The sequence below is a fragment of the Chenopodium quinoa genome, unplaced genomic scaffold (genome assembly GCF_001683475.1).
Source record: "Chenopodium quinoa cultivar QQ74 unplaced genomic scaffold, ASM168347v1, whole genome shotgun sequence".
NCBI classification, from domain to species: Eukaryota; Viridiplantae; Streptophyta; class Magnoliopsida; order Caryophyllales; family Amaranthaceae; genus Chenopodium; species Chenopodium quinoa.
The window spans coordinates 10,173,741-10,317,919 of record NW_018745448.1 but is presented as its reverse complement, the minus strand read 5'-3'; the positions used below and the strand labels follow the sequence as shown (position 1 = coordinate 10,317,919).

The 144,179-nt window shown below is 35.5% G+C and overlaps 8 protein-coding genes, 2 long non-coding RNA genes and 1 pseudogene across 24 annotated transcripts in view; 5 read left to right on the top strand and 6 right to left on the bottom strand.

The window, feature by feature from the left end:
• Positions 1-18,665: 18,665 nt before the first annotated feature.
• Positions 18,666-19,238, bottom strand: LOC110713793. Its single transcript, XM_021892237.1, has one exon. The coding sequence runs from the start codon at positions 19,236-19,238 to the stop codon at positions 18,666-18,668; it is 573 nt and encodes a 190-aa protein (XP_021747929.1).
• A 9,001-nt stretch (positions 19,239-28,239) lies between these two features.
• Positions 28,240-30,829, bottom strand: LOC110713792 (tetraspanin-7-like). Its single transcript, XM_021892235.1, has 2 exons — positions 30,302-30,829; positions 28,240-28,751 (listed from the first exon to the last, which is right to left on the bottom strand). The coding sequence occupies exons 1-2, from the start codon at positions 30,812-30,814 to the stop codon at positions 28,449-28,451; spliced, it is 816 nt and encodes a 271-aa protein (XP_021747927.1). The 5' UTR covers positions 30,815-30,829; the 3' UTR covers positions 28,240-28,448.
• An 8,815-nt stretch (positions 30,830-39,644) lies between these two features.
• Positions 39,645-45,725, top strand: LOC110713595. Of its 15 annotated transcripts, none has more exons than XR_002509995.1 (9): positions 39,645-39,832; positions 40,046-40,120; positions 40,258-40,490; positions 40,639-40,716; positions 40,786-40,869; positions 41,102-41,222; positions 41,957-42,098; positions 42,355-43,739; positions 45,199-45,725. It is a non-coding gene; the product is annotated as an uncharacterized LOC110713595 (long non-coding RNA). The 15 variants fall into 15 exon arrangements; XR_002509998.1 differs by lacking the exon at positions 40,046-40,120 and having other exon boundaries at positions 39,651-39,832; positions 42,355-42,417; positions 43,600-43,739; XR_002509994.1 differs by lacking the exon at positions 40,046-40,120 and having other exon boundaries at positions 39,651-39,832; positions 42,355-42,417; positions 43,546-43,739.
• A 21,494-nt stretch (positions 45,726-67,219) lies between these two features.
• LOC110713824 lies at positions 67,220-72,308 on the bottom strand. Its single transcript, XR_002510070.1, has 3 exons — positions 71,990-72,308; positions 70,760-70,838; positions 67,220-67,463 (listed from the first exon to the last, which is right to left on the bottom strand). It is a non-coding gene; the product is annotated as an uncharacterized LOC110713824 (long non-coding RNA).
• A 1,773-nt stretch (positions 72,309-74,081) lies between these two features.
• On the top strand, positions 74,082-77,968 carry LOC110713790. Its single transcript, XM_021892234.1, has 3 exons — positions 74,082-74,429; positions 74,539-75,283; positions 75,483-77,968. The coding sequence occupies exons 1-3, from the start codon at positions 74,082-74,084 to the stop codon at positions 77,966-77,968; spliced, it is 3,579 nt and encodes a 1,192-aa protein (XP_021747926.1).
• Positions 77,969-84,666: 6,698 nt separating this feature from the next.
• LOC110713808 lies at positions 84,667-85,848 on the bottom strand (annotated as a pseudogene).
• Positions 85,849-90,647: 4,799 nt separating this feature from the next.
• Positions 90,648-91,907, top strand: LOC110713694. The gene has a single exon (XM_021892150.1). The coding sequence runs from the start codon at positions 90,710-90,712 to the stop codon at positions 91,886-91,888; it is 1,179 nt and encodes a 392-aa protein (XP_021747842.1). The 5' UTR covers positions 90,648-90,709; the 3' UTR covers positions 91,889-91,907.
• Positions 91,908-91,955: 48 nt separating this feature from the next.
• On the top strand, positions 91,956-92,617 carry LOC110713789. Its single transcript, XM_021892233.1, has 2 exons — positions 91,956-91,977; positions 92,028-92,617. Exons 1-2 carry the CDS (start codon positions 91,956-91,958, stop codon positions 92,615-92,617), a joined length of 612 nt encoding a protein of 203 aa, XP_021747925.1.
• Positions 92,618-111,362: 18,745 nt separating this feature from the next.
• LOC110713788 lies at positions 111,363-111,947 on the bottom strand. Its single transcript, XM_021892232.1, has one exon. The coding sequence runs from the start codon at positions 111,945-111,947 to the stop codon at positions 111,363-111,365; it is 585 nt and encodes a 194-aa protein (XP_021747924.1).
• Positions 111,948-114,861: 2,914 nt separating this feature from the next.
• On the bottom strand, positions 114,862-115,484 carry LOC110713787. Its single transcript, XM_021892231.1, has 2 exons — positions 115,217-115,484; positions 114,862-115,121 (listed from the first exon to the last, which is right to left on the bottom strand). Exons 1-2 carry the CDS (start codon positions 115,482-115,484, stop codon positions 114,862-114,864), a joined length of 528 nt encoding a protein of 175 aa, XP_021747923.1.
• Positions 115,485-142,577: 27,093 nt separating this feature from the next.
• The window catches only part of LOC110713670 (F-box protein CPR30-like), a 4,310-nt gene continuing 2,708 nt past the window's right edge, over positions 142,578-144,179 (top strand). The window contains exon 1 of the mRNA XM_021892129.1: positions 142,578-143,013. The gene's annotated coding sequence lies outside the window, so the exon portion shown is untranslated. The remainder of the gene's footprint in view (positions 143,014-144,179) is intronic.

The following is a 144,179-nucleotide window of genomic DNA, read 5'->3' as shown; positions in this document are numbered from 1 at the left end:
TACATATTAGTTAGCATTTATTCACACTTTCAACTCTTTGTAGATTTGGTTCTACGAGTACTTTCCTTCCATTGCGCCGGCGAGACCATCGCCGAGGGGATTTCCAGTGAGCGCCTCTTGGGGCGGCCACCATGTGGACATGTCTACTGCACGTGTCCGGAGCTGGATCATCTCGGTACGACTTTTTGTGTTTATCTTGCTTTTCTGCGGTGCTTTAGATATATTCTTGCCTGATTGATGCTTTTTATAGGGACCTGAGGTGGTATACCGACCGTGGGGCGGTTGGACAGTCCCTGGATTAGCCGCACAATACTCTGCTGAGCGTCGCTATTTTCTGGGGACCTATGGAGCAGTCGCGTACTTAGGAGAGAGGGTCGCTAGACAGTACTCTTCTGATGTCTTCGTCGTTCCTGCCGCTCCACCACGTCATATGTTCGACGAGGCGCGATTGTCGAGCATGTCTGAGGGAGCTGGTACCCCTTGGCGGTCCCATGCGATCCTCGGGCGGTGTTATGCTGAGGAGCTACTACCTTTGTTAGCTCCAGCCCCTGTACCGGCTGAGGATGTGAGGGTAAGATTCTCAGCTTTTTATTTTTCGCTAAGTAGCCCCCAAGTAATACTTTACTGATTTTTTCCGTTTTAACAGGACGGTGCTGCTGAGTTCGTGCCACCCCGTATGTTCATCCATTACCAGGAGATGTACGGGCCGATCGAGGAGATGATTTCTCCAGCTCCCGAGGGCGAGCGCTTCGTAGTGCGGTCGATTCCTCGCCACCAGACTAGAGTAATAAGCCTAGTTTTAATTCAGAATTTTGTGTTCATTTATCATGCATTTTTACTGACTTATTTTTCTGACAGTTTTCACGCGAGGTGGTTTCGGCTATGGCACGATGCATAGATGCCTTCCGGAGCCAGCTCGTCCGGATGAGGAACGCGGCCACCTGTCGTCGGGATGACGTTGTCCGAGAGGTAACCTTTCTTTACCCATTATTTTTGCATTACTGCTTCAATTTCACTTTGTTTATGATTTAATTCTTTTTGCAGGGCCAGCCTATCGCTTCTCACACCCGCACGAGACCTGAGGGGCGGAGAGATCCGACGAGGTCTAGCTCGAGACGTCATCGCACTTCGTCAGGGGCTAGAGGCGGTAGCTCTGAGGCTGCTCGAGCCGACGTTGCTGAGGGCTCGGGATCTTCCTCTGAGGGTGCTCCTGCTGCACTGGTAGGAGAGGCTACCTCGGCTTTTAGAGGTGGTGGGATATACGAGGTTGGCTCGTCATCGCAGCAGCCTCCTCGGCCTCAACCTCAGGTTGATCCTGGCTGGAGTGGTCCTATCTTGAGTCTTCCTCCTCCCACGGAGACTGCAGCTGGTGCTGAAGCTGGAGGAGAGGTAACTCCTCGTACGACGCAATTTTATGGTATGATGGGCCTACGTCATCCGGCGCCGTAGGTCGTTCCTGTGTATATTTTATTTTGACTTTTTTATAGAACTTTGCCTTTGACTCATCATTTAGAGACACATTTTGTATTTTTATGTTTATTATGGATTTATTTGATTGTTTATTATTATGTGTATGTTAGTGTGTGCAAAAGAAGTGTGACAACAATTTTGCGCAAAAATTCCGTCATTTTTATTATTGATGGAGGATATTATCCGACTCTCTCCCCCAAAAAGAAAAAATAAAAAAGGACAAAAAAAAAATGTCGGGTTTTGGAATTTAAAATAAAGTCCAAAAAAAGAATAATATAAATTAAAAATAATAGCTATATTTAATTAATTAAGAAAAGGAGATAGAAAAGATGTTTAGGAAAATTAAACGGAGCCATAAAGTCATTAACCGAGTCGAGTTTAATATTAAAAACACAAACTGAGCATGCGCGGCTATCTTGGTGACTTGGCGCCAGCTGGCGCCACACTATGGCGCGTAGCGCCAGGCGCTACACTTAGCGTGTGGCGCCAAGCTCTGGCGGTTGGCGCCAATCTCGGGGGTTTGTCGCCAATTGACGCTGACTCCGTGTTTCATTCTGATTAAAACTTTCGCAATTTGTGCATAAATAGCCCCCTGCCCAGCCGATTCTTCTCATAATTCCAGCGAATAAAATTATTCTCTTCTTTAGAAATAATAATTATGTCTTTAGCCACTAAAACCTTCACCCAATACACTCATGAATGGTGTCGATCTCTTAATGATAGAGACAGAAAAGAATTAGATTTATTTCACTTGGGGGAATTTATGGCATCAAAGGGGTAGATCTTGACCTAGACTTCATACATACCGCTTTAGAATTTTGGAATGTTGATACGCATTGTTTCAGAATAGGGTATGATGAGATTAGCCCTTTGCCAGAGGAATTTGGTGCTATCTTAGGCTTCCCTGCAATAGACCTCGTAGTAATCCATAGAGTAGATGCATACTACTATAAGGATTTTGAGCGCTTCTTTAATTTGAAGGAAGGGGATTTATCAAAAATAGTGGATGGAAACATAGTTAATTTGAAGGAATTCGCACGCTATTACTTTGATAAACCTCTTTCTGAATCTTTTCATATATATAGAAGAAGGGTGTTTTTATTTTGCATGCTTAATCAATTTTTTCTTAGTAGTGGTAAAAATAATGAGGGTCAATCAATTATAACCACTGTTTTAGAACAAATTGAATTAGGGAGAAATCCAATGCCATTAATAGTTGGAGAGACTATGATTAGTCTAGATGAATTGAAAAGGGACCCAAAAGCGCCTCTTCGCGGTTCTCCAATTTTATTACAGGTAGAAAAATAATATTTTTAATTACAGAAATCAAAAAATATATTTTTGTATTGTAATAATAATTTATTTGCATTGCAATTTTTTTTTTTTTTTTTTTTTTTTTTGCAGATGTGGCTAATGGAGAGGCTAGGATTAATTAGCCCTCCGGATGACATTGAAAAATATAATCCCAATTGCTTCGTGAGAAGGAAGAAGCGCATCCCTAAAATTGGGCGTCATGGGTGGAGAAAAGTATTTGAATCACGTGATTTTGCTATCAAGTGGGTCATCCCATGGTGGAAAATAGAAAGGATGGTTGGTGTTAACAAGCAACCTTTCTGCCGTCTTCCCTGCTTGTCTCGTGTAACCTATTATTATCCCTGCAGGGTGAAAAGACAATATGGCTTGCTTCAGAATATTCCTTCCGGGGATCTTCGTCCTCCCTATGAGTACCCTGTATCCCAAGAAGTAGATAGATTTGATGCTTACTGGAGCGCTAGACCTTTATGGGAAGTGATTACCCAAAAGGTTCCTCCTTCTTTGCCTAATGATGTAAAGAAGTGGTTGCTGAAGAAATCTTTGATTGATCAGGGTAGAAGCGATGTGAAGAATCGTCTAGGTGACAGGGTGACTCCTGCCAAAGAACGCTTAGGTGCGAGAATTGAATTCAAAACACCTACAATGACTAGGAAGAAAAATACTACCAAAGACAAAGGAAAAAGGAAAGCTAACACCACAGACAAAAAAGCATGGGTGGAAAAGAAGCATGGAGTGCTAGCTGAAGGGGAGACAATCTACTCCAAAATTGAATGTAGGTCCTCTAAAGGATGCCTACTAGATAAAGTAATGGATGAAGAGGAGGAAGCAGAAAAGAATTGGAAAAGAGCTAGAAAGGAAAAGAAAGATTAAAAGCATTGCTTAGCTTTAGATTTATTAGACTTAGATGGTTATTTTTATTTAAAGTTAATTTATTTCAGCCTTATTTAAATTCCATCAATAATGTAATTTTATTTTATTAATGAAATTTTAGCTTTCAATTAAATTGTTTACTTTAAATTTATTTTATTAAAGCAATGAAAGTCGAAAAAATTAATTTTCCAGAAATTCTTCGAGTACGAAAGTCGAAAATTTTCCGAAAACATCGAAATTCGCCCAGATTTTTATTCCCAAATTAGCGCCAGTCATTGGCATTTGGCGCCAGCTATTGATGTCTGGCGCCAAGCGCCAATTCCATCGGCTGGCGCCGATGACTCCTGGCTGGCGCCAGGCTCTGTTCTGCGACGCCAATAATTTGCCGATTTTCTGTTGACTTTTTAATTGATTCTGGAACGCGGAGATGTCGAAAAATAAAGTGGCCGCACCCGTAAAGGGTTGCGTACGTATCCTTTCTTAAGGAATCAGGCCGAACGTAGCTCTCTTGAGTATCCTACTATAGTAATTATGGGTAGTATTTCTTAAGTTGGTCAAGATTGGTCATGTTTGAGAATTCATTTCCATCCATATCAGTTAGTTTTGCTGCACCTCCTGACAGGATTTTTTTGACAATGTAGGGGCCAGACCAGTTAGGTCTAAATTTTCCCCTTGGGTCTAAAACATTTTTCCTTAGTGCTTTTAATACCAAATCTCCTACTTTGATATTTCTTGTCTTGACCTTCTTATTAAAATGCCTAGCCATACGAGTTTGGTAACACTGAGTGTGATGTAGAGCTTCTAGTCGTTTTTCGTCGAGTAGAATCAATTCTTCATATCTTACCCTAGTCCATTCAACTTCATCGAGTTTACTCTCTAGCGCAATGCGTAAAGATGGTATTTCTATTTCGACAGGTTGTACGGCATCCATTCCATATACTAAGGAAAATGGCGTATTTCCCGTTGATGTACGGATTGACGTGCGATAACCCCACAATGCGAAGTGAAGCTTGTCAGGCCAATCCTTATAATTTTCTGTCATTTTCTCGATGATAGTCTTTAGATTTTTATTAGCTGCCTCGACTGCTCCGTTTGCTTGAGGTCTATAAGGGGATGAATGATGATGTTGGATGCCATATTTTTGTAGCAATTCTTCACATTCGGCTTGAAAGTGAGTTCCATTGTCACTTATCATTTCATGTGGGACTCCGTATCGACAAATAATATTTCTTTCGATAAAGAGTGCTACATGTTTTGCAGTGAGTTTAGCGTATGATTGCGCTTCGACCCACTTCGTAAAGTAATCGATTGCTACTAGGATAAATTCATGGCCTCCTGTTCCTGGGGGAGTGATTTTGCCAATTATGTCAATTCCCCATGTAGAGAATGGCCATGGCGATGTGTAGGTGTAGAGCAAAGATGGAGGGACATGTTGTAAATTGGCATAAATTTGGCACTTAGGGCATCTTTTTACATATTGATGGCAATCCCTCTTCATTGTAGTCCAATAATATCCTTCTCGCATTATTTTCTGGACTAACATTTTGCCATTTACATGAGTGCCACAGATTCCTTCGTGAACTATTCTCATTACTCTTTGTGCATCCACTTTTCCTACACATAGGAGGGCTCGACCTTTAGGTACCCTTTTATGTAGCTCGTTGTCTATGAGTACATATTGAGAAGCCAAAAGTCTCAATGCTCGCTTTGCTCTTTTGTCAGCATGAGGAGGGTATTCTCCATTGGTGACATAGTTGAGTATGTCTGTGTACCATGGTTCTTCTTCTTCTTCTTCGCCTTGGACTAAGTCGTCGTCTTCTATAGCCTGGATATATGCTGGTTTGTGCCTTTTTTCGATAGTTAGAGGCATTTGCTCGATTTCCGTGGGAATCCTAACCATTGAGGCTAATCTTGCCAAGGCATCAGCAAATTGGTTTTCTTCTCTAGGTAGATATATGTATTCTACCTTCTCTAATTGATCGATAAGAGTTTCCAGATAGGTTTGGTAAGGGGCTAGGCTTTCGCTCCTTACTTTCCTCCTTTTAGATATCTGATTGATGATCAAAGAAGAGTCTCCAAATATCCTTAACTTCTTTACTCCCAATGCCAAGGCTGTTTCAAGGCCTACCACGCATGCTTCATATTCAGCGGCGTTGTTGGTAACGTCGAAATCAAGCTTTATTGAGATTGGAACGTGCTCTTCTTTAGGTGATACTAGTAGCACCCCGACGCCACATCCCTTTTGGTTTGAGGCTCCGTCGAAATACAAGGTCCAAGTATCATCTTCAGTGACCATTAAGTCTTCATCTGGAAATTCATTATCTTGTATTGGCGTTGAGTCCTCTATTGGAAAATCTGCTAGAAAGTCTGACACCACGGATCCTTTAATAGCTTTTTGTGGCATAAACCGTACATCAAACTAGGCTAGATTGACTATCCATCTTGAAATACGTCCATTGAGTGTAGATTTCTCGAACAGATACTTGAGTGGATCTAATCGGGAGACTACAAAAACGGTATGCACCAACATGTAATGTCTCAATTTAGTTGTGGCCCACACCAAGGCGAGGCACAATTTCTCGAGTGGTGTATAGCGTGTTTTGTATTCGAGCATCTTTTTACTTAGGTAATAAATTGCGTTCTCTTTGCCTTCTACCCCTTGTGCTAGCATGGCTCCCATTGTCTCTTTGGTAACCGTCAAATATAACCTAAGAGGTATTCCGGGAAGTGCTGGCGCTAATACGGGAGGATTTGAGAGATAGGCTTTGATCTTTTCAAAGGCTTTTTGACACTCGTCATCCCATATTACTGGTACATTCTTCTTGAGCTTCTTGAAGATTGGTTCACATATCGTTGTCAGTTTTGATATGAACCTACTTATGTATTGCAACCGGCCAATAAATCCTCGAATCTGTTTCTCAGTCTTGGGCGGTGGAATTGACATGATTGCTTTAATCTTGGTTGGATCTACCTTTATTCCTCTAGAGCTTATGACGTATCCCAAGAGCTTGCCTGAGGTGACTCCAAAAGCACATTTTGATGGATTCAACCTCATGTTATATTTTCTTAGCCTTTCGAAAAATTTCCTTAAGGCTACTTGATGGCCTGGACGGTCCTTTGATTTCACAATCATGTCGTCGACATATACCTCGACTTCTTTGTGCATCATGTCATGAAGTAAGACAGTTGCTGCACGTTGGTAAGTAGCACCCGCGTTTTTCAACTCGAATGGCATTACCTAAGAGTAAGTGCCCCATGGTATTATAAAGGTTGTTTTCTCCATGTCTTCTTCTTCCATGAGAATCTTATTGTACCCTGCGTATCCATCCATGAATGAGAGAAGCGCGTGATTTGCCGTGTTGTCTACCAGAATATCGATGTGTGGCAAAGGGAAGTCGTCCTTTGGACTTGCCTTATTTAGATCTCGATAGTTGACACACATCCTTACCCTTCTGTCTTTCTTTGGAATTGGGACGACATTGGTGACCCATTCGGGGTATTTGGATACCTTGATGAAACCTGCAGTTATTTGTTTTTGAACTTCTTCTTTTATTTTAAGTGCTACGTTGGGTTTCATTCGACGCAACTTTTGTTTTACAGGTTTCATTCCTGGAATTAGTGGTATAGTGTGTTGAGCTATTTCTCTATTAATGCCTGGCATATCTTCATATGACCAAGCAAATACATCGATAAATTCTTTAAGCAAGTTAATTAAATCGGTTCTTTCTTGTTTATTCAATGTTAGTCCGATTTTAACTTCTCTTTTATGAGTTGAATCATTCGAGATGTCAACTGTTTCAGTTTCTTCAATTACCGGTGTTTTCTTTTCGAGTGTTTCCATTGCTTTAATAATTTCTTTGTCTTTTTCATCGTTAGCTAAGCAATACTCGTCATCTTGGGTTAGGGACGAACACAAGAAGTAAGGAGAATGAGAAATATTATTATACTCTGAGATCATTGCATCAAAGAGTGATATGTCCTCAGGGACTGGATCACTAACTATCCTAGGAGAATAAATAGGAGGGGGAGGTGTTACTACTAAAGACTTATAAGACTCTAAAGGGAAAGACTCTAACTTAGACAACTCTTCGAACATCGGTCATTGCCCTGTCGTGATTGATATCTTCCTTCCGCTTGGAGTAGTCACTTTGATAGTCTTGCGCCACCCTTGTAGTGATCCTTCGGCTGGAGTAATTAGCTTCGAGGGGTCGAAGCTTTCACTTTGTAGGACCGTTTGAATGAGTGAGGAGTTATCTTCTTCGTAAGTTGGCTCATTCTTTTCTCGCCCAAACAGTAATCCCATGACGTAAGTCAAAGCATGGGGGGTGCTTTCTCCTTATGGACGGGAGTTGGAATTTCATCAGTGAAGTAGCAATCCAAGAAAATCTCAAATCCTGGTTGTCGTATGCCGTTTACAACAAATGGCTCGGGAAATTCATGGCACGGATAGTCCTCTCCTTCTTTTATGAACTGACCATTAAGCGTAAGAGGGTACTGATCCATTGGAATCGCTTTCTTTTGAATGCGAGCATCCCTACGTGCTTTCAACTTGTCCTGGGCTCGCTTGAGATCTTTCCGAGTCGGTTCGAAACCAAGTCCGAAAGTATCTAGCTTAGGGAGGCCAGGTGACTCCAGCGATTTTGCTATCCCTTTCTTCTTTCCTAGGGTCATCCCAGGGAAGTGTCCTTGTTTCTTCAGCATGGTGTTGACAATCATGTTGGAATGGGGGTCATGGCAAAGAGATGTCCTTTCATCCTCCTGGATTAAGGAGACTTCTTCATTAAAGCCCCATAGGTCTTCATCATCCTCGTCGTGTTCCACATTGATGATTGGATCCTCTATGGATTTTATTCTCATTGGCGAAGCATCGATAGTGATTGGAATTCCTCCAACCATGGCTTTCACTTGTTGATGGAGAGATGAAGGGACGACCTTTAGATCATGAAGCCAAGGGCGTCCCATGTCTACTACTTGAAAAATAGTGACATGTTCTATTACTCCTGCCGTTACATTTAGGGTTATTTTGCCAAGAGCTTGACGACGAGTATTATCGTAGGCTCTTATTCCTTGTGTGGACGGAGTTAAGTCTTCATCCCTTATGCCGAGCATCCTCGCAGTTCTAAGTGGACAGACATTGATAGCCGATCCATTGTCTACAAGAGTCATGGGAACATTCATCCTTTTGCAGACTACCGTGAGATTTAATGCCTTGTAATGTCTGTCACCTTCTGGGGGTAAATCTTTGTTAGAGAAGGTGATTAAATTAATCGGACTAGGAAGGTCACTTGTAAGGAAGTTGGCTAGTCCCTTAGGAGTAGTGTTAGAATCTATCCCGATTTTATCCAAGGCATTCATTACAGCCAACCTATGCTCTCGAAATGTTGCCAGGAGCTTCCACACATTCATCTCAACTTTTGTCTTCTTAAACTGTTTAACAATGTCGTTGTCTTCGATGATAGGTATGGGAACTTGTTGTACGGTGGGCATAGGTTGCGATGAAATGGGAGGTTGCATTCTCCCAGATCTGGTGAGGACATCTATTGATGAATCTTCTTCAGCCCAAATGTCATCTGTGGTGTATGATACAGAAGGTGAAGGTCCTACTATGTCCTTTAGGTAGACATCTTCTTCATCACTGTCCCAAACTCCATTAACGGTTATATCCTCTTCTTGTTGAACTTGGACTAATTTCTTTTCATCAATCATTTTCTGTACCAAATCCTTAAACTTGAAACAGTTTTCTATAGTGTGCCCCCCTGATTGATGGTACTGACAGTAATATCTATCTGTCCTTTTTAATGACTCAGATGGTCTCGGTTCGATAGGTTTGACCTCGCCACTCTCGGAGAGCATTTCGAACATTTGCGCATATGAGATCCCAATTGGAGTGTAGATTCTATTGCTCTTTTTGGGTTTTTCAGTGACTTGTAAGGGAAAATACTTTGCCTCATAAGTCGTCCTCACTGGTGTGAATTCTCTTTTAGGTTCTTCTTTCGGAAGCGGAAGCTCATCATATTTCTTGTGGAGTTCGTTCATAAATTTGAGAGCTTCACGTAGTAGTTGCGATGCCTCCTTCATAGACAGTGTGAGCAATTGTATGTCTTCCTTATTAGCCGGTTCTGGAAGGTTATCTTTGACATCGAAAAAGATCTCCTCTTCTTTTTCTATGACATTGATTTCTTCGACAGGTTTAATGAGAGATGAGGGGTCAACCTCGTTTTCTTCATCGGAGATAGCCAGAGTATGATCTAGAGGTGCATTGTCGATGCTTGGCTTCTTACTGACAGGGGGCAACGGCAGTTTGTTATTGTCGATTAGGTCTTGGATAGCTTCCTTAAGCTTCCAACAGCTTTCAGTAGAATGACCCCTACCTTGGTGATACTTGCAGTGAGCGTTGGGGTTCCAGTTAACCGACCTCTTCTCGACTGGTGGGTCCCCAAATGGTCCAATGGGAGTTATAAGACCTTTTACATTTAATCGATCAAATGCGGTGTCATAACTCATGCCAATAGGAGTGAAGTTCCTCCTAAATGGTTTCTTCTGTCCTTGGTTGTTCATGGCGAGAACTTCTCCTAAATTAAAGGTTCTAACATTATTTGAGTGGACGGTTTTGGAAGAAGAAGGATTTTCGTTCTTCTTTCCTTTCCAGCCACTGTTGGAGTTATTGTTGGCAGCTTTTGACTTAGCCAAGTCATCTTCAATATTGATCCCAATGTCATAAACAGCCTTAAAGGTATGGAGGTTATTTTGATATTTAAGATGCTTGGAATATTTTTCTTGGAGATTTTTGATAAACAGTCTCACAGACTCTTTTTCGCTTGGTACCTCAATCATTTTAGCTAAGGTTTCTCTCCACTTGTTAAAGAAAGAGGTGAAGCCTTCATTCTCTTTCTGTTTGAGGATTTCAATTTCTCTATGGTCAGTCTCGACTTGAATGTTGCACTTGTACCTATCGACAAAAGCGTTTGCTATAGACTCCCACGTAGAGGTCTTTTCTTTTTCGAGAGAAAAGAACCATTGTTGGCAAACGGTCTCGAGAGATAGTGAGAAAAGAGAAGGGAAGACCTTCTTATCAATACCCTTGATACTCATTATTGTTTCAAATGCTCTTAAATGGAAGTATGGATTGTCAATTGCTCTGAATTTTGGGATGTTGTTGGCGTTGAACTTCTGCGGAAGAAGATCTTTGTCCACCGAGACCCCTTGTGATGTAAGCTCTTGAAACTTGTAGTCACTAGACAACTTGCTTAGGCTCTCTTGCATGAGGTCCATTTGTTGTCGCTTCACGGGATCGTCGATCCTAAGTGCGAGAAGATTCAGTGTCTCAGTCACAATAGCCAGTTGGTTCTTAAGATCATTGACTTCTTCTTAAGTTGCCATTATAACCCTTGCTTTCCTCTTGCGAGCTATAGGTTTGTCGAAAAGTTGGACTTGTACGAAGAGGTTATCTTTGATTAATCGTCCTTCTTTTCTTGACCACGCGCTGTAAATTAAACCATTTTGCGTTTTAATTACTTGACTCGAATCAACTTGACTTTATGGTTTATTTTAAGGGAAAAAAGAAAAAAGGGTGTATATTTTTGGCAAAAATAACGTACATATTTTTAGGGAACTAAGTATTATTATTTTTATGTTGGAGGATTAATATCCGACTTACCCCCCTAAAAAAATGACGAAAAAACGCGCACACAAGACTCTCTTAATCATGGTCAAAGTATGTGTATTGGTGTGTGCATTGAGTGTAAGTGACATGCTTGGACTCTTGTGTAAGACCATGGGACTTAGTGCCTAAACTCAATCATTGATTCAATTAAACATTATTGACAGCAAAATTAACCGAATTAAACAGAAAACTGATTAATTAGACCTTAGGTGATGACTCGACAAATAATCCGAACTGTCGGCCAAGCGACAGGACTGGCGTCACACTGTGGAGGTTGGCGCCAGACAACATAGCTGTTGTCAGGCGCTACACACCATAGTGTGGCGCTACAGCTCAGACCTTGGCGCCAATAGTGGAGCTTCGGTCAGGGACTGTTTTCGGTATTATTAGTCAACTGGGGTATGCCTAAAGTCGTACTAATGCACAAATTAAATAATTAATTAATTAGGAAAAGTTCTTTAAGTCATTAATTTATTTAATCTCAACACAAGTCAACAAACGGTTAAGAGAAACATAGAATATATATGCACAACAAATAATGCACAATTAGTCAAGTAGGCACGATATGATGCAATGCGTTCGCAACCTGACCATGGCTCTAGTTCTCTAAAGTTCGGGATATCGTTTAGTCAAAGAGGGTCCATGGTTAATTGTCCGGATGCACCGCGTGGAAGCCTAACCGTGAAGGGTTGGCGCGAGTAAATGGGACACCGCGAGTTTTAGAAAAAAAACTCGCTTCCATGGTTTGGTGAATTCAACATCTCGGATGTACCCTTTGTTGCACGCAGCGTTTAATCGGGTATATGGAGCATGAATTCCCAGAGGGTTATGTCCATATGTAGAACACATATGGGTTTCAGAAAAGTGAGAAAAAATTCAATCAGGAAGTAGGATCGAGCAAACAATACGAAAAACCGGTCGAAATTAGAACGCATATTTCTGGCTCGGTATTGGGGGAAATTGGCGCCAACAATCAGAGACTGGCGCCAACTTTTAACTGTAGCGCCTGGCGCCAATACTGGCGTCTGGCGCTACGGCTAAAAGTGTGGCGCCAAGCTCTGGCCCCTGACGCTACTTCCCACATGCCTCAGCAGCTTTCTGTGCTCGATAATATCTTCCAGTTTCGCGCGGTGTTATTTCAGTCCTAGTTGTGAAAGACATTCCTCAAATTTCTTACGTGTAAAATCCTATGTTTTTGACTCATTACTGATGGTCTTTCCAATGAGATCCTTTTTATGCATATGACAATAATGTTAATCAAAATTACGCACATGAAATACTTAGAACTTTTCGAGTCTCATCCACTCATTCTAAATCATTGCCGAAACAAATTCAGGAATTAAAATAGAAATCCTCCCCAGTGGAGTCGCCAAAAAACTGTAGGGAATAATTCAAGCCTTTAAATCCCACTAGCTTGAACCCCACTGTTATCATACACTAAAATACGGTGGCGTCCAAAAGGGAAGAAGATAGAGGAAAAGAGTCGCCAACAAGTTTTTTAGGAACTTGTAAACCATTCACGAGGTGAAGGTTACACCCCTTAACGATCCAAGAGATCGTCAACTCCATAAGGTCATGAACCAAATAAGGGTTCGGGGATGATGGTACAAATCCAACCTAAAAGAGATTGAACCTGCCCTAATAATAGGCCTCTACTTTATTCTGCTCGTATTCATGTGCGCTTTCTAATTAACATGCAATCAATAGGATTAACCCTAAACCTGTTTATCTATGTTGGTTGAATTTAATGCACAAACAAACTATTATTGGCGATCACTTGAATTATAATCACATTCACCCTAAACAAGATTATTAATATCTTATTAAGCGTGATTGCAAGTACAAATTCCCTTTAACATGCATAAAAGGTGATCAAGCAATAAATAATAAATATATCAAGAAACATAATAATAATCATGATAATAATAATAATCATCATAAAATTATAATCATAATCAAAACAATAATAATCATAAATAAAATAATCATTATCAAAATAATAATAATAATATACATAATCATCATAAATTATAACAATTATAATCATAATCATGTTCACGTTAATATTAAAGCATTATAAAAATAGCAAGATCCTAGGCATGATACTAACAAGATTAATAACAAACCCTAGCATGTCACTAAGCAATAAAAATCAAATCTTTAACCCTAACATGATACTAACAATCATAAATATTAGGAAGAGGAAGCATCATAACAATCATATTTAATATTAAAATTACCCTAGACATGATACTAGGAATATCATAATAACAATGTAAACATGATTTCTACAGCATAACATCAATAAATCAATTAAAGTACTTACTTTGTTGCCTCGTACCTCTTTCTAATAACAAAATACACACGTTAGTAACTTCAAGGAAAATAATAAACAAACAATTAAATTAAATAATTGAAATAGAGATTTGGGACCAAACCCTCAGAAATTAAACCTTTCACGTCTAGGGCGAAGGCAACTTCGAATATGGCTAGGTGTTTCTAGATCTTGCGAATGCGGAATTTTGTATGAAAAAGCAAAGTTAGGAAAGATGAATGAGGGAGATGAATGAAAACTGATTGAAGGTGAAAAACTTGCGAATGAGGAGAATTGGTGAATGAATGGTGAAAATTGATGAATGAAAACGGAGTTTTCAATACGATAGACCAAGCGCTAGGCACCAGCACTAGCGCCAGGCGCCAAGCCTGGTTCCAGGCGCCAAGGCCTGGGGTTGGACGCCAAGCTTGATTTCAACGCGTTTTCGAAAATCCGATAAGTTTACCGTACTGGAGGATAAAATAATATAATTTCTTCGAAAATGCTATTTGATTTTAATTAAAACTCTAAAAAGTCAACAAAGTCAACTTATCAATGCTAATTGAATTAGAAATGAAAAGAACCTTCTAGAAGAATCTAGAAGACTAAAACCATTCCTAATTGCATTAGGAATGATAAATCATATTAGGCCCTCCCATAGATCATTGGGCCGTATATAAAGCTCAAACCGGGCCCAGTTTGGTAAATTGGCCATAACTTCCTCAATATTCATCGGAATTGGGCTTATAATATATCGTTGGAAAGGTCTTGTCAAGCCCCATCCAACTACACTACTATTGGACCCATATCATGGACCAACCAAACTTATTGACTGTTTTCTTAAAATAAAGTTTTCAAAAACAGGGAGAAGAGAAAAGAAATAAAAACTTTCCGCAACACTAGACCTTTCGACACTTTCGTTTCATTCGATTATGATTCAACGTGAAAGGTACTCATCACTGGGTTTGGTTTTGGGGAGGCACAAATGGGTGTCTACAGTTACAGTGCTTCTTTTGACAGTTCTTGGGTGAATATGGTGACTGATGATACAATTCCTAGTGAATTCAAGGCTTTTCTTTCTCATTCTGAGGAAATTACTGAACCAACTTGCTATCAAGAAGCCTCTAAGCATGCTATTTGGGTAGAAGCTATGAAAAAAGAAATACAGGCTCTTGTTGACAATAAGACCTGGGATTTAGTTGATTTGCCCAAAGGTAAAAAGCCCATTGGTTGCAAATGGGTTTTTAAGGTTAAGTTGAAAGCAAATGGTGATTTGGAAAGATGTAAGGCTAGACTTGTGGCTAAAGGCTTCAATTAGAAGTATGGGATTGACTATGAAGAGACTTTTAGTCCTATTGTTAAGATGAGCACAATTAGGTGCATTCTTGCCTTAGCATCCAGCTATTCTTGGCCTGTTTTTCAGTTAGACATAAATAATGCCTTTCTTCATGGTGTTTTGAAGGAGGAGGTTTATATGAGGGTTCCAGAGGGATTTCCTAATCCTCACAATAAAGTTTGTAAACTTAGGAAGTCTTTATATGTGCTTAAGCAAGCCTTTAGACAGTGGCATGAGAAATTAGTTGATTCCTTGGTTAAATTGGGATTTCAGAAAGCTCAGAATGATTACAGTTTGTTCCTAAGAAGACAAGGAGATGTGTTTTGTGTTGCTGCTGTTTATATTGATGACATAATCCTCACTAGTACTGATATTACTGGTATTGATTCTCTCAAAGCTCACTTACACAAGGAATTCAGTATTAAAGATCTTGGAAGATTGAATTACTTCCTTGGCATTGAAGTGGGATATTTTGATCATGGTATTATTCTGAGCCAAAAGAAGTTCACTAAGGATTTATTGGATAATTGTGGACTGCATTTGTCAAAAAAAGCTGTTACTCCTTTTCCTGGTAATATCAAGCTTACAAATTCAGATGGTGATCTTTTGCCTGATGCTGAGTGGTATAGGTCTCTGGTGGGAAAGCTCAATTTTTTAACTCATACCAGACCTGATCTAGCTTTTGCTGTGTAGTCTCTTAGTCAATTCATGCACCGTCCTAGGAGTTCTCATAGGGATGCTTTGCACCATACTCTCAGATATCTTAATTCTTCAGTAAAGCAAGGAATTTTACTCAAGGCTTTAGACACTTTGTGCTTACAGGCCAATTCTGACTCTAATTGGGCATCTTGTTCTGATTCCAGAAAGTCCATCACTGGTTATATCATGCTATTAGGTGGTTCTCCTATTTCGTGGAAGTCTAAGAAGCAATCTACAGTTTCTACTTCTTCCTGTGAAGCAGAGTATAGGGCAATGGCAGCAGCAACTGCAGAGGTCACTTGGCTAGTTAGGCTGTTGGCTGAACTTGGGGTTTCTAATCTTAAACCTGTTGTCTTACATTGTGACAACCAGTCTGCTTTACATATAGCTAGAAACCCAGTCTTTCATGAAAGAACCAAACATATTGACATAGATTGTCATTTCACTAGAGAAAAGGTGTTGGAAGGCTTACTGCAGCTCACTTATTTACCTACTCAACATCAATTGGCTGATGTGTTTACAAAGGTTTTACCTTCAGCTCAGTTTCAAGATCTGCTGTCCAAGGTGGGAATGTTTGATTCCACACCTCCCACCTTGAGGGGGGGTATTGGAGATAGTAGCAGTCAGCATGAGAGTAAGCTCAAGCAAGCCACAGCTGCACACAGGGGAGTCAAGTTACAGAACAGTTTCTAGAATGTTATAGAATTAGTTTGTTATTATTCTTGCCATGTAATCTTCTGACATGGCAAAAGTTTGTTACAGAGTTTGTTATTGTAATAACAAACTCTCTCTTTATTGTTCTTTTCTATATATATGGGTTGAGTCCCTAATTTGTATTCATTTTTACAAATATACAAAATCAATAAAAAGTTTCTCTGAAAGTTTATTTAGCTCTGAGTTCATATTCAAGCTTTAGCAGATTTCAATGGCTTCTCTGAAATTCATCAAATTATGCTAATATTAGAACCAGACTTCCAGAGCCTGAATGGGACCGGTTCTAGAATATAATCAAAGTTTTTTATTTTATTTTTTTTTTTTTTTTTTTTAGGGAATAATATGAAATAAAAGATTTTGAAAGTAAAATAATAGATCATATTTTTGACAAAAGTAATAGCTGTAAAAAAAAGCACAAAAATATCTTCAACGTATTAGAGGAGTATATTATTTTATGAATCAACTTAAATTAAACTGAAAACTATTAGTGCGATTGGATCTAATTTAATTTAATTTTCTTTACTGATTTTTGAAAATACCTTATTTTTTGTTAATAAGGGATGTTCAAATATCATGTTCTTGTTAATAATAAACATTTGGGGCCTCATGTTCAGGTGTATGTCCAAAAATCATGTTCAAGTACATAAACAAGTGGAATATTAAATCCCTTTTATAAAATATACTGATTTCAATCCATACAAAAAAAAAAAAAATTGATTTCAAATTTTGTCCAAGATTAATTTCAAATATACAATATGTTGAAGTCAATAAATATACTTGTACTACCTCCGTTTCTCATTAGTTGCAACTTTGAGCTCGACACGGATTTTAAGACAAAATTTCATAATGGTTGATTAATGAATCAGAGATAAGTAATCAAGCAAGGTAGGAGAGAGAAAGTAAAGGTAATTAATTATTTACCCACCACCACCAACAGCACCCACCACCACCAACAGCACCCACCACCACCAACAACACCCACCACACAACCGTCGACCAACAACACCCACCGCACCATCGTCGGCCGTAGCACCCACCTTGAAGCCACCCACGTCATAGCCTTAAACCACATGCACCGCATCTCAGATCAACCCATAATAGGCCCTGAAACCACCCACACACACACGAACAACCGTAAAACCACTCCCTCTCCAACTGAACAACCCCGATTTCACCCTCTCTTAGCTCGGAAAACCCCATAACCACCCCCTTTTAGCTCAAACCACCTTAAAACTACCCTTTCTCAACTCAAACCACCTCGAAATCGTACACCCTCACTCAACCCCAGACCACCCACAATCAACCTAAATCGCTCAAAAACTACCCCTACTCACCCTGAACCACAACGAAACCACCCTCAATCACCCTAATCCACCCAGAAATCGCCTCAAGCAACCACAAACTAGCCCACCCGCCCCTTAATAAACCATTAGATCTAAACGATTTTTTTTCAAAAAAAAAAAAAATAAGAAGAGAGAGAAATAGGAACACAGGAGGAGGAGGCGACTTTGACGGTGGTGATGAGCATCGACACCGTTGAAGATGGTGTTGCGGTGGTATGATTTACGGTGGTTAGATGTAGCAACGGCGACGGTAAAGGTGGGTGTTGCGGTGGTCTGATTTGTTCGTGGGAGATGAAGATGGGAGATAATGATTTTTGATTTAATTGGGTGACATAACTTATGTTAGATAAGTTAGATTAGGAATTTAATGAAATATGAATTATGTAGTTAATTGTGTTTATGAGCTCTTTAGTAAGGGTATTTTTGTACTTTCATTGAAAAAAACTTACTTAAAAAGGAAAAAAATGAAAAGTTGCAACTAATATGTAGCACCCCTAAATGGCAAAAGTTGCAATTAATATGTAACGGAGGTAGTATATTTTTTTGTTTGGTATAGTATTTTTTGTTAATAACGAAAACTCGACACTAATCTTACGTAGTTGCATTTTAAAAACAATATTTTTTGTACAACTCAACAAGTTTGGGGGATTAAAAAGTAATGCCTCATTGCCTCCCACAACTTGATCTCATATGTTCAAACTCCTTGTTTAGAGACTAAACTACTTCTCGGTTCTCTGATGGCTTACGAACTTGTTTGATAAATAGCTTTTTGAAAATCTTTTAACTTATTAAGCACTATTAGAAGTTTGATTATAATAAAAATCTATTTTGGATATTTAGTAAATAGCTTATTAAAGAGCTTTTTTAAATTAGCTTATTGAACAATTAGCTTTAATTTTATTTTATTTATTTTTATTACGGGAACCGATCAATCAAATTTTATTAATCAATCAAAAGGCTTCGTCTATCAGCCATTACAATCTCAGCAATGTGTGAAGGAACTTCCTCTATCCACACTCTAAAGGAAACAAAAGAAGAACATAATTTAGCTAAAGCATGGGAAACCTGATTGCCTTCCCTTTTCACAAAAGAGAAATAGCAAGACTGGCAGCTACGAGCAAGGTGAATGATATCATTAATGATTGACCCAAACGTTGTAGCAAGAGTGTTTCGCTTGATAAGATGGCTATGAAGCTTGAGGCAGTCCGTTTCCATACAAACATTTCTAAACCCAGACTCAATGACAATGCTCAATGCGTGTCTCATAGCAATTGCCTCTGCGATATCAGCGTCAAATCTTCCATGAAGAGGCAAGCAAGTTGAGGTAACAACGTCTCCTACATCACCCCTCATAACAACCCCCAAAAACACACCATCATTCAAGAAAGTGGCAGCATCATAATTCACCTTAATCACCCCATGAGGAGAGAGCTTCCACTTGCAATCAAGCTTAAGACTCGGCTGTGAGGAGACAGCAGCCTGCTGAGCCAAAGAAAACTCCCCAGCCATCGACATCTCTCTATAAATTACCTCAGGCACATCCTTTTTCCACCCCTCAAACACCCAAGCGCTCCTTCGGAGCCAAATTCCCCACAATAAATTCAAGAATAAATTCCACGCACCACTCTTTATCCTTGTGCTTCCTACGAACATCCATACACCATTCACCAAACGAGGTCCCTTCAAACCTATCCACCTCTAGTCGAAGAGGGAAAAGGTACCATAAGCGCTTTGCATCATCACACCTCACAAGCATATGCAAGACACTTTCATTGTCATCACCAAACAAAGGACAAATGGGATCAATTGTCATACCTCTTTTGATCAAACTCTGACGTGCAGTAATAGCTCCTTTAATCGCTCTCCACGCAAAAAATTTCATTTTTGGGGGAACTTCAGCGTGCCATATTGTATTCCAATCAAAGCTGCAATTCGAAATAGAAGTAGTAGCTTTGCTATGCTTTAGTTCCATCGTGATCAAATTATAGGAACTCCTCACCGAATATTGCCCATCCTTTGTAAAATTCCACACCCACACATCATTCCTATCATAGAGGGGGATAAGAATGCACCAAATTTCATTCACCTCAACCGAAGAGAAGATCGCATCTAGTGCCACCTTATTCCACGATTTCTCCACCCACAAGTCACGCACATAAACAACATCATCATCATTTCCAGGTCGACTCGAAGACACCTTGAACTCAGAAAGATTTGGAATCCAAGGGTCTTGCCAAGCATTAATTTAAGCTCCATTCCCCAATGACTTTCTAGCACCCTTCAATAACACCTCTCTAGTACCCAAGATGGATCTCCAAGTGTAACTCGCCGTAGGACAAAATTTTGCATCAAATAAATTTGAGTGAGAGAAATACTTGCCTTTGAGAACTCTTACTGCAAGGGAATTAGGATTAGAGATAATGCACCAAGATTGTTTTTCCAAAAGAGCACTATTGAAATTTCTCATATTCCTAAAGCCAAGCCCACCCTCCTTCTTTGAAATGTACAGTTTCTGCCAAGCAATCCAACACAATTTCCTCTCCTCACCTCTTTACCCCTAAAAGAAATATCGATAAAACCTTTCTATTTAATAAGGGTGCTAGCCGGAAGAGCAAAGCATTGCATTTTATAAGTCGAAATGGCTTGTGCAATTGATTTAATCAATACCTCTTTACCCGCTTGAGAAAAAAAATTTATTTCTACCCTTTGACTTTTTTCCAAACACGATCCTGAATATTTTAGAACACTTGTTTCTTCGAACCACCAATATAAGTCGGTAACCCAAGATACTTGTCATGTCCTTCGACATCCTTAAAAGATAACTTCATCTGAAGCATGTTTCTCCGTTCTTGATCAATATTTGGCTAAAAGACACTTTCGATTTGTCCATATTCAGTTTATGTCCCGATGCCAACTCATAAGTAGTAAGAATATTTAGAACATTCTCAATTTCCTCCTCCGTCGCTCTTACAAACAAAAGACTATCATCTGCAAAAAAAAGATGGGAGATAGGTTCCACTTGCCTCCCAATCTTAACACCATAGATGAGCTTTTTGTTCTCCGCATCCCGAAGAAGAGCCGACAAACCTTCCGCACACATAATAAAAAGAATTGAGGCAAGAGAGGATCGCCTTGCCTAATACCCCTACTTCGCTTGAAACATTTCGATGGTTGCCCATTCACTAGAACATCAAACTATGTAGAGCTAACACAATTCATGATCAAACTCACAAATCTTTCCGGTAACCCCAGTTTTAGAATCATTTTCTCCAAAAAAAAAACCCATTCTACTCTGTCATAGGCCTTACTCATATCGAGTTTAAGCCTTGAAAAACCTTTCTTTCCTGTGTGTCTTCTTTCTGAGATGATGGAAGAATTCATAAGCAACCAAAACATTATCCATGATCAGACTCCCCGGGACAAATCCACTCTGTGACTCATGAATAATAAAAGGTAGTACTAGCTGTAATCGATTAGCAAGTACCTTAGGGACGATTTTATATATAATATTATTACACAAACTAATAGGTCTATAATCAACAAGAGACTCACATTCTTTTTTTTTTGGGAATTAACACAATGTGAGTGATTAACCGAACCTACATTGCCATTATTATTCAGAATATTCAACACTTTATCAACTACGTCCACTCACACAATACCCCAAAATTTCTGAAAAATACGGTAGACATACCATTGGGCCCGGGGGCCTTTGTCGGATGCATTTGAAATAAGCTACCCGTACTTCCTCGGCTGTGAAATCGGCGTTTAGTGTGTAGTACTGACTGTCGTTCACAATTGGGGACACCTTCTCGATCACGGGATCAGTCTCAATGAGGCTGCTTCAAAGAGCTCTGAAAAATATTGCACGAAAATTTCAGAAATTTGTTCCTCCTCGTCAAACTCATTCCCCGCTTCATCCTTAATTTTTTTGATGCTATTTCTCTCAAGTCTTTGCTTTGCCTTTGTATGGAAAAAAGAAGTATTTTTATCACCATGTTTTAGCCATTCTTGTCTACTTCTTTGTTTCCAATACATTTCTTCTATTCTCTCCAACTCATCCATTCTATCATCAATTGCCCTCATTTGAGCAATAATTTCCTCTGTTAGATCTTCCTTCATAAGTCTCTCCATCTCCACTCTACAAGCTTGAAATTCCTTCACAAAATCGCCAAATTTTTCTTTACTCCACGCACTCATTTTCGAGGAAGTAAAGGAAATCTTAGAGCATAAATCGCCACCCCTTTCCCACGCCTCTGAAACTATCTCCGAGCAATGTTCATCTTGAATCCACATTTCCTTAAAGCGATAAAGTTTATTTTTTTTCTTCTTTTTCGGGGTGTGTAAAGCTCCCTTGATGGACAAAAGTAGGGGAAGATGATCTGATTTTCTCTTTGAGTGGTGCAAGACAAACGAACCAGGAAAGCAATTCCTCCACTCACGGTTTGCAAGAAACCTATCCAAACGTTCCTGAATATTTCTACACCCCCTATTGTTCAACCCTGTAAAATCATGCCGAACATAATCGAGATCCTCTAGCTTGCAATACGAAATAGCCTCTCGAAGAATGTCAGCTTCTTCATTATTAAAAGCCCTGCCACTCGAATTTTCACTCAATTGGAGCATCAGGTTAAGGTCCCCCCCCCTCCACACAAAACCAAGGCAGCCCACTATCAACCCATAAACTCTTCATCAACTCACCCGTTTTGAACTTCATTTCTTCTTCCGGATGGCCATACAAACCAGTAAATCTCCACTCCTTCTGCCCACTTATCTTAATCCCCACATCGATATGATTATGAGAATAAGATTTCACAACCACATCAATCGAATTCTTCCATAGTAACGCCAGACCTCCCTTTCTTCTTCTCCCTTCTCCTTCACAGTCAACAACAAAGGCACACTCAAATTTTGTTTTATATTTGATTTTTTTGAACTCAAAGGATTTCAACCGTATCTCAGAGAGAAACACTAATTGAGAGCACTTAAAAAACACTATCCGTTTCAGAGCATTAATCGCAGGGTTGCCCTCCTAACCCCCTACTATTCCAAGATATGATGTAACTCTTTGTTCACCGAGAGCCCCTTGGGTGGGGGCTGCCACACTATCGTTAGCTATCATAACCATCCTTTTCTTATTCGAAACACCCTCCATCTTATTCTCCTTACTTCCTTCCCATTCCCCTTCTTCCATATTATTTCTTTTTTCACCAAAAAATTTCTCACTACTAGTCATACTATGGTCTGCATCCCTTGGAGTTCTCCTCCAATTTTTATTTTTTTGGGCACCCTTTTTTTTATCATTTTTTCTCCCTCAGTTAACTCAACACTCCCCTTATTCAACTCTTCACCACTCATGAAAATAAAAGGCTCACTTCCCACCAATAATGTGTGAGTACCGGCTACCTCATTAGAATTCAATTCAACATCACCAAGTTTATTCATTACCTCGGTCACAAGAGTGATACTAGAAGCCTTCAACTCCTTGCTCATCTTTGGATTAGTAACAAACAGTGGTTTTGCGCAGCTCCCACCCTTCATCTCTTCTTCATCCCTGCCTCCCAAATTAAGTTTCCACGGTGAAGCTTTTAAAAAAAGTCCCATATGGCAGAGTTGGTTCTTCACTTTCTTTGTGCTCCTCACAGCCCTTGAGGCCATGCCCCATCAATCCACAGAAGAATAAAAAAGCGGCGGTTTTTCATATTTGACATTTAAGACTTCTTCAATTCCCCCTCTTAACTTGAGCTTGACATTCTTAAAAAGCGGCTTACGCACATCCACCATCACACGCAATCTAATTGACTTATTGATCCCAACCTTTGCTGTGGCATCCATCTTCATAAACACACCAATTTTATTCCCTATCTTTTCTACATTCGCAAGGTTTAACCTTCCTTGAAGTGGGAGGTTATAAACCCTAATCCACATTGGCAAATAAAACATATCAATGTCCGAGGGTTTCACCGAATATGTTGTTTCCCCAAGAATCAATGTGTGTCTGCCAAAGTGCCAAGGTTGTTCATCAAGCACACGTTGTTTGTCCCTCCAATGATAGAATTGGAACAAAAATCGATTCCTGCCAATGTTAGTTATGTCCACACCATGCTTAGGTTGCCAAATACTTTTAATTGTCGCCATAAAAGCATTTGTATTAACATTATGGTTCATCCATAGCTTCCCAACTAGGGCAAGTTCCACACGCACATCATCATCCTCTTCACCCGCTTTGTCCCATTCAATTGCATCGTTCGGATCATCCTCTGTCGGAGGATCCTTTTTGCTATGAGCATCAGACTCCTTATCATTCACCATCAGAGACTGAGAATCAGTCTCCACCATTGAGATTATTAAGATCGAAACCAAAAAATCCAGGCAAATTAGTCACCAAACCTTGAGATCATATCAAGAAAAACCTTCACTACTAAAATCCGGCTAAATTGCGACCGTTTTTCTACGACCGTCTGGAAAACGGCCGCAAATTATGAAATTTGCGACCGTTTTTTATGCGGTCGCAATATTACGACTGCTTTGACAACGGTCGCAAATTTGCGACCGTTTTGCGACCGTTTTTAGCCTTCAAGACGGTCGCTCGGATGTTTGAACAATTAAAAATAATTCTAAATTAAATTAAATCATTTGCGACCGTCAAAGACGGTCGTAAATGTCATAATCGTCGTAAATATCATAATCTGCGACCGTCAAAGACGGTTGTAAATTCATAATCTGCGACCGTCAAAAAGACGGTCGTAAATATCATAATCTGCGATCGTCAAAGAGACGGTCGTAAATGTCATAATCTGCGACCGCCTCTAAAACGGTCGCAGATTTCTAATTTTGCGACCGTTTTAGCAGTCGCAATTTTTTTAAATAGGGTATAAAACGGATTCCAACTAACACTAACCCTAATTTTTTTACACAGCCGCTACTCTTCCTTCATTTTCCTTATCTCCTCTCTTTCCTTCCCTCTTCCTTCTCACGTTGCTCCTCTCTCTAATTCATTTTCCTCCTTCACTCTCATCTCCTATTTTCTGAATTCTCTTTCTCTAAATTTCCTCCTATTCTCCCTCCCGTACTCTTTCCTCTTCTCCTTCTCGTTCTCTTTCCTTAGGATTTTCGCTCCATCTCTGTTTCTTTGTTTCTTCTTCATTTTATTTTTTTCTTAGGATTTTTGTCAACTAACTAATGAATTGTGGTGTTGTATTTTCGTCAAAGTTTGGTATTAATGGTCAAATTCGACCATAAAAGTTCCAGATCTGGAGTTTTTATGGTCGAATTTGACCATATAAACCTAAAGAGGAAGAAGTTTTGTGAAAGGTATGTGTTTCTTCTTTGAATTTTCATTATATTTTTGTTTATTTTCAATTTTTGTTGTTTTATTTTGTTCTCTAATTTCCATTATTGTTCAATTTTTTTTCTATTTTTGTTTGTGTTTTTGTTTGAGTTTTGGTTCAATTTTTGTGTGTTTTTGTTTGAGTTTTGGTTCGAATTTTTGTTGATTTTGTTTGAATAATGGTTCGATTTTTGTCAAAATTGTGTGATTGTTGTTCAAATTTTTGTGGGTTTTTTTGAGTTGAATTTCTGTTCAAAATTTGCTTAGTGTTTGTGGGTTTGATTTGTGTTTGTATTTTTTGTTGATTTTTTATTTAATTTTTGTGCATTTTATTTGTGGGTTAAATTGTTTTGATTAATTTTTGTTGCTTTTTTTTTTTATTTTTGTAAATTTGTTCGAAATTATATTTTTTTTTTTGTTAAATCGAATGTTTTTGTTGGTTAAATTTCGGGGTTAATTTTTTTTGATTAATTTATGTTTTTCTGGGTTAAGGGTAGATGGGTGGTGGTGGGTATTGGTGGGCGAAGGTGATGGTGGGTAGAGGGCGGTGGCTAGTGGTTGTTTAGGGTGGGCAGTGGTGGTGGTTTGGGTGGGATCTAGTTTCGGTGGATCTGGGTCAAGGGTGGGTGGGTGATGGGTCTGTTTCTATTTTTTTTTCTTTTTTTTTTAAAACTTTTAGCGACCGCTTATGACGGTCGCTAATTTAAAGATTTGCGACCGTTTCATAAAGCAGTCGCAATTATTAATATTTGCGACCGTTTTCTTAACGGTCGTTGAAAATAGTAAAAACGGTCGCAAAAAATCTGTAATTTTGTTTTTTTTTGCGACCAAAAGAATAACGACCGCCATGTTACGACCGTTGACGGTCGCAATTATGTTTTGCGATCATTTTTGCTATTTTCTGCGAGCGTTTGAGGCGGTCGCAATTTGGTCGAATTTTAGTAGTGCTTGAAAAATAGGAAAAACCTAGCCAAGATGCTAGAAAGAAAACCCTCCAAGGAAAACCTAGAGGGAACTCTCTATTATTATCTTCAATTATGGTCCTAATATTTGAATAATTAGTTTTTTAGTTATTAAAACACTGAAATAACTAAAATTAAGCAGCTATTTAATTACAAACACTTTTACACAATAAGGGAGTTACAACCAGCTACTCAAATCAGCTAGTATAATCAGTTAGTCAAACCAGTTAATACAATCAGTTGTATCAACCAGCTAACCGCTAATTACCAAACAGGGTCTAACTATGTGTCCAAGATCCTTACTTTTTTGAGCTGAACTGAACTGAATTAAACTGATTGGAGCTGAATTGAACTGAACTGAGCTGAAATGAATATTTTATGAAAGAGAGAACTTAGGAGTTGAACTGAATTGAACTGATTGGAGCTGAACTGAATTGGGAGCTATGGAGATCAACCTTAAAGTTCTATAATTTGGCGAGGGAGATAAACGAAGTAAAGTAATATGCATTTTTGCTTTTATATCAGCCGCTAGATTTGTTTCTTATGAATGGCTAGGATTCATTCTCATCCTTCTCATTTTGTGGCCCTGTACTATTCAAACGAGTTTATTAAACTTTTTATAAGGTAGGAAAAATAAGTAACAATCATACAAAATAATCTTTTTACAAATTTCCCCTATTTAATTTCAAAAGTTGTAAAATTATCTCTTGAGTCTTGAATCTCTTACATTTATATATTATTTATTTTATTAAAAAAAGTTCCATTATATTGCTATATTTTTAAAGCCATCTTTTACTTTCTCCATATCTTTTTATTTTATTTATTTATTTAATTTGGAATTTAAACACCATTTAGTACAAAGTATTAAAGAGACTTTAAATTAAATGTACTATATATGGAGTAGAATTATGGAGTATATAATTGTGTGTTTTGTTGTTTAATTATCCAGTTTGTCTTAACATATAAGAATATAAAATTTATTAGACATGCACTAATGTTTCCAGAATTCGAATTATACCATTGCTTTGTTAAATCAAAGTATCTCTACTAAAATTTCGAACATTGTGCAACTACATAACATTTAACACATTCATCGCTTGTAAGCAAATAATTATAATAAAATATCATGCAAACTAGCATAAGGTATAATGCCACTAGTAGTAATTCTTTTGAAAGGGCTTACCATATATACCTCACACATTGCGCGCGTTGAAATACCTAGTGCTATTATATTTTTGTTGTTGCTTTTTTTTTTCTTTCTAATTACTTGATTTTGTTTCTACATACTCTCAGTTTAAGATTTCTTTTATTTTCCTCAAAAAAAAAAGTGTTTATTTAGTTTTTCCTAACAATTTGAATTATTACTTATCTTTCGCGGCGATAATTATTGATTTGTATATCCCAATGCACAATATTCATTAAACACCCTCAATATACATAAAAGTTAATTAAACCAAAGAACATAAAGGCCAAAACAAATGAACATGAACCTAAAAATAATAATACAATAGTAGTCAAAGTGAATGAACATGAATCTCTAAACCATCAAAGAGCATGAAATGAAATTTATTGACTTTTACCATAAGACAAAATATTTATCAATGAAAATGTACTACTAAGCTAGTTACACCAAATATGCATTGAAAAAAGAATTAAACAAATAAATAAACTAATAAGGTTTGAATTTGATAACCTGTGGGCTTAAGATAACATGCAAATTAAATAAAAATAAAATAGTAAATGAAGCTTAAAATTAAACTGTACAACACAATAATATTAAGGACTTTTTGTCAAAAACTACCTTTTAAAATCATTTAAAATTAATTTTTTGTGAGAAGTTACCTAATAAAAAAATGTTGTAAAAAACTACCTATTAAAATAAAAATGTTATAAGAAACTACCTATTAAAACAAATAATTTTGTAAAAAATATTATTCGTCCAAGTTTGTCTTTGACTAATTTTTCCGGCGTTGACCATCCTCGAGCAGTCACATGATAGGTGGCATTGTTGGTGGGGCATGGAAAAAAAGGTTCTAAAAGTGATTGGCAGGTGGGTGGTCAATGTCAGAAAAATTAGTCAACGGTGAAAATCCAGTAATAAGGAAGTCTATTACAACATTTTCATTTGAATATATAGTTTCTTACAACATTTTTTTGGTTAGATTGTTTCTCACAAAATAATGGCTTTTAATAGTTAGTTTATGACAAAAAGCCCTAATATTAATACCTTGCTTCATCATACTATAATTCTCACAAATAGATGGCATAAAGATACTTTTGTTGGTACAAACTTTTATAATTTGGTCACATAAAACATCTCTAACACACGTACATCTTAGCATTTGATCACAGAATATTAACTACTTGGTCTGGATTCAACATCATACGAAGTACATGTTGTTATTGTGTTATGTGATAATTTCGAAAGAAATGCTAATCTAATAATCTGACGGATAATTTAGATGATGAAATATTATCCGTGATGATAGCAACACAACCAATTAAGAGTGGTAAGCCTAGAATCACAACCAAAACAATGCCAGTGAAAAACCAGTGATAAGTTACATCTTGGAGAAGAGCAGCTTTGCATGATTCGCAATCGTAGCATAAGGTCTTCGGATCATTGTCCCATCTGTTGCAGTCGACGTTCGAGTAGTTTCCGATCTCTGGCTTTACCCAAACCGCTGGACTTGTGTAATTGAAATTACATTCTTCCGGTGGCTTGCAACAACCAGACTATCATTGAATAAATTAAAAAAAAAAAACAATTAATTTCGATATTTGACAATACTTGTCGTCGCTATCTGGACTTTAAAATATATTTGCTTACAAGAATGGATTAAGGCCTTGTTTAATTCAATATATTTTTGCTTATTTAAGAAAAAAATTTATTCAGATCATCATCGTTTTATGTGCGGTTTTTTTTTATCACTAATTATTTTTAATTACGTAATGAAAAAAATTATAAATACATATTAATAAATATACATTAATATGTATCTAACAAGACCCCCCACTTAATATAATATTCTTTTCAGATTATTGTACACACAAGGTCAAAGCTTGGTCAAACCAAACAATCAAATCTGATCCGTTAAAAATTGATAAGAATAATAAGGTGAATTAAACAAGCCCAAGACTATGTTTGACAACACATTTAATGAACCTTCAATATAAAGTTGTTGATAATTCAAGCCACCTTAGGGTTCGTTTGGCATTGCTGTGATTTTCTGTTTTTTGGTTTTTTGTTTTCTCAAAGTATATAATATGAGTCCCATAATGAATCAAAAATTATATAACTTTATTAAAATTATGATAATTTTGAAAACTGACAACAGAAAAGTGGAAACACCTTTTTCTTGTTTTCTGTTTTTAGTTTTTTGGTTTTCGAAAAAAACAGGAAACTGAAAACCAAAACAGATGCTAAACAAGCCTTAAATGATTGTTTGGCTGTTTGAAAAAAAAAAGAAAAAAAAAAAGATTGTTTGGCAAAAACTTTAGATCAAAAGTATAATTGTTTAAAAAAATTAGTCGCACACTTATTTTATTTATTTATATTTACATTACTACTCCATAGTATATACAAGTAAACTTAATTATTTCCCTCAAAAAAAAAAAAAAAAGTAAACTTAATTATTTGGATTAAGGCCTTGTTTAATTCAACATATTTTTACTTATTTTAAGTAAAAAATAAGTTCAGATCAGATTAGACAAAATAAGTTCAAATTAGATCTTCGTTTTACGTGTGGTTTTTTATCGCTAAATATACATTACTACAAATTTAACAAGACCCCACTTTTTATAATCTTCTTTAATTTTTAGATAATTGTACACACAATGTCAAAACTAGGTCAAACCAAACAATCAAATCAGACCAAATCAGATTTAATCAATTAAAAACTGATAAAACAAAATAAGGTGAACTAAACAAGTCTTAAGACCTTGTAAAAAAAAAAATTAAAAAAAAAGTCCTAAAACTTGGTTTGGAAACACATTTAATGAACCTTCAATAATAAATTGTTGAAAATTCAAGCCACCTTAAATGAATGTTTGGCTGTTTCAAAAAAAAATAAATAAATAAAATAAAAAATGATTGTTTGGCAAAAACTTTAGATCAAAAGTGTAATTGTTAAAAAAAAATTAGTCGCACACTTATTTTATTTATTTATATGTACATTACTACTCCGTAGCATATACAAGTAAACTTAATTATTTGGATAATCTCTAAAATAAACAAACATGAACTCAAAATACAAAATACAGAACAATTAATTTAAAGTACTGACCTCATAAGGAGATAAATTTCGTTTGTGGAATTTATCAAGGGAGTCTCGCCTATAATCCTTACCAAATTTTTTGCACACATGCTCTTTTACAATAACCTTCTTGTAGTATTTTTCCCAATTATATGTATCATGAACCTTGTTCTGCATCCACTTAGAGTACGACTCTACGTGGTACTCCTTGTACGATCTCCCAGGGATCGATTCTCCTCCCCCGTTGCTGCTCACAGCCAGCGCGAATATCCCCAAGCCGAGGAGGATAAGTAATAAAGGCGACGCAACGATTGGCAGGGCTTCTGCATTATCCGCCCCCCCCCCCCCTGCGATGGAACAGACAATGCCATAGCATAGGAAGAGGAGTATAATGACTCCGATGATGGTGAGTGTTACACCAAGGAAGCGAAAACCGGAGCAACTTGAGCCGAGAAAATCAAGTAGGTTCGATCCCAAGAGTAATGGGATAAATAATGAAATACTCCCAACTAAAGCAATACACCCTCCAGCTGCGCCACTCATCTTGCACAACTACAAAATTTTGTACGAAGACTTTCTTGTGAAGATGACTTGAGCCGTGCAATAAAGTGTCTATATATAGCACATACATAAAAAAATATTACGTTTTGTGTGCGGCTAACCAAGAACAAAATAACCACTATAAAACAAGCTGAATAACCCTTGTAACACCGAGTAAGTAACCTCTATAATACCAAGTTACAACAATATAACATTGGCGAAGTGACTCCTATAACACTGACGAGTAACTCCTATCACACTAGTGAACCAACTCCATGATTGTTGTCCATATGATATGATCAGCCACATATAGGAATTTATAATTGTCCAATGTCTTTTTTTTTTGGTCGTAAACATAATTAAATAGCCCATAAGTACACATCCTCCTAATTTTAGAGGAGATGAATTGAAATCAATCATTTTTAGAGACTTTATGAAGTATTTTTAACTCAAAATAATCTGTTTTAAGATCATTTTAACCAATTTTGGACTAAACTAGCTAGTGATAAGTCACCAGGAATTATATGTCGACTAATAGATTGGCTATTTTTACAATATTATTCTATTTTGTCTCATCATTTTTATTTTTTTCTGCGAACCAATTTTTGAAGACCAATAAGGTCTGTTTTAAATAAGTTCAATTCAATTCAGTTCCTAATTTTCTTTTCTCATAAATTATTCAGTTAAGCTCCAATCAATTCAGTTCAGCTTGTTTTCAAAAAAAATAAAAAATAAAATAAAATCAGTTCAGTAAATTAGAACAGATCCTAAGTGGATTGGACTTTTCTCCTTAAATTAATGAGATATTAATGTCCTTAGTCCTTAGAAGCTTCGTCTCATGCTAAGTCCATAAATATTAGTAACCTATCGCGTTCACGTAGCTCTATTCAAGTGGGAATATTTAATTTCATATACAATAACTTAAATGGTATCTATCAACTTCAAATTTTGTCGCCAATCAAATTTTGTAATATAATGTGTTGAAGTCAATAAAAACATAATTTTCTTTTGATCAGGTAATATAATACTTCACTGATATCGAAGAAACTTATACTAAACGTACGTGCTACTACGTAGTAGTTGCATTTTAAAAAAACCAATTGTTTCGGGCATTTTTTGGATAACCCGAAAGGGGGGTATGGATTCCCGCGGGAGACAGATCCGGGATGCAACACTCGTACGGCCTGAACACCTGCAAAACAACGGATCTCCGGTGTGCCGGAGATCCGGCTCCGACGATCAAGTTAGTGACCGGAAAACGGAATTTTAGAGAGAGAAAGTAGAGAGAAGTGAGAGCATATTTTGGGCATTGTGCCTTTGGGAATTGTGTGTTGTCCCCTTCCATCATGAAATGATGGGGTATTTATAGGGAAGTGGGAGATCATGCTCCTAGGGTTTCATAACCTAGGAAGATTGGCTGCCCTATACGTGGTTGACACGTGTATTAGGGTTTCCTTCATACTAGGCATGTTTCCTTAATGGGCTTTGAGCCCTTCATTTTCTGATATCTCTCTTTAGGCCACGTGTCATGCTCTTATTGGCCTTTATTTAGCTGAGCAGAATAGATGCCACGTGTCGGCTTATAATCGGGCCACTTATTGGCCTCTTATTTGTCTATAAAAAGGGGGTAAAAATACCCCGAAACACCAATAACATATACTATGACTTGGTCTCATACGCTCAAGTCAATGCTTATACAATGCTACTACGTAGTAGTGCTTGATCCAAATTATCCAATTATCCTTAGATTCGATTATGTATGTCGATGCGTTACGCTACATTTTCGGATCTTGTCTACGTCAATTTATGAATTATGAATTACGAAGTTACAATATTGTGACTTGTGAGACTACTTAGGAAAAAAAAAAGTTATAATATTGTGAGATTATTTCAATTAGTTGTGCTTTGTAATTGGGTTGTTAAAATTACTCTATCATATAGTTTTGTATGTGATGGAATACGGAGTGGTTATAATTCATGGATAAGAAATAGTATATCCTTAAGTATTGCCTTATTAGTAGCAATTTTTAACCTAAAAAGAGAATTAGTATTGTTTGATTTGAGTACTTAACTATATAAGTTGATTTTTTTTTTCTTTTTTTTTTGTTAATATATATATTCCTCTGTTTTTTTTTTTTTAGAATTGCAACACTTCTCTTTTCACGCTTGTCGATACATGTTTTATATCGTTAATATCTTTAATTTCCGACAAGTAAAAATTATAAACATTTGATATAAAAATTGTATAAGTCGAGACAAATCTAACAAGATCCCACATGACTATATTTTTACTTAAGTATAAACCGTCAAAGCTAGTCAAAGCAAAATACATGAATAGTGTAAAAGTCAAACTGTTGCAACTATTAAAAAACGGAGGAAGTATTGGTTAGCAATTATTTAAAGGAAAATTTGTTTAGAAGGGATATATATGTTCATTATTTTGTCTGGAAAGACCTTATATGTTTAACGTGGTCTAAAAGGACTTTATAAACTGATTTTGTTGTTTGGAGGGACCTTGAGGTCGGAATCCGACAATAATTGACTTTTTTTTTTTGCATGATTTCCCTCAAATTCCCTTATTTACATTTGTGCCATTTGGGGATTAGAAGAGAGTGAAGGAGGAATTGGAGGGAAATCGTAGAAAAAAAAATGAGGTCATTTTTTAAGGTCACGTGAGAGGTCAACGTCGTAGAAAAAAGTCAATTATTGTCGGATTTTTCCTTCAAGGTCCCCCCAAACAAAAAATAAACTTATAAGGTCCTTTTAGACCACTTTAAACATATAAGCTCCTTTTTGACAAAATAGTGAATGTATATGTCCCTTTCAGACAAATTTTCCTAAAACTAATTGCTTTCCATAGTTTTACTTGATCCTGAAGTAGTGAAGTAGGAGAAACAATATTGTATAAAGTATAAACTTGTCGAAAACTTATACATTGGATGAAGTAATTATGTCAACTAAAAAACTCTGGCATTTTTATTTCATAAATTGATAAATTGATAAAGAAGGGCATTTTTAGAAATGAATAAAAACATAATTAAACAGAGTTGGTTGAAGGGTAATGGAACAATCTTGATATATTCAGCAAGTGCCCACAATGGGAAATAGTTCCTGTACAATGGATAATTTAATATGCATGTCTTCAAGGATGTTCCCATAATTTCCTATTTTTAGGATACATCATAAATGAAAAACAAAATTAATTTAACATTCAAAATAAAAATCATACTTAAAAATCATACACAACTTTAAAATTTTATATATCTCATAAATAATATACGCTAATATTACAAATAACATGAAACAAAGGAAGTATTACTTTTTCTATATCCAAATTAAATAAGTCATTTTTCATGGACAAGCATGTTTTGGAGAGGAATTATTGTTTGATTAAAGTTGGACACGATTCACACAAAGATAGTGAAAATAGTTTATTATCGTCATAAAGTGAAATTAGAAAAATATATATGGTGGGATTTGTCAAGTCATGTGATGATTAAAAGAGAAAAAAGACTCCTAAACCAAACTTGTTGTTAAATAAATTAGTCGATTAAATTAAGTGAATTTTTTTTATCACAAAAAAAAACCTCTATATTGACTTTACCACCTACTCTTTTTAAATTTTTATATTAATACAACAAAAACATCTAAAAATTGGGCCCAACATAAACACGTGGCACTAAGTTGTTGGGTAAAGTATAGGAAAAAGAAAAAAAAAAACTTATATACTAACCTAGCGACCACCCCCACCCCTGACCCATACCATCCTCTTCGGGCACCGGCACACCCTGATCTTTGCCCCCCTCCCCCCACCCCAAAACCAGCCCCATCACCCCATACCTACCAACAGCAATACAGACCACGCATCTCGCTCGCCCAACTTCCAATATCGCCATCTCACCCAAACCGGCAACAATAATAACACTTATACAACAGTAAGCATTGACGAAAGCAGCAACAACAACCAATTGGCGACACATGTTCAAAACCATGATTGGAGGGGGGGGGGGGGGGGGGGGGGGGGGGGGGGAGGGGGATGGGGCTAGTTTTAGGGTGGAGGAAAAGTAAAGAGGGTGTTTTCGAGGGTGTCGCGACAATCAGTTAGGGGGGTACTGGTGGTGGTGTGGATGAGGCAGGAGGTGCCGACAGGGGGAAGGGGTGCCGTCATAGGGATGTCAGTGGGGAGGGTCAAGTAGGAGACCCGCCCATCCCCGCCCCAATGAGTCTTGGTTTGGCGGGTGGTGGGGCGGGGATGAGGATAAAAATCATACCCGTCATGGGTGATGGGGCGGGAGTGAATTTTACATTGTACCCACCCCGTCCCATCCCCGGCCCGCTCCACCCGCCCCACTTTGTACCTGTCTTATCCCCACCTCACACCCACATCTATATATTTTATAAAATAAAATTATATACTTTTATACTATTTTATATATAAAAAAATATATATATAATAAAATAGTATATATAATAATTTGTAATACACTAATTTTATAACTAAAAAAAGTGTGTAATACCGAGTATTAATAATAATTTTATTTGTTGTAACTTATACATAGTATAAATATGTTGGATTGTGTATTGGGAGGTGGGTCTTAGGCGCGTCTTAGGTGGGGATTAAGTGGGAATGGATATCCAAGTGGGGGGTGGGGCGGGGATGGTTTTGGAATTGTACCCGCCGGGACGGGGATGGGGATGAATTTTGGACCTGCCGCGGGGATAGGGACGGAGACGGGGATGAGGATGAAAATTTTAGGTGGTGATGGGGATGGGAAGATCAACATCCGCCCCCGACCCGCCCCATTGACATCCCTACCGTGCCGATGGTTGGGGTGGTAGCTGAGTTAGTTTAAGGTTTTTTCAACCCAATATCTTTTAGTGACACGTTTACAAGGTAGGACTGTAGGAGCCCCTAACATATTTTTGGATGGAATTTGTTAATATTTTAAATGGAATTTTTTTTTTTTTGAAAGAAATCTGTAGCTTTTATTCAAAATTAAACACGGTCTAATTCAAAACCATTTTATAGATTTCTCCTAAAAAAAAAACCATTTTATAGATTTTTTTTTTTTTTTTGGGTGTTAAAATAAAACATTAAGAGAGTAGGTGGTAAAAGCCAATATTTTTTTTTTTTTTTTTTTTTTTTTTTTTTTTCCTGTGGTAGAACATAAAAATTCCTAAATTAATTGGTAAGAGGATATACATATATACTAGTATATATTTATATTTTTTTTTTGAATATATTTGGTAAGAGGCTATATAATTTGGGAGATGAATTGAGTTACCTGCTGAGGAAAATCACCATTTCCCAATTGTGAATTGATTATAAGTTTTGCTGCACGGTGTAGAGGACCCAAGTCCCTTTTTGCCTGATTAAGATTTAATAAAATTTAAAGATTAGTAAAAGTCGAACAAATTCTTATGTACAATCAGGTATAAATTAAAGTACATCAAAGGGTATATTTTTACTTATCGCAATGATCCTTGCTTGTTCAACCATCAAATGAGCAAAAAAAGAAAAATACATTTGGACACACCTTGCACCTAGGTGTACATATATAGAATTTTAGAGAGCTGAACTTATAAAATTTCAACAATTTATTAATGGTTCTTCTTTTAAAGATAAATAATAGATAGATAAATCCATTAATATTTACGATATCAAGGTCCCATTAGTAAATCAATGTATCTTTAGCAACCCCTTTTTAATCTCATAATACTTTCATCACTTTGACTACATGTGCTTACTAATGGACCTTTGAAATCTTTAATCATTTTTTTTAAATCATACACCAAAAAAAAAAAAATTATTTAAAAGTGTTTAGTAAAGATTAATCAATCCAATATCTTTCAATACTAATTAACATTTGTATTCATATGTTGTAAATAGTACAAAACATCAAAATGAGTAAGAAAGTGAGAATAAATGGAGAGCTTACGCCTCCACTTCCTAGTTTTCTAAATGCCCTATTAATCACATACATTACTTTGACTAATGTTTGTATTTTGTACATAAGATTAAACATAGTCATGTACATATTTGTCAGAATCGATCCAATATGTAATTTCAAATTAACATTTTAAAATTTATAGGGGATAAATAAGATGTCATTGATTAAAGTTTTTCATTGATATATATATATATATATATATATATATATATATATATATATATATATATATATATATATATATATTTTGTTGGAAGTAGAGTACTTCCAATATATAAAGGAATTATAACTCTATAACTACATATTATATGGTACATAGGGAGTAACAAGTATTACATACAATATTGGAAGTAGAGTACTTCCAATATATAAAGGAATTATAACTCTATAACTACATATTATATGGTACATAGGGAGTAACAAGTATTACATACAATATTACATAAAAAAAAAAAAAAAAAAAAAAAAAAGTAAATTAGTACGTACCTGCCCACCATGGAGTAGACCCATCAAAGCCCACGCAGTTTGGACCAAGTTGGACTTTGGAAGTGGCACAAGTTCCTTTTGTTGTATCCATGAGAGCAATAATCACAATATCACAAGTATAAATAAATACTACTCGTATAGTATATATACTTCAACAACAATGCAAAATGCAAGGACTAAAATTTAGAAAAATACCGCATTTAGAGAAAAAGAAAGTTAGGATAAATAATTTCACTAAAACATGTAATGTTGTCTCTTGTGAATACTTCATGATAACTGATAAAGTTTTTGGCTCTCATAGTATACGAGTTTCTCATATTGAGTTGGATTTACATATAATAATTATTGATTTATTTTTTATTCACTTTTAATCGATAAAAATAAAAATCAAACTTTATTTTCTAAATAATTGTGCCCAATCTAAAAATAAACTTCATTTAGGGATGAAAAAAAATAAGTTAATTGAAATGTAGGGGTGTCAATTCGGTTTTTAAAAATTCTAGCGTAGTCGTCGACTACGGACGACTATGGACAACTACGGACGACTATAATAAGAGATTAAATCTGAATCGTTAGTATATTATTTATCTAATATGAGCCGCCCAATCCAACACCTATGATACAGAGTCATCAAAGGATTGTTTGGTTTGTATTTTTTTTTTGTTATGTTTTTCACGCATGATTTTTTTTCAATTTATAGAAAATTGATTTTTTAAAAAATTAAAATTAGAAGAAAAAAAAAATCAAATTTTAAACACTTCATCTTCATCCTTAATTATTTTAGGAAAATTTGCGAGGAAAGTCCTTTTAAGTGGTCGACCTTGTGAGAAAGACCATTTTATAAAAAAGGTGGCACAAAAGGTCCGTATATCATGTTTGGGTTGGGAGGAGGGTCCTTTGACCATTTTCCGGCGTTGTTTTTTTTTTTTTTTTTTTTTTCCGGCCAAAAAAAGCCACGTGTAAAGCACGTGACTTATTAAGTTCCCTTTTTTCCCTATTTTCTCTCATTGTGGGGAGGATTAGCCTTGAATTACTTTGAATAGCCTTCAATTTTAATTTACGGGATTACAATTGAAGTTTTGGTGTTAATTGTTTTCACAAATTAGGGTTTAATAGGGGAAAAAAGGGGAAAACGAGGGAAAAGAGGAGGGAGAAAAAAGAGAACTTAGATGTGACTTTTTTTGGCAGGAAAATAAAAAAGTCAACGCCGGAAAATGGTCAAATGACCCTCCTCACAACCCAAACATGATATAAGGAACTTTTGTGCCATCTTTTTTTTTATAAAAGGACCTTTCTCACAAGGTCGACCACTTAAAAGGACCTTCCTTGCAAATTTTCCATTATTTTAGAAAAATGTTTTTAGCATCTTCAACCTTCATCAATATTTTACCATCCTTCATTATCAACTCAATAATGTTCATCTTTAACCTTACCCTCAACATTTATATTTAATCCAAACTCATCAATAATTGCTAATGTATAACATCAAAATTAATAAAAATAACTTCTAATATTTAGTAACTTCTAATATTTGAGTTCTAAAGTAGTCAGATTCAATTAACGGCTTAGCTTTACTCTATAATCAATTTTAACATGTTGATATAACATACTTTTCAGTTTTCACGATCTCTAAGACACGATTTTTTTTTTAATCAAAACTTACACAAAGCCATGTTTTTCCCCACGAAGGAACATGTGTAGCACTGCCATGGTCAAGGATCCATTTGCGAGCTCTAGGGCACGCGTTGTGATCACCTTCATCAGGTCCTACACCAAGTATCCGCAGACATATGTAATTGAGCACGGTACAAAACATTGTGCTATGTCCTTCACAATGAAATCCCCAACCTCCATCTTCATTCTGCCATAACCACAACAATCAAAACTAGCTACTAAGCTATATATAATTATTATAATATGAGCACACATTTTTCTTTTCTCTACATTTTCGATATTCCATACTAATTCTAACTCTTTGACAAACATGAGCTTGAGAGTATATAGGTTTAATCATAAATTGATAGAGTATAAAACATATTTCTGGACCTCATCCATTAGCTTAAGTTTTTGGTTGAGTTGGTCTTTTAACATGGTAACGGAGCCAGCCTGACATAAAAGTCACGGATTCAAATCTCATTCACCCCTCCTTTCAAAGTAGAACATTAAGCGCAGGGTATGAGCAGAGCCCATGCTGCATCCACACTTCTAGGCCAACGGGCTCCTATGTGAGGGGACGTGATATCTATAACTATTAAAAGTGAGAAGTTTGCAAGTTGAAAACTCCTTAGTAATAGTGTGATGACAATTTTGCCCCTCAAAAAGTACAATTACGATTTTGCCCTTGTTTTGCTGCTGGTGATCTGTTGGCTCTCGTTCTTCTCTCAGCCAAAATGCTTAGGTGGTGTTTTGTTGGCTCTTGATTACTTTCTGCTTGCTGGTGATCACTTTATCCAGGGTTATTCAATCTTTGACCTAGGGTTATCATCTAAATTCGATCCCCAATTTCTCTCTCCTCAAGTCCTCAGTCTCTACCTTAGATTTCAATCTCTCTCCTCAGTCTTTACCTCAGATTTCTCTCCTCAAGGTGAGTTCTTTGATTTTCTCTTAATTAACGAATTGTATTTCTTGTAAAATTTTGATCTGTTTCAATAATTTTCGCTTTTGATTCTCTGCTCGATTTTGCTTTTGTTAAATTCGTTGTTTCTTCCAATTTGCATTGTCGATTTTCATGTTTGAATATTGATTTCCCTGAATTGTAGCTACGTGACTTTCTTATCTTTTTTCTCCATTGAAGCAGCTTTCGAGCCTTTTCCGTTCCTCCATTAAAGCGAATTCTGAGCTTTCCCCTTTACTGAAGCAGCTTACAACTAATGTGTTTTTCAATCATCAATTTTCCATTTTAAAATCGAATTTACTTTTTGTGAATTATTATCAGATTTTCTTCGATCTAATTTTGAGAAAAAAAAATGGAAACCAATTTTATTAATTTTTGTGGGTTGAATATTTTAGGGTTCAATCTGATCGAAAATTAATGTCGGGATCTCTTGATCGATTTGCTCGCTTGCATTCTGGGTATGTCAAATTCTGATGATTTAATTTCCAGCGTTCTTGGTCGAATTGTCGCTCATGGATTTCCAGGTTTTTGGGCCAACTCAACGATTCCAAGCCTGGGATGTACAGTCAAGCAATCTTTAAGGGAATTTGGAAGACAGGAAAAACCTCTTTTTCTACAATTGAAAGAGGTAAGTTTTCTTTTATTTTTGATTTCGCATTGTTAGTATTTTTAACTTTAAGTTTTCTCTACAATTCTTACAATTTGAGGTTTTCTGGTTTTTTATGCCGTTGAAATCTTTTTCAATTTTTTTTTTTTTTTATTAATTTTTGGTTTAGGTTTGATTCCTTCCACTGTGATCAGAGAGGGATTATCTTGAAATTTCTTCAGATTCTTACAATTTGAAGATTTTAAAGGTTATTTTCACCCTTTAATTGCTTTTGCATTTAAGTAAGGTTTTTGTTATATTGTTGGTAATTTTGCAGGTTTAGATTTTTTTTGGTGGTAGATCTATTGTTAGCGCCTATTGATCATTACTCAGCGGGTCATGCTAGCCCTTGAAAGTCGAGGTCAGAAATTTCTATTTTTATCGTATATTCTTATATGTTATTAAAATTAGTAATTGTGTGTTTATTACTTTTCAATTTCTTTGTAATTATATGATTTGAATTCTGGACTTTGTAATTCTAAAGGTTAAACTGGCAAATACTTGTTGGTTTGCTGTAAATGTATCATGTATGCTTTCAGGGCCTTTCGCCTTATGGCAGATGATACTAAGCTATGATTCTGGTGTCTGTGTAGGTGCATGCGGTGGGATTAAATCATGGGTAAGGGTAATACGAGGCTTTCATGTAGCAATGGGATGCGGCTCAGGGATATTGCTATAGCTAATTCAAAAGGTGAATGCTGATGCAAAGAATGGGTATGAGATAATTCTCCATGACTAGAAAATAAAGAGTGTGAATCATATCATACAAATACATACCCTATTTGCTTTACCAAATTATTTGCTAGGTTTAGCCACTGAATTTGATAGGTTTATAGCCGCTTATGACTCTTATGAGAATGATCATACACCTTAACTCTTTTTAACTACTCATATAACCTTCGGATGAAGAACAATAAAGAAAAAATTAAACGGTGTAAGAGCCACAATTGATGAAGATAATTGCCTTACACAATCAATACTTTATAAGCTATTAGATATTTATTGCTTGTTTTATTTATTGCTTATTTGTGGCATAGGCGATATTGTATGCATATTAGATAATCATCAATAATGCTATTTTGTTTTGTACTAATCAATGTTTATGCTGCTAATTCATATGTAAATTAGTTGCAATTTGAACCGTAATTGTGTCAGTATGATGTGTTGTATTGGCAAGTGGGTCACTAATTTCTGTCATCTCTAAACAACCCGGATTGAAATTGACATGTAAATTCAAGAGAATGATAGCTGTTATAATGTTAGAAGATAATTGCCTTACACAATCAAAACTTTATAAGCCATCACTTTTGATATTTCAAAACTAAATGCTTGATGAAGTTTTCATTTCAAATCAATCTAGATTCTTATTTTTGTTAGATTAAAATAGTTTTGATTGAGTGATTGCTCAGCGTATTGTGAATTAGTCTTTTAAACCTTTTTTTATGTAGGCATAGTGATCCTAAAAATGCAATGAAGCACGTTGGAAGTTTTTCAGCTGGTAGTGTTGATATGTTAGATGTCTATCCTTTACAACTCAGGCTCTCTGTTTTGCGAGAAGCAAACTTATTAGGTGTTAAAATTAGTAAAAAGGTGATTTCCATGAACTTTTTCTTTTTTATACTACCTCCGTTAATTATTATGTGCAACAAAGGAATATTTTATGCCTCACAAATAATACCCCTTTGTTGCACATAATAATTAACGGACGTAGTATTTTTTTTTTCTTTTCTTGATGTATATGGCAACTAAGTAATGATTAAGCTAGCTTGACATCTGTGTGTATCTAATTTTGATGCTTTATCGTTTTTATTAAAAAATTTTTGATTGGGATCGGGTTGTCCTTCAGTTTTCGGTGGGTCGCTAATTTGCAAGAGCCACATTTCTTGATGTTCCTACAACTGGTCTTCAGGTAGCCTTCCCTCATTTGTTTGATTTCAGATCAGAATAATTTATCAGGTAGCATTTAGATTGATATAATTTGATTTCTGTGGTGACTGATGGGAAAATAATTAATTCCCTGGTTGCACCTTACATTATATACATACATCAATTCGTGATGCTAGGTAGCTTGTAGTTGGAAAAAAAAAAAAACTAGGTGACAATCACGAAAACGTAAAGAGCTTGATAGAACTAGACATGATGGTAACAAAAATAAGATGTAACAGATTGAATAACAGGAAACAAGACTTTGTAAATTTATAATGAAAAGTAATGGTCATGAAGCCAAATTAGGTAGTTTATCATGATTGGTTTTTTGGTAGTTTTGACTCATTGATTGACTAACTATGGATAAGGAAACTACAAAATATTCTACACTTGCAATTCTTTGTGCACGATCTAATTGGACATGCTATCATCATTGTAAACCAAATTAGGTCATCATCCAACTTTTTCTTCCTTTTCTTTCAGTTCTCCATTGATAGATGATACTTTTTTTTTATGTTCCATGATTTGACGATTCTTGTCAATGATCTATATGCTTTATCATACTGTACTTGTTTGATACTTTTTGAGTTTAAGAAATTTAGCAGTAAGCACCATTAGAGAAGTTAACTAATGATTTTTTCGTTGTTGATTATATAGGCTTGATATTTGATAACAAACACAATATCGTAGATACTATATTATATTAAATTATGGCATTTACTGGAACTCATAACAAATGCAAGGCTTGTACTAAACTGAGTATTTTTGTGGATTTGTTATCAGCTGATGGGGAAACTTTTCATAAGTCTCGCATCGGATGCAACCACTGCAATATGATATGTCTCTTTATTGTCACATTATTGCTTTGTGTCTAAAAAGGTCTTAAACTCTTGTAGAAATTTCAAAGAAAGATACGTTCTTATGTCCCTTCTATTTGATATTTTGATCATTGGCCTCATGATTTCCTCTACTTCACCTTTTTCTCGTTTCTAGATTTTAAAATGTGATGTTCATATTAACTAATTTCATATCATAGATAACAGTAATATAAAATATAAGTGTATAAATAATTTAATTGCTGAATAACTTTGTTACATTGACAAATGAGCAGCTACTCTTCTATGGATGGGGTCCTCTAGCTTAACAATTACATTAACATTTGTAGCTTTACACAACATAGGAAGAAAGTGTTCTTAGCATAAGATTGCCGAGGTGTTTGCAAATGAGGCAAACGTCACCCCTTTGATGTGACGTCATATTTCTCCCTCTCTCCTCGTTCCAGCGGTTGCTGTGACATCACTCCATGTAGGTGATCTGTCCTTTCTTCTATGTACTTGATTTAGTTGTTTAGATCAGAATTTTTTTTAAAAAAATGTTTTTAAAATTATTATAGTTGATTTGTCTATTGTTTGATATATATATCTTTACTGCCCAATTTTTGCTAAAGTAAGTCATTTTTTTACTTGATTGTTTGATGAATCCATGTTTTTGTATGTTGGGTTTGATTTTATGTTAGTGGCGTTTAATGATTTGGCATTGTTTGGCTGTTTCAGTTGTTGATTTTCGAAGATTTTAGGGGATTAGGGTTTCTAGGTAGTGATTAATTATGGGTTAATTGGAGTAGATCGTTGGATTATGGTGAGATATGAGGGTATTTTGGGTTAATAGAAGATGGGTTGTGTTTTTGGGAAAGAGATAGCAGCACATGAGGGGAGGGATAAAGGTGGGAGGAGAGAGAGAGAGAGTTTAGGGGTTGAATCTGGTAGGAAGGTAGGTGTTGTGTCTGTTGCAGATGTTGTGTCTGGTTGGGATGCAGGGAAAGAAGGGGAAAATGGGGGTGTTGAGATGGTTGAGTTGAATGATGGTGGAAGGAAGGAGGAAGAGAAGAAGGGAAAGGTAGAAGTCAGAAGGCAAGAGGCGGCGATCGAAGCCGAATCCTAAGCTGAGTAAATCCTCCTAAGAATGTACATGATGAGCAGGTGGCAATTGTTTCTGCCTGATATTTAGCTGGCCAAATGGAAACAGGATTCTTTTGTTCAACACCATCCTCATTCTTCAATAATATTCAATAGCTAACTTAAAATTGTTGATGTGACAGCAATAAGGGTAGATAGGACTTAAGATGATTTGTATCTGACTTTGTTGGGATGAAGGGTTTGGAGGGGTAATTCTCAGTTGGATGGTGGGGGGGGGGGGGGGTCTCCTTTGTGTGAAGGATCAACACGTCTTTGATTTTCAAGAGATCTCGAGTCTTTAGTTTTTAAGAGATCTCAACCAAAAATGTTAACAAGTCTTAGATTCTGTGTTCATGGGTAATGTACTGGCTTGGTGCTTTGTATTTCTTCAAAATTGAAAGATTCCTTATTAAATGAAGTGTCTTTTAGTGCTGCAAAGGAATATGTATTAGAAAACTGTAGCTTCTGATTGTTTGATGGGATTAAGTAATGTTCTTGGCTTTGCTTAAGGTACATAATGGTGGGGGGTGTTTGGACAATTTTATATCACATTTGTTTTATTAGTTGTTTTTAGTTTTGATAAAGAGCTTATGGTCCTTAAACCATATCCGCTGCTTAACATTTTATTAAACTACTTTATCTTCATTTGAAAGAAAAGAATCTAATGCTTAGCATAACAAAGGAGGAGAAAAAATTGCTAGACTAATTGAATATGCATAATTTGTTGGGCAAATGTACTTTTTCATGAGGTATTCATCAATTGTGGCTCTTACACCGTTTAATTTTTCTTTATTGTTCTTCATCCGAAGGTTATATGGCTGAGGTTGTTGCTCCAGGAATGGGAGTACTTTTGGCTCGCCAACTTGGTTTCGAGAACATTGAACTAGAATGCGATGCGTTAGAGGTAGTAAAAGCCATATGCTCAAGACTGAAGTGGAGAGCTCTGTATGATCTGATTATTGAGGATATGTGTCTACTTGAGTCTTCTTTTACTTCTGTCATCATGCCAAAAGGTGTGGTAATGATGTTGCACACCTAGCTCTGCTAGAATGGTTCCTTTGGTGGGGTTAAGCAAATTTTTTATTCTAATTTCCCGCAAGGCATTTTGGCTCTTGCAAATCTGGTTGTAACTTAATATTTGTTTTAATATATTTACCCACCTCCTTCAAAAAAAAAAAGAAGTGATTCAAATTCGGGTTTTGCTTGAGAAGAGTGCTTGATATTCTTTTATTTTTTGGACGGGAATATGATGATATATTCTTATTGATGTACAAACTATACGAAAATTTTGGTACTCTTATAATAAGAGTGGGCTAGAAATTGGTTTATTATTGCACATGTATGTCTTTGGAGCCCAACGGTAGATTAATGGTTAAGGGGTGAATAAACTATTTAGGGGTGAACAATTTGTTTAGAGGCGAGGTAAAATATGATGTTTATGGGCCGGGTGAGCAAATTCTTTATGAGTGAGCAAACTATTTAATTAGGGTTGAATAATATTATATTTAGAATGAGGTTGTATAAATTTTTAGATAGAGGTAAACAAATTGTTCAGAGGTGAACAAACTATTTCTATTTGATACAATCCACAATAAAAGTTCAATTAATCGATATGCCCTAATATTATACCATCGCAACCTCTTTAAGGAGTAAGGTAATTATATACTTCGTATTGTTTTTGAGAGTGAACAAATTATGTAGGGGTGAGCAGACTATTCAATGGTTAACAATTTTTTGACGAGTTAGCAATTTATTTTACGGGTGAGAAAATTGTATACAATTTTTAGGGGTGAAAAAGTTATTTAAGGGTGAGCAAACTATTTACGAGTGAGGAAATTTGTATACAATTTTTAGGGGCGGACAAATTATTTAAGGATGAGCAAACTATTTAACCCGATGTGGTGTCAAAGAAGTTCAAGCGCAAGAATAGGTATATTATTTGAGCCATCTTAAGTAGGGTTGGTGTAGCTAGGACGCTCAAGACTAATATTTTTAGGTTTTAAGAGGTGAGCAAATTTCTAGGGTTGAGCAAACTTTTTTGGGGTTGTTATTTAGGGGTTAAGTAATTGAATATGTTATTTAGGGGTTGAGCAAACCCCTACATTCACATCGTCTTTTTTATCCGGCATTTGGCCTAATACCATAAACAATCAACAAGAATGCACTATAATTATAATACACATTATAAATTATTGCTACATAAACAACTACAACATTATTAATCTATATATAATCATAACATTATATTTGTGAATGTAACACACAATATGTCAATATACAACAAATTAATTACGCATTAACGTTAAGTGCCAAACTAAACTTTTCCGATTCACCATACGAAGCGCGCGCATCGCGCGCATGGAGCTCGAAAACTAGTAGTATAAAAATATTCCTGGACCCCAAGCATTAGCTTAATCTTTTGATTGAGTTGATCTTTCAACATAAATATAAGTCAAGAATAAGGATGAACCTGATGATTGTAAATGGTACGAAAAATTTCTGTTCGGTGTTGAGCTGAGATAATAGAATTTAAATGTCCTATAATGTATAAGCAAAATACCTGTACCAAAGTTAGATTTATTATAGAATTAACTAATGAAGGTTGATTATATACTTACGTACGTGTATGCAAGGTTTTTTTTTTTAAAATAAAATTCTTTAAACTTAATATGAACGAACATTATTAGAGTTTAACAAGAATGAAACTATTAGATGCTGCGAATTTTCAAAAATTATATCATGAAGAAAAACTGACCAAGGGAGGGATGTAAAATTGAGGAAAAGCAGTGTCAGCAGGCCAATGGCCATCCTCAGCTTGCAACGCTGTAAGGTAACGCGCAGCTCTCTTCACCGTCGTTGAGGCGGTTTCGTGTGTGATCTCCTCCCCATCATCCACCTTCACTTGAGGTATTGTTTGCTTGAAGTTTTTCTCACGTAGGAACTGTTAGTTCATACTACTTTAGACTTAAAAAAAAAATAAATCTAACGCTAGAATTTTTGCTATTTTGGGATATAGTTAGTGATAATCAAACCTGATTACGCCAAATGAGATCACCACAAGCCTTAACTTGAAAATGTTTTCGACCAGTGGCGGATTCAGGATTCCAAAGTAGGGGTAGCACTAAATAATAGCGAAAAATAATATACAGCTACTAGCTACTAACTTGAGACTAAAAAAAAAGAGCTAAATTTAAGCTGGCAATAACACGCCAAGTTTTTTGCTTAATGTAATGGGATTTTGTAGAAAAAGTTACCATCAATTTTTCAAATAACTATAGATTTTGCACCAAGTTATTATTACGGATAAAATTATGTACAATATATATCAAAATATTTGGTATTACAATCAAATAAAATTAGTCAAATTAATAAGAAATAACTAATTTTCTTCACGAACAAATTTTATTCCATAAAAAAAAACATTGTGGGCTAGGGGGAGGAGATTCAAACCTAAGACTCCAAGGATACTAGAAAGTTTAAACTTCCTGCATAGCAACCACTGAAGCACCTTCAATAATGTTGTCAAGTTAGCATTTTTAATCTTTATAACCTATTTTACAGAAGGCCTTTTTGTAAACAATTTTTTTTTTTTTCCCGGGGTAGCACGTGCCCCCCCGGGTCACTACGTGGATCCGCCAATGTTTTCAACGAATATCTGTTGGATTTAAAGTAGAAAAGCAAAGACTAATATTAAAGTAATGGGAAAGTGATTACATTAAATTGCATCAGAAAAGAGTACATGAAAGGCCTTTAGATAGGCTTAATGAAGAACTAACTAAACATAAAAATAGGAGTATTAAAAGGAAGTGGGATACACCATGACTTCTTAACAAATGCACCTAGACAAAATATACTAATTTATTCATAAGACTAAGTAAACCACTTAGTTACTGCATCTAAGAAATAGGAATAAAAACATACTACTTTGACTTAGTACTAGCTACTTTGGAGGACTGATTTCAACACTCTCCCTTCCTTCAAAGTTTGTCACTCCCATTTGCAACCTGAAATAATCATGCTTAGCTTGCGGAAGCGGTTTTGTAAAGACATCGGCAACCTGCTTGTTTGTCCCACAATGCTTCAAGACAATAGTATTCGCAGCAACCAAGTCTCGAATGAAATGATAACAAATATCGATATGCTTTGTCCTGCTGTGAAAAGCTGGATTTTTTGTCATGGCGATTGTTGCCTTGTTATCACAAAAAATTTCAGTTGCACCTTCTTGAACGTGGAGGAAATATGCTAATAATTTCCGTAACCAAACACACTGACAAGCTGTTGCAGTTACAGCCACATATTCAGCTTCTGATGATGACAAGGCTACCACATCTTGCTTCTTTGAACTCCATGACACGGGACCAGAACCAAGGGAAAAGATATAACCTGATGTGCTTTTTCTATCTTCTGAACAGCCTGCCCAATCGCTATCTGAATAGCCAAACAATCTGAAACTTGCTACTTTTTCATACCATATGCCAAAATTCACAGTTCCGGCCACATATCGTAGAACACGCTTTGCTGCCCCTAAATGTTGTTGTGTGGGGCTGTGCATAAACCTTGAAATTACACTTACAGAATGTGTAATGGCAGGTCTAGTATGAGATAGGTAGTTTAAACCACCTACAATACTCCTGAAAAAACTTGCATTTGCCATACCCGTACCATCATGTACCACAAGCTTTTCATTGACATTCATAGGTGTAGCCACAGATTTACAATTCAGCATAGTAAAACGTTTAAGCAAATCAGTAGCGTACTTTCTTTGTGAAATAAAGATCCCATCAGGACCTTGTTTCACTTCAAGACCAAAAAAGTAATGTAACAATCCCAAATCTGACATTTCAAATGTTTTCATCATGCATGACTTAAACTCTTCAACTAATGACTCACAAGACCCCATATAAATCATGTCATCAACATAAAGACAGACAACAAGAAAGTCAGTACCTTGCTTCTTCACATACAAGGAAGGCTCATTTTGACTTCTTTCAAATCCATTCTTTCGAAAATAGGAGTCAATTTTGCTGTACCAAGCCCTTGGTGCTTGCTTCAGGCCGTATAAAGCCTTTTTTAACTTGTAGACTTTCCCTTCTTCATCTTTAACAAACCCTTGAGGTTGAGCAACATAGACTTCCTCCTGTAACTGACAGGGTAAAGTCGTATCCCCTAATCAAAAATAAATACCTAAATCCTCTAACTAAAGTAGATAGAGAAGTAGGGTCGATCTCCACAGGGAAACAAGTCTTTTTAGTTCTAATTAATTATTATATTCTAAATTATCCAAGTAACCGATGTTTTTAGTGTGAGTTCTATACTACGAAGAATGAGTTTGAGGAGAAAAGAAACAATAATAAGAAGGCCTAGGGTCACAGGTTCACCAATAATTAATATTCCGGGATAGAATGAAGTAATTAATAATTAACGATGCATAGATAATATGATTAACAGGCTCTCGCAATTTATTAACCAACCTACAGGCTCTCGCAATTTATTAGACCTAAGTTCCTATTAAAAATAGCCTTTAATATTAAATCAACATCTGCTCGATTCATCAATTCAATATCGCTAAACATTCACAATCAAATTACATCTGCTCGATTCATAATCTAATTGCAAAGAATTAGAACAATTCAATAGGAAATTATCATGCAATATCAACAATCAATAATAACAAACTATCCCTTCATATTAATTATGGATCCCCATAAACCCTAGAATTAAACTACTCACTAATCATCATAATTAAACCAATCAAATAAATAAATAAGAACATGATCAAGAAAACAATTAAAATAGCTGAAATTAAAAAGGGAAGAAATTGTACCAAACTAAATCTGGAATTAATGAAGGAATTAAGAACAAGAGTTAGAGAGAATTTAAGAGAGAGAAAAATACTAAGTAGAGAGAGAAAGTCTAAGAGAAAAAAAGATAAGTAAATAATCCGTACAAAACGTAAATATACTTCTCCTAAAACAAGAATTAACTAAACTTAATCAGACACTAGGAAAAACACGCGCCCGATCGCCTTTTTTACCACGCCCAGTCTAATATGCCGCGCCCGATCGAGCCTACACTCACCCGATCGGGCGCGCCTTTCCTTGATAGCATTCATGCGCGCAGCCGCCCGATCGGGCGTATGCTTGCCCGATCGGGCCCGGTCTTCATCTTCAAGGCTTGGACTTCGATTGGGCTAGATTTCTCGGCCCAATCCATATTTCCTCTCGGGTCTCGAATACATGGTCCAATTGCCTCGTGATCCAAATAACCGAGCCCTTAATCACCGGCTCGATGGCTCTAGCCGGCCTTGGGCTCCAAAAGTGGTCGTGTTCCTCCAATGCTCGTAGTCGCTTCATAAAAATCCCGGGTAAATGCTCCAAAGGTGCAATTCCCTGCAAAACTTAACCAAAACTACGAAAACATTAGAAAAGACATATTAGTGATAAAAGTGGCCCGAAAGAGCCAAAAACACTAATAATAATGACCACGGGACGGGGGTAAAACACTATATAAAATAGACATATCAGTAACTCACCATGCAAAAAGGTTGATTTAACATCGAACTGATAAACCGGCCAAACAAGTTGAGCTGCTAATGCCAAGAAAATTCTCACTATTTCAAAGCGAGCAACGGGTGAGAACATCTCTTCATAGTTGATGCCTGGCTGTTGTGCATACCCTTTCGCGACCAAACGAGCTTTGTGCTTTTTCACACTACCATCAGCATTATATTTGGTTCGGAACACCCATTTGAGCCCAAGTGCGTTCTTCCCTTCAGGTAGATCAACTAACTCCCACGTGTCATTCTTCTGTATGGCTGACATCTCAGCATGCATAGCATCTATCCATACTTGACTCTGTGCAGCTTCATCATAAAGAGTAGGATCAGATGCATAAAGGGCAAAATCACAAGTAGCATATACCTCACTTAAAGATCTCATCTTCCTTGGAGGTGATTCACTTGAAGAGCTTGAGGGAGTACTTGCTGCTGAGCTTCTCTGACTGCTATTCGTTGTCGGTGGAGTGCTGGGAGATGGTGAGGAGCTGCTGCCTCCAGATTGCAGGCTTTGACTTTCTAGAACAGAGTTTTCAAATTCAGTGGCTTCTGGTTTAGGAGGAAACACATCGGTTGCAAGAATATGTGTTTGAGTATTTGCTATAGAGTCATGATTCCAATTCCAAAATTCTTCTTCATTGAACTGAACATCCCTTCTTATTATCACTTTGCCACTTAAAGGGTTATATAGTCTATATGCCTTAGATTTTGGACTATATCCAATGAAGATGCATTTTTCAGATTTTTTATCGAGTTTACGACGATATAAAGAGATATCTAAGACATAAGCTATACAACCAAATATTTTTAAGTGGCTTACCTTTGGCTTCCTTCCCTTCCATGCTTCATAAGGAGTCCGATTCATGACCGCCTTTGTTGGTGATATGTTTAAAAGATACACTGCAGTGGCTACAACTTCAGCCCATAATAACTCTTTAGGAAGGTTGCTTGCTGTTATCATGCTTCTGGCCATCTCAACAACAGTACGGTTCTTTCTCTCAGCCACCCCGTTTTGCTGTGGGGTGCGTGGAGCTGACAACTCCCTGCGAATTCCATTCTCTTCACAAAAGGTATTGAACTCATCGGAGGTAAAATCGCCACCTCTATCTGTACGTAGCACCTTGATACATCTTCCACTTTCTTTCTCAAGCAAAGCTTTAAATTTTTTGAAGCAATCAAAAGTTTCTGATTTCAACTTCAAAAAATAAACCCAACTCATACGACTGTAATCATCAGTAAGTAACAAGAAATACTTACTACCACCAGAAGACTCAACACTCATAGGACCACACAAGTCAGCATGAACCAACTCTAAACATTTTGAGGCTCTCCAAGATTTGTCTACAGGAAACGAATTTCTGCTTTGTTTCCCATAGACACATCCTTCAAAAAATCCAATACTATCAACTATTGGCAAACCAACCACCATATTTTTCTGTGCTAGCAATTTCAATCCTTTCTCATGTAAATGTCCATAACGTAAATGCCACAATTTTTCACTGGAAATTTTAGCAATCAATGCACATTTTTCACATTCAATACATCCAAAGGAAACATTTTATTTTGTGCCATTGGAATGCTAAAGAGTTTCTGACCAGATTGTTTATCACCAATATAACAACATTCATCATGAAATAGAACAACATATCCTCCTTTCAATAACTGACCAACACTAAGCAAATTGTGAGCTAAGCTAGGAACATATTGCACATTATGGAGTAGCTTTACATTACCCTTGTTGGTTTTGACTCAAATTGTCCCGGTTCCAACAACTTGCATTGGCTTGTCGTCTCCGAGTCGAACTTCCCCTTTCTTTGTCTCATCAAGCTCCTTGAATAGAGCTTTTGAACCGCACATATGGTTTGAGAATCCACTATCAACATACCACACTCCATTAGAAGCATCAATAATTGAAGAAGAAGCCATAAACAACTTACTTTCTTCATCCACATTCTCTGCAAAGTGAGCTCCCTTTTGATCATCCTTCTGCTTGCTCCAACATTCGGCTTCCTTGTGACCGAATTTCTTGCAATGATGACATTGTATATTACTTTTAAAATGTCGTTGTCCACCAGAATGACCACGACCTCTGCCTCCTCCACGGCCTCTACCACGGAAGCCGCCTCTATTTTGACCTCTGCCACCATTTTGCTCTGTCTTCCCATTATAAGAAGACTCTCCCTTCACCTGAAAAGCCTTCTCATCCACATTCTCACGATGTCTGTTAATCCTATCTTCATGAGCTAACAAAGAACCCATTAATTCATCAAAAGTATAGGTAGACATTGTCTTTGACTCCTCAATAGCAGCCACAATATGAATGTAATCTTTAGTAAGACTTCTCAACACTTTACGAACAACAGTTTGGTCCGTAATTGTTTCACCATATGACTTCATTTGATTGACAATGGCAGAAATCTTAGACAAATAACTTTGCACAGACTCATTTTTTTGCATACGCAGTGCTTCAAAATCCCCATGTAAAGTTTGCAATTTAACAGAGATTACCTTACTATCTCCATGATACTCCTTCTTCAGAATATCCCATGCCTCTTTAGAAGTGCTTGCCGACGAAATTCTGGGAAAAATTGAGTCGTCCATTGTTCCTTGGATGAACAACAAGGCTTTTGCATCCCTCTTCCGGTTCTCTCGCAATTGCAATTGCTGATCGGTCTCCGCCGGTGCTGCAGCCGGCTCGGTAAACCCTGTTACGACCATATCCCACAACTCCTGGGATTTGAATAGAGTTTGCATCTTCAAACTCCATAGATGGTATTTTTCCCCCTTAAACATTGGAATTAAGGGTGTGGAAGAAGGATTGACTCCGTTTTGGGCCATAGTTCGTACTTAATTTTTTTGGGTTTTTTGTGGCACACTCCCTTACTGTGTTTCTCTCGTTTTCAATTGAAGGTTCTGGGTAATTTTTGGTTTTGCTGAAGAAGATGAAATTTTTTTTGGGTATTTTCTTACACGTGTAGCAATAAACAATTAGATGTGCTTTTACTCTTTTCCACTTTGAGGACCACACCTGACTTAGAGAATAAAAGGAGATGCGTGTTTCCTTTTAATTACTCTAATGCTCTGATACCAAAATTGTTGGATTTAAAGTAGAAAAGCAAAGACTAATATTAAAGTAATGGGAAAGTGATTACATTAAATTGCATCAGAAAAGAGTACGTGAAAGGCCTTTAAATAGGCTTAATGAAAAACTAACTAAACATAAAAATAGGAGTATTAAAAGGAAGTGGGATACACCATGACTTCTTAACAAATGCACCTAGACAAAATATACTAATTTATTCATAAGACTAAGTAAACCACTTAGTTACTGCATCTAAGAAATAGGAATAAAAACATAACTACTTTGACTTAGTACTAGCTACTTTGGAGGACTGATTTCAACAATATCTTCAATCTCCTCTCTCTCTTCAGGGGTGCCATAGTTGGGATCAAATTCCCAAGTTTGGCGCCCCAAAAAGTTGTTGCTACTGTACAAGTATGGCTCAATTACCCCTTGTGCTATTTTCAACATCCACATTATATGATCAGCTCAAGCCTCAAAGTGTATATCATAGACTAACTATAATTTTGTGTAAACTCAATTTGGAAAGAGAGTACACACATTAATAATTAATTCCAAGGTTTTGAGATGTATTGTGATGGTATCAGCTCAAGCTTACATGTGTGTATCAGTGTATATATATATGTGTGTAGATTGTAGAAAGAGATAGAGTAAATAGATTAACAAAAATAAAAAGGAATCCAAAGACCAGTTTCTTTCTCTAGAAATAGGGAGGTTCTCACTCTAGAAATAAAGTTTACCCCTTAAGGGTTTTTACCACGGTGGTTCCCAAGCAATCTTTTCTTAGATTACACCCACATTATCTTCATTAAATCTTTGGGTCAGTTGTGCCTAAGGGGTAATTACCGCCCTACCCTGCTCCCTGTCAAGCCACTTGGCAAATTTCTTTGGTGCCTTCACAAAAGGCCAATAACTTTTCTCTTCTATAATCATTCCTTTTGCTAACAGAATTACTCTTTTCTTTAACTGCCGTTAGAGGCCTTTCAACTCTGTTTTACTCCTTCTTTCATCTTGTTCCTTTTGCTGAGTAACGGTGAGTGCATTTATTAACATTGTTAGATTAAACGGCTGTTTTGGGTGGCTAATTCCACCAATTATTCACAGCAGTAATTCGCATTATCCAAAGCTAATCTGCATTCCACTATCACCCTTAACGAGATAAAATTTGAAATGCCTCCTCGGCATGGTGGCTAGTATAAATTACACCTCCCATATCACAACCATAGCACAGCTCCCATCTTACTTTTCTTACACTCTTCTGGTCTTTTCTTGTACTTCAAACCTCCACCATCTCTCTCAATATGACTGAAAGAAATCACTACACTAGAAACATCAATAGGGCAGCAGCCTTAGCTGAAATAGAACCTTATAGAGTAAATGGTAGCAGGGCTTTTTGGCAAAAATGCGTGTATGAATATCTAATGGATTACCGTACTTTGAGCCCTAATGCCATTCGCGATTTCATAAATCAAAGATGGAGAACGAGGGGTTACATTGACGTTTTTAAAATGAATGATCTATATGTCTTTAAATGTACAAATGATGAGGATAGACAAGACCTCTTGCACAAGACAAAAGCTTGTTTTGATGGCGCATTAATGGTGTTCGCGCCATGGTGGCCCAACCAAGTGCCACATACAGTACGCTTTAAAAAGGCTAAATTTTGGGTTAGAATTTGTGGGCTCCCATGTGAATATCTCAACTCCCACATGGCGGAAACTGTTGGAGAATTGCTGGGAATGTCTTTCCAAATAGATTTTGAGCCTCAATTCGTGCCAAGGAACGACTATTTAAGGATTGAAGTCCTACTCAATCTTAGGTAACCTCTAGTCCCTGGTTTCTTTCTCAAACTAGATGACGATGCTGTCATTTGGATCCAGTTGAGGTATGAAAATCTCTTTAAATATTGCGTTAGATGTGGTAGAATTGGTCATAAACTCGCTAGGTGTAGAAGAAACGAAGATCTCATCCAACAAGATGTTAATCACAAATTAATGCAATATCAATCAAGGGGTATTCCCACCCTTGAAACAGACGAAGGCTTTTTCATGTTTAATTTTGACATGCGAGCTACTCCAGCTTCAGAATGCACCATAACCCCTAGGGAACTATTTGGGGAGGACCCTGATCATCCCTCATCCCCTAATTTTAGAGCTTCAGATATAATGGTCGATTTCGACCTCGAAATTCAAAATGGGGGACGAACTGTCAGACCTGGGGAGAGGTTTAGCGGTGGCGGGGTTCCGTTCAGGGGACCAGCAGTTAATTATGATGGCACACCGCCACAAAACAACCAACATCAAGCAGGTGTCGATATGGAAATCGAGGAACAGGGCAACACTCAGGTACCAGTGGTGGCGGTCACACAGATAGATGCAGGGGTGGAAGGTAGAGCCCACGAGCAGAGTATAACTCCTGGTGGTGATCCTTACAGAAGCGCAGCAGCTGCAGCTCCGGCCCAAGGTGAAAACTCGGATCCGAATCAGAACAGGGGAGTAACAGGAACTATTCCAAGGTATGGATCTGACATTGAAAGTCTTAGATTTGATGTTCTTATGAGCGCATCAATCCAATCTAGGGTTAAATTAAATGATGATATTGCGGGGAGAAGAATTGATGGCGCCGGCTTTAACCAACGATTCTTCATAGAATTCGACTCCCAAAATCAACCCAGGGCAGTTGAAATTAGAGAACCGGGTTCTCCATTTCACGATCCAATGGATTATCAAGGAGAGGATAACACAGATGGGTTTCCGATCGGGCAAGTACATGAAGATCCTATGAGCCCGTGGTTGGGTGAGCAACAAATTGACCTCGAGGAAGAAGATTTGCTGGAAGAAAATAGCATGGAAGCACTTGCAAATACCCAGGTACAACCTCCACCAAGAATTGAACAACTTGTGGTTGAAATTGGGGGAGGCAGGGAAGTGGAAGTGTTACAAACATCGGAAACAATGTCGAACATCGCTTTTATTTTCACCAGATGGGGTGAAAGAGATCAAAGGGGAAGGAAAGAAAAAATCAGGAGGTTTAACAAAGGGAAGAGTAAGAGAAGATTTAAGCAAGGAAATTGCCCCCTGAAATGCAAGGCAATTTCAGATCTCGATCTAGTCTCGCTCCAATTTATAGAGGAGGAGGAGGAGGATAACGCTGACTCGCATATGGAAAGGAAAAAGAAAAAGGGGAAATGCATCAGGGTTGATGGGGACAATGCTGGAGAGGGACCATCAAATTTAACACGACTTGGGCCTGGGCCAGATTTGAAGTTTACATTTGAAGCTAACATTGTTTTGTCTTACACAGGAGACGGGCTTGCGGTGGTTGACCCAATTCAACCACCTCTAGCGCAGTGATCGGCCTAATATGTAATTGTCGGGGGATTAAAAGCCCAACTACCCTGATTATTCCCATTTTGAAAAGACTTGTTGGGTCCTTTGATCCGGATTTCATATTTCTATCGGAAACTAAAAGTAATTCATTCGGATGTAGTCTTTAATTGTCTTAGAAGTCTAGGTTTTAATTTCTATAAAGGTGTCAACCCTAGGGATCTTAGTGGTGGGTTGTGGCTAGGATGGAAAAACAACTCTTTGTTTGATGTAGTTTTTGTTTGTATCAACTTCATTGTTGTAGATGTCAACGATATTATTAATGGAAAATGGAGGTTGATTTTGGTGTACGGGGAACCTAGTACTACACAAAGGGGGAAGGTTTGGGATTGTCTCAATGAATGGACTAATCCAAACATTAATTTTCCAGTCACATTAGTAGGCGATTTCAACCAAGTAGACACGCACTTAGACAAATCCGGGGAGAACATATCTCCCATAAGAGGTGCAAATTTGTTTAATGAATGGAAAGCCTCAAATCATTTACATGATATCGTCTATTGAGGGGCCTAAGTTCACTTGGTCCAACGGGAGAGAGGGTAACGAGCTAGTTTTAGAACGATTAGGCAAGGGTTACGCTAATCCTTGTTGGCTAAATAAATTCCCACACGCTCACATCATACACAAGCCCATCCAAAACTCGGATCACGCCCCAATTATTTTTAACACTGAACACTCAAAAAGGAAAAAAAAGGAGCAACTATAAATTGGAACAGAGGAGCCTTAATTATAGTGAATGCTTAGAAGCAGCGCAAAAGGGATGGCAGGTAAATCAGAATGGATCCCCTATGTTCAAATTAATGCGAAGGTCTCAGCAGGCGAAAAAGGAAATCAAGAAATTGACTCTTGATAAAAGGGATGAGTGGAATGGAACCTGGGATAAATTTGAAAAAGACTTATTAGAGGCTCAATTAATTATGGAAGACGAAGGTAACGCTGAGGAGTTCAAGGAAATCAGCAAAAAATTGGAGGAATACTCTTCAAATCTCGCAGTTCATTGGAGACAAAGAGCGAAAATAAGCTGGAATTATGCAGGTGACACATGTTCCAGATTTTTTTTCAACTATGTTAAAGGATGGAAGGCAAGAAATAAGATTGAGGCAATCAGGGGAGAGGATGGAGAATGGATTGCGGATGAACATGAAATTGCTGGGATAGCGGCAAATTACTTCAAGAACATTTATGGGGGTAGTGAACCCCCTATAAATGGCACCAGGAGGGGCGAAATCGAACGAGGAGCTAGGGGAATAGCAAGAAAGCTCACTGAGGATAAGAGAGACATGCTCTCCAAACCGTATTCTAGGAAGGAGATAAAAAATGCTCTTTTTGCTATGAAACCATGGAAAGCGCCGGGGCCGGATGGGATTCCAGCAGGTTTTTATCAAAAAAATTGGAACTGGATTCAAAATGATGTAATAGATGTAGTACAATCGGCCCTAAAATCAGGTGGCATCTTTATAGAATTAAATTGCACAAACATAGCTTTGATTCTAAAATGCGACAACCCTGAAACCATGAATAAATTTAGGCCAATTGGATTGTGCAATTTCATTTATAAAATCATCTCAAAATGCATTACAAACAGATTAAGAAAGGTGATCAGTGATCTAGTTGGTCAGTTTCAAAACGCTTTCATTACTGGTAGGGCTATTTTTGATAATATCCTGATTGCACATGAGTTGTTAGAAAACATTAGGAAAACAAAAAAAGGTGTTAGAGGAAAGCTTGCCATTAAAACGGACATGAGCAAAGCTTATGACCGAATTAAATGGGATTTTCTAGAAAATGTGCTATACAAGTTTGGTCTGCCTAATCTGATGATAAAAACAATCATGAACTGTGTTAGCTCGACTTCCTACTCTGTGATCATAAATGGTTCTATAGGGGAAAGATTTGCTCCTATATGTGGATTGCGGCAAGGGGATCCCCTTTCCCCTTATTTGTTCATTCTATGTATGGAAGGCTTGTCGGGGTTAATTGGTTTAGAAGAAAATCTTGGCAACATTGTAGGAGTCAGTGTGGCCCAGAGAGCTCCAAAAATTAGTCATCTTTTCTTCGCGGATGACTTGGTTTTCTTTGTTCAAAGCAAGGAAAAGTGTGTGCGGAATTTGAGCAAGGTACTTGACATCTATTGCAGAGCCAAACCAAGAAAAATCAGTGCTTCTCTCTAGTCCAAATTTGGAGGATAATACTATAACCAAATTCAGTGAGCTTCTTGGTATAAAAAAAAAAAGCAACAATTTTGGGATCTATCTAGGCATCCCTGCTGACTTTGGGAACTCGAAGCAACAGATTTTTGGTACCTTAATTGACAGGGTAAAAGATAGATTAACTGCGTGGAATGCTCTCTTTCTTTCTTATGCTGGTAGGTTAACTTTAATCAAATCGGTCCTCTCCAGCTTGGGTACCTATGTTCTTTCAGCTTTCAAATATCCGGTTAATATTTTGAAGAAAATTATTAACAGCATTGTAGCTAAGTTTTGGTGGTTGGGAAATAAAACTGGTAAAGGGGTTTATTGGAGGAAATGGTCTCTTCTAACTCAAAACAAGGAGAAAGGAGGTCTAGGAATTTTAGATGCTCGATTTTTCAACCATGCTCTACTTGCTAAGCAAGGATGGCGTATTATAAATGATCCTGAGTCTCTAATCAGTAGGGTGCTTGGATCAAAATATAGTGTTAACAAGGGAACCTTTTTTGAAGGATCTTGGGATAAAAGACAAGCTGGTTCTTGGGGGTGGAATGGCGTTAGGTGGGGCTTACAGGTTCTAAGAAATGGGTGTGTGTGGTCCTTAGGTGATGGGTGTCGTGCAAAAATTCACCATCCCTTGGTAAAAGCTACTACACCCAAATGGAAGAACCAAGGAACTCTTATAATTGGGACGGTTGCTAGTTTGAAAAAAGAAGATGGGAGGTGGGATCTGACCAAGTGCAATACCTGGTTTACAGAGGACACAGTCAGAAATATTGAAAAAATTGTTCTGATGGAAACAGGCATTGCTGATCAGGTTATTTGGCAAGCAAACAAAAATGGTATGTATACAGTCAAGAGTGGTTACAGATTCCTTTTTGATGCAAATTATAGCAGGGATACTGCCTCAGCTTCAAGGAGCTCAAACATCTTCAAGTGGAAGAGATTTTGGAAGCTGGCTGGGACTTTGAAACAAAAAAACCTTTATTTGGAAGATTTTGAACAAAGCCCTTCCTGTTGGCAGTGAAAGGAAAAAAAGGGGGTTGGGTGATAAACACCATTGCGTGCTCTGCTGGGATGAGAAAAATCAACAAAATGCCCACCTAGAGACGCTTGAACATTTGTTTAGAGACTGCAGTTTTGCCAGCCACGTATGGAACGGATGCAATCTAGGTCTCAATGTGGCATCCCAAAACAATATTCCAATTTTGGAATGGATTGAAAACTGGCAACGAGTTCTTAGTAGAGCGGACAACGGTTGGGAAGGAAGTTATCACTTTTTTATTGCAGGTTTGGAGTCCATCTGGGAAGCCAGAATTGCTGTAATCTTCAGAAGCTCAAGCATTAACCCGTGGGGAGTAATAAAAAAAATGGAGCATAAGGTCACTGTGGCACTTAGGAAGTCAGGTTTGGAGGACGCTAATACTGCTAAAGATCAACACCAGGGTTAACACCAAGAACAGGACTATGATCACCCTCCGGGGTTTGGTACCAGTTGCATTGTAGATGTGCAGGATCATCATAATCACTCCTTGATCATTGGTACAGGTGTCTGCAGAACCTCAAGGCTAGTGATACAGAAAGTGAAATTTAAAGGTGGTCGGAAGGGATGGGCCTGGAACTTGATGGATCCTGATCAAAAACTTGTGCAGAGCCATGATTTTATCTCACAGGATGACAATTCTTTGAGTATGCTATGTGCCATTTTTAATGGGATGCAAGCTGCTCTTAACTGCCACATCTGGCATCTGCAAGTGAGTTGTCAAGACACAAGAGTTGCGCGCTGGCTGCAGGGAAGACATTCAGAATTGCAGGAAGGCAGGATGTGGATCCATAAGATTAACAGTTTATTACCTCTCTTTCATTGTTTATCTAGTGTTTCTTATTTTGGGGATTGACTCTCTTTGTTTCAGCTGTCAAAAAAAAAAAAGAGTAAATAGATTAATTAATTATTCCAAGGTTTTGACTTTTGAGATGTACGTATTGTTGTGGTATCAGTTCGGATAACTTACGTACATTTTTTTTATTTATTTTTTTTAACTTTTGATTTTATCTCTCTCCTTTTTTTTTTTTTACTTGTAATATAGTATTTTTTTTTTTCACATTTGTCAATGCAAAAATATAACCATCAACATCTTGTAAGAAATAAGAAATATGAGGGAAAAGGAAGGAAAGATATTATGCAGGGTTCACATAACGTCATAAGGTGGTTGAGAGCCAACTAGGTGGGAATTTTTGGTGTTTCAGAAAAAAGTAGGTGGTAATTTTTAAAAAAAAATAATAGTATGTGGTAATTACTAAAATGAAAACAATAGCAGGTCGTAATTGTTAAAATTTCCGTTTTTCCGTTTATTTTAGTTAACTACCCACAAAACGCAAAAAGTTAAGTTCACCACCACTTAACTAAAAATTATTGATTTTCTAGCCTAAACTCGCCCTATTAAGATTTTGGGGTCATATTTTCCCTTTAGATTCGATTTGAGGTCAAACACCCAAAAAAAGTATTGTAAATGCTTCATTTTATGCGTATCCTGCTAAATGTATAATTTACAACACAAAAAACAAGACATGTTCACTACAAGAAAAATCTCTTTTCGTAGCGATTATTTCGTAGCGATTGTACATTCGCTACAATATGCAAGTATGTTTGTGAAATAATTAAGGATGTCGTATCATTTTTACAATCGCCATGGTTTTCCCATATAAAATTGATACGAAAAAAATAATAATACATATCCACAATATTCTTACACATTTATATAATTTTGAGAAATCGTATCATTTACAATCGCCACTAAATCCTAAAAATCGATACGAAAAGCTTTTCCAACACTAGTTATATAAATATTGTTTGACAAAGAATACATAAAATATGTCATAGCTTATAGGTGAAACATTTAATATAAGAGTTTGGAGATTGCATGTTCGAATCTTATAAAGATCATACACATGTTTTTTTATTTTTATTTTTATTTTTTTAAGAAAATGAGTTAAACATTTATAGCGATTGTAATCGCTACAATATTCACCACGATTGGATGTAGTTTTTCGTATCGATTATTGAGGCCAACCCCAACGATATTGAAAACCACTACTAAAGGCTAAGGCAACGGGGGATATTGTATCGAATGACCATTTGTTGGGAAAGCTTTTTATTGCAATTACAATCTATACTAAAGGTTAAAATAATGGCTACGAAAAGGTTATTTTCTTGTAGTGTTTTTTTATATTTCTTTTTTATTCAGAGCAAGGTTTCTTTATCCAACACTCTACAATCTTCCTTTTTCATAGGGTTTGGTCTTTTTCGACAATAGGAAATTGAGGAAAATAAAGAGTCTTTGTCACAAGGATAATGTTATATGTAATCCTAAGACTATATATAAGCATTAAATATACTTTTGGAAATTGTATAAAATTAAGAATTCATGACAAAATACACGTAAATAAGTGTAATTAGTGTTTATATTTTTATGATTTCTTAACTTTTTACGATTTTCAAGTGTAAATTTAATGCTTATATGTAGCACTAAGGGCTATGTATAACATTTTCCTTGTTACAATAGTTCTCTAAATTCAACTTTTTTTTTTCTTTTTTTCCCCAGCTGATCACACAATGTGGCAACTTATAAAAAAACGAAATAGCTCCAATAACACTGATAGAGTAACATTTATTATAATGATAGAGTAGCCCCTACAATACTAAGTTATTCCTATAACCCTAACTGATAGTGATTAACCCCTATAACACTAACTGAGTAATCACATGGTGACTAGACACACGGTGTAGCGAGCCACATATAAAAGTTAGTTTAAGTGTTATATTTTTTTCCCTCTTATAATCCCTACCCATACCCACTCACTATTACCCTTTTCTTTCTTTTTTTTTCTAATATTTTTTCCCTCTCATATTCATTATTTTTCAATAAACTATTAACCGTACCCTTAATATCTCTCTTTTACATGCAATTTTTTATAATCTAACTATTCTACCTACCTCTTATTTTATTTAAAGTCAATTAAATTGTATAAAGCTATATATTGGTCAAAATGTAACAAATATCAAAATACGGAGAAAGTAATAAATCAATAATTTCCGCTAAAATAGTGATACTTTGCGAAAATGAGCCAATACAAACCAGTTCAGAATTACCCTGAACGAGCAAATGTATGGGAAACTATACTATATTACAAGCCTTTCTAACGTACGAAATATAAAGTCCACAAATTGCCATATCATCAAATTAATAAATGAAGACTAAATACACAATGTCGTTATTATTGACAATACCGGTTGATCAGATCAACTTGTATTTTCCCATTCTCAATGCATCACTCTCAATTATAATACGATTAAAGCCAAATCTTCTAGCAATTTGGAGCGCATTGATAAGGCTTCAGCGTTGTCAGACCTAGATTCATGGTACGCGTACATCGTCCAGGACATTGAATTAATGATCATGGAGAAGCAAGTAGGCAACTGAATGTTATGGGAGCTGATACAATACAATTTAAAGAATTTCATGGGATCGACTAAAATATACATTCATGGTTCATTTATTTTTAACAACGATATCCTGATTAAAGATTTGATTGAATTTTTTAATTGTTTGTTTAAATATTGGCTTTTTTCTTTTGACAGTTAGTGTGAAAGAGATAATGGAATGACTTTATTATTATGGAAAATTTATGACGAAGATCCTTTTACGAGGTCGACCTAGTGTGGAAGGTCCTTTTATGAAAAAAAAAGTGGCACGAAAGGTCCTTATATGAACATTGGGTTGCGGGAAGGGTCCTTTTGACCAGATTCCGGCGTTGACCAATTTTTTCCGGCCATTAAAAATCATGGCAAATCACGTGACCCCTTAAGTTCCCTTTTTTTTTTAATTTTATTTTTTTCCTTTCCCCTCTTTTCTCACGATTTTCCCTCTTTCCCCCATTTCCCCCTTATGAAACTCTAATTTCAGAACAAAATTAATCCAAATCTTCAATTCTTATCCCTGAAATTATAATTGAAGGCCAATCAAAGCCATTCAACCATAGCCGGTGCTGCGTGCTCTTCTTCCTCCTCACCTTAGTGTTGTTGCTTGAACTTTTCCCCATCGTCTTCTTCGTTCTTTAATTTTCGCCGGTTATTGGTGGGTGGGTGTTCGTGGGGGTCGTGGGGTTGGGTTCTAGTGGGGTGGATGTTCGAGGTGTTGGTTTTTGGGTGGTTTTCGTTGGTGGTCGGTTCTAGTGAGTATTGGTGGTTATAGGTAGATCTGGGGTTGTTGGTTAGTTTGGATCGGTGGTTCTTTAATTAGATCGGTACGTGGTTCTGGTGAAATTAATCACCATAACAACCATAATTCTAATTCTAATTGTTGTTTCCAAGCTTAATTTAAAGGGGAAAAAAGGGACATCAAGGGAAAAGAAGGAAAAAGGAAAATAAAAAACCTCATTTAAGTGGTCACGTGCATATCATGTGATTATTTTTGGTCGGAAAAAAATTGGTCAATGACGGAATTTGGTCTAAGGACCCTCCTCGCAACCCAATGTTCATATAAGGACCTTTCAAGCCACCTTTTTCATAAAAAGACCTTCCACACAAGGTCGACCTCATAAAAGGACCTTCCTCACAAATTTTCCTATTATTATTCATCAATAGATAGTGTATTTATACAAAACTTACGCTTATAAAATACTCCCTTCGTTTTTAAATACTTGATCCATTTCTCCATGCGCGGAGTTTTAGGAGTAATAAAATGTGGAGGTAGTAGGGTTGGTGAAAGAATAAAAATTTGTAGAAACCAAAAGTAAAGAAGAGAATTGAAGGAGAGAGAATATGGGCTTAATATTATTGCGTCCATTTAATTAGAGAAATTAATTAAATATTGTAAAAGCTTTCCAAATAAGGAAATGAAACAAGTATTTAAAAAGGGTAAGAAAACGAAAGTGGAGCAAGTATTTAAAAACGAAGGGAGTAGAAAACAATATTCCAAAAATATACTACTCCACCATTTATAGCTATATACTAAATGAGAACCAGAAATGACACGTGTCATCCATTTGTTAAAAATATTTCCTCCAAAGCTTTTTTTTTTTTTTTTTGACAAAGTTATGTTGTTTATCCTAGAGAATATTTAATATGAAGTATTATACTGTAATTAATCCCTTCCTATAAAGTAAGTATATTTTATTTATACACATTCCACAAATATATTACTCTTTTATTTAATACAAATATTATATACTATATAATAATATTTTTCTATATATAACTTTTTGATGTATGTAATTCATAATTATTTTTATTAGTTGTGTATGTAATACTCGTTAAGGTTTAGTGTATTTATTTATTATGATATAATTTTCTTTTTATTTTGTAATTACAAAACTTTCATTTCATTTTGCAATTACATTTAAATTTTTTTAATTAGACACAATATTAAACTAATGATAAATGGTAGAAATTACTGTGCATATCATGGGATCAGTAATAATAAATCCTAAAAATATATTCTCTAAGTAATATTTTAACATATAAAATAAACTTAAATATATTATATCTACAGAAAATATATCACATATATATTTTTCGATAATATATCTCATATCTCTAATACCCTCCCGCAATCGTAACGATAGTAGCAGGAATGTTGCGATTGGAAAATCTTCACTTTGTTGAAGTCGATCGAGTTGCTTTACTCTGATGTCGCCTTCGATATTTCTTTAATACTTGCCCTGTCATTTCAAGGTATAATGTCTTGTTGTCTCAAGGTGCAAGGAAACCAATTTGCTTGTCCTGTCGTTTCAAGGTATAAGGAAAATAATATGTTAGTCTTGTCATTTGACTCATTTTAAGGTACAAAATCATGTCGTTTCAAGGTACATAGAAACAACCAATCCCTGTCGCGCCACAGGGAAAACCCATGTATAAAACCGTGTCTCACGGTATAAACACAAATTTTATCTACAAAATATAGACTCAAAACAAATGCAACAAAGTGTTAATTTTATTATTTTGAGAATTTTGGGTACAATATCTAATTTTCTCCTCTAATTCGATCTCCACTTTGACTTTGACATAATTTACGGATTGACTTTATTTTTGAGCGAGGGCCATTGAAGCTTGATCTCGATTGAAGATTTGATGTAGAACCTTGATGATGTTGATGTAGACCTTCGACTTCTTGTTGATGTTAAGACCTTTAACTTGAATTCTTATTGAGGGCCGACGAGGCTTGATCTCGATCTATGACTATTTGATGTAGAGATTGAATTGGTGCTCGATGATTTGAATTCCTTCTTTCCTTGGGGTTGAGAGTAGAACGACACTTAGAGTATATGAGAGGCTTTCTCTGTATTTTGATCTCTTTATTTACTCTAGCACTACGTGAAAAAATGAATTTGGCACCGGTTCATACCCGGCCTAAGGCACCGGTTTGAACCGGTGCCAATGTGAGGGGTGCCAAAAAGGGGGCCAAAAAGGCACCGGTTTCCAAAAAGGCCCACAAAAAATTATTTCAAAGTTTTTGGCACCGGTTAACCGGTGCCAAAAACCCCGCAAAAATCAATTTTTTTTTTGTTGGTGTCATTTTTCACTTAACATCAAATTGACTAAAATAAATAAGAACAACAACATATTAATCGAATATCATTGAATATAACCGAAATTTACAGTATATAGTCAAGAAAAAATTAAAATATACGAATTATAAAATTAAACAATTACAACATATAAATAAATAAAAAAGAACTACAATATAAATAAAAAAAATATTACAACATCACAATAAAAAAAAACCCAAACATCTAAATCAATATTCTTGATTCTTGATTCTTCGATTATGTGCAATATTTTGGGCTTGCAAAGCAAATAGTATACCTGCGCCAATTAGTTCATCCAACAAAATCAATTAAAATGTATTAGCTGCAAAAATTAGTTAAAAACCCAGAAAATTAAAAAAAAAATCGAAAAAATTAAAATTGAAAAAAAATTAAAACCCAGAAAATCGAGAAAATCCATAAAATGAAGAAAAAATTAAATTAAAACCCAGAAAATCGAAGAAAATCAAAACCTAGAAAATTAAAAAAAAATCAAAATCGAAAATTAGTTAAAAACCCAGAAAATTAAAAAAAAACGAAAAAATACCCAGAAAAAATTGAAATCAAAACCAAATAATAATCCCGAAAATTGAAAAAAAATTCAAACCCAGAAAAAAATCAAAACTTGAAATCGAAAAAACACAGAAAAAAAAATTAAAATCGAAAAAAAAATCAAAATCTAAAAACAAAACCCAGAAAACAACCCCAAAACGCATGCATGAAAATTAACCCAGAACTTGATTAATTTGCCCAAAAAACGATTATTTTAATCGAAAATTAACCCAAGAAAAATCGAAATAAAATCCGAAAAAAGATTTAAATCGATTAATGACACCCAGATCAATAGAATTAAAATCCAAAAATCTATTAATTAAACCCATAAAAATCCAATTAAATCCAAAACTCGATTAATTAAACCCAGAAATCTCAAAATAAAGAAAAAAAAAAACCCTTTTGTAGCCAGCCACATATAAAAGTTAGTTTAAGTGTTATATTTTTTTCCCTCTTATAATCCCTACCCATACCCACTCACTATTACCCTTTTCTTTCTTTTTTTTTCTAATATTTTTTCCCTCTCATATTCATTATTTTTCAATAAACTATTAACCGTACCCTTAATATCTCTCTTTTACATGCAATTTTTTATAATCTAACTATTCTACCTACCTCTTATTTTATTTAAAGTCAATTAAATTGTATAAAGCTATATATTGGTCAAAATGTAACAAATATCAAAATACGGAGAAAGTAATAAATCAATAATTTCCGCTAAAATAGTGATACTTTGCGAAAATGAGCCAATACAAACCAGTTCAGAATTACCCTGAACGAGCAAATGTATGGGAAACTATACTATATTACAAGCCTTTCTAACGTACGAAATATAAAGTCCACAAATTGCCATATCATCAAATTAATAAATGAAGACTAAATACACAATGTCGTTATTATTGACAATACCGGTTGTTCAGATCAACTTGTATTTTCCCATTCTCAATGCATCACTCTCAATTATAATACGATTAAATTGGTGCTTGATGATTTGAATTCCTTCTTTCCTTGGGGTTGAGAGTAGAACGACACTTAGAGTATATGAGAGGCTTTCTCTGTATTTTGATCTCTTTATTTACTCTAGCACTACGTGAAAAAATGAATTTGGCACCGGTTCATACCCGGCCTAAGGCACCGGTTTGAACCGGTGCCAATGTGAGGGGTGCCAAAAAGGGGGCCAAAAAGGCACCGGTTCAAACCGGTGCCAAAAAGGCCCACAAAAAATTATTTCAAAGTTTTTGGCTCCGGTTAACCGGTGCCAAAAACCCCGCAAAAACCACATGCATATACCTAGAATCGGTGTTCTTGGTGGTCTTGGGTGTTGGTCTTGGTGGTGGCCTTTAGTGGTGGAAACGAGTGAGAAGGAGATGAGATCGCGAATAGAGAAGAGAGATAGAAGGAGGAGAGAGAAGGAGGAGGAGAGAGAAAGAGAAGGAGGAGCGGCTGAGGGAGTGAGGGAGAGTTAGGTTATATATGGGGCAGGTTTTTTTTTAATTATATAGATGAACCGGTTTAGTGGCACCGGTTCAAACCGGTGCCCTTTGTATTTTTGGCACCGTTTGAGTTGAACCGGTGCCATTGCTCTTGGTCTGAAATTCCGCCCATTTTTAGGCAGGTATTTGGCACCGGTTTGGCCTGAACCGGTGCCTTTTGGGGGTTGCCTTTTTGTATTTTTCTACTAGTGTAGGTTTTTCTCTTCCTCCCCCCTTCCCAAATGAACTGAAAGAGCTCTATTTATAGAGTGAGGGATTCCTAGGGTTAAGGTTAGACATACATTAGAAATCGGACTTGACCATATAAACCATTTATGATGGTCTACCTTATATATTCGGTTTTATAATTTAATTACTACCTCCGGTCCAAATTACTCGCAACTTTGGAATATTTTATATCTCACAAGTAATACCCCAAAGTTGCGAGTAATTTGGACCGAAGGTTGTAAATAAAATGGGCTATTTCAATATATTTCACCCAAAATTAATAATTTAAATTAATAGTCAAATCGTTAAGTCAATAATTTGACTTTTAACCCGTATAATATCCAATGTGACACTTATAACGCCCGTCTTTTAATCAGTCACCTGACCGTACTTAACTCGTCATTCGCAGCGGAATTAATTAACCATAGATAAGCCCTTCTTTACTTATCATATGCAGCGAATCAATCATATAGGTAATCTTATAACCACATGTGGGTTATGGGCCCACAAATAAACATACTCCTTGATAAAAAAAAATATTCTTTTAAAATAATACAACTTCCAGGCTATAAACTTCTAGAAATAAAAATAATTTATTTCTCAATAAATCGTAATTCCACAATAAAAATAATTTCTCTCTCAATAAATCGTAAGTCCTTAAATAGAGTTCATGTATTAGTAATTTTTTTGTTGGACATGCTAGTCGCTGGATAGTATGACATGGGAAAAGTCTTTCGTGATGGGCAGGTGCCCATAACATAGAGCAGGTGCTTGACATAGTTGGGTTGATACCCCATGGGTACATGCATTGTCTGACCGAAACATAACATATACTGCCAGACAAACTAGGTCTTTCACTTTCATTTATCATGTTGTGTAACATTTAATAAGTTATTTATAGATTAATAACGTACTTTCGTGAGATTCAGAGATCAATAAAACATTATTGTATATTCATAAAATCATTCAACTAAAATCATATGACTGAAATAGTCATTAAACATACTCATAATCTCGCACTCAGTCATTAAACATACTCATAATCTCGCACGTCAATACAAATATAATCAGAGCTATATATATATATCATGTCATATGCACATAACATGCTTTTAAATCATATAATGTCAAAGGTATCATATGAGCATACATGTGATACAATAACATGTCATTAAGATTACACACGTACACTCATAATAATCAGACATAATTGTCACACATGCGGAACTAAACACAGTTGCTAGACACAATAGTTACATATACGAAACTGAACACAATTGCTAGACATAATGGTTACACATACAGGACTAGACATAATGATTACCTCATTTGATCATCTTTAATTATCTCACTTATTCTCCACTAATCATCTGAACTCTCAACCTCCATCAGTAGTTCCTCAACTTATTCGATCATACTTAATAATAAAAATACTCATTAGTAACTTATTAATTCAAAACCTTTGATAAAAACACATATAGACTTATTTTCAGAGAATAAAACAAGTGTTACATAATTCAGAGTAAAAGGGGCACTATTTATGAAATAGATACTACTACTATTCATACTAGTAGAAAAAGATTAAAACCATATACCTTGTTAGTTTAGATATTATTTAGCATGAAATTACCAAAAACTATTTCTAGAAATATATATTTCGTAGCTTTTAATAAAAGGGAAATAAGCATACTACTTCAATATGAGTAAAAACAAGTATTATAACTACTAATCTTTTTTACATATATAAATAGAAAAGTAACTTATACAATATTTTGACAATTACCACCTTCTGTTATGTCCATTTTAACAATTACCACCTTCTATTTTTTATTTTGAAAATTACCACCTTCTATTTTAAAAAACATGAAAAGTTACCACCTTCTTACCCCCAACTACCACGTGACGATATTTTGGACCCATTCTTTCCCTTTCCTCCCTATTTCCCTCACATTTCTCATTCCTATTTGGATTCTCATCTCCCCTTTCACTTTTTTTCCCCAAACCACCAATAATTGTTCGTCAATTTTGATTTGGAGGAGTGAATTGAAGTGTTTTTGATTGTTTGGAGGAAAAAAGTGAAAGGGGGGATGAGAATCGAATTAGGAATGAGAAATGTGAGGGAAATAGGGAGGAAAGGGAAAGAATGAGCCCAAAATGACGTCATGTGGTAGTTGGGAGGTAAGAAGATGGTAATTTTTGATGTTTTTGAAAATAGAAGGTGGTAATTTTCAAAAAAAAAAAAAAGGTGGTAATTGCTAAAATGGACATAACAGAAGGTGATAATTGTCAAAATAATTAATTAATAGCAAAAGTGGACATATTAATTAATAGCAAAAGTGGATATATATTAAACAAGTATTAATTAAAAATGAGTATAGCAATATATAATAGCAAAAACTCATTTGAGATATGAGTATTATTACTACGTAAGTAATGATAGTATGACTATTTAAAAGCAAATGCTACCATAATGATTTGTTTAAGAAATAAGAGTTGTTTTCCCAAAATTAAATCAAACTTATACCCATATTTACTAGCAGAAAGAGTAACTTACTTTGGGTATTCATAATAGCAAGCTCGAGGAGGTAGGAGGAGCCGTTAACTTAGTTTCCTCGAGCAAGAGACGGTCGTAAAGGAGTATTATTGCTAGAATTTAAAAGAAGAAGAATGATAGAGTTTGTCATGTGGATTGATAAACATAAACTTGTTAAAGGATGTTAAGATTAGTGAAACAATTGAACAACAAATGGGAAAGAAGCAAATTCTGACTTTGCTCATTTTTCTCAATTCTTAACCGTGAAGAAAGAAGAAATTAAGAGGTGGTCTTTGTCTTTTTGTTGGAGAGGATAGGCTCATGGTTAGGCTAAATTTAGTTTTTGGGCATGTAAAATTAAACGAGAAGTAAATGAAGAAGCAACACTAAATTTAATTCTCAATACTTGATCGTGGAGAGAAAAAGGAAACGGGCTTTATCTCTGAGCAAGGGCATTTTGGTCATTTCCTCTCACGGGTAAAAATATAGATTTGATGCAAATCTTTAATCATTTGATTGAACATACAAAAATATTACCTGACCTGAAATACATTTTAAAATAAATAACTTTCCTTCGTAAAATTAAATTTCAAAATAATATAGTCTCAAAATAAAATTAAGACTAAAACATTCGTTCTTGGTAAAATAAAAATTACTATTTAATTAAGCTTATGATATAGATTAGAGTATAATGATCATGTTTTAAAATCCCGAGTATTACAACACTTATATAAAATTTACGTGCCTACAAATTGCCCCCTTCGAGATCGGTCACGGACACGACTTTAGAGTGTTTGATCGTGATCAGGCTCGAATTATTATTATTATTTTGTAAATTCCAATTTAGCTAATTTTAGTTAGCAAATCTGGCTACTTGCCATACAAATTAAATATTTAAATGTATGTACTGCATGCCTTTAGTTGTTAATCAATGATATTAACTTATCATGATTAACTGATTAAGCACCTATATAGCAGTTCACGTCCATCAGTAAAATTCAAATTTCAACTTTTTTTTTTTATTTTTTGTTTGGAAATTTTGACAATTACCACCTTCTGTTATGTCCATTTTAGTAATTACCACCTTGTATTTTTTTTTTTGAAAATTACCACCTTGTATTTTTTTTTTGAAAATTACCACATTCTACTTTCAAAAACATCAAAAGTTACCACCTTCTTGCCCCCCAACTATCACATGACGTCATTTTGCGCTCATTCTTTCCCTTCCCTCCCTATTTCCCTCACATTTCTCATTCTTATTTGGATTCTCATCTCCCCTTTCACTTTTTTTCTCCCAAATTAAACCACCAATAATTGTTCGTCAATTTTGATTTGGAGGAGTGAATTGAATGTTTTTTATTGTTTGGGGGAAAAAAAGTGAAAGGGGGGATCAGAATCGAGTTAGGAATGAGAAATGTGAGGGAAATAGGGAGGAAAGGGAAAGAATGAGACCAAAATGACGTCATGTGGTAGTTGGGAGGCAAGAAGGTGGTAACTTTTGATATTTTTGAAAATAGAAGGTGGTAACTTTCAAAAAAAAAAATACAAGGTGGTAATTGCTAAAATGGAATAAAAAGAAGGTGGTAATTGTCAAAATTTCCTTTTTGTTTTTTATTTTTTATTTTTCTAATGAGATATACTGGGCCTTGGAGATAGACTTGAAAGGTCAGCCGAATGAAAATGCATGAAATGCTCCACAACTCTTAAATATAAATTTTTCATTATTATCTTGTTGAGACTTGTTAACTGACCATAGTGAAGACTATTTCTGCCATTGTACATCCAACTGTGAGCCAAAGAGAAGAGATGTTGTCAATTTCAGTGGACAATATGGTAGAGCTGCTACTCGAAGGTCTTGTATTAGATTATGTAAATACTCTTGTATTTATGATGTTCACTACCCTTCTCCTCTTGTAATTTCCTAGGTTCACTTCCCTTTTACATATTGTATTTATTATTAACCTAGCTTAGTGTTTTGTAATCTATGTATTTAAACACTTTCTAATAATGAGAAGGGCAAGGGATTATTTCCTATATGCATGGTGTCAGGCTAGGTATTTCTCTCTCTAGCTTTCCTCTCCTCTTCTTTCCCTTTTCCCGTCTTCTGCTCACCATGGGTGATTCTCCTAAAGCCCCAAAAGCTTCCGCCTTCCATCCCGCTTTCACTGTTAACAACATCAAAAGCGTTATCCCTGTTACCCTCACCATGGATCGTGCTCAATACATATCGTGGGTCGAGCTCTTCAAAATTATTGCTCGAGCACATCAAGTTCTCGAACATATTCTCCCTTCTCCAGACCAAGACGCTTCCTCTTCTCTCTCAACAACCGACCCTGACCTTTGGAGCCGCCTTGACGCAATTGTGCTTCAATGGATTTATAGCACCATCTCCAACGACTTGCTTAACACCATCCTCAAACCTGATTCTACTGCCGCCGCTGCGTGGGGGAGATTGAAGGATGTGTTTCAAGATAATCAAACAAATAGAGCAGTTCAAACTCGAAACCAAATTTTCCCAAGTCGACTTGAACAATTTTCCCAATATCTCTGCCTATTGTCAACACATCAAGATGCTTGCGGATCAACTCGCCAACGTCGGGGCCAAAGTTTCCGATCATCGAATTGTCATCACTCTCGTTCGTGGACTCCCGAAAGCCTATGACAACGTGGCTGCCCTGCTTCAACAGTCCGACCCACCAACCTCTTTTCAAAAAGCTTGTTCTATGCTTCTTCTTGAGGAATCAAGACAAGCGAATCAAGCCTCCAATGAGGCCAGCGCTGTTGGTTCGGCATTGATGGCTGCGGGAAATCCGTCCCAAATGCACAAGGTTAACTCTTCTCCTTCTCACAATCAGCGCAACTCTCCAAAAAATAACAACCGCGGTGGTGGCCGCGGTGGTAACCCCAAGGGTCGTGGCAACGGCATCCGCAATGGGAAAGGCCGTGGTGGCGGCCGCGGGTTTCAACAACAACCCCAGCAATCGTCGTCTTCGGGTTGGCAGTGGGGTAACTCCCCTGCTTGGCAGTACCCCCCTTGGAGTAGTTGGGCTTCTCCCCCTTGGGCTATGCCTCCCTGCCCATACCCAACTACTCCTTGGGCTCGTCCCTCATCTGGGCCCAGACCCCAACATGGTGGAATTCTCGGCCCACGGCCACAACAACAGCAGCAGCGTGCTTTTTCCATGCAAGCTCCCTCTTCGGTTGGCTACACTCCCACAGATGTTGAGGCTTCCCTCCACACTCTCTCTCTCACTCCACCCGATGAAAATTGGTACATGGATACCGGGGCTACCTCTCACATGACATCAAACCAAGGTAACCTCTCGTCTTATTTTAATTTGAGCAAAAATCATCACAATATTATTGTTGGAAATGGTAGTGGCATTCAAATTCATGGTTATGGGCATGTTTCCCTCCCTCCCTTCACCTTAAATAATGTCATTCATGCCCTCACCTCATAAAAAATCTGATTTTTGTCCGTAAGCGTTCACTAGTGATAATAATGTTTCCATAGAATTTGATCCGTTTGGTTTTTTTGTGAAGAACCTTCGGACAGGGACCACCCGTATGAGATGTGATAGCTCGGGGGAGCTTTACCCTCTCCACCACACCGCCAATCTCCATTCCTCTCCCATCACCCTTGCTGCCCTCTCATCCTCTTTATGGCATGATCGTCTTGGTCACCCCGGGACACAAGTTTTGACTTCCCTCAAGAAGAAACATTTTATTCATTGTAATAGGATTTCACAATCTACTGTGTGTTGTTCTTGTATTTTTGGAAAACGTGTGAAACTTCCCTTTTATCCCTCTACTACTTGTACTACTTTGCCATTTGACATTTTGCATAGTGACATATGGACTTCTCCTAAACTTAGTAGTGCCGGACATCATTACTATGTGCTCTTCTTGGATGATTTCACTAATTTCCTTTGGACATTTCCTATTGCTCGAAAATCCCAAGTGCATGATCTATTTTTGCAATTAAATGCCTTTGCTCATACTCAATTTGAACGTGATGTGAAATGTTTTCAGTGTGATAATGGTGGTGAATATGATAATGATGTTTTCCGAAATTTTTGTCTCTCTCATGGAATGGTGTTTCGTTTCTCATGTCTTCACACTTCCTCTCAAAATGGGAAGGCCGAAAGGAAAATCCGTACTATCAACAATATGATACGTACTCTTCTAGCTCATTCTTCCGTCCCACCTTCCTTTTGGCACCATGCTCTCCAAATGGCCACTTATCTCCATAACATTCTCCCCACCAAACTTCTAGCTTATGACTCACCAACAAAAATTCTCTACCAACAAGACCCTTCATACTCTCATCTTCGGGTTTTTGGGTGTCTTTGCTACCCTCTTCTCCCCTCCACTACTATCAACAAACTCCAACCCCGGTCTACCCCATGTGTTTTCTTAGGGTATCCCCCCAATCACCGTGGTTACAAGTGCTACGACATCTCTAGCCGGAAAATCATTATCTCTCGCCATGTGGTCTTTGACGAAACACAATTTCCCTTTGCAAAAATTCACACTCCAAAACCAACAGATTATGATTTCCTAGATGATGGCATTTCCCCCACCGTACTCCAACAATTCTACAATCCACCTACTCCTCAAGCTATTGCCCAAATACAAACTCCCCTCCCTAACTCAGCGACCCAGTCCACTATGGCCCATTCTCCTCCCTTTTTTGGTTCACCAGCAAGGTCCCCACCATCTCCCTTAGTGGGCTCCCACTCACTCCAACCCACTTCTCCAATTTTTGGTTCGCCAGAAAGGACTCCCCCATCTCCCACTACGGGCTCTCCTTCCACCAGGCCCACACGCGCCCACCAAAATCCCCTCATGTTTGGCTCCTTTCCTGCTACATCTTCCAGCGGCCCACTCTCTCCAATCCGCTCCAACTCCCAGCCCACTTCTCACGGCTCTCCTCCGGCCCAGCAGATCAGCAAGCCTCCTCCTCCCCCTCTACAAGTCCAAACTCGTAGCTCTCATGGTATATTTAAACCTAAAATTATTTTTGATTTAAATTGCCAAACCACTCCCTCCCCTCTACCTCGTAACCCCATAGTCGCCCTTTCCGACCCGAATTGGAAAAATGCCATGATGGATGAATTTAACGCTCTTATTAAAACTAAGACGTGGGAGTTGGTGCCCCGTCCTCCTAATGTCAATGTCATTCCTTGTATGTGGATTTTTAAACATAAAAAGAATGCTAACGGTGTTTTTGAGAGGCACAAAGCCCGTCTTGTGGTAAATGGCAGGAATCAACAGGTTGGTATCGATTGTGATGAGACTTTTAGTCCGGTTGTAAAACCGAAAACTATTTGCACTGTTCTAAGCATTGCTCTCTCCAAGTCTTGGTCCATTCACCAAATGGATGTCAAAAATGCTTTCTTAAATGGTGATATTGCGGAAACAGTTTACATGCACCAACCTCCAGGCCTCCGTGACAAAGACAATCCGAGTCATGTTTGTCTCCTCAAAAAGGCTCTTTACGGCCTCAAACAAGCTCCTCGGGCTTGGTATCATCGTTTTTCTTCCTTTGTGGCTACCATTGGGTTCTCTCATAGCATGTCAGACAACTCCTTATTCATCTATTCTCATGGCAAAGAATTGGCATACATTCTCCTCTATGTCGATGACATTGTGCTCACTACCTCTTCCGACGCTCTACGACACTCCATCATGACTCGGCTTAGCTCCGAATTTTCCATGACCGACCTTGGACCGTTGAGTTCCTTTCTTGGTATATCGGTCACTCGGCATTCTAATGGGCTCTTTCTTTCTCAAAAATCATATGCTGCCGATATTATTGCACGTGCTAACATGTCCTCGTGCAAATCATCCGCCACTCTTGTTGATACTAAAGCAAAACTGAGCTCAACCTCCAGTTCCCCCGTTGATGATCCATCTTTATATCGAAGTCTTGCCGGAGCTCTCCAATATCTCACTTTCACCCGCCCGGATATCTCCTACGCAGTACAACAAATTTGATTGTATATGCACGACCCAAGACAAGAACACATGCATGCTCTCCGCCGCATTTTGAGGTGCCTCCAAGGTACACTTTCTTTCATTCTGCATCTTTACGCCTCCCACATTTCCAGCCTCATTTCGTACTCCGATGCCGACTGGGGTGGCTGCCCCGATACACGCCGCTCAACCTCGGGTTATTGCGTTTTCCTCGGTGATAACTTGATCTCATGGTCCGCCAAAAGGCAGCCCACTCTCTCCAAGTCAAGTGCGAAGGCCAAATATCGGGGTGTTGCGAATGTCGTCGCCGAATCATGTTGGCTTTGCAACCTTCTCCTTGAACTCTACTGCCCCATTAAGAAAGCTACAGTTGTGTATTGTGACAATATTAGTGCCGTTTATCTCTCCGGCAACCCGGTTCAACATCAACGTACCAAGCACATTGAAATGGACATCCATTTTGTTCGTGAAAAGGTTGCTCTTGATAAGTTCGTGTGCTTCATGTTCCTTCTCGATATCAAATTGCGAACATTTTCACCAAAGGTCTTCCGCAACTCCTTTTCGATGACTTTAGAAACAGTCTTAGCGTTCACAAGCCTCCCGCTTCGACTGTGGGGGTGTATTAGATTGTGTAAATACTCTTGTATTTACGATGTTCACTCCCCTTCTCCTCTTGTAATTTCCTAGGTTCACTCGTCTTTTACATATTGTATTTATTATTAACCTAGCTTAGTGTTTTGTAATCTATGTATTTAAAAACTTTCTAATAATGAGAAGGGCAAGGGATTATTTCCTATATCTTGAACCGACATCCGTCTTGGAGCCACGGAGGAGCACCGCTAACTGACATCAATAGCATAGAGAAGTTACTAGAGGAGTCACGCCACACCACCTACCTTGATGTCATGGAGGAACCAACATATCTTGTCTCACGACACAAGAGAGCCAATAAAATCCTTTTTTTTTTTTTTTTTCTGAAAAACTCATGTATGTGCCTCCCCCAATTTTCATCTTTGAGGATCCACACCATGACACACACCAAAAAAACTTAATCTCAATCAATAATTATAAACCACGCATGATGTAATTTATAATTACACCAAGTCATCAACTCAAACTCATCACCAACACACACGAATAAACATGCACAACAGAAATAAATTAGGAAAAAAATTGTAATTTTTTGCTAAAAGTTTATCCCACCGGCGGGTTTAACTTCTAATCCACTAGTGGGGGAACTCTTATTAACGACCCCAAGATCTAATCTGCTCTTGATACCATGACAAATTAGGGTTAAAGAGATAATAGAATGACTTTATTATCACTACTACAAAAATCCCATAAGAAACCCCCTAAAATCCACATAAGAGACCTCATGAGAGGGGGTATTAAGGCTAGAGACCTCTTAGGTTAAGAGATCCCTTTTTGAAGGGGGTTTCTTAATATTTATAAAAGACCACTTATTTTGAAAAGGGGTCTCTTTATTACTATGCAGATTAATTTAGTTAGAAACATAAGGAACCACTTTTGTTATAAAAGGGGTTTCTTTGATATGACTTTAAAAAACCTCTTTTTGGCAGAAAAGGGGTCTCTTTGATATAATTTTAGTAGAAAAAAAAAATGCACGGGTATATCGTAGTTTTACGCTTGTATAAAAATAATTCGTTTTTTTTTTGTTATGAATGAACATAGATGGATCACATAATAAGAGACTACTTTTCCTAAAAAGTGGTTTCTTACATCCCAATCAAAGAGACCCTTTTCTTCAATATAAGGTCTCTTTTATTAAGGAACCACTTATTTGATAAAAGGGGTCTCTTTTATGTGATTCGTTATGCCGATTTTGTAGTAGTTTATTATTATTATTCATTAAACCTACGCTTATAAGATAGGAAACAAAGATCCTAAAAGATATACTATCATAGTCATAAATCCTAAAAATATATTCTCTAAATAATATCTTAACATAAAGTAAACCTAAATATATTATTCTCATATCTACGAAAAATATATCACATATATATTTTCTGATATCTCATATCTCTAACAACTTTCCACATTATCTTTATTGGATCTTTTGGTAAACTATTTTAATTGTCCATATGCTTTTCTTATTATTTAATGTATTTTTACAATCCCATAACGTTCTTTATTTATTGTGGAATATTTTTTGAATTTTGTTTTTTTTTTTATTATAAATAATGGTCACTACATATCATCATGTTCTTTAGATCTTAAAATCAATTACAAATAGAGGTCGTCTTAAAATAATATTGTCTTAAAATAGAGGTAGTCTTAAAATAATAAGTGATCCTGATTTTTTTTTTTTTTTTTGAAAAAAAAGCAAACACAATTAGATGATAATTAATAGGAAAAATTGAGTTTATAAATACCAACTTTTGGCGGTTTACTATGAAAAATCCCAAATATGTGTTATCCCTAAAAAAATCCCAACTTTGATACCCATCTTCTTTTAAAGATCCCAGATGACCGGTTACCTAAAGGAAGGTTAACTCATTTTTTCTACAAAAAAAATTACCACTTATCAAAATTTTAGTGGTCCAAAAAATAAAATTAATTTTTTTTTTTAAAAAAATCTGATTTATTCAAATTAAAAAAAAAAAAAAACAACCCAGCCCCCCGCCCCCACCCCGGAAAACTCTTCACCCCCACCCCACCCCGTCGAGAAATCTCCCCCCATCCCTGAAAACCTTTCCCTCCGCCTCCGGGAAACGGCACCCACCCTCCCCCACCCCAACCCCCACCCCCGATAACCCCTCCCCGTCGCCGGAATCCGGCAAAAAACCCTCCCCCACCCTTGAAACCCACCCCTTTCCCTCCCCCCTCCCTCGCGAAACCCCTCCCACCCTAACCGAAAAATCCCCTCCCAAAACCCCCACCCTCGAAATCGCCCCCCTCTCCCTTCCCCCACCCCTGAAATCGACCAACAATGGGGGAAGGGGAAGGGGGCGTTTTCGAAGGTGGGGCCAGGGTTAGGAGAGGGGTTTTTTTCGGTTTATGGTGGGAGGGTTTCGCGCGAGGGTGGGGGGAGGGAAAGGGGTAGGTTTCGAAGGTGGGGGAGGGTTGGTCGTCGGATTCCAACGACGGGGAGGGGGTTATCGGGGATGGGGGCGAAAAATCCGGCGAGGGTAGGGTGCGGGTAGGGTGTTTTCCGGGATGGGTGGGGTTGCTGTTTTGATTTTTTTTAATTAGTTTTTAATTATTTTTTTTTTTAATTATTTTTTGACCAATCCTGTGTTGACACGTGGATTGTAACCTGAAGTAACAGGTTTGGTGACCTGTTGGGGTCTTTAAAAGAAAATGGGTATCAAAGTTAGGATTTTTAAAGGATAATGCATAGTTGGGATTTTTCATAGTAAATCGCCCAAAGTTGGGATTTATAAACTCAATTTTTCCTAATTAATATACAAAAATATAGATTTAATAATCGATATTGAAAATATAAGGTCAAAATATAAAAAATAGAGATAAATTCATATAACGTAGATACTAAAACACATAAACGTGAGCACAGAAGAATTTATTATTCAAGTAAAATAATATACTTTAAAAAACTTTGTTAACCAACATATAACTATAGTACGTAAACAACATAGTTTATGGTGTAAAAAACATAAAGTTCATATCCAAAAAATATAATGATCAAACTCAAAGAACATATTACACCAAAGGAGAGGCCTGATGCCGGCGGGGAGGGTGTGTCGGACGCCGGCGAGAAGGGTGTGCCGGACGCCGGCGGGAAGGGGGCACGCCAGACTAAAAGAGGAAGGAAAGGGAAGGGAACAAAGTGTGTATATATAACTTATCGAGCAACATTAGTATTAGCACTTTGTATATAACCAATCTACTCTAATCTAATCTAATCTAATTTATGAACCTATTATGCATATTTACACTTTTCTATATTAAATTATTATTTTATATACTTAGGTTTGCCAAAAACAGGTCACTTTGTGCAGGTTATAATAAAAGGAAACAAAAGGATATTCATATGTTTAAGCTATTGGAATTACAGGAATTTTCCTATGGCATTTGGCCAAAGGAAATTTCCGATGGCTTTAAGCCGTAGGAAATTTGAATAATTACCAACGGTTCCATAACAATAGTATAGTTTTCAGCATCTCCTCTTAGTTTGAAACAATCCACTTTGATAATTTAGCTTAGTTTTCCTCAAATTAATCATTGTAATAGTTGGTTTCAAGGATTATTCTCAAGTTTCAATACTTTGTACTCAACATTTGAAGCTTCAATTAGTAACTTTCTTCTACTTTTCTCTACTTAATTCTTGATTTTATTTTGGCATTGCATGTGAGTTAAGTCTCTTTAGTTCTTGATAATTTGTTGTTGGATGACAGTTTTATCATTAGTTAATCACTTTTCCCCAATTATTGAAGTAGTTAGAACCCTAACCCTTGTTTGCAAGTCACTTAAGATGAGTTGTGAGTAGTCTTCTCTGCTAGTGGTTGGGTGAAACTCAACCTAATGGTTAGTTATGTAAACTTGGGAAAAGTTTTGATGTTTGATTTAGAATTAAATTGATTGTATGAGATTGCTTGTTAGTTTTTCATGATAGGATTAGCTACACTTGATTTAGGAACTCGATAGCATGATATGCTTAGTTTGACATGGAAATGTGAATTGAGTATGACATTACTTATTGCAATTTGATTATGTAACATCTATTGCTAAACTAATGAGGAATAATATAAGTTTAGTAGTGTGAGTTGTTTCCTAATTGCAAAAGGTTGATCTTGCATATAGTCTTTGCTATCTCTTGTCTATTTTACTCCTAATTTGCCTAATTACCATGGTTGAGTGGATCCCACTCCCTAGTGTCTTTAATCCATTGAATTAGAGCTATAGTTTGTTTGTCTACTTGACGAACCCCCAAATCACTAAAGACTTCGAATTTGCTTAAGCGTTAAGATCCTTAGCATTCATATCCAGTTCTTTGTGAACCGAACTCTTACTTATCATTGTGCTTGGTTTGTGGGATGTTTATTTATAAATGTGTTTGATTGAGTGTGGTATGTGTGACCGTTCTAACGCCAATCAAAATGGATTGAAACTCTGTTGGCCATAGGAAATAATCAAACTCCGTTGGCCTAAAATCCATCAGAAAATCCGTTGGCCTAAAATCCATCAAAATGGCTTGAAACTCCATTGGCCTAAATTTCCTATGGCTTTAAGCCATTGGAAATAATCAAATTCTGTTGGCCTAAAATCCATCGGAAAATCCATTGAAAACTTCATTTCTGACGGTTTTTCTATCGAAAAATTCGACAAAGGTGTTTCTGATAGACATTTTTCGATGGAAAACCGTCGGAAATGAAGTTTACAATGGATTTTGAGGGATTTCCGATGGAAAAAAAACCAACGGAAATTAAATAAGCTTCTTTCTTATAGTGGGGGGAAGGGTGGTTTGGAGGGAGCTAGGGATGCATTTTTTTTTAAAAAATAATTTAATTATTAAAAAAAATTAAAATACTAACCATGTTTATAGTTTTAATTAAAATAATTGTTGTTTTTGGTAATCAATAATACAGTGTTACCAAAGATAATACTCCATCTGTCCCTTTATTAGATTCCTATTTCTAGCATTTATTACTCACATAATAAAGAGAAGTAGACATCTAATTAAGGGACTAAAGGTAATAGGTTTTTTTTTATACAATTTATCATTGAGAAAAATAAAAAGTACAATGCTACCATAGAGAATTTCTCAATAATCTTTAATAAATTATTATACATTTTTTTTGGACAATCTTAAACATAATTAATAATGCATTGATATACGCTCTCCTCGTTCACTGGTACTGATTTGATGGGAAATAATGCAAGTAATTCCTCCGTCCCTAAAACTTCGACCCTTTTAGCCTAATTTTAGTCCCAAAATGATCGACTCATTTGCATTAAAATGCCCACCAATTTAAAATAATATTTGTGCAAAATTAGCTTCTCCATATAAAATTTTGTTTTTTCATATATTTTTTATACTTTATCTCTCTACTTTTTTACAAACCCCATTTAAATTTATATTTCCAATATGCTTTTATTTCTTTTTATTTAACTTTCTTAATACCCGCAAAATCAACCAAAAATGGTCGAAGTTTCGGGGATGGAGGGAGTACAATTTTTCAAGTTAGGATGGAGGGGCTTTCATATTATAGCTCTTACATTTAATCTAGCTTTTCAACTTCTTTAACAAGAAAAAAAAAATTATAGTTTTTTTTTTTGACAAAAAATGATAAATGAACAATAATAGAAGTGTAAATCAAAACTTCAATTTTTCTTTACAATGGTCTTTTGAAATATGACTACTATAATGTTTTAATGAGTATATAGTTGTGAATTGGCATTTTTTTTCCAAGTTATTAATTATATTACTTTATTAATGGTATTAAATAGAATTATCAACTTTTTTGTGATTTATAAAATTTTTAGTTATATTTATGTAATTTTTATTCTTATTTTATAGTTTTTTAAAGAATATTTATTTTATGTTGAATTAAAATTTTCAAAATTTATATAAACATTGTAGATATTATAAGAGTAATTGTGGCCATTTTATAACGTGAAAAAAATGAACCAATCGTATTATATATCGTTAAAATGGTAAAATAGTCATTTTTCAAACGATCGTTGTTTGCTATCAATATAATTACTAAGAGAAAGCACGAAGTAAAATACTACTGGTATTACGATTCTTTTTTTTTTAATTATTAATTACGATACATCCAATTAGATCATCAATTACAGCAGATTTAGACCACTAGTCACTTATATTGTATTTGTACCCCATAATATATAAGTAATACCTTACAATTCAGCAATTGTTATTGTTACATGCTTATAATTAGCTTGAAACTCTGCCTACTGAACTATCAGTAGTATAAGATATTATTGGCACCCAAACAAGATTATCTGTAGGAAAGAAATGGCAAACTGGGGATGAACCAGGCTTAATGCCTAGAACCCAAAACGAGGCATGATCAGGACTCCATTGAGAGGTATCCATATGACAAACAGCAACAGCTTCATGTACAATGTTGTTATCTTCACCTCTTAATGAAACTTGAAACACCTTGCTTTCGCTTTCTTGAAAATGGCATAAGTACACCACGTATGGGTACGGCATGGTGTGACAAGCAACCATTTTTGGGGCTTGTATTTCTCTAGGTTCCTCTACTATGGTAAAATTTTGTAAAATACTACCAAATTTCGCGATGTTTTGGGTGCTCAATGCCTTAAATTTTGTTGCTGATCCGAAGATTTTATGCACAAAATCGAGCAGACTCTAAGGAAGTTGCACAAAACTTAGTCTCTCCTTTGATAGGTTTCATTATGATGCATAGTCTTAGAGTATCTTCCATGGCTTTAGCTTGAGGCGAAGCTTGAGAGAAGCCGAAGAGTTTAAGAATATAGGGGAGTTTAGATGGTGAGAAAGGTATTAACTCGGATTCTTCTCTAGGAAGAAAATGAGGAGAACGCGAAGAAGGCTTTCGACCCTTAAATAAAATAGGCATTAAATTTCCTAGCTTAAGGTCTTTAGGGGTGAAAAATACTTGCACTGAATGGTCTATGTGTGGTGTTGTTGAATTGGCTTGATGTTCATGATGTCTTCCTTCATTGTTTCGATTTGTTGCAACGTTTTCTCCAATTGCATGACCAATCTGCCAAAGAAATTCAAATTAAAATTTTATTATTAATAAGTCAAGGTTGAAGACATAATAATATGCAAATTAGACAATACATAATAAAGAAGATAATTAACCATTAATAGAAGCAAATACAAAGCCAAACTCCACCGAGTGAATTGAGAATAATGCATCTTAAAAATTTAGCTTGAAATGTGTTGGTGTTAATGAGTGATGACTGATGAGAGCAGTATATTATAAGGCTACATTTTTATAAGGTTAGGTTGGATGTAATTATTAATGCATGATGAAATACAGATTCACTGATTTTTGGAATAGTGTTAGACAATAATCGTACATGCACCCCCCACGCCACAACTATCAATCTTGCAACCCGGTCATTAAAGCTAGGAACTTGCTGTGAAAATACAAGTTTTTCAACGTGAGAAACGAAATATGTTTCTTTAACGGGTCTTGTTGTCATTTCAAGTAGGTAAGTAAGGGTAAATTTGTAATATCTAGCAATAACAGAAGTTAACAATTGCTAACTTTGTTCAAAAAGACTGAAATTCAACGAGCTTTTACAATGAAGATTTCACAAGCTTCAATGGAAATTTTAGAAACTCAAGGGCTGCTTTAGCAAAGTAACATAACACGACCCTTACCCTTTGGGGTTGACCGTGCCCTTTATTTCACCCTTTATTTTCAGAGTTCTCGTTTGATTTCGGCGGCTTGCTGGTCGAGTGCGTGGTGAGGGTTCTAAATTTAGTAATGAAACATTTAAAAAAAACGGCCATTTAATTTTTTAGAAGTTGGACACTTAAAAAAGTAGAGAGAGTATCTAGTAAAACTACTACCATATATTTACATTAATACAAGTCACAAAGTATGTATGTAAACGAAAAGTTTTTGTATGCAGCTAGCCACATGGTGCGGCATTGCGGCAGGGGTTACTTGTATTTTGAGGTTAATTGTAATGTGTTAATGGTTTTTGACAGAGTGTTACTTGTATTCTAGGGTTACTTGTAAGATGTTACTAGTTTTGGTCAGGAGTTACTTATAGGGTGTTACTAGTTTGGTAGGGGGGTTTGGTCTGGGGTTACTTGTAAGGGTTGCTCAGAATACAAGTAACACTTACAAGTAACCCATACAAGTAACCCAAAATACAAGTAACCCCTGACAAAACCAGTAACACTTACAAATAACTCTTGCCGCACCATTTGACCTGCCGCACTAAAAAAACCTCTGTATGTAAAAAAGTTCATACTCAAGTGATCAAATTCTAACCTAAATATGTCAAATCGGGCTATCTATAATATTGAATAGTATAAAGATAATAGAGAGTATAAATTATTGAATTTCTATATTTATAATCAAATCTTATAGATCTTCATCGAAAGTGACGATTTAGAGACATAAAAAAATTTGATTTGGTGAATAATTTACAATGTTATCTATAGTAAGTGGGTCATGTCAGTCATTTATGGTTAACAGTAATGCATGGAAGACGTATAAACGTATTGATTAGAGGACGACAATTAGACAACCATATGAATCACGTTGCGGCCCGGATTTTTCAATTGTAGAACATAGAAGGTGCTATGAAATAAACTAGTTATAAAATTTGCATATATAATATGATTAAAGGTAGGCAATTAATTTTTATTCGCTTAAATAATAAACTTACACTAATTAATTATTCATCAAATAATAAACTTACACTAATTAATTTCTTAGCTTAAATAATAAACTTACACTAATTAATTTTTATTCGCTTCGTTCTAGAATACATGACAGTTGACACAATTTTCATTTTCGTCTATCCTAAAATACTTGACATGTTACTAAAGCGTAATGTAGGGGTGGTTCTCAGAGTGTACAGGGTGATCGACTGAACAGGGTGATCGACCGAACAGGGCTTTCAATTTCTAGGGGCCCCAAATTTTGGATATATGTATATTAGTTTCATGTAAAAATAGAAAAATAACATTGAAGTGATGGTTTGAGTGCTACTTTTTAAAACAAAGGTTAAAGGTTCAATTCCTTAAACCAACAAATTTTACTCTTTTTTTGGGAAGCAATACTAGAGAATGTCCATGTTCAATTGAATAACCGCATAAAAATCTTCCCTTCCTTATTTCCCTTTATTCTCTCCTAAAAAAATTCATCTTCTCTCTGCCATTTCCTTATTCACTCCTCAAAATTTTCAACCCTAACCAAAATCTTTTAAGCTTTCCCTTCTTTCCCTCAAAATATTTCAATCTACATTTATTTCTCTTCAAAATTAACAATTACCTAAAATTAACGGCTATTTCACCAAATGCCACTGAGTAATTTAAAAATTCACCAAATGCCATCGGACTTTTCAGAATTCATCAAATGCCACTGAGTTTTTAAAAAATTCACCGAGTGCCATTAATGACTAACGGCAGTTAACTCCGTTAGTCATTAAGGCTAATTATGCTACGTGGTGTATTCTAATTGGTTCACTTTATTATTATTATTTTATTTATCAAAAAAAATTAAAATCAGAAGTTTAAAAAAAAAATTAAAATCAGAAAAAAAAAAAAAAAAAAAACTAAACCACAGCCACTCTTCCCACCGCACCACGGCACCACCGCCCCTACGCCAGCCCAACCCCTTGCCCCCACGCCCACCGACGACCAACATCCTCTTTGGTGTCGGCGGCCACCCTTCCCCCACCCCCACCCCTACCATCTCCATCCACTTCCCCCCCTTAAACCACCATTCTCGACACCCTAAAACCCCAAAATTGAAATCTCCAAAATCGAAACCCTAAATTTCAATTTTAAGGTTTTCGATTTTGGGGTTTAAGTGAGGTGGTTCAGGGGGTGGAGATGGGAGGGGAAGGGATGGTTTGGGTTCGCCGGAGCGGGGAAGGGGCTTCGAATTAAGGGAAATCGATATTGGGGGTTTAAGGTGTCGAAACCCTAGATTTCGATTTTTGGGGTTTTTAATTAAGGGATCCGGCGTGATGGTTGAAAGGGTGGATCTCGGAGGGGATGAACTGATTTGGGTTCTCCGGCGTGGGGGGGGGAGTTTGGTCATCGGCGGTGGGGAGGGGAGGGATTGTCGAGGGAGAAAGAGAGTTTGTGAATCGCGGCTGGGTTGCGTTGTCGGCGTGGGGTGGCTAGGCTGGGTTGTGTCGTCGACGTGGGTTGGTTAGGCTGGGTTGCGTCGTTGGCGCGGGTTAGCTAGGCTGGGTTGCGTCGTCGCCGGTGCGGTTGTTCAGGGCTGAATTGCGCCGCGGTGGGGACTGGCTGGAGGCGGAGATATGGTGGTGGCAGTGAACGACGGTGGTTGGGGCTGGGTTATGGTGGGTGTTTTTTTTTTTAAGTTTTTTTATTAAGTAATTAATTTACTAATTTAATAAGCAACCAATTAGAATACACCACGTGGCATAATTAGCCTTAATGACTAACGGAGTTAACTACCGTTAGTCATTAATGGCACTCGGTGAATTTTTTAAAAACTCAGTGGCATTTGGTGAATTCTGAAAAGTCTGATGGCATTTAGTGAATTTTTAAATTACTCAGTGGCATTTGGTGAAATAGCCGAAATTAATTCACCCCTATTTATTTTTTAAACAATATAATTTCCAATTTTAAACTTACAATCCCAACCCAAAATCTTCTAATCTTCCCCTTTTTTCTCCAATTTTAAGATGAAATTAATAAAAATACCGTTGATTTTCTCCACAAATTCTTTATATATGTATTTTACTAGCTCTTTCAATTTTACAAATATTTAAAATAAATCTTCAAGATAATCATAATTTTTAATAATCATAAGAATGAATTTATTTTATGATAAATAATTGGTTATTATATATATTGAATCTAGGCCCCAATTTGATAAGTTGAACAGGGCCCAAAAATATTATCCAATTATAGCTCCGGCCCTGGCGTAATGGGACCACTAATAATTTTTTTTTAATATACATTATTTGGAACCACAAACCCCAAAAGCTAATTTTATCCTACATTTTTCTCTCTCCTCACTACTCATACCGCCCCACATTTTGTTTTCTTACATTATAAAAATACAAATGATAATCTTTTATATAATAAAAAAAATATTGTAAGTGGATCCACTAATAACTTTTTTAAATTATATGTTCACCCCAACGTCCAAAGTTACAAGTATTTTGGGAGGGAAGGAGTAATAGTTTCCAAAGATATATATCTACCTAATTCTACAGAAACATTTATTTCATGCATTGATGCATATATTGCATTATTGATTGAGTGTTTGTTTGTTTACTTGGTCCCCTTCCTATAAATAGAAAATCGGGACTAGCTATCTTTCACAAATTAAATCGTACTCCGTATCAAGTTAAACTCACTAGCTGCCTTAAATCAGTTTATTGATTTAGCAATTCAATTATGAAGTGCAACATCAGCATCACGTTCATAGTTCTACTCTCAATAATTTTGGTAACTTTCTTATGTTTTATTTGCCGTACATACATTCCTTTCAAATTGTTTTCAATAATTATACTCCCCCCATCTTTAAATTATATTTCTGTTTTTAGCATTTATTCCTCACATAATAGAGGAAAACAGGAATGTAATTTAGAGACGGAAGGAGTAGTATGGAATTACTCTTACTTATGTAGTCTTTCATTAAATGATTAAGATTTTATTTTCTTTGAAAATTTAATGCCTAAAATAAAGCTTTAGTTATGTATGCAGTGATTGCAGTCCTTTCAAGAAAGATTTATTTTAATTCAAAAATTGGATACGCACTTACCAATGATTAATTAATTGAAATAATGTTAAACACTTAAATTCTTTAACAGATTTTTAAAGGTGTATATAGAGGTGTCAATTTGCATTAGATGTCTAAATTGGATTAAGGGATCGAGATCATGTCAGATTTATTTTAAATTTAAGTCATGAGAAATTATTGACACCGCTAAATCACTAATTACATCTTATTCAAATGATTTTTACTTATTTTAACAAGAAATAATTCAAGTGTAATTAAAGTAACATTAACATTCCATATTACAATACATACAGTATTTATTTTTATTTATTTTTATTTTTTTTATCTTGAGATTATTCCTAACTCATGTCTCATGATACCATACGATGAACAGTTAACAGGCCCGATTGATGGGAGGAAAGGCCCATCAGAGTATTGGACAGAGGTAATGGATAAGCAGCCCATTCCTGAATCTATCAAAGATTTTATAAATTCATATGAAGTCCACGAGGAAGGAGAAGCAGATAAAAGTCTCATCAAAGATGAAAATAATAATGAAGATTGTGACTTACATAATGATAAGCATGCATCTAAGAAGTTGACTGTAGAAAAATTTGAAACAAGCTCCAACCCTTTAATCTACCACCAAAATGATAAGCCAGAATCTAAGAAGTTAATTGCAGATGAATTTGACCCGAGCTCCAACATTTTATTCTACTACCAAAATGATAAGCCCGTGTCTAAAAAGTTGATTGCAGATGAATCTGAACCTAGCTCCAAAAAATTGGTTGCAGATGAACTTGAACCAAGCTCTAACCCTTTAATCTACCACCAAAATGATAAGCCAGAATCTAAGAAGTTGATTGCAGATGAATTTGACCCGAGCTCCAACTTTTTATTCTACTACCAAAATGATAAGCCTGTGTCTAAAAAGTTGATTGCAGATGAATTTGAACCTAGCTCCAAAAATTTGGTTGCAGATGAACTTGAACCAAGCTCTAACCCTTTAATCTACCACCAAAATGATAAGCTAGAATCTAAGAAGTTGATTGCAGATGAATTTGACCCGAGCTTCAACTTTTTATTCTACTACCAAAATGATAAGCATGTGTCTAAAAAGTTGATTGCAGATGAATTTGAACCTAGCTCCAAAAAATTGGTTGCAGATGAACTTGAACCAAGCTCTAACCCTTTAATCTACCACCAAAATGATAAGCTAGAATCTAAGAAGTTGATTGCAGATGAATTTGACCCGAGCTCCAACTTTTTATTCTACTACCAAAATGATAAGCCTGTGTCTAAAAAGTTTATTGCAGATGAATTTGAACCTAGCTCCAAAAAATTGGTTGCAGATGAACTTGAACCAAGCTCTAACCCTTTAATCTACCACCAAAATGATAAGCCAGAATCTAAGAAGTTGATTGCAGATGAATTTGACCCGAGCTCCAACTTTTTATTCTACTACCAAAATGATAAGCTTGTGTCTAAAAAGTTGATTGCAAATGAATTTGTACCTAGCTCCAACCCTTTAATCTACCACCAAAATGATTAGCCAGAATCTAAGAAGTTGATTGCAGATGAATTTGACCCGAGCTCCAACTTTTTATTCTACTACCAAAATGATAAGCCTGTGTCTAAAAAGTTGATTGCAGATGAATTTGAACAACCTAGCTCCAAAAAATTGGTTGCAGATGAACTTGAACCAAGCTCTAACCCTTTAATCTACCACCAAAATGATAAGCCAGAATCTAAGAAGTTGATTGCAGATGAATTTGACCGGAGCTCTAACTTTTTATTCTACTACCAAAATGATAAGCCTGTGTCTAAAAAGTTGATTGCAGATGAATTTGTACCTAGCTCCAACCCTTTAATCTACCACCAAAATGATAAGACAGAATCTAAGAAGTTGATTGCAGATGAATTTGACCCGAGCTCTAACGTTTTATTCTACTACCAAAATGATAAGCCTGTGTCTAAAAAGTTGATTGCAGATGAATTTGTACCTAGCTCCAACCCTTTAATCTACGACCAAAATGATAAGCCAGTATCTAAGAAATTAGTTGTAGATGAATTTGAACCAAGATCTAACCCTTTGATCTACCACCAAAATGATAAGCCAGAATCTAAGAAATCGATTGCTGATGAATTTGACCCGAGCTCCAACATTTTATTCTACTACCAAAATGATAAGTCTGTGTCTAAGAAGTTCAATGCAGATGAATGGCCCATGCTCCAACCATACTCTATAATCAAAATGACAAGCTACTATATAAGAGGATGATTGTAGATGAATTTGAACCGAGATCCAAACCTATATTCTACTACCATGGTTAGGAGTCCTGCTTAATTACACCCGTCTTGTTAAGATTGTTCCCCTCTTGCTTTTTAATGAGCTTATATGATGGGGTATTTATATTTTCATGCATTTTATTCAGCAATGTTTGTATGTACAAGATCTTTTTCTTTGGGAGAATTATTAATATATGTATCATTGTGTTTGAGTATTATGTTAAGCTCATGAAGGGTTTATCAGTTTAGCCTTTGTCTGGTATGAAATAAAAGCTTATTTGAATGTTTTACTAGTAATTTTAGTTTTTTTAACAACTTTGATGAAAAGCGCTAAAAAATAGCCGTCTTGCAATTGAATTTATGGGCGCACACACAAAATTTGTTTCTTACTCCGTAAAAAAGAGGATATCGGATATCCTTATTAGAAATTATGTACAGTAGAAATATTTTGTTTAATCATACTTTGTAGTTTATTTATTTATTATTCTTATTTATTTTATTTTTTTTACAAAGGGAATTTATAAAGCTTAAAATCCCGCCAAAAAAATAAAGCTAAAAATGTTATAAAATTAAAGAGAAAGTGGAGAAAGCAGAGGATCGGAGATAATAGATTAGTCACATTATTCTATTGAGTAGGGAACATATATATACATATACAATAACTAGGGTTTTCTTAGAAAATACTAAACCCTAAATATAGAATATTCCAGAGTGTACAAGAATATAATGGGCATCCACAAATATTTTATAACACTCCCCCTTGGATGTCCATTATCGAAAATTGTTAAACTGTGCCTCATTAAAACCTTACTACGAAAAACCCTATGGGATAAAAACATAGTGAAGGAAAAAGATTACATAATTCTTCGTAATACGTTTGCAATGCTGCTTTATTAAAAACCTTACCAGGAAAAACCCAATATGGGAAAAAACCATGGTCAAGGATAAAAGAGTACAACGCATATTTTTCTCCCTTTGATGAATACATAACTTGAAATCTTCTAGTGCAATAAATCTGACGTGATATGATTCGTATGTAGTAGAATACCATTTTTTGATAATTGATGCTTTCAAATTGAACTTGAATCTTCAAATTTTCACATAAACTTACTTAGATGACTTCATTTCTTCATAAGTGTGGAAATAATACAAGTGTTTACCACTATTTCATTCGATATTTTTTTTTCGAATTGTCATAGTAATTAGATGCATGCCTTCTTCCGGAGGTCATTATACACTACAAAATGGTGATCAATAATTGATCACACTATCCAAACATAATTTCATGACAACACTTGATATCATCATATATATATTTCATTTTCCAGTATCATATGAATTAAGAAATTAAACTAATTACATATTTTGCTCATGGCTCTTCTAGACCATAAGAATATTATTCTCTCTCAATGATATCACAATGTTATTATTTAATTCGACTTTCATGTTGTAGATGAGAGTTCGCCAATGTAGAGGCCGATAGAATCTACAAACTCAAACTTCAAGTTGAGATATCAATGATTTTGTCACATTGACTTTTTAGGAAATAATAATTGCAATATTCAAGATATAAATTGTAATATGTCGTATATAAAATATTCAGAAACTATTCATACATGATTCATAATATGCTATTAAATCGACGCCATTAATATTTTTCATCACAACTCTAAGCCCGTTGGAATATAAACTTTCTTTGCAAGTTCCCAACGATGTTGACAATATGCTTTACTATACCTTAGATTGCCTTAGATAAACATTCACACGTACCACAATTATTATTATTATTATTATATATATAGAAATTAATTACGCATGCTATATGAGATAAAAAAAATGATGATAAGATATTTAACAAAACATACGATGAGTAATGCATCTAAAAACTTCCTACACATGCAATAGGTATCCATTAACCTATGACTCACACATGCACGGGGATATAAGACTCAAAATAATGCAACACTGTACAGTGTGGATTTAAAAATCCATATTTCATTGGACTTCAGGTCCATAATAAACTTATGATCATTATCATTATGTCGACATCAAAATGTACATATATTTCATATCCCTTATTCACTCATCTATTCCATTATGCATATGCATATTATTAATCAATTTCATTGTGCACCAGTATCATAAAATTCCTTTAACGTACGTTCCGCATGATATTTTACTATGATATCTGAATACATTTCTCATTGGTACCATCACAACTTTTCTTATATCATAGGTCATCTATTATAATAATTCAGATATCTATACCACTTTTGGGGTATTTCATACACTATGGTATTTATATGTTATTACACTATTAAAAGTGTTGGTTACACTATCTTTCCATATATTATATCTATTAGGCATATCTTTATTTGGAACCGATCATACAACCTACACTTCAGGTGTAGTGATTCAAGTATTATTGGCAAGATATTATCTCAATGTATACACATAATTAATATGACCAAAATTTATCTTCAACGCTATGAAACATGAGTCATAACTAAATACAAATCAAATTATAAATTTGCAACATATATTGATAATATATAGACAAAAGTTGGCATATAACTTTTCAAACTACCATTATAGGGATCATAATTATTATTTATTTATTTAATTTTTCCAACCTTTTCTAATTCGTTCTTCTCCCTCTAATTTGGTAAAATATCTCATTTATAGGGGCATCTTATTTTATACCAACTTAGTAGACAAATTTACATTAATAAAATTCACTTTATTAGGAGGATCACAATCAAAATTTATTTCTCAGAAGATTTGTGTTAAACTAGTTCTATCTCTTGTGGATAACAATTTCAATGAAGAATCATTTCTTCATTAACTTTACATTGCATGTGTATTTATTATTACCTTTTCATAATATCTTCTGGAAAAACAATGTCAATGGGGAGACATGTGTTGTGCAGTTGTACGTTTTTCCTTCTCTTCAAATTTCTTATGTGCTCACATATAATAGCCATAATCAAAAGAATTGTTTTACAAGCATAAATCAGTTGTTTGTAATTCTACTGAGTGGTGATCTTCTGGATCTTTAAAAATTTAGATAGTGTTTTTTGGTGAGTTTCTGGTCACCTAATAGTTGATAATAATATATAAGTTATTTTGGTGAATTTCTGATCACCTAACACTATTTTATATAAAAAAAAAATCAAAACCTATTAACTCTTGAAATTTTCATCAACACAAATTATTATGAATCACAATCCAAATATAGCTCAATATCAATGTTATGTCTTGCCATTCAATTCATTTCTTATATCTAACATAGAGAGAGCGTCAGCACATCATCAAATGAAACTTCAGGTTTCCATAACGGGTAATTATTAAACCCCAATGGCCTAATTTAATTATCACATCCAATCACTTCTCTAAATTTGAACTCTGGTCAATTTTCCAACACTAGTGATCACTTTATAAAACTTACTTTTATACCATGAATATGATGTGATATTATAACACCAACATGTGTTTCTTTATACAATTGACAAGACAATTAATCAATAATTTATTTAATAATTACTCATACTCTTCTGGAGTTTTAACTATAAACTTGATATATGCTAGTCTTGTTGGATATTTCATTTCGAAGATACTTAATTATCCTTAGATTCTATATATTGATCTATCATACTTCAGACACGCTATAGGTTCATCAGCAATTGGTATTGTCCTTTTGGCCTGGGACATCAATTTTAATTGGAGCATTTACAATTAGTATATGATCAATGACATTTACTATATCCATCTTTAGGATGATATCATTTCAAAATATTTAATTAACATGTGGCCACTTCTATTAAATAAATCGTTGATTTTTAAGTTAATGTATATATCTAACTGACCATAAATATATTTTATTATCTATGTGCAAGGATTACATAAAATAATGGAATGAATATAATCTCCCCCTAATCCTTGCATATGGGGCATAAAATGAATCCAACATTAAATCTCATCCAAATTTTCACTACAACAAAATAAAACAAAGGTAACAATGCAAAACCATTGTCTAATATAAAAAAAGTGTTGCCTTGTAGCTAAGACAACACATATGAGGCGTAATTTATGCCCCCGTTGTCTATTCATAAGGCAACACATTCTTATTCAAAGGCAACAATTTTGATAGCTTAGGTAAAATGATACATAAGGCAACACTTTAACAAAAACAACAAATGAAAAATGTTGTCATCTAAGAAGATAATTCAAAAATGTTGTCACTCCCAAGCATTTAGTAGTTGGTAGGGCTCGAACTTGTGACCTCAGAGTCACAAGGTGAGTTCCCCACCAACTCTACCAAACTTGCTCATATGTATATGTATATGTATATGTATATATGTATATACACATATACATATACATATACATATACATATACATATGACCAAGATAAGCGGTCTCAATTTTGAGAAAGTTGAGATTGCCTTTATGAGAAAAGCGGTCTCTCTTTTCAGAATACTAAGACCGCCTATCTTAATTAGGCAATCTTTATTAGAGCAAATTGAGACCGCTTTTTAGGTATAACAGGTCTCTTTGGTCTCATTTTAAACAAAAATAAATAAAAAATAAACGAATTTAATTTGATTTTTAAAATTTAAATTACAATATATAAAATTGTTGGAAAATTACAAGTATCAAATACAGAAAACTTAAAAATAATGTACTCTAAATTCGTATATAAATTATTGTAATCAGTACAAAAATAATTACATTAACATATAAAATGTAGCTAATCTTAAGTACTCCAACTTCTTCTTCTCCTTTGTTTTGAGATTTATTTTTTTGTTTTTTTTTGTTTTTTTGTGAAATCAGCATATTTGTCAAAGCAAAAACCACATAATTAATCAATAATAATTAAGATTATTAAGAAAAGTTATAACTAGTGAGTATAAGATTACAAAAGATTAACTCACTAAAGTGTCAATTGTTAACAAATTCAGAAAAGATTAATTGATATATAAATAATGAGTAAAAGATTAACTCACTATTCATAAAAATTCACGAATATTCTTTGAATCTAAAAGAAAGATGAAAATAAAAGACATAGAAGATCAAGACCCATATTGTTAAACAAATCCAAAAAATATGTTGATAGTTGAGAGTCAAAATCGATCAATCCATACGCAAGTAAATAAAAAAAATAATCATTAAAACAAAACAACTTACCATTAAAACGATGAACACTAAACAAAAGCAAAATCAAACAACAGATCTACAATCAATGCGGACTCTTGCGGTGGAATATTGCAATTGTTAGTGTTTGCATGTCGTTAATACCTAAATAAACCCAAAATTAGTGAAATTTCTCAAAAATCTAAACAATCAACAACATCGGAGATTCTATGGTATATGATTATACTCAAAGAAAATTACTACAGTATGATTAAATTTATTTACTAACTCCGTTACATATTAGTTGCAACTTTTACTAAAACGGGATGCTACACATTAGTTGCAACTTTCCATTTTTTTCCTTTTTAGTAAGTTTTTTAAAATGAAAGGACAAAAATGCCCTTACTAAAAAACTCATAAACACAATTAACTACCTAAATCAGATTTCATTAAACTCTTAATCTAAAATCTAACTTAAATATATATCAAAACAACTCAATTTCAAAATTTATTCAACTGGATAACTTCATAACTCCCACGAAATTGTGAACAAATTCTCAACATTACTGTCGCCATCCCCGTTGCCGCCGCATCTACCGGGCCACCACCAACAACGTCGCCACTGCTTCTACCAGGCCACCACCAACAATTCACTCTTCTTTTTTTATTTAAAAAAAACAAATGCTTAGATCTGATGATTTGAGGGGTAAATTGGCTAGTTTGGGGTGGTTTCAAGGTGAATAAGGGTAGTTTTGGGTTGGTTTAGGGTGAGTGTGGGTGGTTTTGGGGCTGAATTAGGGTGGTTGTTTCGGGGTGGTTTATGGTGAGTGTTGGTGATTTTGGGGTGGTTCGGTTGAGAGGGGTTGGTTTCGATGCGATTCGAGTTGAGAGGAGGTGGTTTTGGTGTCTTTTGGGTTGAGAGGGGGTGATTTTGAGGTAATTCGGGCTAAGAGAGGGTGGTTTTAGGGTTGTTCGAGGTGCGTGGTGGGTGGTTTCTGGGTTTTTTGGCCTGAGAGAAGGTGGTTTTAGGCTGCTGTTGGGCGTTTTTGAAGTGGCTACTGTTGGGATACAGTTGCGGGGTGGCTGCTATTGGTGGTTTCGTTGTGATGCTGCTTTGGTGGTATTCAATATATTAATTATCTTTACTTTCTCTATCAACTCCTACACTTAATAAATTCATTAATAAGCTATTATTAAACTTTGTCTTAAAAACCGTGTCAAGGTGAAAGTTGCAACTAACTTGAAACGGAGGTAGTAAAATCAATTTGCATTACTGTAGGCGTCGTTCGAAATGCGCCTACGTTAAGCATGTGTGAATATTCTTGGCAATCATAGGAAGTGGGAATTGACATAATGCGATAAGGGACACGATTAGGGACAAGGAAAGTAGGGAGCCGACAACAAGTTTTTAAGGAACTTGTAAACCGTTCACGGATCATAAAAGACAACCACGAATAAGGGACAACGATAGGCAACAACGATTGACCCGTGAAGGTTACACCCCATTCATAATCCATGAGATTACTAACTCCATATGGTTCGGAACCACGAAAGGAGGATCGGGGATGATGGTACGAAGTGAGTCATGGAGTCACATTCGCCCGTATTGGCCTCTACTCGATTCTTATAGTGAAAAGTGATTCCTGCGATCTCAAAGGCATGCAAACAAAATATTCAATTTGCTCAAAACTATTATTAAGCTAAATTGGTTGAATATTAATGCAACATATTATTCTAAAATATTGTGATCACTTTAATTAATAACAAGATTAAAAAGGAACCTAAACCGGTTGTCCAAATTATCTTATTAGGCGTGATTTTCAATTACATATTCCCTTTAACATGCAATATGGTGATCAATAAATATAATAAAATAAACATTAATATTGGAAGCAATTCAACAATAATAGCGTTAGTCAAATAAAATATAAAATAACCTAATCATGATACTAGCAATAAGAAAATAAAATAAGAGTAATTAAATTAATTAATAATTACTCACATTTCGCGCGTTCCTTTAAATTGCTACATCATGAATAAACTGTTAGTAACTTCAATAAAAATAATAAAGTAAATGAAAATTAAATTAAATAAAAAGTAGAATTGATTTGGTCCAAACCCTCAGTTATTTGTACCTTTCACGCCTTGGTTTAAGGACGGAACCTCGGGTTAAGTATAGACTCCTTGGAGTGCTTAAGGGAATTATTATGTAAGAATAAGGAGGCTAGAAATTAGGTTAAAGAGGGAGAAGAAAATGATTTTTGGTGTAAGGTGAGAGAGAATGATCATTGGTGCCCCGAACTGCAGAAAAGGGGGGTCCTATTTATAGGGAAAATGAGCAGAGGGAACACGCGGAACCCTAAATAGATAAAAACCCTAAAAAATAATACCGTGTCACGGCAAAGAGCACCGTGACACGGTGACAGGCACCGTCAGACGGGGGAAGATCCCGTGACACGGGGAAAAACTGAGTGACGCGGGAAATAATTAGGTTACGGGAAGTGAAAACGCATTTAGGGATTACGCGGAGAAAACACGGAGCAATCCCGTGGCACGGGATGTGCACCGTGACACGGGAATAAATTCCATGACACGGCATTGTCCACCGTGACACAGTACAGTATGCCGTGCCACGGTGTAAAAAGTACGCGGAAATTACACGGAATATCCCCGTGTCACGGAATGGGCACCGTCACGGGAAATTGCACCATGACACGGTGCAAAATCCCGTGACACGGGAGAAAATTGTGCAGAAATACAAAAATGGGCACCGTGTCACCGGAATCAGCCCCGTGACACGTCAGCTTTTGCCGCGTCGCGACATTTTTGCTGCTGCGCGGTAATTTCAGTTTTTTACCCGTTTTTAAAATAATCATAACTTTTGATCCGTAACTCAAATAAGGCATATAATATATCATTGGAAAGCTTATCAAGTCTAATTTCCAACCCAATTAGATTCAAGTCAAAATGATATGTAGATTTCAAGATATGGCCGTTTTAGTGGAAGGGTGTCGGTTTTAGGCCGAGTTTAGTGTTTTTCTCATATCTTTTTCGTTATAGCTCGGAATTGGGCTTATGATATATGGTTGGAAAGATTTTTTAAAGGCCTATCTAATAAAATAATAATTGGATCAAAATTTTATAGCCATAAAATTATTTTCTCTCAGTTTTGCGATGTGGACACGAAAAGTGGAAAATAGGTTATGGTTTAGGGAAATGAGCTAGAAATTGGATTGGTTCATGAAATATATTGGGTAGAAGATGGATTTAATCAATCCAAATATTAAATACTCAAATTGACCAATAATGGTGGTAAAAGGTTGTTCATCATCGGGTTTGGTTTTGGGGAGACATTTTTAGGTGTCTACAATTACATAACTAGTTCAAATCATTTTACAATTCTCATGTTGGACGAATTTAGTCACCAGCAAAAATGTCAAACTAGAAATTCTCATATTAATCTCAAGTATCACCCTACAAATCAACATAATTATAGCTTAGTATCAAATAACAAAATTAGAAGCCTATCATACCACAAATCATCACCTTGTCTCTAATGATTTTTTGCTTGACTCACTTCCGATGTCGTCTTCTCTGAAGTGATTGTCTATTTATGGTGGATTTGATAGAGCGAGGTGGATACGGGTCATTATTTTCACTCGACTTGGTCGAATATAAACCGGGTGAGGAGAAAGATTAGGAGGAAGTAGATTATGGTGGTGGTGGTGAATTCATTTGTTGGGAAGAGCAGTTGGAGAGAGAAAGAGGAGGGAGAGAAGGAGAAGCATTAGGAGCGGCGGGATGAAGGTTTGTGAATTATTAGGGTTTCATTTCCTTTTTATATTACTAGTTTTGTGCCCCGTGCGATGACCGGGATGTTTATTAAATTTTGAGATAAATTTTAATCTATATACTCCCTCCGTCCTAAAAAGAACGACCCATTTGGCCAAAGTCCCAAAAAGAATGACCCATTTGCATTAAATAACACCAATTTGCAACAATATTTGTGCAAAATTAGCTTCCCCATATAAAAAATTTCATTTTCCATGTTATTTTATTACTTTCTCTCTCTATTTTTTTTACAAACCCCATGTAAATTTATCTTTCCAATATACTTTTACTTCTTTTTACTTAACTTCCTTAATACCCGCGTAATCAACCCAAATGGGTCGTTCTTTTTGGGACAGATGGAGTATCAAATTTCAAAATAAATCTGATCTCTAAATTTCTAATACAAAATTAGTTAGAAAATGATGTGCTTTTGTGATGATTTAAACTATGTAGTAGTAGGGCATGTAAATGACTAATAATAATATTGGTATTTTTAAAAAAGTTATAATCTAATATTTTTTTGAATAAAATTAAAATTAAATTTATACATTTGAAATATTGGTATTTTATCGAAAATAAAACTCTCAACTAACAATTTTATCTTAAAATTCTATCCAAATTTGATTGAAAATAGAATTTTAAATTATTTTTTTATTCTATGAAATCTATCTAAATATATCCAACGTGGCATGACTCTTGGCGAATATTTAGAACGCCAAGTGTCGCAATGTCGTGGCCTGTGTAAAATTTTAGCTTTATATATTAGTTATATGATATTTGTAGATTAGGGAGACCGGTTAAGTTGTCACGGGTCTCTCCTAATAAGTTTTTCAATTTTTTTTTATAAAATAATGAGAGACTAGTTATGTACTGACGCAGGTCTCTCCTTTTAAAATTTAAAATAAAAAAAAATTAAGAGAGACCTGTTATGTACTAACATAGGTCTCTCCTATTTAAATTAAAAATAAAAAAAAATAAGATATACCTGTTATCTATATTAAAAGGTCTTCGTTTAATATTCACCTCTTAAGACAATACCAAAGAGACCTGTTTTTTGTAATATTGGGTCTCTTGAAACAAAGAGACCAGTTATATACTAAAACAATCTCTTATTACGGTCTCTTTTTGAGCATTTTTGTAGTAGTAAATCAAACATAAACAACCTTAAATATATAACCAAATATGTTGTATAAGAAGGATAATTGCTCAACAAAATATAAAATTGCTTTGAAGATTGTAACAAAGTGCCTACTCTATACTCACCAAAGCCAAGTGATAAAGTGGGATTCAAGGCCAACAATTGTCAGATCAAATAAAACAATAATACTTTACCTTTTATGAAACTCAAATCTATTACTCCCTCCGTCCCCTTTTGAAAGGCACTTTTGGTAGAAAATCACGAGAATTAATAAACATAAATAAGAAGTAGCAAAACTAAATTGAAAATGTAAATTTACATTGGGTATGCAAAAAAGTTGAGATAGAAAGTAATTAAAGTACACGGGAAAGTAAAATTTACATGGTAAAGTTAAATTTGCACAAATATTTTTGCAAATGAGAGGGAATTTTGGTAAAAAATAATAATATTAATGGTACTTGAAAAAAATAAAACGTGACTAACATTTTGGGTCACAAAAAATGACATAAGTTGACTATCAAAAAGGGACAGAGGGAGTATAAATTATAGAAAATAGTTATTTGGCATTACTATTGAACTGTAATTGTATTAGATGTACCTTTACTAGTGCCAAATGTATAATTTGCAAATTTATCACTTCAAAAACTAGCTCTTGTACACAAATATTTGTATGTGTCTGGTCACACGGTGTGGCCAGCCACAATTTTTATTATTATTATTTTTTAAATGTCACAACTCTTCTCTCTCCTCTTTTCTTAGCTTCTTTTTCAAGCCAAACAACACATCACCAAAAACCATTTTTCTACTCCACCCATTTACTCTTTTCTATTTTCTTAGATTCTTCTTCAAGCCAAACCACACATCACCAATGACCATATCTCTACTCCACCCATTTTCTCTCTCCTCTTTTTGCCAAATTGCTGTAATTAAAGATCAAAATTGTAGAAATTGGGTGTCAAATTGCTGTGAAAAATTGTGATTAATTATCCTTAAGATCATCAACAACATTTGAATTAGTGAAATCGATGAGAACCAAAGAAATTTGAGCTCGTTTTCTTCGTGGAATCTTAGATCGAACATTCTACGTCAAAAATTGTAGGGTGTTACTGGTTTAGCAGGAGTTACTTGTAGGGTGTTACTGGTTTGGTCGGGGGTTACATGTAGAGTTTTACCTGTTTGGTCAAGGGTTACATGTAGGGTGTTACTGGTTTGGTCAGGGGTTACTTGTACGGTGTTACTGGTTTTGGTCAAAGGTTACTTGTAGGGTGTTACTGGTTTGGTCAGGGATTACTTGTAGGGTATTACTGGTTTTGGTTAAGGGTTACTTATAGGGTGTTACTGGTTTTGGTCAAGGGTTATTTATAGGGTGTTAACGGTTTAGTATGGGGCCTACAAGCAACTCTTGAATAAGTAACAAGTAACCATTGAATAAGTAATTCATACAAGTAACCTTTGAAGTAACTGTAGACACCTAAAAATGTCTCCCCAAAACCAAACCCGATGATGAACAACCTTTCACTGCCATTATTGGCCAGGTTGAGTATCTAATATTAAGATTTCTTAAATCCATGTTTCTATTCAATACATTTCATAAACCAATCCATTTCCTAGCTCATTTCCCTAAACCATAACTTGTTTTCCTCTTTTTGTAACCAAGATAAACTGATTTTGTGGCCTAATAAATTTTATCCAATTATTATTTTTTTGGATAGGCCTTCAAATAATATTTCCAACCATATATCATAATCCCAATTCCGATTTAAAACGAAAAATATATGAGCAAAATACTAAACTCGGCCCAAAATCGACACCCTTCTACTAAAACAGCCATATATTAAAATCTACAAATGATTTTGACCTGATTCTAATTGAGTTTTATATTAGACTTGATAAGCTTTCCAATGATATATTATATGACTTATTCCAAGTTATAAATCAAAAGTTATCATGGTTTTAAAAACGCGTACAAAACTGGAATTACCACGCACAATGTAAAAACACCGTGTCATGGAAAAATATGACGTGGCACGGTTCCTGGTGCCGTGACGCGGTAATTACCAACGTGTCACGGTGATTTTTTTCCATTTTTTCCGCATGAAAATCCACCGTGTCACGGGAATAGTTACCGTGCCGCGGGAGTTTACACCGCGTCAAAGTAAAATTTCCCGTGTCACAATGCCCATTCCGTGACACGGGGCTATTCCGTGTTTTCTCCGAATAAACCCTTTACGCGTTTTTATCTTCCATAGGTTAATTATTTCCCGCGTCACTCCAGATTGCTCCGCGTCACACTAAATTGTGTCGTGTCGCGGCATGCTTTGCCGTGTCGTGGCAGTGTTTTTTAGGGTTTTTATCTTTTCTAGGGTTCCGTGTGATCCCCTACTCATTGCCTCTATAAACACCCCCTACTTTCTACAGTTTGGGGCTCAAATCATTCTCTCTTCCTCTTTTTTACACCAAAAATCATTCTCTTCTCTCTCTCTCTCTCTCTCTCTCTCTTATATTCTAAGCCTTAAATCTATATTTCTAATTGCACCAATTTTCCCTTACGCACTCCAAGGAGTCCATACGACACCCGAGGTTCCGTTCTTAAACCAAGGTGTGAAAGGTACAAATAACTGAGGGTTTGGACCAAATCAACTCTACATTTATTTAATTTGATTTATATTTTTTTATTGAAGATACTAACAATTTATTCATGATGTAGCAATTTAAAGGAACGCAAGGAATGTGAGTAATTAATTAATTTAATTATTTATTTTATTTTAATATTGCTAGTATCATGATTAGGTTATTTCATATTTGATTTGACTAACGCTATTATTGTTAAATTGCTTCCAATATTAATGTTTATTTTATTATGATTATGATCACCATATTACATATTAAAGGGAATATGTAATTGAAAATCATGCCTAATAAGATAATTTGGACGACCGGTTTAAGTTTCTTTTTAATCTTAATGTTTAACCAAGTGATCACAAATATTTTAGAATTATGTGTTGCATTAATATTCAACCAATTTAGCATATTAATAGTTTGGAGCAAATTGAATATTTTGTTTGCATGCCTTTGAGATCGCATGAATCACTTTTCATTATAAAAATCGAGTAGAGGCAAATACGGGCGAATGTGACTCCATGATTCCCTTCGTAACATCATCCCCGATCCTCCTTTCGTGGTTTCGAACCATGTGGAATTAGTAATCTCATGGATTATGAATGGGGTGTAATCTTCACGGGTCAATCGTTGTTGCCTTCGTTGTCCCTTATTCGTGGTTGCCTTAAATAATCCGTGAACGTTTACAAGTTCCTTAAAAACTTGTTGGAGGCTCCCTACTTTCCTTGTCCCTAATCGTATTATGTCAATTCTCATTTCCTAAGAGTGCCAAGCATATTCCCACTTCCTGAAAATACAAGTAACCGCTGAATAAGTGATCCATACAAGTAACCCCTGAAAAAAAAATTACAAGTAACCCCTGAATCAGTAATCCATACAAGTAACCCCTGAAAAAAAATACAAGTAACCCTTGAAAAATACAAGTAACCCTGACAAAACCTGTAACCCCGTTATGCACGTGAATTGCAACCCCGTTATACACGCGTCTAAATCCGTTATTTTACTGACTTGGCAGCAAGCCACACCGAGTGGCCTGCTGCACCAAAAAAAGCTCTATTTGTTGTAACATGATAGAGAATATATCCATAGAATATTCTCATCCTAGGTTTAGGATATAAACCTAGGATGAGAATATTCTATGGATATTCTCTATCATAACAGATTACATATCTACTGTTTCTATAGCAAATTAATTACCAAATAAAAGTGAAAACTTATATGCAATTAATATTATAACCATCTAGAGAATAATTATTGCTTTATAACCGTATCAAAATAAAAACATATTCAACAAATGAAATTCATAAAACATTGAATTAACTAATGTAATCAATAACCCTCTTGAACAGTATTAATTTGCAACAGAATATAAGACCTGCTAATCCACTTACTTGAACAATATTAATTTGCGTCATAATATAGTGTAGTCATAGTGGTACATCCTTATATATCATTGGAAGCTAATAAATCCAAATACTCATGCTCTTTACATAAATCAATTTGATATTGAAATAATATAAATAGCATATAGTGTATGTGTATTTACCTTTATTGCTATTGGGATCTAAATAATTGATCACGTAGAGCATTGGTGCTGATAACATGTTATAAAATCAAAGAGAAAGTGGAGAAAGAAAAGGAGATAATAGATCAATCACATTATTCTATTGAGTAGGGAACATATATAAACATATACAATAACTAGGATTTTCTTAGAAAACACTAAACCCTAAATATAGAATATTCCAGAGTGTACAGAAATATAGTGGACATCCACAAATATTTCATATCAAAAAAGCAATTAAAAAACTAAAAACGTAAACATACACTGTAGTTGATAACTGTAGGGAATATTTCAAGCCATTCACACTTGAGCCCCACTGTGATCATACACTTAAGCATGGTGGCATCCATGGGAAGGAAGCTAGAGTAAAAGAGTTGCCAACAAGTTTTAGGAACTTTTAAACCATTCACAGGATGAAGGTTACACCCCTTAACGATCTAGGAGATCGTTAACTCCAATAGGTCTGGAACCATGACTGGAAGTTCGGGGATGAAGGTACAAATATAACCTAAAAGAGATTGAATCTGGCCTAAAAATAGGCCTCTACTTTATTCTTCTCGTATTCATGTGCGCTTTCTGACTAACATGCAATCAATAGATCAATAGGTTTACCCTAAACCTGTTTCAATCTATGTTGGTTGAATTTAATGCACAAACAAAACTATTATTGGCGATCACTTGAATTATAATCATATTAACCTAAACAATATTAATAATTATCTTTTTTAAGCGTGATTACAAGTACAAATTCCCTTTAAACATGCATAAAAGGTGTGATCAAGCAATAAAAATAATAATATCAAGCAACATGATAACAATCATAATAATCATAATAATAATGTTAAAACATAATATTATTAACAAGATCCTAGGCATGATACTAACAAGATTAATGAAAAACCCTAGCATGTCACTAAACATCAAAGATCAAAGCTTCAACCCTAACATGATACGAACATGATATTAAGAAAAAAATAGGAAGCATGATAATAATCATACTAGACATTAGAAATTACCCATACATGATACTAGGAAGCAATAAAACATCCTAACATGATACTAGGAATCAATAAAACCATATAAGCATGCTTTCTATATCAAAAGATCAATAAAACAATTAAAGTACTTACTTTGATGCCTCATACCTCTTTTTTCACGTCTAGGGCAAAGGTAACTTCGAACTTGGTTAGGTGTTTCTAGAGCTAATGAGTGAGGAATTTTGAGAGAGGGAAGGTTTAGAAAAAGAAGAGAAAGAGAGAAAGCTTCTAGCTTTGAGAGAGAGAGTTTCTGGGTATTGATGATTTGAAAGCAGGGAGATACGACCCCTATTTATAGGAAAAATAGCGCGGAATCGAAGAAAATCATATTCAGAATAAAATACCTCATGTCGCAAACGACAAGAGTCACAGCCAGACGACAATCTCGTCGCCGGACCCAAGGCCAGCGTTGGGCGACTATTGATGTTTAAAGGTTTTGATGATGAGGAACTTAAGTTACAACAAACTCATCTCATAAAGACTTTTCAAGTGTTTGTGTAGCCTAGGTGAAATTGATCTTGGAGATGGAAGAAGTAACTAAAGCTGAGAAGACTTGAAGGAGTTCTTTATCAAGAAAGTTATTCAATATAAAAGAAGAGTTCCCTAACAGGAATTGAGTTCCCTCACAGGAACGTTCCTTCACAGGAACTTGAAGATTGCTGACTAAGATCTTTGGAGGAACTTAGTAAGCGTGGAGTCCAAGTAAACCTACCAGAACAAGAGTACAGCGCAACAATGTTTTAGTTAAGATTTTATCTTCTAGATTCATTGTTAAATATGTTAAGTAGGATATGCATGAAACTTATTAGAAGCGTGACAGTTAGCTTGGCAAATAAATTAAAATCGGAAAAGATAAAAGATAGAATTCGGAAAAAGATTTTCTTTAAATATTTATCTCTTAAAATCAGTTTGTTAAAAAGATATTATGCTTTTTAATTCAATATTTCTATCTTATTTTCTGAAAAGATTTTCTTCAAAGGATTTAATTAAAAAACCGTGTTTTAAGATAAGTTAAGTTTTACTTATTTATCTTTATGTAAACCTACTGTTTATACAGGTAATACTTGTATAAATAGTAGAGAATAACATGAGCCTAGGTTTTTGTGAGTTTTATGCGTGAAGAATTTACAGAGCTATAGTCGTGTAAGTTTGCCAAGCTTATCATACTGTCATATTAGTTTCGGGTTTCATGCATAGCTTGCCTATCATATACTAGGTGTTAATTCTTGTATTTGGTTTTGGGTTTATTAGGGTGAGAGTATTTTTATCATTGCATACAGAGAGAGCTTCTGGTGAGAAGGGGGAAGATCTGTACTTAGGGAGTACGAGAGAGTTTGAGTCTGGGACTCAGACTGGGAAGAAAAGTGATCTGTTCTGTAGCAAGTTCACTTGGAAACTTATGAGTAGAGGCTGAATTATAATAGGTTGTAACTTGGTGTTTGCCCTATTATAGTGGAAGTATTTGTGTTTGAAATCCCTAAGGTAGGTTCGAGGTTTTAGTTCTAGTTGGGCACTAGAAGGTTTCCTCGTAAATTCTGTGTGCATCGCAAGTTCCTATTTTATTTTGTTTTATATTTGCAAAATTATTATTTAGGAACTCAACTACAATTCACCCCCCTCTTGTAGTGTTCATCTCAATTAACAGCGACGAAGACCAGTGCTCAGCGCCTAGCGACGACTCTGTCCCCCGCACTAGTTTTAAAGTCAACGCGCTTTTTCACGCGTAATTACCTTTAAAACCAGTTGTAGGTAATTATGCGTCCAAGCAGTTTCGAAATCAGTTTTAATATATTTTATTCTATAAAAACATATTCTAAAAATACAATTATCAATCCTAATCTCATTAGAATTAAAAAGAACCTTCTAAATATTCCTAGAATATTAAAATCAATCCTAATCACTTTAGGAGTAATAATTAATAGGCCTTCCTCTAGATCATTGGGCCTAATTTAATTTAATCCATAACTTCCTCATAATTCATCGTATTGGGCTAATAATATATCATTGGAAAGCTCGTTTCGAGCCCAATCCAACTACACTATTATTAGACCCTTATCATGGACCAAACCAAATTGGACTAGCTATTTTTCATAAATAGAGTAAGAAAAGAAATATTTTTGAAAATAGAAAGAGAAATATTTTAATAAAAACATCCTCATCATTAGACTTTCACACTTTCACTTCGTTCGATAATCAAATGACGTGAAAGGTATTCATCACTGGGTTTGGTTTTGGGAAGACACAATTGGGCGTCTACAATAACAGATAATAAAATTATCACAATTGCCCTAGTGGCCTAATGTATTCTACTTCCTACGTTTATAGATATTTACAAGGCCCACCTAGTCACCTCTTTTGGCCATTTTTTAGTACTTGCAAGTTATAACAATTCATATTTCACATGCACAAATTCTTGATTAAGTTGAACTTTCGCTAACTTATTGTAAGACGAGTTAAAGTTATTCTAAAAATATTTAAAGTTACCCTTATATACTACAAAAGTTACTATTTTTCTAACATAAATTTTACCAGGTAATTTAACACACATATAATGTATTTAATTAATTATTTTATGTATTTATTAGAAATTAGTACACATTAAAATAAAATCAAACTCATTACAAATTAAAAGTTAGCCTTAAAAAAATGTTAAAGTACCTTCAAATTGATCATTTTAATATTTTGAGGGACTTATGTAAGCAATCTTATGTGCTACTCTGAATTTTAAATTTTATTTATGGAGGTAGCTTGAAGTATTGGTATTCACTCTTATCTTGAGTAAGTAATTACCCATGTATATATATATATTAAAAAAAAATATAGCAGAATCAAACCATAACAAAATTCTGGCTATAGTATTACATAGTTAAATACTTTAGCACAAATTAACAATTGTTTTACAAAATTTTCACGGAACCTATAACTAAGGTACAAGAAGGCTAAATCAAAGTATAATCATGAGATGAATTAATACTAAACATCAGATAAGTGAGATATATACCAAGCAACTGATGTGTGCTTGCTAGTAATACCAAAATAACACCCCTTGTAAACCATTGAGTCGCTACATCTTCAAGAAAAGCACCCTTGCATGATTTGTAATCGAAGCATAGGGTGTTTGGATCATTATCCCATCTATTGCAATCAACATTTGAGTAAGTTCCATTCCCTGGTTTTATCCAAAGTGACGGGCTTATGTAATTGAAGTTACAATCTTCCGGAGGCTTGCAACAACCACTCTATGAAATACATATTTAAAAAAAAAATGTAATTAGTTGTAATGGGGTGTGACAAAATTGTAATTAAAGGCTTTATGCATTTTTTTTTACAACAAAGCCCCCAAGGGGAACTAGATTTCATTCATAGAAATGTCCTTCTCCATCAAAGATACAATACCAATCGAAAAATCCGACAATTAAACATACCTCCCCACATCCCATTGCAAACAATGAGCAAGCTCATAAGCCACTTTATTCCCATCTCTATGAACAAAATTCCAAGAAGCATCAATAAAAAATCTAGTAACATGATATATATCATCAAGGATAATATGCAAAGAGCTAGTCCCTCTTTCTCGTGATGAGATTGCGTTGATCAAGCCTAAGCAATCACTCTCCACCACAACACGACGGTGCCCAAACTCTGTCGTAGCCTTGAGTCCTAGCAGAACCAACATAGCCTCAGCGATATCATGTGGCCATCGCTCCTCCATTCGCCACGCCACTGCAACCTTAGCCTCCCCATAGCAGTCACGGACAACAGCCTCTACTGACGCCCCCCTGCCCTCGGCAGCTCCCCCATCAACATTTAGCTTCACCCAATTCTCTTGTGGAGGCTTCCATTTATGACGAGTACTACCCTCAACCATGATGCTTTGATCTTCCTTTTGTAGCTCAGCCACAAGTTTTGTCACATATTTCACCGAAGCCTTCGCATCACAAGCCTTACCTTTGAACAACCATTTATTCCTGGCAGTCCAAATAGACCAACACAACGCCATAAAATAGCCATGATCTTTACTGGGTAGCTTCTCTAAGCAAGTGAGAGCAAAATCACCAAAGCTATAAAAGGATCCCCCCAAGCTAAGTCACAGTCAAACCCACTCTCCTCCCAAATGAGCCTAGCAATAATACAATCGCGCAAACAATGCAACTCCGATTCCTCATCAACCTCACAAAGTGTGCACATAGGACTCCTCCCCTGCAGCCTCTTGCTCAATCCCCTTGAGATAGGCAGAGCACCGTAACAAGAACGCAAAAAGAACAATTTAATCCGAGGTAAAATATTGACATGCCTAATTTTACTCCACATATTCGATTGAGAAGAAGATGTAGTAGCTCCTTCATCCATCGCATCCCCAAAAATGGCATGATGCGCTGTCTTCATAGTATAATCACTACTTTTATGTAAATCCCAGCACACCACATTATCTCGGGAGTCACAAGCTAATTGGAATCTCAAAATACGGTCTTTCTCAAAGGGAAGAAAAATAGCATTAACTAGGGGCACGTTCTAAGAAGTCGAAGCAAGGTGAATCAAATCACAAACCCGCAAGTCCTCTAGCCAATTACCTCGTGAAGATATGACCATTCTAGATTGAGTTCCTGGTATCCAGGGACTCTTCCACACGGAGATATTCAACCCATCGCCTACACGCCAACACAAACCACGCTTCACCACCCACTTTGCCTCCCAAATCTCCCTCCAAGTATATCTCGGCCCACTCACTAGCTCTGAAGAAAGGTAATCTCCATCAGGAAAATATCGAGCTCTAAAAATTCTCGCCACCAAGCTGTCCGAAATTTGCATAAGGCGAAAAGCCTGTTTGCCTAAAAGAGCAGCGTTAAAATATTTGAAATCCCGAAAACCCAACCCTCCTTTAGCCTTTGGCTCACATAGCATATTCTAAGATATCCAATGAATCTTACGCTCACCCTTTTTTTGTCCCAGCCAAAAGTTAGCCACAAACGAACGCATCTCATCACAAAAAAGAGGAGGGAAACTTAAACACACTCATCGCGTAGGTAGGGATAGATTGGGCCACTGCCTTAATCAACACCTCTCGACCCGCCTTATATAGGAACCCTCCTCTCCATCCTTGAAGTCTCACTACGTAAAAAAATAAATTTGGCACCGGTTCAAACCCGGCCTAAGGCACCGATTTGAACCGGTGCCAATGTGGGGGGTGCCAAAAAGGGGTTTAAAAAGGCACCGGTTCAAACCGGTGCCAAAAAGGCCCACAGAAAATTATTTCAAAGTTTTTGGCACCGGTTAACCGGTGCCAAAAAACCCCCAAAAATCATTTTTTTTTGGTTGTTTTTTTTCTTAAAAATTAAATAAACTAAATTAAATAAAAACACAAAATATAAATCAAACATCACAATAAATATAAACGATTCTGTTTAATATATATATAATCAATAAAATTTTACAGCATAGATCAATAAAAAAAATTAACATATAAAAAAAAAATTACAACATATAAATAAAAAAAAAACTACAATATAAATCAAAAAAAAAATATTACAACATCACAATCTAAAAATCCCCATATTCTTGATTCTTGATTCTTCGATTATGTATACCTGCGCCAATTAAAACATCAAAAATAAATTGATTAAAATGAATAAGCTGCGAAAAAAATAAAAAAAAAACAACCCAGAAAATAAAAAAAAAAATCGAATTAAAATCGATTAAAAGGAAAAAAATCGATTAAAAAATGAAAACAAAATCGAAAAAACCCAGAAATCAAAAAATCAAAACAAAATCGAAAAAATAAAAACAAAATCCCAGAAAAAAAAATGAAAAAAAACCCAGAAATCATAAAAATAAAAACAAAATCGAACAATTAAAAAACCCTGAAATCAATTAAAATAAAAACAAAAACAAAAAAAAATTAAAATCGAAAAAAACCCAGAAAAAATCAAAAATCAAAATCGAAAAACAAAAATCAAAAATCAAAATAAGACAACAAAAGTAAAAATCGAAACACAAAAATCAAAATCGAAAAAAAAATAAAAACAAAAATCAAAATCGAAAAACAAAAACAAAAATCAAAAATCAAAATCAGACAACAAAAGTACAAATCGAAACACAAAAATCAAAATCGATGTAAAAGAAAAACAAAAATCAAAATCGAAAAACAAAAATAAAAAATTGAAAAACCCAGAAATCGAAAAAATAAAAACAAAAACGAACAAATAAAAAACCCAGAAATCAATTAAAATAAAACAAAAACGAAAAAAAATTGAAATCGAAAAAACCTAGAAAAAATCAAAAATCAAAATCGAAAAACAAAAATCAAAAATCAAAATCAGAAAACAAAAACCCATAAAAATCAAAAATCAAAATCGAAAAACAAAAATCAAAAATCAAAATTAGACAACAAAAATCAAAATCAAAATCAAAATTAGAAAAACAAAAATAAAAACCAAAAAAAATCTAAATCGAAAAACACAAACCCAGAAATTGAAATCAAACTCGAAAAAAAAAATCTAAATCGAAAAACACAAACCCAGAAGTTGAAATCAAACTCGAAAAAAAAAACCCATATGTTGCATGTTGGTCGTCTTCAAATGAAAGAAAGAAAGGAGAAGGAGATAGAAAGAGAAATAGTAGAAGAGGAGATCGTGAAAGAGGAGGAGAGGAGAAGGAGAGAGAAAGAGGAGAAGAGGAGAGAGAGAGGAGAGAGAGCGGCTGTTGTGTATTAGGGTTGGGGGTGATTATAAAGGGGCGGTTTTTTTTTATTAAATAAAGGCACCGGTTCAAACCGGTGGGCTTTATTTTTGCCACCGGTTTGAAATGAACCAGTGTCATATGTCTTGGTTCATTAGACCGACATGTTTTAAGGCTATTTTTGGCACCGGTTTGGACTGAACCGGTGCCAATTAGGGGGTGCCTTTTTGTATATTCTACTAGTGTCTCTTCCATAAATTCTCCTTAACACCCTTGGTCAACACCCTTTTAGATCTTCCAACAACCGTCGGAAGCCCCAGATATTTATTATGTATATCGACCACCTTCACTCCCAAAATATCCGCCAACACCCTCCTTCTCTCCTCACCAACACCTTTACTAAATGACACCGTGGTCTTTTCAAGACTCACCATCTGACCCGAGGCCTCCTCATATACCCTTAGAACATCTTTAATAGTATTAACCTCCTCCACATTCGCTCTAGAGAAAATAATACTATCATCAGCAAAAAATAAGTGAGACACGGAAGGAGCTGAGCCGACGAAGCAACTCTAATTCCATGTAACCGATTACCTTCCACCTCTTTATCAATCAACCCAAATAGAGCCTCAGCACACAAAATAAACTGATACGGGGTAAGAGGATCACCTTGTCGTAAACCCCGAGATGGAGTAAACTCCCCTGAATGTGCCCTATTTATAAGGACCGAAAAAGAAACCGATGACACACAATGCATAACTATATTCTCACTGCTCTGCAAACCCCATCTTAAGCATAACAGCTCCAGGAAACCCCACTCTACCCTGTCATAGGCTTTCGCCATATCAAGCTTCAGAGCCATCGAACCACTCTCACTGGACAAATTTTTCATATGATGAAAAAGCTTAAAAGCAACCAAGATATTATCAATAATCAATCTCCTAGGAATAAATTCACTTTGGTTAACAGAAGTAATATCAGAAAGGAACCCCTTTAGAGCCAAAAACACCTCCTCCGCCGATCACGGAGCACATAGATTCACATTCATCTCTTCCGTCACCCTTCTATCAATACAACCAACGCTGCATCATAACTGGAAGGACTCGACGTGGTAAACAACTTGTCAAAGTAGCTCATCGAAACATTTGTGACCCTCTCTTGATCAACATAACACACCCCCTCATCATCAATAAGGTGCAAGATGTGATTTTTTCTTCTTTTCTGAGAAGCTTTTCTATGGAAATAAGACGAATTGCGATCCTCCGCTTATAGCCATAAATTTCTCGACCTTTGTCGCCAATATAGTTCTTCGTAGTGGATTAAGTCTGATATTTCCTTGACCACCCTCCTCCTTTCTTTGACACGAGTTGTTGTCCTTCCACCTTTATTCAAAATTCCAAGCCTTTTCCTCTTCTTTTTAATCTCCTTAAAAATCTGGCCAAATTTTTATCACTCCAAGATTGTAACATTTTAGGTGTTCTATTAACGTAATTTTCATTATCGATATGAAATTTTGTGTAGAACTATCCTAAAGATAGGTTGTTTTGTGAACAATAACCTATTTATTAAAATTTATTTAAAACTACCCGTAAGATGGAAAACGTTTGTCTAGCACTATCCGTAAACGGTTTCCGTCTAATTGAGTTGTTTGTGGGGCCAACCCGAAATACCGACCCGAACCCGAATATTAACCGACCCTTTTGAACCTGAAAAAATGGTGACCCGAATCCGACTTGACCCGGCTTGTAACCAACCCTAGGCCCGAGTTAACCCGAGTATTTGAGACCCAAACCCGAACATGAACCGACCTGGAGATGACCCGACCCGAATGTAACCCTTAAATTATTGACTTAAACCAAACCCGATTTGAATCGAAATAGACCATAACCCGTCAAAACCCGAATTTAACTCAACCTTAATTCAACCCGACCTGTTCCAAATCCGGCCCAAATTTAACCCGACCTGTTACTAACCCGACTCGAAATTCAACCCGACCCGTTACAAACCCGACCCGAAATCAACCCGACTTGTTATTGACCCGACCCAAGTTCAACCCGACTTGTTATTGACTCGACCCAAATTTTACTAGAAATAATATGAACTTATAATGTATACATATATATATTATCTAAACTTACTTGAACTTATTAGCTCGAATTTAAACTTCTCTGAAATTATTTCTCTTACAATAAATGAAGAAATTGATAATGATTAAACGTGAACGTCATTACATGAATTGTTAACAAACTGGCCCAAAAAATATAACTGAACCCGATATGACCCGGCCTGATATCAACCTTAAACCTAGATTAACCCAATATTTTGATACCCAAATCCGAACATGAACCAACTTAGAAATTACCCGACTTGATTATTATAACCTGCAAATTATTTCGAGAATGACAAGACCTGATTATAACCCGAAAATTATAGACTTAAAACGAACCGGAGAATGACCTGACTTGATTATAACTCGCAAATTATTGACTTGCCGACTTGAACCCCGAGAATGATTTGACTTGAAAATGACCCGTCCTGACTATAACCTGCAAATTATTGATTTGAATCATACCTGACTTGAATCAGAGAATAACCCGACTTGAAAATGACCCGACCTAATTATGACCCGCAAATTATTGACTTGAACCGAACTTGACTCAAACCCGAGAATGAACCGACCTGATTCTGACCTCAAATTATTGACTTGACTCGAACCCGACCCCGACAATGACTCTAACCCGTTTTAACCCGTGAAAAACCCAACCTATTATTCACCCGACTCAAATATAACCCAACCTGTTTTTAACCCGACCTAAACCCAACCCAAACCCGATAAGATGTAAAATCAGATGTGACCCGACTCAAGCATGACCCAACCCGAACTCGACCCGCACAGGTTACGACATTAACCCGAACTAACCCAACCATTCTTACCCGACCCAAACTCTACCCGTTTACCCAAATTGACAGCTCTAGGGCCCACTCCTTCTATTTCCCACTCAATTTTTCCTCCTTTCCCTCCAAACTCATAATCCTAAAATCCAATTCGAGCAATTCAACACAAATTCTCGCAAAATAACCAATTAATGTTTTAAGCTTTTAATTCATGGTCTGTTTAATTGGTTTAGGAATTTAGTTTACTTCAATCAACATAATTAGGGATTCACTTTAGGGTTTAGAGCTTTAATTCAATTTGGGGATTTTATTTTAAGGGTTTAGGGCTTAAATTGAGTTAGCTGGGGTTTTGCTTATTTCGTCAATAAAAAATTAAAGGTTCTAATTTGAGCAATAAAAAATTAAGGTTTCCCACATTAAATTATGTTCAGTAATTTATAATTTAAAGGCCACAAATTTCATAGTAATTACTACATTGTACCTTGTTCATCCTTGTTTTTGTTTAGTAATATCAGCATTTACTTTGCCCTTCCATTTGACCATTAATGTATGTTGACCTTAAGTTTTGATGATGACTCAAAGGAACCTAAGAAAATCCATATTAGTTTAAATTTCGTTTGTAGCTACGATGGATGACAAGTTTATGCTAAAATTCTGGAGTAAGAATGGAGCATGGAACAAGGTCTAGGTCTGATGTGGAAGAATAAAGAAGACAATCAGAAGTCAAGTTCCTTGAGTGAGGAACTAAGCTCCAAAGTCGAAGCTTCCCAAAGTTTCAAGAAGTCCAATTTATTTTTCTGTATTTTAGGCCTCTTGTATTCATGCTAAGTATTTTGGTGTTTGATAGGATTTAAGTGGATTTTATTTAATATGATAAAGTTTTATTTTCCATATTTAACTTGGTTATTTTTGAGGAAATAATTTTGAAAAATATCTTTTACAAAATATCTTCTTGCTAAAAAGATTTTCTGATTTTATTATGTTTATCTTTTGGAAAAAATCAGTTTTGGAAAATATTGTTAAACGCGTGTTTTACTTTGTCAAAGAGGTTGAGAAATTTAGGGAAGCAGTAAACCCACTTCCTGTTAAAACGGTTTTACTTGCTGCCCATGCTCCCAACGACTTGCAATTCCTAATTCTAAGGAAGTTATGGCTTAATGGATATTGAGGCAACGACAGTTTTAACTTCCTCTATTTCCTATAAATTGACTTGGTTTTCTATTAAGCACAACACACTTGAGCATTGCAAAATTGTAGCTTTTGAAAAGAGTCTTAATCCACTTATGTCCTTAAGTGTATTAATACTTAGCATTAAGAGTTTAATCTTGAGTTGTATTGGGTTAGAGTTTGGAAAAACTCTAGAGTGTTTATTGCTTTGAGTGAAGCAAGGAGAAATAGAGAGTTGAGAGTATTCAACTGGTCGAGGGATCAGTTGAAAGGGAACTTGAGTTCGTTGAGGAACTCGAGTTTAGAGTCTTAATTTGTAATAGGTTGTTTTCCCTATTCTTATTAAGAGTTAAGTTTAAAATCCCCTGTGGTCGTGGTTTTTCTTCTTGATCAAGGCCAAGAAGTTTTCTATGTAAAATCTCTCTTGCACTTTAAGTTTTTGTTTGAGTTTCTTTACTAATTCGCAAAAAGTACCCTAATTCCTTTACGATACAATTCATCCTCCTTCTTGTATTGTTCATTCGAGTCAACAATTGGTATCAGAGCTAGTTCCTTGAAGAAATCAGGAAACCATGATGAGTTAAGTTCCTAGAATCAAGATGAACAATCACTCTACATGTATTGGAAGAATATGATGGAGATTTTTATTAAAGTCGACAACTACCAAGTTTGGAGAGTCATTGAGGTTGGTGATCACCAAAACCGTTGGTGAAAATGAGGTAGTTCTCAAACCTATGTCTGAGTTTGATAAGGAAGACTTTGAAAAAATGGAATTTAATGCTTTTGCTGTTAAATTACTTCACTACGTGAAAAAACGAAATTGGCACCGGTTCAAAACCCCTCAATGCCACCGGTTTTGAACCGGTGCCAATGTGGGGGGTGCCAATTAGTGCATGAAAAAGGCACCGGTTCAAACCGGTGGCAAAACTTGTTATTGGCAGCGGTTAACCGGTGCCAAAAATTCCCAAAAAAAATATGATATCCTCCTTTTGGCACCGGTTAACCGGTGCCAATGTCCAAAAAAAATTAAAAAAAAATTTTGGTTTTTTTCTCTTAAAAATTAGCAGAAAAATCATACAACACCAACTATAATCGAAATTCATAATCAATAATTAATTACACACCAAATGCTAAAGTATAATTGAAATTCATATATAATCACCAAAATGTTACATATAAACATTTCTGCCAACAATAATAATATCTCCAATAATAACACATTAATACATAATAAAATTAAATTAATAATTTGTAATTTTACATTTGCCAACAAAAAAAAACAAAAAAAAACAAATGGATTAACGAATATTGTTTAGCAGTTGCTGAATAGTATAAGCAATATCGGCCTTTAATTTTGCTCCTCCGACCCCAGATTCGACGAAGATACTCACGAACTGGAAAAAAAAAAGCCAGAAACTCAGAATTATAAAAAAAAATTGAAAAAAAAACAAAATCCTCGAAAAAAAATTTAAAAAAAAAAACCCGACAAAACTCAAAATTAAAAAAAAAGATCCAAAAAAACACATGCATGTACGAATTAAACCCAGAAAAACTGATTAATTAAACCCAAAATTAAAACGCATAAAAAGTGAAAAAAAATCGAATTAAATACAAAACTGATTAAATTCGGATAATTATACCCCGAAAAATCGAGAAAAACTTGAATTAAAATCCAATAATCGATTAAGTAAACCCAGAAAAATCGATTTAAATCCAAAATCAAACCCAAAATTAAATCCAACAAAATCGATTAAAATTGAATTAAACCCATAAATTAAACCCTAACCTTAAATAATTATACCCAGAAATTTTTGTTGATGTCGGTGGGCTTCGCGGAGGTGGTCAAACTTTGTGGTGGTGGTGGCGGTTTTGCGGCAGTGATGATGTGGTAGTGGTGGGCTTTGAGGCGGTGGTCGAATTTCCTTTATAAAGAAAGAGAGAGGAGATCGAAGAAGAGATGAGAGGAGAGAGGAGATCGAAGAGGAGGGAGAGGAGATGAGAGGAGAGAGGAGAGAGGAGAGAGGAGGGAGATCAGATTAGAGGAAATGAAATGGAGGCGGAGAGAGAGAAGCTAAGTTAGGGTTTTATGTACAAAAGTTAGGGTATTATTATGTTCTAGAAGCAGAGATGAAAGAGACCGGTTTTTTTTAACCTTTTGACACCGGTTCGGTTTGAACCGGTGCCAATACTCTACTCTTAACACCCCGCCTATTTTCACCCTTTTTTTTACCACCGGTTCTTAAGAACCGGTGCCTATATCTCGGTGCCAATTACCATTTTTCTACTAGTGCTTCACTGTGGCCTTGGTCCCCATGAAATAATCGTGTTATGGGTTGTAAAAATGCTAAAGAAATTCGGGATTTACTTCAAGTAACACATGAAGGAACTAACGAGGTGAAACGCTTTAAAATTGATTTGCTTATGTCCAACTATGAACGTTTTGAAATGCAACAACAAAAAAAAAGAATCCAGGAAATGTTAACCAGGTTTACTAACATTATTAATGTGCTTGTTTCTCTTGGAAAGAAAATCCCTATTGATGAGCAGGTTAGGAAAGTTCTGTGAAGCCTCCCTCAAAATGAGAGATGGAGAGCCAAGGTGACTGCCTTGCAGGAAACTAAAGACTTCACTAAGTTCAACATCGAGCAACTTCTTAGTTCCCTTATGACTCATGAGTTGCATCTAGGAACCAACAACAGTGAAGGGAACAAAGGAAAAGGCCCTGCTCTCAAAGCAGGAGAACAAGAGGATTCAGAGGTAGATGAAGAAGAGGTTGCCATGCTGGTGAGAAGTTTCAAAAGAAGGGTTCAATCAAAACAATCGAACAAGGAACTTCACCAAAAAGTCCTTTAATTCAAAAGCTACTTCGGATGCCACAAATGTGGATCTCTAATGTCCTCTATGGGAAATTGAGAAAGGAAAAGAGAAGGAAAAGGAACAAAATAAGATCAACAAAACTCCTTTCAACAAGAAAGACATTAGGAAGGCTATGATAGCTATTGGGGAGAATCTAAGAGTGAAGATGAAGAGGAACAACTTGAAGAAAAAACAACCAATCTTTGTCTAATTGACAAGGGTGATGAGAAGGCCTACAATGTAGAACTAGCTAAAGAGGTATTCATCGATCCCAATCACCTTAGAACTCTCTCTAAAGGAGTGCTTATTGATTTCATTTTAGAAATGGAAGATGACTGGAGAATTGATATTAAAAAGCTAAATGAATGTGAAAAAGCTCTCAAAGCCTGCAAGGAACACAACACCTGGATTGAGAATCAGCGCATCGATGTTCAAAGCAGATTATTTGATCTCTTTGACAAGAATCTCCTTCTAAAAGAAATGAATGAAAGACTCAAGTATGAAAATATTATGGTTAATGTAGAATTGACTCAATACAAGCTTGCTAGTGTTGATTTAAAATCGTCAAGTTCCTCTTCTGAAACATTGCCTAAATTTAATGAAGATTTTATAAAATTAAAATATAATCTTGATGAGTGTAGACACCCATTTTTGTCTCCCCAAAACCAAACCCTCAGAAATATTAAACCTTTCACGTCTAGGGCGAAGGCAACTTCGAATTATGCTAGGTGTGTAGTGCTAATGTATGAGGAATTGTGTTTGTAAAAGGCTAGGATAGAAATAGAGAGAGAATCAAGAAATTCTTGATGAAAGTTGGTGAGAATTGGTGATAATTGGTGAAAAATGATGAAAGAAAACGGAGTTTTTAGAAGGCTATTTATAGAGAAAATCAACCAAAAAAATAAAAAATCAAAACAGAGTTCTGACGCGAATAAAACCAGATTAGCGCCGACGCTGGCAATTAGCGCCAGGCTTAGCACCAGGCGCTAATGTCTGGCGTTAGGCGCTGATCCCGTTTTTGACGCGTTTTCTAAAATCAGATAGAATTTAACCGTACAGGAGAATAAAATCGTATTTTCTTCAAAAACATTCTTTTATTATGATTAAAACTCTAAAAAGTCAACAAAAGTCAATTTATCAATGCTAATTAGATTATGAATGAAAAGAACCTTCTAGAAGAATCTAGAAGACTAAAACATTCCTAATTGCATTACGAATGATAAATCCATATTAGGCCCTCCTCTAGATCATTGGGCCGTATATAAGGCTCAAACCGGGCCCAGTTCGGTAATTTGGCCATAACTTCCTCAATATTCATCGGAATTGGGCTTATAATATATCGTCGGAAAGCTCTTTTCAAGCCCTATCCAACTACACTATTATTAGACCCATATCATGGACCAACCGAACTGGATTGGCTGTTTTCTTATAATAGGTTTTCAAAAACAGAGAGAAGAGAAAAAAAAATTAAAACTATCCGCAACACTAAACTTTCCACACTTTCACTTCATTCGATTATGATTCGACGCGAAAGGTACTCATCACTGGGTTTGGTTTTGGGGAGACACAAACGGGTGTCTACAGAAGCCCCCACCTTCATTGAGTTTGGAGAAACGCAAGTTTCGAAAACAAAAGTCAAAGTATCGATAGGGACGGAGAATGATTCAGAACGTTCTGCGATCCTAAATTATTCTTGCAACGCCGATACCTGCAAACTAGCGTTAGTTAAACAGATTAGAGAGTTAAGAAACGCGTATCTTGCACCGTCGAGCATACGTCTCTGAAAGTAACTGATTTGTTGTTGTATTGCCGTATTTTTGTATTTTTGCCGACCTCCTGCAAGCTAGAGAATGCTGCCTGAAGACTGCTACGCTTGTAATCGCCTCCGATTTCGCTATGATAGACTTCTGCAAGCTAGAGAACCCCATCGAAGATTGCTTTCCTTGAAACGACCTTTTAGCACTTTGTGACTATCTTCCGTAAGCCAGAGAACACGATCAAAGACAACTTCGCTTGAAATCACCTTCAGTTTTTTGTGACAACTCTCTGCAAGCTAGGGAATGCTGCTGAAGATATCCTCGCTTGAAGCTATCCTCATTTGTTGTGATAATATTCCAAAGAAAATTACCGAAGACCCACGCTTATCGATCTTTAAAAGCTTGCTTAAACTTTGCTTCTGTTATGCCTGTACGTCGACGCTTTGCTGCTTGTGAACCAGTATGTCGGTGTTTTTGTTGTGATGACAATCCTCTTTTCTTTGGGAATAGTTGCCAACACAACACTCTTGTATGATGTATGACAATCCGATTTAGGGAAAGTTGTCAATGCTTCGTAACAATCCATCCTTGGAAATGTTGCTACGATGAAGCGACAATCCGTATCTTGGAAAATTTGCCAAAATCCAATTTTGGGAAAAGTTGCCAATGCTTCGTAACAATCTATCATAAGAATTTTGCTACGATCGACAATCCACATCTTGGAATATAACTCCTGAAAGCAATCCACCATGGAAATTGCCAACGCTATACGACAATCCTTTTAGGAAAATATTGCCACAATTGACAATCCTTCACTTGGAACATTTGCCAAAAAAAGAGTTGATCGACAATCCACTTCGGGAAAATTTGCCACTTGCTAAAATGAATGAAAATCCACATTGAGGAACCTTTGTCGAAATTTATGATGAATAGAGTCGTACAACAATCCTTTAGGAAATTTTGCCATAAGGAACTGGGTGTATGACAATCCAATCTTGGAAAACTTGCCAGCGATGACAATCCGAACTTGGAAAAAAATTGCCAAACAGAGAAGGAGCACGACAATCCACGCTTGGAGACTTTGCCAGAGATGACAATCCAATCTTGGAAAAATTGTCGTTGAAGAAGATGCGCGACAATCCATTTTTGGAAATATTGTCGTTTAAGTGCTTGTTTTAAACCGATACATTGGTCCTTGTAATGAGCCAGTGTTTTAGGCGCTTAAGCTAAGTGAGACGATTTTTTGTCAAGTCAATCACTTACTACGATTGTAATCAAGCCGACTACTAATCATGTCAATTTTCTTATAGAGGCTAATTGGCATACCAAGGAACCCGAAATTGCTGCATGAAGTCGAAATAACCGTTCTGAGAGGCTTCGAGCTCTATCGCTGCTGAAATAACGCTGGCGCCAAGAATTGGATCCGTGGCCAGACGCTGGGATCTAGCGCCAGGGGAGACAGAAAAGGCAAATTTAGAAAAGGAACTTGCTACCAGAAAAGAAAGAAGCACTAGTCAGCTTGGTATACCTAAGTGGATTGAAAATGCTCAAACCAAAAGAACTGAAGGACTAGGATACATTCGAACTAAGCATAAAGGTAATGAGAAGTATGTTGACTTGCCTAGTTACAAAGTATGTTCCTTCTATGGAAAGACAGGTTACTTAGTGAATACTTGCTACAAAAAGGAACAATCTGTCAGTAAGAATGTTTAGAAATTAAAATTTGGGTCAGGAAATTTGACATTGCTTCAACGTCCAAGGAACCCAAGGCAACCCGAGTTCCTGAAACTAATTAATAAGTTCTTTTGTAGGTCCTAGTGAGGGGGAACAACACATGGTACCTCGACAGCTGTTGTTCAAAGTATATGACAGGAGACAAATCAAAATTCCTCTCACTTGAGGCATATTCTGGAGGAACTGTGACCTTTGGTGACAACAAGAAAGGAGAAGTTATAGCAAAAGGAAAAGTAGGAAGGTCAAGTTCCTATTCAATTGAAAATGTACTTTTGGTCGAGGGTTTGATGCACAATTTGCTGAGCATATCACAATTTTGTGATAAAGAAAACTCTGTAAGTGTTACTTCTGATAAATGTAACATCATTAATGGCAAGACAGGAAGGGTTATTCTCGAAAGAACTAAAAGAGGGAACACATACATTGTGGATCTCAATTCTGTTCCAAGGAACAACCTTACCTACCTAAGTGTCATTAATGATGATCCTTTATTATGGCATAAACGATTTGGACATGCAAGTTTCTCACTCATGGATAAACTTTGTGCGAGTAACTTGGTCATATGACTGCCCTCAGTCAAGTTCCTCATACAACATATTTGTGATGCATGTGTAAGAGGTAAGCAAGTCATATCATCTTTTAAAAGCAAAAACATGGTCAGCACGACAAATACATTGGAACTCATTCACAAGGATTTGTGTGGCCACATGCGTATTCAAAGTAGAAGTGGAAAGAAATATGTTCCAGTTATAATTGATGATTTTTCAAGATTTACCTGGGTGATTTTTTGTCTAGTAAGGATGAATACTTTGGTGAATTTGTGTCCTTTGCCAAGAGAGTAATGAAATCAAGTGGAAATCAAATTATCCACATTCGATCAGATCATGACAGTGAGTTCGAAAATTCAAGATTTGATGAATTCTACAAAGAGAATGGCATGGATCATAACTTTTCAGCCCCAAGAACCCCTCAACAAAACGGGGTTGTGGAAAGGAAGAACAGGACCCTAGAAGATATGGAAAGAACTATGCTCATAGCTAGTAGACTCCCAAGGAACTTCTAGGCTAAAGCCATTAGTATTGCATGTTATATTATAAATAGAGTTATGATGATACTAATCATCAATAAAAACTCCCATGAACTGTTTAAGGGCAGAAAACCCAATATTTATCACTTTAGAGCTTTTGGATGCAAGTGCTTTGTTCATAATAATGGAAAAAGGAACATTGGAAAATTTGATGAAAGAAGTGATGAAGTTGTGTTCCTTGGATATGCATCTGATAGCAAGGTTTACAGAGTTTACAATAAAAATACTATGTGTGTCGAAGAAAGCATTTATGTGATTTTTGATGAATCTAATATGTTTATGAATGTGCAGGCCATGATTGCGGAACAAGATACTACCTCCGTTTCTTATTAGTTGCAACTTTGGGGTATTATTTGTGAGATATAAAATATTCCAAGGTTGCAACTAATACGAAACGAAGGTAGTAATAATGATTATGAAATTGGAATGATTAGAAACAGGGAAGAAGATGAAGAAACTCCCAAGAAAGCCAAGGAAAGACAAGAGGAACATGTACAAGAACCAGAAGAAAATAATGAAGTTACTCAACCTAAAATCCATGAAGAACAAGAAAATGAAGAATCTAGCCATGAAGAAGAGGCAGAAGAAACTAAGTCAGAAGTGCCTCGGATTGGAGTTCATGCATGAGAGTTTCAGCCAAAACCATTCAAATATCAAGGCTCTCATCCTACAAAACTCATAATAAGTGATATAAGCAGAGGAACTCAATTAAACCATATCACAAATGAGGAACTTCTATTCCTTTCAAGCCTTCCTTTCCATTATTGAGCCTAGAAATCATGAAGAAGCTCTCAAAGATGCTGACTGGATAATTGCCATGCAAGATGAGCTCAATGAGTTTGAAAGAAACAAGGTATCGCATCTAGAGGAGAAACCTAAGATAAAAATATGATAAGGCTCAAGTGGGTATTCAGAAACAAGCTGGATGAGTATGGAACAATCGTGAGGAACAAGGCCATACTTGTTGTGAAATACTATAATTAGCAAGAAGGTATTGACTTTGGAGAAACTCTTGCTCCTATTGCTAGATTAGAAGCTATTATAATGCTAATTGATTTTGCTTCATTTATGGGATTTAAATTAAATCAAATGGATGTTAAATGTGCTTTCTAAAATGGTTTTCTTGAAGAAAATATTTTTGTGGAACAACCACCTTGTTTTGAAACCTCCAATTTCCTAATCATGTATTTAAGATTGATAAAAAGCTCTTTATGGGCTGAAGCAGGCAGCAAGAGCCTGGTATGAAAGGCTCTCCAAGTTTCTTCCTACAAAACGATTTTAAAAAAGGAAAAATTGATAAAACCTTGTTTTTGAAATCTGAAGGAACTGAATTAATAGTTGTCCAATGATAAGTCGTGTTTTGTGCGTATTTATTAGCTAATTTTTGGTTGGTTTTATTAGCTTAGTCGAGTGTTTTAGTCCATTTTGGTGTAATTTGGTTTAGTTTCGATGATTCGATGCTTTTATGGGTAGTTTCGTTGTTTTTGATGTATTTCAGGATTAACGGAGCTAATTGAGTGAAAATGAAGCAAAACGTTGATGAAATACTTGACAAATATGACACCTGTTCACTATTATGCTCATAACTTTTGATATACAAATGATAATGGAGTGATTCAAATTTCATTGGAAAGTAGACTTAAAGACCTTTCCAACGATATATTACACGCCTCAAACGAAGCTCCGGATATGAAGTTATGACTGATTTAAGATGAGTGATACGCGCAGCAGAGCAGACACGTCCGTGCCCATCACCAGGCACGTCCGTGCCTAGAAGACAGACTCAGCAGCGTTTTTAATTTTAGAGAGGCACGCCCGTGCCTCACACTAGGCACGTCCGTGCCTCCTGGGATTCTTGTGCGCCAAGGCTTAGCCGATTTTCTTATCTTATTAGGCTTTTATAAATACTTTTTTAGCCTTGTTTTTTTTTAGGATTATTCATTAAGCCTTATATTATTTTTATTCTCTCATTAAGAACTAGTTCTCCATCTATTTTTCTAAGTTTTGTAATTCAAGATTCAAGCTTTCTACTTTCAATTTTATTCAAGATTTGGTATTTATTTTTCATCCTTTGTTATTTAATTATGTTTTCATTATTAATTATTGTTTTTGTTTCTTTAATCATGTGTGAATAGATTCTTTAATTCAAGATCTAGTGTAGCCCTATTATTGTTGATGCATGAATTAAATCTTTAAATTCTTGACAACTTTAACAATTGAATTGCTAAATTGATTGTGATTATGCCAATGCTAGGTTAGACGTAACTATAGTATTGCGATTATTCCATTGTTTTTATCACAGCGAGAGTTGGGTATAAACGGATTTGAGTAAATCAATTTAGGGTTTGATTCTCAACACGAGAGTAGTTGGGTTTGATAATTGGGAAGTGAGAGTAATGTGTTTAATGTCTCTAATATGCATGATACCATGAGAATTGGATTGATTGTATGTTAGGGAAGCCATTGATACTCGAGAGAGATCCTTGGTATTTATTAGGGTTTACTTTTCCTCGTTCAATTGAAATCGTATGTTAAGGGTAGAATTACAATTGCATCGATAATAGTTGTGGTGAAGCTAGATCTTGGATGTTTTTAATTGCTTGATTTAATCATCTTAATTAGTTTATTTTCGAATTTTTCCTAAATTTTAGATCCTTAGTTATTGCTTAGTAGAAATTCGAGTCTATTTAATTATTTTTGAACCTTAGTCTCTTGGGATCCGACCCTTACTTGTCAGTCTACATTAGTATTGGTCTGTTAGGTTATTTTTGATAGGTACGCGACATGCCTACCAAATTTTGGCGCCGTTGCCGGGGACTAACGGTTTCATCTAGTTATTTGTGATTCGTTTTTACTAAGCTTTTGATTTGTTGCTTCGGCTATTGTCCCTTGTATTTTTTTTTCCTCTTATGAGTTGAAGACATACATGCCTTAGAGATGGATGATTTATTCTCACGTCTTACATTTGGCAATTGTTCTTGTTATTATCTTTATCATGAAAATCGTGATTGCCCTTATAGTGAGTATTTTGTTCGAGCGCCGAACGATTTTAGAATTTTTCCATTCATATATGATTATTCTGAAAAACGGTTGGTTACGAATGAAATATATTGGATGATTCATAATGAATATTATCATAATTTGTATAATACGCCGGAGGAAGAATCATTTGTTGAAAAACCGATGGTTAAAGGGTCATTGGTTATGGAATCAGTGGTTGAGGTATCATTGGTTCCAATAGAAGAAGAATCATTAGTTGTAGAACCATTGGTTGAAAAGTCATTGGTTGTAGAACCAATGGTTGAAAATTCTTTTTCTTTTGCTAATGAACTTATTCGTGAGCGTAAAATAATAGAGTCGTTATTGGGTGATGATAAAGAACAAGATTACCTCCATGTTCGTTCTATTAATTCTAAATTTTTAGCGGAGGAAGTAGAAGATTGTGGTATATTTTCATCTTTTTCTTTTGATTTTTCCTATTACCTTGAGATTTCTGTATGTGCTCCTAATTTTTTCTATGTAAAGATAATTGTGCTTGCAATCAAGCCCTATCTAGTGCTTAATGAAATGTTTGCAGGAGTGTATGATAAGTTACTCAAGGCGTTAAATTCTTCCGATGGAAAAAGAAAGGTCAAGCTAAAGACCTTATAAACAAGCGCTAAATGGAAGGCAACCCATTCTCGATCCTTTACTTTTCTTTTATTCATTTTATTTTATTTTATTTTATTTTTTTTATTCTTGATGTGGTTATTAGTGTTCTAATTCTTATTATTTTCTCTATCTAAATAGGTGAAAAGAGCAAATTCTACGAAGATGGAGTCCACGAAATAAGGCACGTCCGTGTTTCCAATCTAGCTCCGACCTGAGGTATGGTTTTCCCCCTACCCCTCCTGATCAGTAGATTTGTTTCCCTCTCCCCTTGTCCATTTACACTGTTATATGCATACATTGAGGACAATGTATGGTTTAGCTTGGGGGAGGATTCACTTTTCACCATGTATATATTATTTTTTTTAGTTTTTGGTTAGTTTATTTATTTTTAGTGTTGATTAATATGCCATTGCATGACTATGCTTCTATGATTATAATCACATATGTGTGCTTTTTGAAAAAATAAAAATAAAGAGTTTTTGAAAACCCATTCATTGATGTGCTTGGATTTGAGCTAGGTTGTGGCCAGGATGGTCTCCCCGCTCTACTTATGTGAATATTCTGTGTACCCGGTGAGAGTCTTGAGCCTTATTTGACTGATTTCACTCTACCTCAGTCATGTTTCTTCTTGTGTGATTAGATTGTCCTTCATATAATCGAATTCTTGGTCTTGCTTTTTGACTATTTGAGACTTTATGATGCATGTCGCGAAAAGATGATTGAAATTTCCTTGTAGAAATTAGAGCCTCCACATTTTAGGCCTTCATGTTTTTTCTTTTAGTTTTTATTTATTTTTATTTTACATTCACCCGTAGGTTGAACCAATTTGATCCATATTTACTCCTTCTTGATACCCTACATTTAATGCTTTAGAGCTATTTTTCTAGGTTTATTTTGAAGGTGTTTTACATTTGTTAAGCCCTATGAGTGTGAATGATGTTGAAAAAACGGGAAAAAAAAATGAAAAAAAAAGAAAGAAAAAAAGAGAAAAAAGGAAAGAAAACAAAGAGAAAAGAAGGGAGATTATGAAAAAAAAAAAGGGGAAGAAAGAAAAAAAAAAGAAGAAAAAAAGAAATATGGTCTTAAAGGCCTTTGAAAAAATAGAGAAGTCTTCCATTTTATTTTATTTAATCCCTTCCTCTTTGTGTGAAAAAAAAGGAAGGAAAGAATAAAGGGCTATGTTTATATTGTATGAAGTTGGAGGAAATAAGGTTGGCTTGAACCCGACATTTGAATGTGTAGTGGGATTAGGATTTGTTATATTTTGAGCACCCCATTCCCAAATTACGTCGTCCAACCCTTATTTACCGAGCTTACCTAATATGGATTTCATGATTTTCGTGTTTGCATCAATCACTAAAAGTGGAGAAAGTCACATTGCAAGCCTAAAGAGGCCGGTTGTGTGAAGTTGATATGCATGCTATGCTTAGGTTGAGTGGCTTCATATTTCACCCCGAAAACACATGAGCGTTATTGTTTTTATTTTTCACAAATAAAGTGAGAACTATTCATGTTTGTGTGAGTAGGTATGGGGAGATGTGTGGTAAGATTGGTTGTCAAGTCCAAGTATATGAGATGAATGGTGGTTTTTGTGCAAGTTGACTCTTGATTTCGTTTTTATCGTGGTTTTGAACTTGATGGCACATTGTGATTGTTTGAGGAGTTGTCATTCTCCTCCCTTGTGATTCATGGTTAAATGCTTGAGGACAAGCATTAGTCTAGCTTGGGGGAGTTTGATAAGTCGTGTTTTGTGCGTATTTATTAGCTTATTTTTGGTTGGTTTTATTAGCTTAGTCGAGTGTTTTAGTCCATTTTGGTGTAATTTGATTTAGTTTCGATGATTCGATGCTTTTATGGGTAGTTTCGTTGTTTTTGATGTATTTCAGGATTAACGGAGCTAATTGAGTGAAAATGAAGCAAAACGTTGATGAAATACTTGACAAATATGACACCTGTTCACTATTATGCTCATAACTTTTGATATACAAATGATAATGGAGTGATTCAAATTGCATTGGAAAGTAGACTTAAAGACCTTTCCAACGATATATTACACGCCTCAAACAAAGCTCCGGATATGAAGTTATGACTGATTTAAGATGAGTGATACGCGCAGCAGAGCAGGCACGTCCGTGCCCATCACCAGGCACGTCCGTGCCTGGAAGACAGACTCAGCAGCGTTTTTATTTTTAGAGAGGCACGTCCGTGCCTCACACTAGGCACGTCCGTGCCTCTTGGAATTCTTGTGTTAGCTGATTTTCTTATCTTTTTAGGCTTTTATAAATACTTTTTAGCCTTGTTTTTTTTAGGATTATTCATTAAGCCTTATATTATTTTTATTCTCTCATTAAGAACTAGTTCTCCATCTATTTTTCTAAGTTTTGTAATTCAAGATTCAAGCTTTCTACTTTCAATTTTATTCAAGATTTGGTATTTATTTTTCATCCTTTGTTATTTAATTATGTTTTCATTATTTATTATTGTTTTTGTTTCTTTAATCATGTGTGAATAGATTCTTTAATTCAAGATCTAGTGTAGCCCTATTATTGTTGATGCATGAATTAAATCTTTAAATTCTTGACAACTTTAACAATTGAATTGCTAAATTGATTGTGATTATGCCAATGCTAGGTTAGACGTAACTATAGTATTGCGATTATTCCATTGTTTTTATCACAGCGAGAGTTGGGTATAAACGGATTTGAGTAAATCAATTTAGGGTTTGATTCTCAACACGAGAGTAGTTGGGTTTGATAATTGGGAAGTGAGAGTAATGTGTTTAATGTCTCTAATATGCATGATACCATGAGAATTGGATTGATTGTATGTTAGGGAAGCCATTGATACTCGAGAGAGATCCTTGGTATTTATTAGGGTTTACTTTTCCTCGTTCAATTGAAATCGTATGTTAAGGGTAGAATTACAATTGCATCGATAATAGTTGTGGTGAAGCTAGATCTTAGATGTTTTTAATTGCTTGATTTAATCATCTTAATTAGTTTATTTTCGAATTTTTCCTAAATTTTAGATCCTTAGTTATTGCTTAGTAGAAATTCGAGTCTATTTAATTATTTTTGAACCTTAGTCTCTTGGGATCCGACCCTTACTTGCCAGTCTACATTAGTATTGGTCTGTTAGGTTATTATTGATACTCGAGAGAGATCCTTGGTATTTATTAGGGTTTACTTTTCCCCGTTCAATTGAAATCGTATGTTAAGGGTAGAATTACAATTGTATCGATAATAGTTGTGGTGAAGCTAGATCTTGGATGTTTTTAATTGCTTGATTTAATCATCTTAATTAGTTTATTTTCGAATTTTTTCCTAAATTTTAGATCCTTAGTTATTGCTTAGTAGAAATTCGAGTCTATTTAATTATTTTTGAACCTTAGTCTCTTGGGATCCGACCCTTACTTGCCAGTCTACATTAGTATTGGTCTGTTAGGTTAATATTGATACTCGAGAGAGATCCTTGGTATTTATTAGGGTTTACTTTTCCCCGTTAAATTGAAATCGTATGTTAAGGGTAGAATTACAATTGCATCGATAATAGTTGTGGTGAAGCTAGATCTTGGATGTTTTTAATTTCTTGATTTAATCATCTTAATTAGTTTATTTTCGAATTTTTCCTAAATTTTAGATCCTTAGTTATTGCTTAGTAGAAATTCGAGTCTATTTAATTTTTTTTGAACCTTAGTCTCTTGGGATCCGACCCTTACTTGCTAGTCTACATTAGTATTGGTCTGTTAGGTTATTTTTGATAAGTACGCGACTTGCCTACCATCCAAATATATGTTAATGATATTATTTTTGGAGCAACTAATGAAACCTTGTGCAAGTATTTTGCTGATTTAACGAGTGGTGAAATTTGAGATGAGTATGATGGGAGAACTCAACTTCTTCCTTGGACTTCAAATCAAACAAATGGAAAGAGGAATTGCAATTCACCAACAAAAATATGTTAAGGAAGTACTGAAGAAATATAACCTTGATCAAGCAAAAACCAACCATACACTAATGGGTACATGCACAAGATTGGATGAAGATCTACAAGGAACTAGTGTAGATCAAACTAAATATAGAGGTATGATCGGATCTCTTCTGTATTTAACTGCTAGTACGGATATTGCTTTAGTGTTGGCTTATGTGCTAGGTTTCAATCAAATCCTAAAGAGTCACACCTTACAGTAGTAAGAGGATTCAAAGATACCGCTAAGGAACTAACAATCTCTGTCTCTTCTATCCTAAAAGAGATACTTTTGAATTAAAAGGTTTTGCAGATATAGACTATGCAGGAGATTTGGTGAACAGAAAAAGTACTTCGGGATTTATCCAGTTCCTTGGGCCATGCCTAGTTTCTTGGGGTTCTAAGAAACAAAATACAGTGGCCTTATCAACTGCTGAAGCTGGGTATGTATGTGGCTATTGCAGCTTGTTGTTCTCAAGTTCTTTGGATAAAGCAACAATTTAGGGACTATGGTATGAAGTATATGATTGTATTCCCATTTATTGTGATAATATAAGTGCCATATGAATTTTAAAAGAGCCAGTTCATCATTCTCGTGTGAAACATATTCACATTAGGCATAATTTCCTTAAGGATAATGTGAAATAAGGCTTAATTAGGTTAGATTTTTGTGACACTGAAAATCAAATTGCTGATATTCTTACTAAGCCTTTGATCAGGGATAAATTTGAAAAGATGTGTATGGAACTTGGCATGAAACAATTGAGTTAAGAAGACCTCAAGTTCCCCCTTAAAAGGTATAAGTCAATCTTGTATGCATCATATATGTATTACACAACTTGAATATGTGAAAACATAGTCCTGAACATGAGAATGTATGACATTGCATATGAGATTGTGGTTGTATGTGAAGAAATCAAAGTGCATTAATCGTGTCTATGTTTGTTCCAAGTTCCTCTGCAAATTTATATCTCAATAAGATCAGTTTTATCTTTTGAATTAATTGACTAGTCAGTTAATTAATTAATTTTATCTATGAAAATCTTATCTCTTAATTTTAATTTTGAAATATCCTCAAATATTTATTTTTAAATTCGGATTTATCTAGTAAATTTTGTTCAAAAACCCTAGACTATTTAAATTCAATTCACAATTATTAAAAGTTCAGAGCAAAGACCAAGTGAGAAGAATGTAATCATCCTTCCTCAAACAACACATACCCTATTCAATTCACCTTCTACACTATTCCACTAACTTAGTTTGCTTCTCAAAATTCCTACCCCTATATAATGAAACCAAACCCTAACCACTGTTCCTCACCATCTTACTCCATAAAATACAATCTCATCTTTAGCAATTCATCACCAATTCCCATGGAAACCTCTCCCAAAATTCAAAATTCTCCACAAAAGGATTCACCCATGGATATCGAGCAAGATACTCCGGCCAAAAACATCGATGAAAGACCTTAAAATCAACCCATTGCGCAAAGTGAATCGAAGAAGAGAAAGCTTGAGGAAGAAGAAGAACTGGAGTATGAGGAACTCGGGGAACAAATTCAGGGGGAAAAATCAAAGTCACCTGCTATCAAAAGGCTTGAAGCAAGTTCCGAACGATTCATTCAAGGCTTTTATATAAATCTAAAATGGTGTGAGTTGAGTAAGTACTCTGAACTTCTTGATATTTTAGAAGCTCAAAATTGGATTAAATTGTTCCGTGAATGTTATGATAATGTGCTTGCTCATGCTCGTCTAAAAGAATTTTCTGCCAATTTTAAGAATGTGAATGGTGTATGTACTAGCAAAATTAAAAATTGAAAGATTAGTTTTGATGCTGATGATTTGAGTGTTGTGTTTGGGACTCCTAATGAGGGGTTTGATGAGTATATTAAAAGAGAAACTGAACTGTGTATTGGTGATGTGCCAATTGGAAAAATTGTTGAGTCTATTGGGAGCAAGGCTTCCAAAGTTCGAACTAATCATAATCTATTCTCTCCTATCCAAAAACTACTGTTTATTTTTTATCACCAAGCTGTTGTCCAAGAACCCAACATAGATTTGAGGCTAATCACCTTGATGATATGCTTATGTACTGCCTTGATAACAAAATTCAAATCAATTTCTCATCTCTTATGATTTAGCACCTCACTCACTATATCGCCAACCATTTAAAAGTTGGGTATGCCAATTTTCTTATCACTCTTTTTAAGAGCAGTGGCATCTCCATAACCAACTATGAAAGCCTCAAGCTCAAGACAAACCATCATGTCCAACCCAAAACCCTTGAAGCTAAAAGCCTAAAGGTTGTTGATGGAGTCACCCAATTTCTCTCCAAATCTCACCCAAAGCCTAAGCAGGATGACAGTTTGAAGAAAAATGAGGATGATGAGTTGGAAAAATGGTTGGAAGAAGAGGAGAGTGAGAAAGAAAAGGAAAAGAAAGAAAACGATGAGGGGTCTGAAAAAAAAAAGGATAAAAAGGGGAGTTTTCTGTAGACACTCATTTGTGTCTCCCCAAAACCAAACCCAGTGATGAGTACCTTTCACATCGAATCATAATCGAATGAAGTGAAAGTGTGGAAAGTTTAGTGTTGCGGATAGTTTTAATTTCCTTTCTCTTCTCTCTGTTTTTGAAAACTTATTTTAGGAAAACAGCCAATCCAGTTTGGTTGGTCCAAGATATGGGTCCAATAGTAGTGTAGTTGGATGAGGCTTGAAAAGACCTTTCCAATGATATATTATAAGCTCAATTCCGATGAATATTGAGGGAGTTATGGCCAAATTACTGAACTGGGCCCGGTTTGAGCCTTATATGCGGCCCAATGATCTAGAGGAGGGCCTAATATAGATTTATCATTCCTAATGCAATTAGGAATGGTTTTAGTCTTCTAGATTCTTTTATAAGGTTCTTTTCATTCCTAATTCAATTATCATTGATAAATTGACTTTTGTTGTCTTTTCAGAGTTTTAATTAAAATCAAAGAACATTTTTTGAGGGAAATACGATTTTATCCTCCTATACGGCAATTTTTATCTGATTTTAAGAAAACGCGTGAATTTCTGAATCAGCGCCAAACGCCAGCTGTAGCGCCTGGCGCTAGCATTGGCGCCTGGCGCTAATGTTGGCGTCTGGCGCCAACAGCCAGCGTTGGCGCTAATCCAATTTTATTTGCGTCAGAACTCTGTTTTTGATATTTTATCTTTTTGGCTGATTTTCTTTATAAATAACGTCGTAAAAACTCTGTTTTCATTCATCAACAATCATCAATTCTCATCAATTCTTATTCTTTCTAATTCTCACCAACTCTCATCAAGTTTTTCTTGATTACTTTCTCTCTCTTTTTTCTAAACTAGCTTTTCTCAGATACAAAATTCCGCATTCATTAGATTTAGATACACCTAGCTATATTCGAAGTTGCCTTCACCCTAGACGTGAAAGGTTTTAATTTCTAAGGGTTTGGTCCCAAATCTCTCTTTCAATTATTTAATTTAATTGTTGTTTTAATTATTATTTTCCTTGAAGTTACTAACGTGTGTATTTTGTTATTAGAAAGAGGTTTGAGGCATCCAAGTAAGTGTTTTAAATGGTTTTTATTGTTATTATGATATAGAAATCATGTTTAGGTTGTTATTTTGATTCCTAGTATCATGTTAGGATGTTTTATTGCTTCCTATTATCATGTTTAGGGTAAAGAATATAATGTCAATTATGATTTCTATGATGCCTTTTATTGTATTTCCTAATATTCATGTTAGTATCATGTTAGGGTTAAATATTTGATTTTTATTGCTTGGTGACATGTTATGGTTTGTTATTAATCTTGTTAGTATCATGCCTAGGATCTTGCTAATATTATGCTTTAACATGGTTATTATGATTATCATGATTGTTATTATGATTTTAATTATTATTTTGTTATTATGTTGCTTGATATATATTTATTGTTATTTCTTGATCACGCCTTTATGCATGTTTAAAGGGAATTTGTACATGTAATCACGCTTAATAAGATAATTAATAATCTTGTTTAGGGTTAATTTGATTATAATTCAAGTGATCGCCAATAATAGTTTATTTGTGCATTATATTCAACCAACATAGATAAACAGGTTTAGGGTTAAACCGACCTATTGATTGCATGTTAGTCAGAAAGCACACATGAATACGATCAGAATAAAGTAAAGGCCTATTATTAGGGCAGGTTCAATCTCTTTTAGGTTGAATTTGTACCTTCATCCCCGAACCCTATTTGGTTCAAGACCTTATGGAGTTGACGATCTCTTGGATCGTTAAGGGGTGTATCCTTCACCTCATGAACGGTTTACAAGCTCCTAAAACTTGTTGGCGACTCTTTTGCTCTATCTTCTTTCCCTTTGGACGCCACCGTACTTTAGTGTATGATCACAGTGGGGTTCAAGCTAAGGGATTAACGCTTGAAATATTCCCTACATGTTCCAAGTGCAGGAAAAAGGAAGAGTCTCAAGTTGGCCATGAGGCCAAAAATAAAGAATGAGAAGGCAGAGTCTGTTCCTTGTGTGGTTCTCAGTGAAGAGAAATTAGGTGCTCAGGGGGAACAGGGCACTTTGGAACAAAAGTCTATTGAAAAATCCTTTCCAACTAGTACAAGGTTTACTTCATTTAGTGCTCTCAACTCAATACTGGAATTAAAAGCTCTCAAGGAGGCTGTGAAATAGATGACAGACTCTCAGCCAGGCCTGATTCAACGTCATGAGGCTCTTGAGAAGACAGTGGTAGAGCTGGTGAAGATCTCAATAAAACTCACCTTATCCTTTCAGAAGAGTACCTCCACTTTATCTCAAGGGCAGGCTGATTTGCTGAAGAAACTGGAGGAGATGGTCATTGAAGCTGTTCCAGATGATGATGCAGCAGAAGAGAACCAGTCCTCTGCCCCTGAAGCCTAACCATCTTTCTGGCTTAGCTATAACTCTTTTGATCTTTGAACTTGGTTCGGATTGAACTTATTTTTATTTTGCATCTTTTGGGTCTGTGAACATATAAACAAGGTGTTTTCTTTTGTTTGATGTTCTGGAGGATCATCAGTTTGTTTATGTGATGTGGATATTGCTGCTTGCTTTAAGACTATTTGCATACTATTTCTATGTGCTTTGTTCTTTGCTTTGGACACAAACCATTTTAGAATGGTGTTGTGTTTAGATATATGTGTGTGCAATAATTTTGATGAAAGCAAAAAGGGGGAAAAGAAAGGCAAACTCAATTATTGATAAGCTCTCCACCCATCTGTGTATTGAGGTGTCAAGTTACTTAGTTCCTTATTTTCTAGTTCATTTATTTTTGTTTATTTGTTTTGTTTTTCTGATTGTCTCTTCTTTATTTTACTGGAGTTTGATTAGGTTTGCCATTCATAAAAAAGGGGGAATATTGTTGACCCTAAGTTTTGATGATGACTCAAAGGAACCTAGGGGGGAATGTTGTCATTTTATTGGAGTTAACTTTCGTTTGTAGCTATGTTGATGACAGGTTTATGCTGCAAAATACTGGAGTAAGAATGGAGCATGGAACAAGATCTAGGTCTGCTATGGAAGGATAAAGAAGACAATCAGAAGTCAAGTTCCTTGAGTGAGGAACTGAAGCTCCAAAGTCGAAGCTTCCCAGAGTTTCAAGAAGTCCAATTTAGTTTTCTGTATTTTAGGCCTCTTGTATTCATGCTAAGTATTTTAGAGTTTGATAGGATTTAAGTGGATTTTATTTAATATGATAAAGTTTTATTTTCCATATTTAACTTGGTTATTTTTTAGGAAATAATTTCGAAAAATATCTTTTATAAAATATCTTCTTGTTAAAAATATTTTCTCATTTTATTATGTTTATCTTTTGGAAAAATCGGTTTTGGAAAATATTGTTAAACGCGTGTTTTACTTTGTCAAAGAGGTTGAGAAATTTAAGCAGTAAAATCACTTCCTGTTAAAACGGTTTTACTTGCTACCTAAGCTCCAACGACTTGCACTTCCTAATTCTAAGGAAGTTGTGGCTTAATGGAGATTGAGGCAACATCAGTTTTAACTTCCACTATTTCTTATAAATTAACTTTGTTTTCTATTAAGCAAAACACACTTGAGCATTGCAAAATTCTAGATTTTGAAAAGAGTCTTAATCCACTTAAGTCCTTGAGTGTCTTAGTACTTAGCATTTAGAGTTTAATCTTGAGTTGTATTGGGTTTGAGTTTGGGTAAACTCTAGAGTGTTTATTGCTTTGAATGAAGCAAGGAGAAAGAGAGACACTACAAGAAAATAACCTTTTCGTAGCGATTATTTTAACCTTTAGTATCGATTGTAATTGCAACAAAAAGCTTTCCCAACGAATGGTCATTCAATACAATATCCCCCGTTGCCTTAGCCTTTAGTAGTGGTTTTCAATATCGCTGGGGTTGGTCTCAATAATCGATACAAAAAACTACATCCAATCGTGGTGATTATTGTAACGATTACAATCGCTATAAATGTTAACTCATTTTCTTCAAAAAAAAAATGCGTATGATCTTTACAAGATTCGAACATGCAACCTCAAACTTTTATATTAAATGTTTCACCAATAAGCTATGATATATTTTATGTATTCTTTGTCTAACAATATTTATATATCTAGTGTTGAAAAGGCTTTTCGTATCGATTTTTAGGATTTAGTGGCGATTGTAAATGATACGATTTCTCAAAATTATATAAATGTGTAAAAATAGTGTGGATATGTATTATTATGTTTTCTGTATCGATTTTATATGGGAAAACCATGGCGATTGTAAAAATGATACAACATCCTTAATTATTTCACAAACATACTTGCATATTGTAGCGAATGTACAATAGCTACGAAATAATCGCTACGAAAAGAGATTTTTCTTGTAGTGAGAGTTGAGAGTATTCAACTGGTTGAGGGATCAGTTGAAAGGGGACTTGAGTTCGTTGAGGAACTCGAGTTTAGAGTCTTAATTTGTAATAGGCTGTTTTCCCTATTCTTATTAAGAGTTGAGTTTAAAATCCCTTTTGGTCGTGGTTTTTCTTCTTGATTAGAGTCAAGAAGTTTTCTACGTAAAATATCTCTTTGCACTTTAAGTTTTTGTTTAAGTTTCTTTATTAATTCCGCAAAAGTACCCTATTTCCTTTACAATACAATTTACCCCCCTCTTGTATTGTTCATTCGAGTCAACAATGTAGTTTCTTCCTCTGCTATGGAATTACTCGAAGCAGGAAGAAGATGAAGAGGAGATAGATCAAGAGAGCAAAGAAAAGGGTTTTAAGCCCTATCAAGTTCAAAAAGAGGATGAATTTGGTGATTTGTGTAGGTCTGATTAGCTTAAGAGGGTTAAAGGTGGAGGTTAAAGAAGAGGATTGAAAACGAAGGAAAAGTAAATGAAGAAAGACAGAGGTAGTTGAGGAAGGGAGTTAATTGGGTGGAAAACTGTAGGAATAGGCCCCATAAACTGCTTAATTAGACAGAAATTATTTATGGGTAGTGCTACACAAACATTTGTGATATTACAGGTAGTACTTAATAAAATTTTTAAAAACGGATAGTGGTTCACAAATCCACCTATCTTTAGGGTAGTTTTACACAATACTTCTTTATCAGAACTTATTTGAACTTATCTAAACTTATTTTAATTTAACTGAACTTATCTAAACTTATTTTAATTTGACTGAACTTATATGAACATATTAAAAAGTATTTTTGTAGTAATAATTTAAACTTAGGTAACTCTTATCAGACTTTATTTTTATAAGGTGAAAAAAACATTAAAACAAGCCCTAAAAATAATTGTTAGGCTATGTTTGGATAACAAAAAATGGAAGGGAAGGGAAGGGAAAGGGAGGGAGACAAACTTCTTTGTTTGGATAATATGTTGGGGGAGGGAAGGGGAGGGGGAGGGAGGGATCCATTTTCCCTCCTACTTTAATAAAGACCACCTCTTAAAAATTGGAGAGATTTGGAAGGAAAATGGAGCTCATCATTTCCTCCACTTTCCTTCCTTCCCCTTCCTCCTATTTCCCTCCCTTCCATTTCCCTTCTAATTTAATTTGTTATCCAAACATAGCATTAAATTATACTCTGTATTTCGTATAGTAGACACTTATAGTTTGTTTGGATAAAGAAGGGGAAGGAAAAGAAGGAGAGGGAGGAGAAGAGGAGGGGAGGGAAAGGAAGGGGAGGGAAGAAGGGTGAGTTTTCCAAATCTTTCTATTGTTGGAGGAATCAATTTATTGCAATTTAATCATTTCATTTCTCTCCCTTCCAATTCCCTCCCTTCCTCATTTGTTATCCAAATGAAAGATACTCCATCTCTCCATTTCTCTTCCCTTCCTTTCCCTCCATTTCCTTCAATCCAAATACACCGTTAGGTATACCTAGGGGTGAAAGTAATTCGGATTGAAACCAAACCAAACCGAAAACCAAACCGAATTAGTAATTTGGTTTGGATTTTTTTTGAATTCGGATTGGATTGGTTTGGAAAAATTTTAAAATATGGATTACGGATTGGATTCGGTTTGGGGTTTAAAAAAAACCAAATTACAAACCGAATTTCAACCCATTACTTTAAGCCAATTTTCTTTTTCAAAGTATCCAACTAATTTCTCTTTTCATATATAAACTACTCAAAACTATTCTATTCAAATATATATATATATATATATATATATATATATATATATATATATATATATATATATATATATATATATATATATATATATAAACTAATAAAGAAAAACCCTAATTCTCAATTCTCCTTTCACAATATCTCACTCTCTCACAAAGAATGTAGTTAACAAGAAAAGGTTGAGTGATTGTAGGATTTTTTTGGGTGAAGTTTGGGTTTCGGGTTTGAATGTTGTAAAAGAAGGGAACAAATTTCGGTTTGGATTGGATTCTAATTTGAAAAACCGAATTAATTCGGTTTGGTTTGGTTTGGATTGGATCGAATTTTAATTCGATTTGGATTCGGATTGAGATTTCTGAAATCGAATTAATTCGGATTGGATTCGGTTTTGACTATAATCCAAACCGCAAACCGAACTTTCATCCCTAGGTACACCGCACAAAGATCATCATCGTCTCTTTTACAAGGCGCGTGTATAATAAACCGATTTCTTTTTCAGAATTCCTTCTCTGTTATCTGGATATTTCTTTCTCTTTCTTTTTCTTTTTTTTTTCCCTTTATCTTCATCCCATTTCGCCAATTTCGTTTCGATTTAAACGAAATTGAAGCAGCTTCAATAATCGGTTTCTGTGGTGGGCAAATTTAGGTAATTTAACTCTTTTCTCTCTCCTTTTTTTTCCTTTAAATTATGCGTTTTGATCTTATTTTTAATACTGATTTTGTTAAAATCTAGGTTTTTTTATCATCAATTGTTATTTGAATTTGTTTGAAGATTTTAGTATGAAGTTAGTTGTGCTAATTTTTCTAATTATTTGTCAGTAATTGACTGCTTTTGCTTATTTTTGTTATCAATTGTTATTTAAGAATTTATTTGATGATTTTTTTTTTATGAAGTCGGTTGTGTTACACTAATTTTGCTCATTATATTGTCATTTAATCGACTAATTTTGCTCTCGAAAAAATCAACTTAATTTGTTCATTTTAATATTTCTTGTGTTAATTTTGCTCACTATTTGTGTCAGATTTTTTGTAATTTTTATTTTCTAGTTTTAGATCTGTGTGATAATTGGAATTATCTCTCTCAAATTGGTGGAATTTTGCAATGATTTTTTGATGTACCTATGTGAAATTTCCTATTGGACAACCTATCAGTAGTATTTTAATTTGAAATTTAAGTTCTAGTTCTACAAATGGGTAGTAAGAGCATCTCCAATGGTATGGAGAAGGGACTTGCTTGCAAATTAATTAAAATTATAAGCATAAAGCTTACCATTGGAGTGAATTGTTGAATGTGGCTTATATGAGCAGCCCTGCTTAAACAAGCAATACTGCTTGTTTTTCTAAATTTAAGCATCTTCCACTTAGATCATGACACATGGATAATATAATATATTCTATTTTTTATTTATTTTTCTAGCAAGCTATAAGGGATTGTAGCTAACCATTGTAGTATATTGTAGCTTGAAATATATGAGCTTAAATTATTGATGTCACAAGGTGAGCTACAATCAATTGTAGCTTTCCATTGAAGATGCTCTAATATGCTAATAGTTAAATAGGCTTAAACTTCAACTGTTAATGACATAATAAAAATGTAGTTTTATTTTTAAATAGGCAGCACACCTTTACAACTGACCATAAGATAAAGATATATTCTCTTACTAATATCTTTAAGATTAATAAAGATAAATATATTATTCTACTAATAAGATCAATACGGAAAATATATCACAATACTTGTATGTCTATACATCTAGAGAATGTCTACAACAACCCTACATCTAGAGAATGTCTACAACAACCCATATAGCT

Excerpts from the sequence above, each read along its gene's own strand:
- LOC110713792 (XM_021892235.1), bottom strand. The coding sequence starts at position 30,814 with ATGAGTGGCGCAGCTGGAGGGTGTATTGCTTTAGTTGGGAGTATTTCA. Across the intron at positions 28,752-30,301 it reads GAAATTTATCTCCTTATGAG|TCTGGTTGTTGCAAGCCACC; the intron begins GTCAGTACTTTA and ends ATTCAATGATAG.
- LOC110713694 (XM_021892150.1), top strand. The coding sequence starts at position 90,710 with ATGATACCATACGATGAACAGTTAACAGGCCCGATTGATGGGAGGAAA.
- LOC110713789 (XM_021892233.1), top strand. The coding sequence starts at position 91,956 with ATGATAAGCCTGTGTCTAAAAA. Across the intron at positions 91,978-92,027 it reads GATAAGCCTGTGTCTAAAAA|ATGAACTTGAACCAAGCTCT; the intron begins GTTGATTGCAGA and ends AATTGGTTGCAG.
- LOC110713793 (XM_021892237.1), bottom strand. The coding sequence starts at position 19,238 with ATGTCGATGGCTGGGGAGTTTTCTTTGGCTCAGCAGGCTGCTGTCTCC.
- LOC110713790 (XM_021892234.1), top strand. The coding sequence starts at position 74,082 with ATGGGTGATTCTCCTAAAGCCCCAAAAGCTTCCGCCTTCCATCCCGCT. Across the intron at positions 74,430-74,538 it reads CGTGGGGGAGATTGAAGGAT|ATGCTTGCGGATCAACTCGC; the intron begins GTGTTTCAAGAT and ends CAACACATCAAG. Across the intron at positions 75,284-75,482 it reads TCACATGACATCAAACCAAG|AATTTGATCCGTTTGGTTTT; the intron begins GTAACCTCTCGT and ends ATGTTTCCATAG.
- LOC110713788 (XM_021892232.1), bottom strand. The coding sequence starts at position 111,947 with ATGGCGTTGTGTTGGTCTATTTGGACTGCCAGGAATAAATGGTTGTTC.
- LOC110713787 (XM_021892231.1), bottom strand. The coding sequence starts at position 115,484 with ATGGCTCTGAAGCTTGATATGGCGAAAGCCTATGACAGGGTAGAGTGG. Across the intron at positions 115,122-115,216 it reads GATTGATAAAGAGGTGGAAG|CGAATGTGGAGGAGGTTAAT; the intron begins GTAATCGGTTAC and ends TTTTCTCTAGAG.